Below are 144,179 nucleotides of genomic sequence, written 5' to 3'. Positions count from 1 at the left end.
GAAACAGGATTAGGTGTCCCCTCCTTCTCCAGCTAGGACATGCAAAGTCAGTTCATACCAAATTTCCTTATAGGGCACCTAAAGGTGACTGGAGAGTGGGCATCTGTAATCAGCTTTCCATGCTCTGGACAATCACAGGGAAACTGGGCAGCGAGTGCCACTCCAGAGGCTAGCATGAGCAACCCCAGGGAGGGCCCCTTGGGCCTGCCCTCCCTCTCTGAGTACTTCTCCCCCAATCCCTGCCACCACTTTAAAATTGGTTTGTGACGTATATTCTGCCCTATCACACACCCTTCACACTAATTTAAGGGCAATCTTCTCTGCATTTCCTCCTGTCTGATAGTAGTTATGACAAGGACTTGCTCCTTGACCAAACTTTAGACAGGCTCCTCTGACCCTCTATTCAACTAGGCCTTGTCCTTGAGCCCTGTCCTGGGCCTGCCTAAGCCAATCTGAGCAAAGAAACCGTTATCCCTCCCTCACCTTGGGCCTGCCTTCAGCAAGAATCCTATTATATTGATTTATCAAGATACCCTCTGCCTTTCTCTATCTCCTCTACTTATTCTCCATCCACCAACACCCCCCAACCCCACTCCATGCCCACCCTGCTCCTTACCTATAAATCCCCATTTGTCCTTGCATTCGGAATCGAGCTCAGCTCTTTCCTCCATGGCAATGGTCCTTAATAAAATCTTTATTGTCTTTACTGTCCTTGACTAGTGTCCAGCTCTATTTCTCTTCTACAGTCATCACAGGTTATGCTACCTTGGCTGGCATCTAGCCATGGCGTAGACTGAAAGGTAGAATGTTTCCAGAGTTAAGGCTGGTTGGCTGGGAAGACAGGCTTCAAAAACTCCTCAGGGAGAAATGCTGTGACCATTTGATCAGGGCTCTGCCTCTCTCTACTCAGCATGCAAGCTCCTCAACTTCTGAATGGGGGCGTTTTTCATGAGAGAAGGTCACCTGAGCGTGGGAATTTGAGGAGTTTGTGAGCCAGTTGCCCCGTTTTCAGTCCTGCTCTTTTCTAACACACATTGAATTGCTTGTCTACAGCAAAAGAGGAGTTTGTGAAGAAAATATTAGCCTTGGCTACTTGACATGAAATTGACTTTTTCTTTTCACTACCAACATGTACCTATGATGATTATGATGATTCATTTATTTCTAGCACCACTTATGAATATACACATATAATTATGAATTTTTTTTTGCTCTGATCAGCATAGCAAAAAAATTAGACATCCCAGTGTGCAAATATAACATTCTGAATGTCCTGGGTTTAAATATTCATGCTTGAGCTATTTATTTTACTGTATTTATGTATTTGCTCCTAGAGATTGGTATCATGAGGTCTTCATGACTTATTTTCGGAATAGTGGTTGGTCCATTGCAGGGAAAGGATGCTAAAGTGAGAATCAGAAGCCAGGGTTTGGCAGTCACCAATGGTGGGACCTTGGGCAAGTCGCCCTGATCAGTCTCTTCCCAGTGATGCCTTATGATGATTCTAGAAGCAGTTGGATTGCTTCTACCGGATGGATTGAAACAGAAAGTGCATGCATGGATAGGAGCTGACTGCATGTATTGGCTCAGGCTGCTATAACAAAATACCATAGATTGGTGGTTTAAACAACATATTTATTTCTTACCATTCCGGAGGCTGAAAGTCCAAGATCAGGGTGTCAACATGGTCAGGTTCTGGCAAGGGCTCTCTTCCTGGCTTGCAGACAGCTGCCTTCTCACTGTGTCCTTACTTGGCAGAGAGAAAGAGAGAGAGGGCTCTGGTGTTGTCTTTTATTAGGACACCAGTTCTGTAAGATCAGGGCTGTACTCTTATGACCTCATTTAACTTTAATTACTTCCTCAGAGGCCCTATCTCCAGATAGTCACACTGGGGGTCAAGGCTCAACATATGAACTGGGGGAGGGGACACAATTCAGCCCACAACACGGTGCTTCAGTAGAAGTCTAAGTTACAGACACAGCAGCATGCCTCCCTGGCTCCCAAATACATAGAAGCCCAGTGTGAGCGAAATCCTGTGCTTCAGTGACTTCAGGATAAGGAGAAGTAAGGTACCAGAGGGAAAAAGAGAGAGCCCTAGGGGAAGCCAGGGGTGCAACAATGTGAACACAGATGGGACAGTTGTAGTGGAGAGGGAAAGAAAAGGAGCGGGTATCGAAATGTATTCAATGACGTCTATGTGCCAGGAATTAAAGAAAACTGTCATGTGTTTGTGAGACAAAAGCTCCATGCTATACTCAACACTGTTCTATTTTCTTCTTCAGTCTCACCACCATTTCCTACCAACCTATTTGCAGAAACATGCCTGGAGAGCCAGGAGCAGGCACTGGGCCAGAGGTAGGGTTGCTGCAGGTCTGAGAAGTTCAAGGGCAGCTCGCAGGCTTCCACCCTGGCAGGAGCAGCCTGGCCACCAGCTGCACCTGGGATGGGAAGTCCGGTGGCCAGAGCGCCTCTCCCCAGCAGGAGTGGAACCATGGTGGCTAGCCAGGGCCCCCACCTGCTGACATGGTCCCAGATACCTCATTTCTTCATTGGGCTGCTAGCCCAGGTTCTGATCCACCAGGAGTGGATCTCATATTGTAGCTGGTGCATCCAGGGCATTGTTTATAAGTCGGAGTATCTCTCCATAGCTCCCCACCACGGCAGCCACATGATTTGACAGGCCCAGTGCAGAATGAGAATACAGGGCCCTTCCTTGCTCAACAAGCAGAAAAAAAAGGGCCGGCAAATGTACTGAAATATGAGTTTTTCCCTTTCTTCTGTGGTCTCACTCTTGGCCCTTCATGGTGTTTTTCATTTGCTATTGAATGTCACACTTTCTTGGGCACAGGATGAGTGTCAACCTTCACACTTGCCCATGGGCCTGCCCAGTGATTTGGCAGTGCACAGTCCTCCAGCCACTCCCATGGCCATGCGCACCCTGAGACGCATGGGGCACACGTCTGACACAGACCCTCTCTACACCCAAACCCAGGCCCCCACCATGAGGTGCAACACGTGAGGAGGGAGAGCTCAGGTGGGGCCTGGGACACCAAGGTAAACGGAATGGAGGTTTCAAAACGCCCCCAGGGAGGTGGCGAGGCAGGGGTGGTGGGAGCACACATGAGCTGGGGTCTGAGCCCTCCAACGTGTGCATTGTTCCACCAGACCTCACTCACAAAATACAAACTCAGAGATAAAGTAGGAATTTCAGGACAGCAACCACAGAGCTCTGAGTCCGAAGTGCAGGCCCCTGAGCATCTGTACTGGTTGCACGCCCGCGAAGCCGCCCGCCCCAGTGCTGGCAGTAGGGGGTACAAGCCATGCCTGGGTGGAGGGTGGGTTCCTTTCCCAGGGCTGCTGTAATAAAGACAACCTGGGCAGCGTAAAATAGCAGCGTGCATTCTCTCATACCACTGGAGGCCAGAAGTCTGAGATCAGGGTGTCAGTAGGACTGTGCTCCGTCAGAAAAGGGTCGGGGAGTGTTTGCTTGCCTCTCCCTGGTGACTGCCAAGTGTTCCTTGGCTTGCAGCTGCTTTGCTCTGATCCTGTCTTCACGTGGCGTTCTCCCTGTGTCTTTGTCTTCACATGGCGTTCTTTTTACAAGGACATCAGTCACATTGGATCCAGCATGGCCTCATCTTAACTAGTTACATCTGCCTCAACCCTATTCCAAATAAAGGTCACATTCTGAGGTTCTGGGAGTTAAGACTCCAACGTGTCTTTTTGGGGGGAGTTACATCAAGGGACAGGATTGGGAAAGGCCTCGTAAGAGGGCTGGACTTTGAAAGCAGTGGTGGGAAGTGGCCCAGAGTGGGCTCGGGAGAGGCAAGACTGAGCTGCTCAGTTTGGCTGTGGTGGACCTTGTGTTGGGGGGAAGCTAGAGAGGACAACGGGAAGGTGGACTGTGGCCAGCTCATGGACAGGCCTGGATGGCGGGTACATAAGGGTAATGGTGTTTATTCAGTGCTATATGCCAGGGGCTGTCTTAAGTGCTTTCCCTATTCTATGCTGATTTATTCAATACTCAAAAAAGTTCTGGGCCGGCCCGTGGCTCACTCGGGAGAGTGCAGCGCTGGTAGCGCCGAGGCCGTGGGTTTGGATCCCATATAGGGATGGCGGTTAGCTCACTGGCTGAGCGTGGCGCCGACAACAACAAGTCAAGGGTTAAAAATCCCCTTACCAGTCATCTTAAAAAAAAAAAAATTCTATGAGGTGTTGCAGAAACAAAATAATATATGAGACTCCTCTCTTTGAATAAGGAAACTATAAAATCAGAAATGTGGACTTCGGTTTTATTAAAAATAAGAAACAGTAAACCTCCAGAGGACTTTGCTTGCTCAGGTACTGAAGCTTCCCATCACCCACCCTGTTCTCCTGCCTGCCACCCTCCAAAAGGGGGGGTAACACAAACGCTCCCCTTCCTAGCCTGCCCCAGACCTGGCCAGAGGGATGTAAGTCTCTTTCTGAGTGATATTCCTGTCCCTGATTGTAGTGGGTTGAATTATGTCCCCCCAAACCTGCCTGAAGCCTGAATTATGTCCTCAAGTTTTATATATTAGAAACTTAGAGGGCGGGCCGTGGCTCACTTGGGAGAGCGTGGTGCTGACAACACCAAGTCAAGGGTTAGGATCCCCTTACCGGTCATCTTAAAAAAAAAAAAGAAAGAAACTTAGCCCCCACTGTGACTGTTAAGAGGGTGGGAAATCCTATTATGGTCATTGAAAGGTGGAGCCTTGAAGAGGAGAGTCTGTCTTTCTGTCTCTGCTCTCTCTGCTTCCACCATCATCTTGCAGTGTGAGTCTCCTGGGTCACTGTAGCCACCACTAGATGGACTTTGGACTTCCCAGCCTCAGAAACTGTAAGCAATAAATTTCATTTTCTTTATAAATCACCCAGTTTCAAGTATTTTGTTATGAGCAACAGGAATGGACTAATACACCAATACGAAAGGAAGCTGTCTGGATCTCCCCCTCTTCCTGACTTGGAATGCAGAGTGACAACAAGATGCCTGGAGCTGCTGCAGCAGCTGAGGACTGTGAGGAGCTGTGAGGAATTGAGGACTGTGAGGAACAGGCCAAGAGAATTTCAGAGACATCTGCCTAAACTTCTGACATCACTGAGCATCCAAACCAAAACTAGTAATTCCATATTCCCAGATGGTTTACAAGAAAAATAAATCCCAGGGCTGGCCCGTGGCTCACTCGGGAGAGTGTGGTGCTGATAACACCAAGGCCACGGGTTCGGATTCTATACAGGGATGGCCGGTTAGCTCACTGGGTGAGCGTGGTGCTGACAACACCAAGTCAAGGGTTTAGATCCCCTTACTGGTCATCTTTTCAAAAATAAAAATAAAAATAAATCCCAATTTCAAACAATTCTCAACACGTATTCTGAAGAACATTGGGTGATGACCCAAGACCCTTAGAGGTGGTTTGCACAGTCAAAACTGTTTCCTCAGTAGCACTAAGATGATGTTTGCCTTCTTCATTGTGTGGACATTTGTCCTGAAATGCAAAAACAATGGTGAGTAAATTGCTGGCATGACCTGAATCAAGTCAGTGGCACCAAATTGTATTTAGTAGTTACCACATGATTCACTGCCACACATTGACTACAAAAATAAGCCAGTTTTACTTAAGAATATTTGTAACAATGCTGTAAGAGTTATTAATTTTATCAAATCTCAAGCCTCAAGTACCAGTCTTTTTAATGTTCTGTGGGACAAAATGGAAAGTTTGCATAAGTCACTCCTGCTCCATACTGAAGTATGAAGGTTTTCTTGAGGAAATGCACTTGTGCAGTGTTTGAATTGCCAGCTGAACTAGCCACTTTTTTCATGGAACATCATTTTTTCTTGAAAGAAGAATTGGTAGATGAACTACAAATATTTAGACTTGGGTGTTTGGTGGATATTTTCTTAGAAAATGTCAATTCAAGAAAAACAGCTAATATTATTTGTCGCCAGTGATACCATTTAATCTTTCAAGCAAAAATTAGAGTTTTGATTAGCTTATACCCAGCACCATGAACTTGACAGCTTCCAGATACTTCAAGACTTCTCGTGAGAGACTGGTGGTGGTATTAGCAAATGTGACTTGTTTCATGCTCCATGTTGTATAATGAACTGGGTCAACATTGAGAAGTTCTGCTTAAGCCAGTGAAACAATATTCACAGTTTTCTTGAAAGAAAAAGACAAGAATAACTAGGACTGTTGGTGGACACTGAGCCATCAGTGGAGATGAGGAAAGAGCCCAGTCAAAGGGCAGTGCAGCACTGAGTGGCCGTGAAGTTTCTGTGGGAGAGGAGGCAGGAGGCCCTGGTGTTGCTGGCAGGTGGTGTTGAGTCAGGCAGTGTGGGTGGACCCAAGCTCAGGCTCTGTCTCCACAAGCTCAGGCTCTGTCTCCACAGGGTCCCACCTGAGACTCTGAGTGACTTACTTAACCTCCCTGGGTCTCAGTTTTCCATTCTGAGAAATGGAGACAACCACAGTCTCTCACAAAGGGCTGCTTTCCAGAGGAGGGATGTAACTTGGGTGGACAGCAAAGAGACTGAGCTTCAGGTGAGCCTGAGAAATGGTATGGACAGTGAGCCAGCCTCATTGTAACTATGCCTGAAGCGATGAAGTGGCCAGCATGGAATGGGAGAAGTCAGAGAGTACCTGCCCTCAGGCAGCTCCCACCTTGGGGTGACAGGTATAGAGACAATGTCAACATGCTGCGGGAGGGCGATGCAAGAGGGTGGTGGCACTGGCTGCAGGTGCCCAGCCCCACAGCTGTGTGCTGGAGGCACAGGCAGGGTGCTAGAGTGTGGCATGTGGTGAGCAGGAGGTGCCGCTGTGGGGACTCCTGACAGCACAGGAAGGTCAGGGAAGCTGAGCAGGAATGCAGACAGGCCATGACAGTGCACTCTGCAAACGAAACTTGTCACCTTAAAATAATCCACCGTCCTTTCAGTAAAATATAAGCTTCTCACTACAACAGAGAATGCAATTAAGTATGTGTATGTTTCCAAGCACTGTACCAGATGCCCAATGTTTTTGTCTGTGGTGTGGTTTTCTCCCCCTGCTTTATCCCGTAGCATCCAAAGACCTACAGTCACCAACACTTTATGACACTCCCCAAAAGTAACTCACCACGCCAACCACTCCAATGAAGACAGCAGCAAGCCGCCAAGCACGCAGGTTTCAGTTTCAGAACAAAACCCCTGACACAGGCACCATTAAATCACCTGTTGAGCCTTACCAGAAAACTACCATTACCCAGTCACAAAACCACAACCACCCTGTAGTCCTAAGTCAGGGCTTAAAATTCAGTGTTTGACTTAGCAGACATCTGTGTGTGTGTGCACGAGTGTGTGCGTGTGTGCACGTGTGTGTGTTGTACGACTGTATGTGTGTGTGCGTGTGTGTGCATGTGCCCACACACGTCCTGGTATCCAAACCCTGTGTGACCACTCTGGGGCTAAAGGCTGCTCCCCAACCCCACAGCTGGCACAGTCGTGAGCTCAGCCCAGAAGAGGCATTTCTCACCCTGTGACAAGGAAGAGGTCGCTCACGGTGGGAAGGCCAGGGTGGTGGCTTCTAAAGCTCAGGGCAGAGCCACCCCCTTGGGTCCTGCCTATTTCTGGAGCCAGCTCCCCAACTTTCTAAAACCTATGTTTCCCTCCCACCCCCACCCTGTTGCTCGCCTGGGAAGACACCCCCTCCTCTGCTCAACTTGGAGAAAGCCTTTCTGTTGCTTACAGCCAAGGCCCCTGTCTGCTGGCCCCAGGGGACGTTCATTCCCCATGTCCTAGCAACGAAATGTACTGTTGCTCCTGACTAAAGCCTTCTCCGAAGGCTTCATTTCAAACGAGCAGAAATTTGAAGACAGTAGGAACAGTATAAGAATTATCTCGACGTGAAGCAGCGGTGTTAGGGTGAGGCAGGGGGCTCCACCGACCTACGCAGCTGTCTTCTCTGAACCGCTGTTTCCTGTGAATTGGTCTTCCTTGAGTATAACCCAACAGCGTTCGGCTTTTGAGGATGGTCACTGTTTTATCATTTGTCAGAATGCTTCTCCGTGTCCCCTCCCTCCTCCACTCCCAGCCAGTTACCTGCTTTTAAGAGATTGGATGAATTATTAAATGCCAGCCCCTCAGGTGGAGGGTCCCCTGGCAAACACGTCCCCATGCCATGCTGAGGGTCATCAGGGAAGCAGGACATGCTCCTGGACCGTGTTTACCGGGTGCGAGCGCCCAGAGTTTTAGAGCCTCACGTGAAAACACGTGGCTTCACATTAGACCAAGCCTGGAGGCCTTGAGTAACACACACGTGGATAAAGAGAAAACGTGGAATGATCAGGCCTATCTCTGCCTATACACACGAGCACGAAGCAACTAGACCAGGAAGCCAGACGGCATCTGCCAATAGAGAAAATCATTTCAGCTCTTAATCTACGGGGCCGAAGACAAACGGCGAGTGCGTCCTGTGCAAAGTCTTCGCAGCCTGCGCTGCCTGCTAGACCTCCCGGGAAAAGACATGAGGAGTATTAACAGTCCAGCAGCCTACAGGTGGGTGTGTTGCTTCTGGTATTTTCTCTGGCCTCTCTGTGATTTTTTTCTTAATTCATCCATGTGTTTCTTTAAGTTTTCACGACAAAATAAAAATGAGATTCAGAAAACCCCACAAAACAAATACACAGCTTAATGAGTTGAAGAACACCCCTGTACCCCCTAGCCATGTCAAGAAACAGTTTGTCCCCACCTAGAGTCCCCCTAGGCTTCCCTCCCCCTCTCACAGCTCTTTCCAGCAGTGCGTTGACATCGTTTGTACATCTGTCACCCCCACGGTGGGAGCTGCCTGAGGCCAGGTACTCCATGCCAGTCACTTCTTCATGCTTCAGATGTGGGAAGGTGGCCACGACCTGACACTCCAATTTCTTCCTGCCATGTCACCCCAGCCCTACCCCTAGACACTGTTTTGATCTACAGTCCCTCCCTCTCTCTTTTTTTTTTTTTGGCTTACTATTTACCCGTTGAAGGATCCCCCTGGCTGGCCCTGCCGCCCACTCTCTGGTTGTTTCCTGACACTGCCCAAATAAATGGACTACACCCAAATGCTTGTCTTAGGGACTGCTTGTCGGGGCCGGGGTTGTTTCTCACCAGCCCGTCCAGGGAAGATCCTACTATCCCCGAGCCTCGTGCATCTGAGGCCCCTCGGTGTGGCGGCGTCCAGGGCTGTGCCTTCAAGGACTGGGACAATGTCCTTGCCGTCTTTCTCCCCCTGACCACACTGAGAGGGGAGGGTGCAGCCACCTGTCAGTGCAGACGTGACTGCAGGGCTCAGTTGGGTTACGCAGCCAGAGCCAATGTCAGGGGCTTGAACAGGGTGGGATGGCCTTAGACTCACCTCAGAAAAATGGATGTTTGTAAAGCAATGGCTGGAAAGTTAAGAAAAAAAAAAAAGATAGTTCCCATCTTGCTTTGCTTTTACTGCAGGAATGAGTCAAACCTGGGTCTGTGTTGACCAGTTGTCCGAGAAGGAAACACGAGCCCCTCAGGTCACCTGCAAGGTCCCTCCTGGTTCCAGGCTCCCGTGACTCTGCCTTTCTCCTTCATGGGTTAGGAGATGCCCCTGGGCAGGTTTTTCTGGAAGACACTCAACTCCACTGGCCGTTCTTAATTCATAAGGAGCTGCCTGTGTGTTGGGGATGTTGGGATACTATTCGATACTTCTTTGTCCTTCAATTATAGCTGTTGAAAAATATTCACACTTTTTCAAAAGAGAAATCCACATTCATCCGCCTTTCAGTTTTCAGGATGCTCTAAACACTGTGGTTGCTCCAAGTGCTGATCTTAAGAGAGACGCATCAAAAGCCACCGTGTCTTCGTGAGCTGCCCGAGCTCAGAGCCACAGCCTCTGTGGGGACATTTCTCCAGCTGAGCCGCACTTACAAACTTTCAGGTTTCAAAGCAGTCTCCAAGCACAGTCAACAGGGCCTCTTGAGAGCAGCTCGGAGATGAAGTCACCCCTAATTAGCAGCCTGGGAGAGGATTACAGGAAACACAGAGTAATGCGGTGATCCTTTTGAAGGGAAAAGGGAAAATCCTAAACCACATTATCTTCCCCCTTCTCTTCACATCAGAAACCATTGCAGGAAACTCATTCCTCTTTCCGCAGGCCCCGCTTCCCCACCACATGCACTCACAAAGACACCAAACGTCCCTACTTTGAGAAGACAAAGAGATTGTCACAGGAGTGTCACTATGGCAAGCGTGGTTCTCCCTGGCTGGATAAAAGCATTAAAACACAGACATTGCTGTCTACATGCCACCAACTAAAATGGAGAAGTTCTGTTCAGTCCTCTGACCGAGCAGCTGACTGTTTTTCAGTCCTGGCCCTGGGCACGGTGAGGACACAGGGTGTAAGAAGAATCCTCCTCAGCTCGGCCCCCCACTGGGGTGGGGATTGGAGCAAGGACCAGGCCCCCTTGAGCACGAGGGCCTGGGGTCTCCATGGCCAACAAGGCCCAGCAAGGGGCAGAAACCAGCCCCACACCCACCCAGAGGTCAGCCCCACACTCACCCACAGGTCAGCCCCACACCCACCCACAGGTCAGCCCCACACCCACCCACAGGTCAGCCCCACACCCACCCACAGGTCAGCCCCACACTCACCCACAGGTCAGCCCCACACCCACCCACAGGTCAGCCCCACACCCACCCACAGGTCAGCCCCACACCCACCCACAGGTCAGCCCCACACCCACCCACAGGTCAGCCCCAGCAGAGGTGGCGCACTGGAAAATCAAGGCTAACAGCCTTCATATCCTTTATTTCTTACAGAACCAAGACTTTTCTGAAGGGGAAAGAGGCTCCACAGTGGACATTCTGGGGTCACCAGCCCCTACCCTGCCCCATCTGCTGAGGCACCCCCTGAAGCCAGTAATCAGGCCAGAATTGGGAACCGCTGCAACATCTGTCACCAGAAAGCCAGTGGTCCCTTCCCCGATGCCTACTTCCAACCCACTCTTCTTAGTGCTCAGATCCAAGCAAGGAATCAGCGACTTGCTCCCACCAGGCATTCTATTCTCCTGCTGCTGCTTCTTAATTAAGATGAGCCCTTTTCTAACCATCCATAAATACTCCAGTATGTATCTCTAAATACATAAGGATCTTTTAAAAATTTTAACCACAGTGCCACTGTAACACCTACAAAAATTAAAATAATTATTTGATAACGTCTAATGGTAAGCTGTGTTCCAATTTCCCCAATGGAAATCCCCCATGTTCAGATTTTCCCAAATTTCAGTGGTTAAAAAGAAAGTCCTTTTTATACTTTCTTTGCTCAAATCAGGGTCCAAAGAAGAGCCGCTCATTAAATGCGGATGACCAGTCTCTCAAGTCTCTTTCCGTCTGTAAAAGCCCCTGCCCATACTTCTTCCCACACTATTTGCTTATTGAAGAAGTTGAGTCGTTTAGCATAGAGAATTATCCGCAGCCTGGATTTGCCAGACGGTTTTCTCGCAGTGTCGTTAATTTATTCCTCTCTCCCTGATTTCCTGCAGAATGCTGGTTTGAACCAGAAGGCCCACTTGTGTGTGTGTGAGGCTGTGTTCTCCCTACAGTCCACTGAGATTGATCCATGAATGGGTCAAGGTGCTGTCAGCCTGTTACGACCCTTATAAAGTTTCCCATCAAAAATTCCCCAATGGTTTTAGCATCCATTGGTTATTTTTGTCTCAGTCCATCACTTCATCCTGTTGGAACACAGTGACTTCCCGGTTCAATCCTCCTTTTAGCTTTATGCACTGGAATTTTTCCATAAAGAAGAAGTTTCCCTGCTCTGCCAGGCTTTACCGTAGGTGCAGTTCATGCAGAAAAAGCTGAATAAATGTTTCATTCTTTATTTATCAGTTTTTAAAGAAACCAGTGCATTTTTTCATCAAATATCTTAATTAATACATTTGAATTTTTATAAATTTGATGTGCTTTGATTGTAGCAGTTTTTCTTTGTAATTCTCAACTTGTCACTTCTTTTGCCAGTGAGACTTAAGTTAACTCCTGTGTCCTTTTAAAACGACCCCTGTAAAAAAACAAAAAAAAACAAAAAACAAACAAACAAAAAAAACGACCCCTGTAGCTTTCTTTTCTGGCACAAAAGGTGCCCCAAGTATGTCTTGTGCATTTTCTGCCCAGAGAGCAACTGCCATTTCTCCAGAGTCCTGGTTCTTCTTTAGAGGGAGATGGTATTTACCAACCAAATCATTAGCGAATCGGAATTGCTCATTGCTACTGGGTTACCATTTCTTCTAGGCGTTGTTATGGCCAGAACTGGGAAATTCTGATATTTCTAATTCAGATTGAAAATTACAGAGGTTTTACTAAACTTTACAGTTGTTTCTGTCTTCTTTTGCACTATGAAGTTTTACTCCAAATGACTAAAAATTACTTTACTTTATTCTACAGTATAACTATAACAGTTTCCAAATAACAATAACAATATTACTACTAAAAATAAGTCATCAGAATACAGCTTAAGATTTCTTTGGGGTTCTTTTGTCCTTAGTATCTATCCCACTGGGGACCAAAATGTTGTTTTCAACAGTAAGACTTTTAGAAACCTTTTACTAAGAAAAAAATAATTTCCAACTCCACTGAAATAAAAACTTTAAAATGCTTTTATTAATTTTTTCTGCTCCCCCTATACCTTCTCCTCAACTCTTACACTTCAACACTTCATTCTCTAGAAACAGCGATGTTAAAAGGCTGCTTACAGTATCAGCAACTCTATGCAAGTGACAGGAACATAAGAGGCTCCTCAGACTGTCACTGTTCATAGGCATCAGATGGAATGAACTGAGGGGCTTCTCTATTTTATTCTTTCAGGAATAAATGTATAAAATAGAGATGATCTGTCCCTTGAAAGTTTGGTAGTTCACATCTACAGAACCATCTTAGCTTGCCTTCTGTTTTGGTTTGTTTCTATGGATAGATATTTGGCTATTCAGTTTGTTTTATGGTTACAGGTCTATTTAGGTTTTCTATTCTATTCAATGAGTTTTGATTACTGATTTTTCTAAAAAGCTTTCCATTTTGTCCAAAGCTGTAGTTCGAAGGCACAAACTTGTTCATAGCACACTCACAGCTTTCAAAACATGTACTTTATCCACAACTGGATCCTCTTTCTTTAATTGTTTCCTTTTGTTTATCAGCCTCGCCCAACTCTGTCTTCTCATGTTGACCAGCGCTTGCCCCGTTTGTATGGTTTTATTTATTCATATCTGCCCATATCTCTCGTTTCCAGCTTTCTTCTGCCGTCGAGTTCAGTTTATTGGTTTTTATAATTAAGGTATCACTGCTGACTCTTCCCCATGGCAAATCACGTTGTAATGGATTGAATTATGTCCCCCAAAACTCGCTGAAGCTTGAATTGTGTCCCCCAAGTTTAATATATTAGAAGCTTAGCCCCCACTGTGACTGTTAAGAGGGTGGAAAATCCTATTATGGTCATTGAAAGGTGGAGCATTGAAGAGGTGATTGGATTGTAGGACCGTGCAGTAGTGAATGGATTAAAAATGGTGGTCAGGGCCGTGGTTCTGAGGGATTTTTTTTTTTTTTTTCTTTTCGTGACCGGCACTCAGCCAGTGAGTGCACCGGTCAATTCCTATATAGGATCCGAACCCGCGGCGGGAGCGTTGCTGCACTCCCAGCGCAGCACTCTACCGAGTGCGCCACGGGCTCGGCCCAGTTCTGAGGGATTTAAAAGCAGAAGAGTCTGTCTGCCCCTCTCTCTCTCTCTCTGCCTCTCTGCTTCCACCATCTTGCAATGTGAGACCACTGGGTCACTGTCGCCACCACCAGATGGACTTTGGACTTCCTAGCCTCAGAAACTGTAAGCAATAAATTTTGTTTTCTTATAAATCACCCAGTTTCAAGTATTTTGTTACAAGCAACAATGGACTAATACACACGTCTTGGTGGGTTTTTGAGCAGCAGCCCGTCTGTAGGTGATATCGTTGACTCTGGGGACTGCTGTGGCCTTGTGTCAAGGAGCAGGTGTGACAGCTGGCTTTCTTTTCTCTTTGGCCAGATACTCCAGACGTTTCCCATGCTCTGTGTCAGCTTTCAATTCATTCCTCACCCCCTTCTCTAGTGTAAATTCAAGTCCTAACTTTCACGTGGCACAGCCTGGGGGCAGTGACTTCCTATGGGAGGATTTTCTCCCCAAGACACATCTCACCCACCCAGGGGCCTGGCCAGAGACAAACTGCCTGGGCCAGTGGGTGGAATTATTTTACCTTTTGCTGTGAGGAAAACCAACCCAGTGTCCTGGCTTTGGAAAGGACACTTTCTTCTGGTTGTCTGTTTGCATGAGCCAAGGTTACAGCCTGTGACCTGTGGGTGCCAACCTCAGGCCACAGGACCTCCAGCCATCTCTCCACCAGGTCATTTCAGCCCGTTCATGAGCTCACTGCCAGACTTGGAGTTTTGTCTCTTGCCCTTAAAATTTCCCTTCCTTTCTACAGACTCAGCTATGTTTTTATTTTTTAATTTTTAGTAAATTTATTGAGTTGGTCCATCATCACCAAAACCTAGAACCTTTCTATCATGCTTTTTGTGGTAAAAGTATACATAACATAAAATTTACTATTTTAACCACTTAAAGTATACAGGTCAGTGGCATGAATTACATTCGCTATATTGTGCAGCCATCACCATATCTAGTTCCAGAACATTCCAACTCCCCACAAGAAAGCCTGATACACATCAAGCGATTGCTCCCTGCTCCGTCCTGTCCTCAGTCTCTGGCAGCCACTACCGCACTTTCTGTGTCTATGGATTTGCCTGTTCTGGACGGTTCATATAATGTGATCATACAGTGTGTGGCCTTTATGTCTGCCCTCTTTCACTCTACTCAAAGTTCATCCACATTGTAGCATGTATTAGTATTTCATTCCTTTTTCCAGCTGAATAGTATTCCATTGTATTATATACCACATGTTATTTATCCTGTTATCAGTTGAACAATTGGGTTGGCACTTTTGGCCATTGTGAATAGTGCTGCTATGAACATTTGTGTACAAGTTTTTGTCTGAACACCTGTATTTTTCATTGTTCTATTTTATTCAGTATCTTTGTATATTTTATCGTAGAAGAGGGCGATTCCTGTGTCATTGGTGCTGCCACGGTTTTGCCAACATGCCTTGTCAGGTTGTTTTCGGCAAGGTTAAACTCTTGAAAACACTGCGTTATAATAGCTGGATTTTGTGTTTTGACCCTTTCAGGGTAATGGAGCTCATTCAGATTGATTAGAAGAGATATACTTGGTTTTATTCTTCATATCTTAATACCGACCTGTCTGCTAATTTATTAGACTGTGTTGCTTCTCTTTTTTCCACTCGTCTACTTCTTTTTTTTTTTTAATGTTTTTATTTTTATTTTTATTTTATTTTATTTTTTTTAATTTTATTTTGTTGATATATATTGTGGCTGATTATTGCTCCCCATCACCAAAACCTCCCTCCCTTCTCCCTCTTCCCCTCCCCCCCAACAATGTCCTTTCTGTTTGCTTGTCGTATCAACTTCAAATAATTGTGGTTGTTATATCTTCTTCCCCCCCCCCCCCCCGGTTTGTGTGTGTGTGTGTGTGTGTGTGTGTGAATTTATATATTAATTTTTAGCTCCCACCAATAAGTGAGAACATGTGGTATTTCTCTTACTGTGCCTGACTTGTTTCACTTAATATAATTCTCTCAAGGTCCATCCATGTTGTTGCAAATGGCAGTATTTCATTCGTTTTTATAGCTGAGTAGTATTCCATTGTGTAGATGTACCACATTTTCCGTATCCACTCATCCGATGATGGGCATTTGGGCTGGTTCCAACTCTTGGCTATTGTAAAGAGTGCTGCGATAAACATTGGGAAACAGGTATACCTTCGACTTGATGATTTCCATTCCCCTGGGTATATTCCCAACAGTGGGATAGCTGGGTCGTATGGTAGATCTATCTGCAATTGTTTGAGGAACCTCCATACCATTTTCCATAGAGGCTGCACCGTTGTGCAGTCCCACCAACAATGTATGAGAGTTCCTTTTTCTCCGCAGCCTCGCCAGCATTTATCGTTCATAGTCTTTTGGATTTTAGCCATCCTAACTGGGGTTAGATGGTATCTCAATGTGGTTTTGATTTGCATTTCCCGGATGCTGAGTGATGTTGAGCATTTTTTCATATGTCTGTTGGCCATTTGGATATCTTCCTTAGAGAAATGCCTACTTAGCTCTTTTGCCCATTTTTTAATCGGGTTGCTTGTTTTCTTCTTGTACAGTTGTTTGAGTTCCTTATATATTCTGGATATTAATCCTTTGTCAGATATATATTTTGCAAATATTTTCTCCCACTCTGTTGGTTGTCTTTTAACTCTGTTAATTGTTTCTTTTGCTGTGCAGAAGCTTTTTAGTTTGATATAATCCCATTTGTTTATTTTTCCTTTGGTTGCCCGTGCTTTTGGGGTCGTATTCATGAAGTCCGTGCCCAGTCCTATTTCCTGAAGTGTTTCTCCTATGTTTTCTTTAAGAAGTTTTATTGTTTCAGGGTGTATATTTAAATCCTTAATCCATTTTGAGTTGATTTTAGTATACGGTGAGAGGTATGGATCTAGTTTCATTCTCCTGCATATGGATATCCAGTTATCCCAGCACCATTTGCTGAAGAGGCAGTCCCTTCGCCACTGAATAGGCTTGGTGCCTTTGTCAAAGATCAGCTGACAGTAAGTGTGTGGGTTGATTTCTGGATTCTCTATTCTATTCCATTGGTCAGTGTGTCTGTTTCTATGCCAGTACCATACTGTTTTGGTTATTATAGCTTTGTAGTGTAGCTTAAAGTCAGGTAGTGTTATGCCTCCAGCTTTATTTTTTTTGCTCAGCATTGCTTTGGCTATGCGTGGTCTTTTATTGTTCCATATAAATGTCTGGATAGTTTTTTCCATTTCTGAGAAAAATGTCTTTGGAATTTTGATGGGGATTGCATTGAATTTGTATATCACTTTGGGTAGTATGGACATTTTCACTATGTTGATTCTTCCAATCCAAGAGCATGGGACATCTTTCCATCTTCTTGTATCCTCTCTAATTTCTCTCAGCAGTGGTTTGTAGTTCTCATTATAGAGATTTTTCACCTCCTTGGTTAACTGAATTCCTAAGTATTTTATTTTTTTGGTGGCTATTGTAAATGGGCAGGCTTTCTTGATTTCTCGTTCTGCATGTTCACTATTGGAGAAAAGAAATGCTACTGATCTTTGTGTGTTGATTTTGTATCCTGCTACTGTGCTGAAATCATTTATCAATTCCAGCAGTTTTTTTGTAGAGGTTTTAGGCTGTTCGATATATAGGATCATGTCATCTGCAAACAGGGACAGTTTGACTTCATCTTTTCCAATCTGGATGCCCTTTATTTCCTTCTCTTCTCTGATTTCTCTGGCTAGTACTTCCAACACTATGTTGAATAGGAGTGGTGAGAGTGGGCATCCTTGTCTAGTTCCTGTTCTTAAAGGAAAAGCTTTCAGCTTTTCCCCATTCACGATGATATTGGCTGTGGGTTTGGCATATATGGCTTTAATTATGTTGAGATACTTTCCCTCTATACCTAACTTATAGAGGGTCTTTGTCATGAATGAGTGCTGAACTTTATCAAATGCTTTTTCAGCATCTATAGAGATGATCATAAGGTCCTTGTGTTTGACTTTATTAATATGGTGTATCACATTTATTGATTTGCGTATGTTGAACCAACCTTGCATCCCTGGGATGAATCCCACTTGATCGTGGTGATTAATTTTAGGTATGTGTTGCTGTATTCTGTTTGCTAGTAATTTAGTGAGGATTTTTGCATCTATATTCATCAAGGATATTGGCCTGTAGTTTTCTTTTTTGGTTATATCTTTACCTGGTTTTGGTATCAGGATGATGTTTGCTTCATAGAATGAATTTGGGAGATTTGCGTCCGTTTCAATCTTTTGGAATAGTTTGTAAAGAATCGGTGTCAATTCCTGTTTGAATGTTTGGTAAAATTCTGCTGTGAACCCATCTGGTCCTAGGCTTTTCTTTGTTGGGAGCCTACTGATAACAGCTTCAATCTCCTTTATTGTTATTGGTCTGTTCAAATTTTCTACGTCTTCACGGTTCAGTTTTGGGAGCTTGTGTGTGTCCAGAAATTTATCCATTTCCTCCAGATTTTCAAATTTGTTGGTGTATAGTTGTTTATAGTAGTCTCGAATGATTCCTTGTATTTCAGATGAATCAGTTGTAATATCGCCTTTTTCATTTCTAATTTTGGTTATTTGAGTCTTCTCTCTTCTTTTTTTTGTTAGCCATGCTAATGGTTTGTCAATTTTATTTATCTTTTCAAAAAACCAACTTTTTGATTCGTTGATCTTTTGAATTGTTTTTTGGTTTTCAATTTCATTCAGTTCTGCTCTGATCTTAATGATTTCTTTCCGTCTGCTAACTTTAGGTTTGGATTGTTCTTGTTTTTCTAGTTCTTTAAGGTGAAGTGTTAGGTTGTTCACTTGCCATCTTTCTATTCTTCTGAAGTGAGCGTTTAATGCAATAAATTTTCCCCTCAATACTGCTTTTGCAGTATCCCACAGGTTTTGGTATGATGTATCATTGTTTTCATTAGTTTCAATAAATTTTTTGATTTCCTGCTTGATTTCTTCTTGGACCCATATGTCATTAAGTAGAATGCTGTTTAATTTCCATGTGTTTGTATATTTTCCAGAGTTTCGTTTGTTATTAATTTCTAGTTTTAATCCATTGTGGTCTGAGAAGATACATGGGATAATTGCAATTTTTTTGAATTTATTGAGACTTGATTTGTGACCTAATATGTGATCTATCCTGGAGAATGATCCATGTGCTGCTGAGAAGAATGAATATTCTGAGGTTGTTGGGTGGAGCATTCTGTAGATATCTGCCAATTCCAATTGGTCTAGAGTCTTGTTTAGATCTTGTGTTTCTCTACTGATTCTTTGCCTAGATGATCTGTCTAATATTGACAGTGGGGTGTTCAGGTCCCCTGCTATTATGGTATTAGTGTCTATTTCCTTCTTTAGGTCTAATAGAGTTTGTTTTATAAATCTGGCTGCTCCAACATTGGGTGCGTACATATTTATGATTGTTATGTCTTCTTGCTGGATCAGTCCTTCTATCATTAAGTAGTGTCCCTCATTGTCTCTTTTTATGGTTTTTAGTTTAAAGTCTATTTTGTCAGATATAAGAATAGCTACTCCAGCTCGTTTTTCTTTTCTGTTTGCATGGTAAATCTTTTTCCATCCTTTCACTCTTAGTCTGTGTGAATCTTTATGGGTGAGGTGGGTCTCTTGTAGGCAGCATATAGTTGGGTCCTGCTTTTTGATCCAGTCAGCCAGTCTGTGTCTTTTAATTGGGGAATTTAAGCCTTTTACATTAAGAGTTGTTATTGAAAGGTGTTGATTTATTCCTAGCATTTTATTGGTTCTTTGGTTGTCTTAGGTGTCTTTTGTTCCTTGCTTTCTGATTTACTGTTTGTTTTCTGTGTTTCTTGGTTCCTTCGGTTGTAGATAGTGTTTTTCTTAGCTTGTTTTCTCTTCATGAATGCCATTTTTATTATACTAGTGGGTTTAGATTTTTCTTGGGTTTTTATGGGAGTGGTAGTTATTTTTCAGGAACCAAACCCAGTACTCCCTTGAGGATTTCTTGTAAGGGTGGTCTTGTGGTAGTGAACTCCCGCAGTTTTTGTTTGTCTGAGAAATATACTATTTGCCCCTCATTTCGGAAGGATAGCCTTGCAGGGTAGAGTATTCTTGGCTGGCAATCTTTGTCTTTTAGTATTTTGAAAATATCATCCCATTCCTTTCTAGCTTTTAGGGTTTGTGATGAAAAGTCTGATGTTAACCTGATTGGGGCTCCCTTATAGGTGATTTGACGCTTCTCTCTTGCAGCTTTTAAGATTCTCTCTTTATCTCTGAGTTTTGCCAATTTGATTATGACATGTCTTGGAGAAGGTCTTTTTGGGTTGAATACATTTGGAGATCGTTGAGCTTCCTGGATCTGAAGATCTGTGATTTTTCCTATACCTGGGAAGTTTTCTGCCACTATTTTGTTGAATATGTTTTCAATGGAATCTCCATTTTCCTCCCCTTCTGGAATACCCATGACTCGGATATTTGATCGCTTATGGTTGTCTGATATCTCTCTCAGATTTTCTTCCATGTCCTTGATTCTTTTTTCTTTCTTTTTGTCTGCTTGTGTTATTTCAAACAGCCCATCTTCAAGTTCAGAGGTTCTCTCTTCAACTTCGACAAGCCTGCTGGTTAAACTCTCCGTTGTGTTTTTTATTTCGTTGAATAACTTCTTCAGTTCAGCAAGTTCTGCTACATTTTTTTTCAGGACATTGATTTCCTTGTACATTTCCTCTTTCAGATCCTGTATACTTTTCCTCATTTCATCATGATGTCTAGCTGAGTTTTCTTGTATCTCATTCAGTTTCCTTAGAATTATCACTCGAAATTCCTTGTCAGTCATTTCAAGGGCTTCTTGTTCTATAGGATCTAGAGTTTGAGATTTATTAACTTTTGGTGGTGTACTTTCTTGATTTTTTGTATTTCTGGTATCTTTTTTTTGGTGTTTATTCATTGTGGCCGGGGGTTTCACAGTTCACCGGTTTAAGACTAATGACTAACTAGGATGTTGCTGTGGTTGCCAATTTGGTATGGTTCCCTCCGTGACTGCTCAGTTGGCCTCTAGTGCCTTGTGTGTGTGGTTGCCTCAGGTCTTGGGCTTCTCCGGGGAGCCACCTTTCTGGTCAGCTTGGACTCTGCTGGGCTGGTGGATCACGTACCACAGGGTGTGTGATCTCTGTTGAGCTTTCACTTTCTGTACAGGACTTCTCCCCGTTCCGTGTGCTCTGGCCCAGGCTGTTAGATTGTGCAGTGGCGACCCCACCGGGTGTGTGGTTTCTGTCTAGTCTCCGCCTCCCTGGCCACACGTCTCCCCACTCTGTGCTCACTGTGCTGGGCTGGGGCGTGTCTTCTGCACCCCTCGTCTATCATCTGGGCCTTCAAGACCCTGCTCGGCACCGCCTCGCCCAGGAAGTCTACCAGGTTTCTGCTGGGCACAGACGACCGGTCTCTCTGGGTGCCTTTGTAGCACTATGTAGATCTTTCTCGGGTCTTGTTTACCTTTGTATCCCCCCAGTATAAACCGAGTCTAGTGCCCACCTGCAGCCTGGTCTCCGGCTGGTTCAAGCGGACCTGGGAACTCTCCTACCACACTATTCCCAACCAGAAATTCGTTAGGCTTTTTTCCAAACTGGTGGCCGCAGAGATGGTATCTGCCTCCCAGTAACAGGAAGTTTACCTGGGGCCGGAGTCCAGGGTATGGTGGAGTGACGGGTACTTCCTTGCCCTCCCGACACTGGTCCAGGACGCCCCCCGCCACCAGCCCCGCCAGAGAACCGCGGAGGGAGTGGGAGAGGAGGCCGGCCCGCAGGCTCCGGAAAGCCCCGCGCCAGGCCAAGCAAATGGGCTCAGTGATGGCCGAGCAGGGCGGAGCTGCCCGCACCTGGGAAAATGGAGGCAGCACCGGGGCAGTGAGTGGGCTGGTGGTGCAGGCGAGGAGCCGCGTGGGCAACCACCCCCCGAACAGAGCTGTGCCAGGGATCACTCACAGTGCTGTGCCAGGTCGGGCGCTCGCTCTGTCTCTGGTTTGCCGCCTTTCCCAGTTCTCGGCCGCTGCCGCCTCGGGCTGTTCAGTCGCGGTGCGGCTCGGGCGCTCCCAGGAATCTTCTTTAATGCCGGCCTGAAACCTCGAATCCTGAATAGGGCAGCTGGCCGCCTTCAGCGCGGCCCCGGCCTCCGGGATCCTGGCTGCATCCACAGCAGCCCTGGCGCCGTGTTCCCTGTTTCAAGACTCGCTTTTGCAGCTAAGAATCAGTTCTTTTCCTGCTCCACACTTCAAAGCTGTTGCCTGTAAATGAGGCAGCCTCTCCTGCCGGGGGCAAAGTGGCGGTCACCCCCCACGACCGGTCAGCAGCAGCGGTCCTCCCTTAAGAGATGGCGAGAGGAAGGTCCACAAGTTTCCCGGCTGCCTGAGGCCCAGTGGCCGCCTTTTCCACCTCAGCTACTCCGCGCCAGCCGCCGCAGCCGCCGCCATCTTGAAAAGCCCACCACTCGTCTACTTCTGCTGGCCTGATCAAGTTTCTCTTCACTGACCCCCGCCCACCACAAGACACCACCTATAAGTGGGCAAGTGCCCGTGTGTAATAGGATCTGTGAAGTGGTTCTCCTTTTGCACTGAGATGTTCCTGTCAACACAGGATGTCAGCTGCCCCACATTCTGAAGGCAGCCCCTAAATACTGGAGGGGCCAGGAGCCCCTCTGGGGCCTGCTAATGTGCAGCTGGATAAACTGCCTCTCGCTACCTTCACTCCAGCCACCAGCCCACCCTGAGGAACCCTGAGCAGAAACACGATCGCGACAAGAGAGGCCTGGTTGCCTGTCTTGGGGCCGATGCTGCGGCGCTGCCTCTCCCCTCTGCCCGGCAGAGGACGGCCCAGTCAGTCACGACCCAAGGCCTGCCGGAGCATGATGTCACATTCCCCATTCATTTCAAGTGACTCTTTTGAAGTCTCCATTGTACGCTTGGGGTAGAGGGAATATGCTCCTTCTCAACCTGGTGGCAATGGCTTCTTACCGAGAGAGAGAGCAGCCCCCTCTCTGTCCCTGGTAGCCCCACGCAGAGAGGGGGGAGATGACCATGCTGCCTGCCACCCTCCTAGTCTAGGGGTGGGTGGGACGAGGTGAATGGTAAAATCAGTAGAGGATTGAAGTTTTTAAAAAACTGGACTAGAATACTTAATAGTTAAAGTTGTCCAACGTGGGCAACCAGCCCAGTGATGACCACTGAGCCGCCACAGGAAGCATCCTGGGCTCTACCACGCAGGGGTGTGTGGGGCCGAGGGCTTTGGCCATGCCCCCCACACCCACAGCCAGCCCCACGACGACCACCAAGCTGCAGCAAGAAGGGCCCCGGGTTCCAGAGCTGGGGAGGTGTGAAGTACGGGCTTTTGCTACACCCCCCTGACATCTGCACCCAGCCTGGCAATGACCAAGCCACTGCTGGAAGACCCCGGTCTCCCCTGTGGGAATGTGGGAGGTGCCACAGGCCTCAATCCCGCCCCTCCTCCTTCCTCTTTCTTCCATCCCATTTCCTTCCCCTTTCCCCTCTCTCCCTCCCTCCGGACTGCTCTGCAACATCATAGAATGTAAAAAAAAATTAATAAAATTAAAAAATAAATAAATAACTGAAATCGTCTGGAAGGACAACACTAAGGAATAGGAAAGGAAAATTCGGCAATGACCGAAAGCAGTGATTGAAGAAAAATAAAAATATTTCACATTCATTCTCCACTAAGCATATATTTTTCATCGTAACCGGCTGGATGTTGATGGATATGTTTTTGCATTCTGCTCATGACTGTCCTTTCCCTGAGGTCAGAGGTGCACTGACATTTCACTATAGCCTGGCTCAATAGTTAAGTAACTGTCCCCCTTAAGAAGGAACTCTGTGGACCGCCCTGCCCAACCCACCTAGAGAAGGCCTCTCATACTTTACCACGGCTTCCAAAGCACAAACAAAGCTATTGGATTTTATTGAAAGGATTTAGAATATCTATTTCCACATTATTATTTGGTTTTCTGTTAAAATACATCTCAGTTTTAAGTATCATTACTTAACACAATTATTAAAAATTCCTTGTCACATTATCATCATGCTTGTACATTTATGCATTTGTATAGACAGCTTATTTGCCCATTTTTCCCAGTCTTTTTACTGCTTGGAGATGTGTTTTCCAATTCTTTTCTCATCTGGGAGAGCACTTTGAGAATTTTCCTCAGTTGGGTGTACACTGAAGTCTTTGCATGTCTAAAAATACCTTTCTGTTCCCTGACATCTAAATGTGCACATCAGGGAGAGCAGTCTTGGGCTCATGGCCACAATGGAATCCAAGGAGAAATAGCTCTGGATTTATCCTCCAGTGGGGGAAACAGAGAAGAAAGAAAACCACTGAGGCAGACAAGATCTCTGCCAGGAGGCACCAGGGAACACAGGGCCAGGCTACCAGAGGAGGGAACGGGAGCTCCACTCCAGCCCGGCGGGGCCCTTCCTCCAGCAGGCCACCTCTGCACTTTGGGCCTGGCTGCCTCCATCCTCATGCTGCTGTCCCTCGATCCTCTTCATCCTGAGGCCCAGCCTGCAGAGCTCTCCAGGTGGATGTGGCCCAGGACAGGGCCAGGGACGAGGAACTGGGATGCCCACCTCCTCCTCTGGGTGGAAGGTGTCTCACTGCCTCTAGGGCCCTGTCCTAGGAGCTCGCAGAGTGCTCTGCATGCAGTGGGCATTCAATAAAATAGGGTTGTTATGGCTATTCCGAAAATTTCCAAACACGCACAAAGCAGAGAGCACAGGGATCCCACAGCTTCAGTCACTGTCACATCTCACCCTACGGCTTTGTATCCACTACCCCCACCACATTCTGGCCCCCTCTTGTGAACCTCTGTACTATTTAGTATCTGTTTACTGACATATTCTGCTGGAATATTCTAGAGTGAATCCCAGACATGGTGTCATTGCACCCATAGACACTTCTTATTTAACCATAACTTATCACACCTAATTAATGGATAACTCCTTATTATATTCAATGCCCAGTCCATATTCAACAATTGGCTTGTTCAAAGTAGGAATCAAACAAGGTCCACCCATTGTGTTTGGTTTCTATGCATCCAAAGTCTTTTTTTAAAGTCTCTCTTAATCCAGAACAGCCCCCCCACCCCCACTTATTTATGCCATAGACTTGTGGAAGTGTTCTTGCAGTGGGTATTCCTGCAGCCTTTCTCACACTCTGCATCTGGCTGATTACGTCTTCCAGATGTGCTATGGTTTGAATATTTGTCCCCTCCAAAGCTCATGTTGGAACCTAATCCCTAATATGGTATTTGAAAGGTAGGGCCTTTAAGAGGTGATTGGATCATGAGAACTATGCTCTCATGAATGCATTAATCCATTCATTCAGTAGTGAGTTGATGGTTTAATGGGTTTCCATAGGTATGGGCTGGGAGCTGTAGAAGGACAGCAAGTAAGCACATAAAAAGAGCTCTTCCCACTCTTAACCATGTGATATCCTGGTCACCATGGGACTCTGTAGAGACTCCCCTACAAGAAGAAGGCCTTCACCAGATACACCCCCTGGACCTTGGACTTCTCAGACTCCAAAACTGTAAGAAACAAACATCTTTTCTTTATATATTATCCAGTTTCAGTTATTCCATTATAAGCAACAGAAAAATGAATAATACAGAAAATTGGTACTGAGAAGTAGAAATGTTGCTGATAACTAATAGCTGAAAACTTGGAAGCAGCTTTTTTTTTTTTTTTTTTTTTTAAAGGTGACTGGTTAGGGCATCTTAACACTTGCCTTGGTGTTGTCAGCACCACGCTCTCCCAAGTGAGCCACAGGCCAGCTGTGGGAAAGAGCTTTGGAACTGGGTAATGGGCAGAGGCTGGAAGAACCTGGAGCAGCAGCATAGAAAAAGCCGGCTTAGAAGGCTTAGAACACAAGAAGACTAGAGGAAGTTTGGGACTTCTTAGAGACTGGTTAATTGGTGGTGACCAGAATCCTCATAGAAATATGGACATTAAAGGCCATTCTGAGGAGGTCCCAGATGGAAATGAAGAGAAGCTTATTGGAAATTTGAGCAAAGCACCCTGGGACCTCCCAAGCCTGGGTGGTGGGGGGCCAAGGGCCTTGGCCATGCACCCCCAACACCTGCAACCAGCCCAGTGATGACTGAGCCACAGCAGGAAGCGCTCCGGGATCCCGAGCTGAGGCAGTTGGGTGGGGGCGAGGGCTTCGGCCACACCCCTCTGACATCTGCACCCAGCCCAGCAATGACCAAGCCACTGCTGGGAGCCCACTGGTTTCCCATGCAGGAATGAGGGGGGTGCCACAGGCCTCAACCCCACCCCTCCTCCTTCCTCCTTTTCCCACCCTATTTTCTTCCCCTCTCCCCCTCCCTGCCAACTGCTCCACAACATCATAAAATGTAAAAAATAATAATAATAATAATGTTAACAAATAAACTTAAAAAAATAAATCTGAGCAAAATTCACCCTTGCTATAAAATAGCAAAGAACTTAGCTGTATTGTGTCTAGGCCTGAAGGCATTATGGAATGCCAAACTTAAGAGTAATAAAGTGGGGTCTTTGGTGGTGGAAATTTCTAAGCAACAAAGCATTCAGGCTGTTGCATGGCTGCTTTTAACTGCATACAGTGAAATGAGAGAACAAAGGGATGACTTAAAGATAGAATCTATAATTTAAAAGGAAGCAGAGTATAAAATTTTAGAAAATTCACATCCTGCCCTCTGAGGAGCAAAAAGGCATGTTTGGGAGAGAATGCCAAGGTTGTTATGGAGCAGCAACCACCAGTTGCTAAGGAGATTAGTATGAAGAGAAGTGATCATCAAGGGAATGGGAGAAACCCCAAAGCATTTCAGTAGACCTTTGAGGCTGCTGTCACAGGTCCAGAGGCCTAGGAAGATAGAATAGTTTCATGAAACCAGCCCAGGGCACCTTCCACAGACACACTGCCCAGGGTCACCTTGTGGTGCTACTCACCAAATTTCAATACAGTGCTCCTTGGTTGCCCAAGCTGTGGCCAAAATGGCCCCAGGTGGTGTTGGACCCACCTCTTCAGAAGATCCAAGCCAGAATCCTTGGCAGCATCCGTGTGGTGTTAAGTCTGTAGGCTTACAGAATGCAAGAGCTGTAGAGGCATGGCAGTCTCCACCCAGACTTCAAAGAATGTATGGCAAAACCTGGGGGCCCAGGCAGAGATTTGTCACAGGGGCAGAGTCACAGCAGTGAGCATCTACTAGAACAACACAGGGTATAAATATGGGGTTGAAGCTGTCACAGAGAGCATCCACCAGGGCCATGCCTAGTGGAGCCATGGGAGTAGGACTGCCACCAAGACCCCAGAACTGTAGAGCTACCAGCGTGCAACACCAGTCTGGGAGAGCTAAAGTCTGGGCCAAGTCCAGAAAAGCTGTAGGGGTGGGGCTGCCCAAGGACCTGGTGCCAACCCTCCACACCAGTATGCAGAAGATGACAGACATAGAGTCAAGGGAGATTACTTTCCAGCTCTAAGATTTAATGCCTGCCCTGCTGGGTTTTGAACTTGCTTGGGACCTGTTACCTCTTCCTTCTGGCTCATTTTTCCCTTTTGGAATGGGAATGTCTATTTTATGCCTGTCTCACCACTGCGTCTTGGAAGTAGATAACTTTTGATTTCACAGATGGGACTTTGAGTTGGTGCTGGAACAAAGTTAAGGCTTTGGGGCTATGGAGATGGAATAAATGTATGTGAGAAGGGCATACATTTTGGGGGGGTCAGGGGTGTAATGCTATGGGTTGAATGTTTGTCCCCACCAAAGTTCATGTTGGAGTTTAATCCCCAAAATGATACTTGAAAGGTGGGTCCTTTAAGAGGTGACTGGATCATGAGGGATGTGCCCTCCTGAATGGATTAATAGAATAATGGGTTATCATGGGTGTGGACTGCTGGCTTTATAACGACAGCATACAAACACTCCCTAGATGTGTGCTTTTGCCATGTCCCTGAGCCACCTCAGGACTCTGCAGAGACCTCCCACTGGAAGAAGATCCTCACCACAAGTGCTCCCTGGACCCTTGACTTTCCAGCCTCTACAACCGTAAGAAATGAATTCTGTGTCTTTATAAATTGCTCAGTTTCATGTATTCTGTTATAAGTGATAGAAAACCGATTCATACAAAATGTTCTTTAACCTGTCCCCATCCTTGGCTTTTTAGTGAACCACCTGGGCCCAGGAAGCCACACCTGCTAAGGCTTTGATAACCAGGGCACAGGCCAGACATCTGGCAACCTGGTGAGAGAAGCCAACAGTGTTTTCAAGCTTGAGGTTAAACAGAATTTCTTAAATTGTTTGCCTACAAAATGGGACCTTTAAAAAGACCCAAGATACCCATTTTGGCTATCAACTTAATTTCTGTTGACTTTATTTCATTTTAATTCCTGTTGAAAATACCATATATTTTGGACTTTAAAATGGTGGTTTCTTTTTAAACATTAGGTTACTCCACATGTGCATTAGGGCAATTTCACATATATATATTCTTCTATGTTTGTAAAATGGCTCAGTGACAGTTGCTGTGAAGAATTTCCTGACTTCTGTACATTTAAATCATTGCCTTTATGTGGCATTGACATACTTTGGAGATTTCAATTTTCTTTTCCACCCCCCTCCCAGCTCCTTATTTTATAAGACCATGATTAACAGCACATTGAGATTAAAGCACAGATACATTTCTCTGGATGCTAGATACACAGTTGACAAAAATGCCCTGAGCATGTTTATTCTTAAGTATGTCATGAAAATAAACACAATTGTAGGTTTTCTTTCAATTTGCAAGGCTCCAAAAATAGAACCCAAGGCTGACCAGCTCCCTGAACACAGTCCAACCTGGCAATCCCAGTGCCTCAGGGTGCAGCCCGGGGCTTCCAGCCATTTAAAGGGGCTTCCAAATGGAAAAGAGGCACATTGAACCATGTAGGTTGTCAGCATAGAGATAATTCCCCTCTGGCATCCTTCTTAAGTACAAAGAAAAATCTAAACTGAAATAACAGGAGCTATAACCAGTTTGTGACTACATAGGATGCTATAACCTTTAACTAAGTGAAGTGACGAATAGGGCATTTTATCAAATCAAAATACACTCAAAAATTCAGAGGAGGAAAAGTGTTTCAGAGTCAGACAAGTGTTCTTGTTTGCTTGGTTGTTTAGTATTTCCTTGTGAAATCAACATTTTTGTCCATGTGTGATATAATTTACCATGGCAACAGACTTAACAATTTCGGCTGGTCAAGATGGTGGAATAGACAGTTGGCAGCGTCACTCTCTCCCACAGATCAACCAAATTTACAACTATAAAAATGTAACATCAGCCAAGCTGGGGCCGCTGGAGCTCAGGGGAAGAGGAGGAGAGACCTACGGACTTCATGAAGGTGGGAGAAACCATGATGAGAGAAAGAAAAAGCTGCTCTGAGCATTTCAGGCCATGGCTACTTTAAGGCTGGAGCTGCTGAGCACATGGAGCAGGAGCCAGCAGAAGCTGCAGCTGTGCCCTTCAGATGGAGTTACTTGGAGGCGGCAGGGGAGAAGAGGGCCTTGGTGGCCCCCAGGACAGCGAGACCACTAATAGGTTTCCATGGACCCACGCAGGAGCAAGGAGCCAGAACAACTAAAGAAAGGGAGCCATTCAGAAGCTGGTGAGTCATCACAAGGGACCGGCATAGGGCTCGTGGAAAGTGTTTGTAGCATGGGCAGTGGGGGAGACAGGCCCACCAGGGGATCATTGGGGCACAGAAAGGACAGATGACCTGCCCCCCAATCAGCACAGGACCACTCAGTGGAGAGTGGTCAGGAATGCAGAATAGCACGGGGTGCAGTTTGATGAAGAAACTCAGGCCCAGATCAGAGATTCTACAGAACACAGATCCACCAGGTCTCTGGAGAGCCGGAAGTACCTATAAGATCAGCCATTAAACCCTGAGCTGCACAAAAGGCATTCCCTAGGGAAACAGCAGCAAAGTAGCAATTTAAACAATCACACAGCTCAAGTGCTGGTTCCCACAGGAAGTTCCCTCGTGTTAGAAGCAAAGGACTAAAAATTAGTTCTGGCCCAGGAACACCACCAGCACCTTGGGGCCTGCCTGGGAACCAGAGGCTTGGATCTGGGGACCAGACCCCACTCCACTTCCAGGCAAACTGTGCCAGTGCCTTGGGGCTAGCCTGGGAACCCGAGGCATGGAGAAGGGCACTGGATCCTCCTCCCACAACCAGACATATCATGCCAGCACCTTGGGGCCTGCCCAGTGACCCGAGGCAAGGAGAAGGGGACTGGACCTCTCTCCCACAACCAGGCATACCATGCTAGCACCTTGGAGCCTGCCTGGGGACCCAAGGTATGGAGAAGGGGACCACACCTCTCTCCCACAACCAGGCACACCTAGCCAGCACCTTGGGTCCTGCCAATGACCAAGGTATAGCGCCAGGGACCGACTCTCCTCCCACAACCAGGCACACCACGCCAGCACCTCGGGGCCCACCCAGGGTCCCAAAGCATGGAGAAGGGGACTGGACCTCTCTCCCACAACCAGGCACACTGTGCCAGTGCCTTGGGGCCCACCCAGGGACCCAGGGCATGGATAAGGGGACTGGACCACCCTCCCACAACCAGGCACACTGTGCCAGTGCCTCAGGGCCCACCCAGGGCATGGAGACAAGGACTAGACCCTTCTCCCACAACCAGGCATGCCACACCAGTGCCTCAGGGCCCACCCAGAGACCTGGGGCATGGAGAAGGGGACCAGACTGCCCTCCCTCAACCAGGCACACCGTGCCAGCACCTTGGGGCCTGCCCAGGGACCTGGGGCATGGAGAAAGGGACTGGATCCCCCTCCCCCAACCAGGCACACCAAGATAGCTCCTTGGGTCTCACCTGGTGACCCAAGGCATGGAGAAGGGGACTGGACACACCTCCCCCAACCTGGCACATGGCACCAGCGACTTGGGGCCTGCCCAGGGACCAGAGACACACTAGAACCAGGCATACTGCCAGTGCCAAGGAGCATGCCAGAAACAGCACCTCCACGTAGGTGGCCCACTGCAGCCTCCACAACAACTACAGCTGCCGTGAAAGTGACTAGACACCACAAGCACCACGCAAGTAGTCCACCCACTACTGAAGTGCATTCACATAAGGAGAGTCACCAGCAGAGACAAAGAAAAGAAGAGGATGTCTCTTTCCACAAAACCCATTTCAGAGTGACAGAAGAAGCATCTGCTCTATAATAATATTGGGGGACCTGATCACATTTCTCAGCATTGGACAGATTATCTAGGTAACAAATTAACAGAGTAACCATGATTCTTTCAGAAGGAGAAAAGAAATCTAGGGCAATTAGAGGGGGGAAGGGGAGAGGTTGGACAAGGGGCTTAAAGAATAATGACGATTTGTAACAATACATATGCTAGTAATATTGATTTGATCAACACATCTCAATGTTCAACCCCCAAAATATGTATAATCGATTTTGATTCAATAAATAAAATTAATTTTAAAAAAAGAGTTAACAATTTTGTCTTTACAATAAAAATATGAAATTGGATTTTTTCAAAGAAAGTATTCTTTCTTCTGACAAATGTACTATACCTGAGATTTGTTGTTGTTGTTGTTGCAGTTGGAGCTGCTTTGGCAAATGATTTTTTATTAAGTCAGATGGAATTGCATTTATGTTCAGAGGTGCAGTGTTTGAATATATACATGTAAAAATTCACAACTGATAAGGCATTACACAGGAGGTCTGGCAGCTAAGGGAAGATGTACAACCATGTTTCTCAATCTTTTAAAGCCCATACCGCTTTCCTTTTTCTTTTGGCGGCTGGCCAGAACAGGGATGTGAACCTGTGACCTTGGCATTATAAGGCTAAGCCCTAACCAACTAAGCTGACTGGCCAGCCCCCCTACCTTTCCTATAACATAAACTGCCCCCCCCAAAGTTTTAAAAATTTATTTTCTAAATGAATTATTATGACAAATATAAATCAAACGGTGATGATTAGGACGTATTTTTAAAGATAGTCTCCCCTGAATATTCTGAGATAGCTCTACTGGGAAGGGAGAGGGTGCCTAACCAGTTATTCAGCTGGGAAGGGTGCTCTACAATCTGCACCCTAAAAGATTGGAAAAAAAATAGAGTTCATACTGTCCTGAAAATAGTGTGGGGCCGGCCCATGCCTCACTCGGGAGAGTGCGGTGCTGATAACACCAAGGCCACAGGTTCGGATCCCTATATAGGGATGGCCGGTTTGCTCACTTGGGAGAGCATGGTGCTGACAACACCAAGTCAAAGGTTAAGATCCCCTTACTGGTCATCTTTAAAAAAAAAAAGAAAGAAAGAAAGAAAAAGAAAATAGTGTGAACATTCACCTTTTGAGCTCAGGTTGGGAGGAGGTTACTTCTATGTGCTGTTCCAGAAACCACGTGTTGAATTTTTAAAAAAACAACCCTCATTCCGACAGAAAATGAATTCGAGGTTATGAAATCAAGCAGGTACTCCTCCTTGATAAAGCCCCTGAGACTTCAGATAAAAGTGAACCGTGGAACTTGGTCTCTCAAATGTGAAGTGATTTAAAATCTGGGAACTGAGCTCAGCAACTAGCGATTAAGGCACCAAGCTAAGGACTAGCAATTAAGGAGGTGAGTGCAGAGCAGCAGCTGAGCAAACAGGGACGAGACTGAAGCAATCAGAAGGGACATAAATCAGAGTCATCATGCTTCAAGGATCAAAGAAAACATCTTGGCATATATCCTTGAGTTGTTTTACAGGAACTGAGACTTCACCAGATGATCAGTGGTTGACCAAATGCTGACTGCTAGGACCTCACACTGATTGGAACCAGAAGACTGATGACCAGAGACCCCCAGCTGTCCCTTTGTCTCCTTAGATTGAACCAGTCAGAAACATCCACAGGCTACTCAGACAGCCAACCCCCCAATCCACGAATTTTTTCTTTAAAAATCCTTCCTTTTAAGCTGTTGGGGAGTTTAGGCTTTTTCGGCAGTAGCTGCCCACCCTCCACTGCTGGGACCAGCAACAGATGCCTGACTCCTCTCACTGCAACCCGGCGTCAGTGCTTGGGCTTAGCTGTGCGTCAGCCGAGCAGACCCAGGTTCAGTTCTTAGTAATAGTTACTGAGAAAATAACTAGATTTTTAAAAATATGAATATTTTATGAAAATTCTTTGGAAGTCTTATTTTCTAACAAATTTTAAAATATACATACATACTGACCTAGCAATCCTTCATCTCTATTTTTATTCTGTATACCATGAATGCCCCAAAATGTGCTTAAGGACATTCACTGAAGCAGTTTTACAAAAAAACAAACAAAATGAAATGTCAATTAGTAGGGAAACTAGTTAAAAATTTGGGGAGGAGGGTCCATCCATATTATTATTATAAAGTTTTAATCAGAAGAGAAATGTATTGTATTTGAGCAGAAAAATGCCAGGGTGAGTTGGTAAAAACAGAAGTACACAGTCAGAATTCAAGAGGCTTTGCCCAGGTCACCCAGACACCGTAGAGGTCAACAGCAGGCAGGGGAGGGACTGCACAGTATTTACAGTCCTGCAACAGCAAGGCACAGGTAAGGCGAGCTCACAGCTGGAGTGTGGACAGATGGAACAGAAGATACAGCTGCACTGTCACCGCGCGGGCCCCTCTCTCTAGGATGATTATAAATGGTATGGGGCATGGACAAGGGCTTGAGTGAGCTCCTCCCTGAGTTTGGGTGGGTTTGTGTACCAGACAGATGAGAAAGCTGCACGGAGGCTAGTGCTGGGCTGTGAAGGAGGGCATTCCTTTTTAGGATCAGCTTGATTCCTGCAAAAAAGCCTGCTGGGATTTTGATAGGAATTGCCATCTTAATAATGAGTCCTTCGACCTATGAACATGGAATTTCTCTCCATTTATTTAGATCTTCTTACATTTCTTAGTAGAGTATTTTGTAGTTTTCAGTGTACAAATCTCACACTTTTTTTTAAAAAAATTTTATTTTGTAAATATACAATGTGGTTGACTATTGTGGCCCATCACCAAAACCTCCCTCCCTCCTCCCTCTTTCCCCTCCCACCCAACAATGTCCTTTCTGTTTGCTTGTTATGTCAGCTTCAAGGAATTGTAATTGTTATGTCTTCTTCCCCCACCCCCGTTTTTTTTTTTTTTTGCGTGTGTGTGTGTGAATTTATTTATTTACTTTTAGCTCCCACCAATAAGTGAGAACATGTAGTATTAATCTTTCTGTGCCTGACTTGTTTCACTTAATATAATTCTCTCTAGGTCCATCCATGTTGTTGCAAATGGCAGTATTTCATTCCTTTTTATAGCTGAGTAGTATTCCATTGTGTAGATATACCACATTTTCCATATCCACTCATCCGATGATGGACATTTGGGCTGGTTCCAACTCTCGGCTACTGTAAAGAGTGCTGCAATGAACATTGGGGAACAGGTATACCTTCGACTTGATGATTTCCATTCCTCTGGGTATATGCCCAGCAGTGGAATAGCTGGGTCATATGGCAGATCTATCTGCAGTTGTTTGAGGAACCTCCATACCATTTTCCAGAGGCTGCACCATTTTGCAGTCCCACCAACAATGTATGAGAGTTCCTTTTTCTCCGCAACCTCGCCAGCATTTATCGTTCAGAGTCTTTTGGATTTTAGCCATCCTAACTGGGGTGAGATGGTATCTCAGTGTAGTTTTGATTTGCATTTCCTGGATGCTGAGTGATGTTGAGCATTTTTTCATATATCCGTTGGACATTTGTATATCTTCCTTAGAGAAATGGCTACTTAGCTCTTTTGCCCATTTTTTAATTAGGTTGCTTGGTTTTTTCTTGTAAAGTTGTTTGTGTTCCTTGTATATTCTGCATATTAACCCTTTGTCAGATGTATATTTTGCAAATATCTTCTCCCACTCTGTTGGTTGTCTTTTAATTCTGTTAATTGTTTCTTTTGCTGTGCAGAAGCTGTTTAGTCTGATATAATCCCATTTGTTTATTTTTCCTTTGGTTGCCTGTGCTTTTGGGGTTGTATTCATGAAGTCTGTGTCCAGTCCTATTTCCTGAAGTGTTTCTCCTATGTTTTCTTTAAGAAGCTTTATTGTTTCAGGGTGTATATGTAATTCTTTAATCCATTTTGAGTTGACTTTAGTGTATGGTGAAAGGTATGGGTCTAGTTTCATTCTCCTGCATATTGATATCCAGTTCTCCCAGCACCATTTGCTACAGAGGCAGTCTCTTCCCCAGGGTATAGGCTTGGTGCCTTTGTCAAAGATCAGATGGCTGTAGGTGTGTGGGTTGATTTCTGGATTCTCTATTCTATTCCATTGATCAGTGTGTCTGTTTTTATGCCAGTACCATACTGTTTCGGTTATTATAACTTTGTAGTATAGTTCAAAGTCAGGTAGTATTATGCCTCCAGCTTTATTTTTTTTTGCTCAGCGTTGCTTTAGCTATGTGTGGTCTTTTGTTATTCCATATAAATGTCTGGATAGTTTTTTCCATTTCTGAGAAAAATGTCATTGGAATTTCGATGGGGATTGCCTTCAATTTGTATATCACTTTGGGTACTATGGACATTTTCACTATGTTGATTCTTCCAATGCAAGACCATGGGATAGCTTTCCATCTTCTTGTATCCTCTCTAATTTCTCTCAGCAGTGGTTTGTACTTCTCATTATAGAGACTTTTCCATATCCTTGGTTAACTCAATTCCTAAGTATTTTATTTTTTGGTGGCTATTGTAAATGGGCAGGCTTTCTTGATTTCTCTTTCTGCATGTTCACTATTGCAGAATAGAAATGCTACTGATTTTTGTATGTTGATTTTGTATCCTGCTACTGTGCTGAAATCATTTATCAACTCCAAGAGTTTTTTTGTAGAGGCTTTAGGCTGTTCGATATATAGGATCATGTCATCTGCAAACAGGGACAGTTTGACTTCATCTTTTTCTATCTGGATGCCCTTTATTTCCTTCTCTTCTCTGATTGCTCTGGCTACTACTTCCAACACAATGTTGAATAGGAGTGGTGAGAGTGGGCATCCTTGTCTAGTTCCTGTTCTTAAAGGAAAAGCTTTCAGCTTTTCCCCATTCAGGAAGATATTGGCTGTGGGTTTATCATATATGGCTTTAATTATGTTGAGATACATTCCATCTATACCTAACTTATAGAGGGTCTTTGTCATGAATGAGTGCTGAATTTTATCAAATGCTTTTTCGGCATCTATATATGGCCCTTGTATTTGATTTTATTAATATGGTATATCACATTTATTGGTTTGCGTATGTTGAACCAACCTTGCATCCCTCGGATGAATCCCACTTGATCGTGGTGATTAATTTTACGTATGTGTTGCTGTATTGTTTGCTAGTATTTTAGTGAGGATTTTTGCATCTATATTCATCAAGGATATCGGTCTGTAGTTTTCTTTTTTGGTTATATCTTTACCTGGTTTTGGTATCAGCATGATGTTTGCTTCATAGAATGAGTTTGGGAGATTTGCATCTGTTTCAATCTTTTGGAATAGTTTGTAGAGAATCGGTGTCAATTCCTCTTTGAATGTTTGGTAGAATTCTGCTGTGAATCCATCTGGTCCTGGGCCTTTCTTTATTGGGAGCCTTCTGATAACAGCTTCAATCTCCTTTATTGTTATTGGTGTGCTCAGATTTTCTATGTCCTCACGGCTCAGTTTTGGGAGCTTGTGTTTGTAAAGAAGTTTATCCATTTCCTCCCAATTTTCAAATTTGTTGGCGTATAGTTGTTTATAGTAGTCTAGAATGATTCCTTGTATTTCAGATGAATCAGTTGTAATATCACCTTTTTCATTTCTAATTTTTGTTATTTGAATCTTCTCTCTCTTTTTTTTGTTAGCCATGCTAATGGTTTGTCAATTTTATTTATCTTTTCAAAAAACCAACTTTTTGATTCATTGATCTTTTGTATTTTTGGGGGGGTTTCAATTTCATTAAGTTCTGCTCTGATCTTAATGATTTCTTTCCCTCTGCTAACTTTAGGTTTGGATCGTTCTTTTTTTTCTAGTTCTTTAAGGTGAAGTGTTAGGTTGTTCACTTGCCATCTTTCCATTCTTCTGAGGTGAGCATTTAATGCAATAAATTTCCCCCTCAATACTGCTTTTGCAGTATCCCACAGCTTTTGATATGATGTATCATTATTTTCATTAGTTTCAATAAACTTTCTGATTTCCTGCTTGATTTCTTCTTTGACCCATATGTCATTAAGTAGAATGCTGTTTAATTTCCATGTATTTGTATAGTTTCCAGAATTTTTTTTGTGATTGATTTCTAATTTTAATCCGTGGTGGTCTGAGAAAATACATGGGATAATTCCAATTTTTTTTGAATGTGTTGAGACTTTATTTGTGACCTAATATGTGATCTATCCTGGAGAATGATCCATGTGCTGATGAGAAGAATGAATATTCTGAGGTTGTTGGATGGAATGTTCTGTAGATATCTGCCGAGTCTGATTGGTCTAGAGTATTGTTTAGATCTTGTGTTTCTCTGCTGATTCTTTGTCTAGATGATCTGTCCAATATTGACAGTGGAGTGTTCAGGTCCCCTGCTATTATGGTATTAGTGTCTATTTCCTTCTTTAGGTCTAATAGAGTTTGTTTTATAAATCTGGCTGCTCCAACATTGGGTGCATACATATTTATGATTGTTATGTCTTCTTGATGGATCAGTCCTTTTATCAGTACGTAGTGTCCCTCATTGTCTCTTTTTATGGTTTTTAGTTTAAAGTCTATTTTGTCAGATATAAGAATAGCTACTCCAGCTCGTTTTTCTTTTCTGTTTCCATGGTAAATCATCTTTTTCCATCCTTTCACTCTTAATCTATGTGAGTCTTTATGGGTGAGGTGCGTCTCTTGAAGGCAGCATATAGTTGGGTCCTCCTTTTTAATTCAGTCAGCCAGTCTGTGTCTTTTGATTGGGGAATTTAAGCCTTTTACGTTAAGAGTTGTTATTGAAAAGTGTTGATTTATTTCTAGCACTTTATTGATTATTGTTTGGTTGTCTTAGGTGTCTTTTTTTCCTTGCTTTCTGATTTACTGTTTGTTTTCTGTGTTTGTTGGTTCCTAAGGTTGTAGATAGCCTTTTTGTTTGTTTGTTTTCTCTTCATGAATGCCATTTTTATTATACTAGTGGGTTTAGATTTTTCTTGGGTTTTTATGGGAGTGGTAGTTATTTTTCAGGAACCAAAACCAGTACTCCCTTGAGAATTTCTTGTAAGGGTGGTCGTGTGGTGGTGAACTCCCGCAGTTTTTGTTTGTCTGAGAAATATACTATTTGCCCTTCATTTTGGAAGGATAGCCTTGCAGGGTAGAGTATTCTTGGCTGACAATCTCTATCTTTTAGTATTTTGAATATATCATCCCATTCCTTTCTGGCTTTTAGGGTTTGTGATGAAAAGTCTGATGTTAGTCTGATTGGGGCTCCTTTATAGGTGATTTGACGTTTCTCTCTTGCAGCTTTTAATATTCTCTCTTTGTCTTTGAGTTTTGCCAATTTGACTATAACATGTCTTGGAGAAGACCTTTTTGTGTTGTATATGTTTGGAGATCTTTGAGCTTCCTGGATCTGAAGACCTGTGATTTTTCTATACCTGGGAATTTTTCTGCCACTATTTTGTTGAATGTGTTTTCAATGCAATCTCCTTTTTCCTCCGCTTCTGGAATACCCATGACTCAGATAGTTGAGTGGTTAACGTTGTCTGATATCTCTCTCAGATTTTCTTCAATGCCTTTGATTCTTTTTTTCTTTCTTTCTTTTTTTTTTTTTTTGTCTGCTTGTGTTATTTCAAACAGCCCATCTTCAAGTTCAGACGTTCTCTTCAACTTCCTCAAGCCTCCTGGTTTAACTCTCTGTTGTGTTTTTTATTTCGCTTAATAACTTCTTCAGTTCTGCAAGTTCTGCTACATATTTTTTCAGGGCATTGATTTCCTTGTCTATTTCCTCTTTCAGGTCCTGTATACTTTTCCTCGTTTCATCATGATGTCTAGCTGAGTTTTCTTGTATCTCATTCAGTTTCCTTAGAATTATCACTTGAAATTCCTTGTCAGTCATTTCAAGGGCTTCTTGTTCTATAGGATCTAGAGCTTGAGATTTATTACCTTTTGGTGGTATACTTTTTTGATTTTTCCTATATCTGGTATCTTTCCTTTGATGTTTATTCATTGTGGCAGGGGGCTTCACAGTCTACAGGTTTGACACTATTGACTGACTAAGATGTTGCTGTGGTTGCCAATTTAGTATGGCTACCTCAGTGACTGCTCAGTTGGCCACTAGTGCCTTCCGTGTGTGGTTGCCTCGTGTCTTCGGCTTCTCCAGGGAGCCACCTCTCTGTTCAGCTTGGACTCTGCCAGGCTGCTGGATCTCAGGGCGGTACCGCAGGGTGTGTGGTTTCTGTGGAGCCTCCGCTTCCCCTGCCGGACGTCTCCCCACTCTGTGCGCACTGGGCTGGGCTGGGAATGGAGCCGGGTGGCGGTGGTGAAGCCTATCTGCTGGGTCGTGCGACAGCGGCCCCGCAGGGCATGTGGTCTCCGCGGAGCTTCTGCCTCCCCTGCTGAATGTCTCCTTGTTCCATATGCACTTGATGTTATGTTTTTATAGATTAAATCGGTTAATTTGTGGGAGAGAGTGACGCTAGGGACCGTCTATTCCACTGTCTTGACCAGAAGTCTCCCAAATCTCACACTTTCATTAAGTTTATTCCTAAGTATTTTTGTCTTTTTGATGCTACTCACATTCTGTATTGTATTGTTTACTTAGTTTTATTTTGTTTGCAATATTGTATACAGAGATAAGCACTTGAATTTTGTATATAGTTTTGTATCTTGCAACCTGCTGAACTCATTAGGTTTATTATGTGTGTGTGTACCCCTTAAGATTTTCTACATGTAGAATCTTGTCATCTGCAAATAAAGACAATTCTATTTTTTCCTTTCCAATCTGGGTGCTTTTTTCTTGCTTGACTGCACTGGTTAGAACCTTCAGTACAATGTTGAATAGAAGTGGTATGGGTGGCCCCCCTGACTCACTTAGGAGTAAAATTTATTCTTTCCCCATTGACTAAGTTAGCTGTAGATATCTGATGAATGTCTTTTAATAGATCAAGAAAAATTCCTTCTCATACAGGTTTTGTTTTCAGAGTTTTTATCATGAGTGGGTGTTGGATTTTGTCAAATGTTCTTTCACCATCTTTTGAGATGACTCATGCTTTCTGTCCTCTCGTCTATTAATATGGTAAAACACATTAATTGCTTTTCTGATATTAAACAAATCTTACTTGGTCATGTACCTAAACCTTTCTATATGTTATTTAATTTATTCATGGTTTTTGTGTCTATATTCACGAGGGATAGTGGTCTGCAGTTTTACTGTGATGTTTTTGCCTGGTTTTGATATCAGGGTAATACTGGCTTCATAGAATAACTTAGAAAAGAGAGGAGGGAATATTTACTAAGTCTGTGAAAGTCTGGTTGTATTAGTCCATGTTTGTTGCTAATAACAAAATACCTGCAACTCAGTTGCAAGAAAATGAAATTCATTGTTTACAGTTTCTGAGGCTGGGAAGTCCAAAGTCCAGAGAACACATCTGGTGAGGGTCTTCTTGGTGACGGCTTTACAGCATTGCAGAGGTCTCACATGGCAGAAAATGGCAGAGGAGAGAAAGAGACTCCCATATGCTCTCCTTTTAAAGCCCTCAGAACCACACCCCTGACCACCATTATTAATCTACTCATTACAGCATAGTCCTACAATCTCATCACCTCTTCAAGGCCCCACCTTTCAATCTCACCGTAAGATTTCCCACTTTCTCAACACTGTCACAGTGGGGGCCAAGTTTCCAATACCTAGAACTTTGGGGGACACAACTTAAGGCTTTAATGAGTTTGGGAGGACATCCAACCCACAGCACTGGATTATTTCTTCTTTAAATATTTGGCAGCAATCACCTATGAAGCTGCCTGGGCTTTACCCTGTGGTTAGTGTCTGGTCACTAGTTTAATTTCTTTACTTGTTATAGGTCTCCTTAATGATCACTTATTCCAGTATTTGCAAAAGTCAAGTTCCCTTCCAGGAAGTTAACAGCAATATTAAAAATAAATTAAGTAAATCAAACTCTGTATCTCAGTCTGAAAAGTAACACTGAGCATATTAAGCTCTCTGTTATAATTCAGAAATACAGCCCAGTAATCAGGCTTACGTGAGCAGTTTGGAAAGTAAACCTGGACGTGCTCAGTGTTAAGCCATTGCACATGCGTGCCCATGTCATGATTCAGATGGTGTGTAGGCTGAATTTCCACCTATTAATGACAAACAGGAACTCTGTGAAACACAGAGAAGTGTCAAGTGCACATGACAAATGAACTGTGGTAAAATAACTTTTGTTCCTATAATGGAGTGACTGTTTTTTGTAATTAATAGGTATCTTCCAAAGGTATAAAATATCAATCCTGTTTCAAAAATTAAGTTAATGCATGAGAGGATGTCAGGGCATCCTGCAGATAAAACTCACTTTGGTACAAAGCATTTTCCTGTCCTGCAAGTTTTTTTTGTTTTGTTTTATATCCATTTAGGAATAGAATGGAGGTATCTAAAGTGGCAGAACTTCCTTTCTGATGAAGCTACCAACATCTTTTGGATACTGAAGCCTGAAGTTTTTACCCCCCATTAGGAACAGTCCTTCCTAATGGCCAAAAGCAAACAAAGGTAGAACTAACTTAGCCTGGTTCACAAAATGCAGGAATACCACAAGCTGATAACCTGAGCCACCTGGAAGACACATTCACAGAACTTCAAACCCAACAACTTTAATCATTTCTATAATCATTCCAAAGTCTTTTAAGAATAAGATTCCATATTGATATAAAACAATCTAGAGGTTTAAAACAGGAAGATTCAGGTCAAGCTTATTAGAAACATAAAAGCATTTTCTCTTCATCTCTGAGATACAGCCTTGCAAATATTTAAAAGTAAAAAACTCTGTGACTTTTAACTACTCCTAAGATCCAGGAAGGCAGGTCTCAAACTTGAGTGATGGTAGGTCTCCACCCCTAAAATTCCTGGGGAGGAAAGAGTAGTTCTTATATTGCAGTTCCCTGGGCCCCAGTTTCAGTCTGCACGAAGCCCAGGAGTACGTACTTTCAATAACCCTCACCCAGGTGACATAGCTGGTTCTCATGCTGCACTCAGAAGCACTGGCCTGAGGGGTTGGCAGTGACAATTTCATACTCTTACTGATCATTCTTAAAGACCACCCATTCTTGATGAATAACAAAATTAATGTGCAATGAATTCCTATCTTGGATCTTTAACCTACCTTTCTGCCCCAGGAGTAAACAACTTTATGGTGAGTTAGAAGCACAATGTCAGACACTGATGAAAAAGCATACAAAACACTTCTAAGGATCAAAGCTAGGAACTGAGTTTTCTGGAAGGGTTTAAGTTCATGACCCTTTAAAAAAGTGTTAACTGTTCACAGGGAAAGGGAAATAAAGTTATGAAAAGACTGGGGAATAACCCGTGTAAGAGAAAACAGTCACGCCAGCCAGCACTTCCTTAAGTTACATGGTGCCAACTAGTCACGGACTCCAACACGCCACTTGGAGTGGCTGGCAGGCTTCTGCCCCTCAATCACTGGTCTCCAAGGGCTGAGGATAGAAAGAAGGGGGCACTAGACCCTGACTGGCCTCCCCTGCCACCACTCATTCTGTGAACAATTCCCATGCTAAACAATAAAAGTATTCCAACTGTCTGGGCGAACCTGCAATCAAAGAGGCAGGCTCTTCATTTGCCAGTCACACTGGGCCGACTCCCAAGCTATAAATCCATTACGGTCGCTTAAGATTCGGATTTGACTCTTTTGTCTGTGAACTGGTGAAGCCCCTTTCTTCCTGGTCCTCCTGACCCTCCACAACAGGAGTGCAACTGTAGATGGGAGTTCAGGTCTTCCCGTTTCCTCACTGAGCACTGTTCCTCCTCTTCTGAGGGGTGGCTGGGCAGCAAGGGACTCCAGGAGAGGCAGATACCTGACTTTCTGAAGTTTGAATGTCATCTTAGGGTCCATTTGTCAGTACACAGTGGTCAAGAGAGGCATTTCTTTACCATGGAGTACAGTCAACATTGGCCATCAGGCCTGGACTGCTCCTTGGACTTTAGAGGCCTCTATGGGTGACAACACTAACATTCCAGTGGCCTTATGATGTTATGGGAAACGCTGTGCTTACCAAATAACTCTGCAGTAAGCAGAGAACCCCAGAAAACTGGGGTGGGGGGCTTCTATTCCAACATGGGTCTCAGCCCCAAAAACCTGACATGCAGACCTATTTAAAGACTGACTCTGCTGAACTTGAGGTGAATTTGCTCAGTGTGTTGCTTCTAATGAAAAAGTGCCTTGGGCACTATATGAATTAACTTGCTCAGTTTTTCAATAATGTACTGTCATACACTTTCCTTTTGGGGGATTTTCTTCTCAAATTTACTCAAACCCAGAACGCTTTCAAAACGATACCACTCTAGATTGTACTTCTCAAGCAATGAACTAGGACTTAGTCTGAAAAAATTCTTCTTCATACACAGGATTCTTAAAATCTTGCCTTTAAAGATCATTAAAAAAAAAAAAAAAGGACAAAATTATATTAACATGACCCTTAATAAGGATCTTTAATAAAGGTAAAATAGTTTTACTTTAATTGATAGACATTATGGTTTTCACAAAGTGCAAAGGCATTTGATATTATGTTTAGTTATAAAAGAACTTCTTTTTCATGGAAAAATTAATAATTAGCCTCAGAATAAAACAGTTGATTATTTAAGGCCTTCGTAATAACTTTGAAAAAATCTGATTCATTCTCAGTTCAGTGCTGAATCTGCATATAAATGTTCACAGAAGTCCCATTTTAACAGTTTCTTTCATCAAACTACATGAACTTCTTCGAAATCTGTTACATCCCACGATAGCCCCATGAGAAAGGTAAAAGAGGTAAGAATACAGGGCTTTGTCTCAGTGGGTGACTCATCCATTACATTTAAGACGAGTTCAGCCAGAGCCACACTGCAGCACCTCACTTCTCTGCGCTAGCTCGACATTCTAACTAGGGCTATTTTTAAGACAGGAAAACACATGAATAACAATTTTAGGAAATTTTAATTTGTAAAGACATAGAAACTAGGAAAGTTTTTGGATTTTTCTGACAGTAATAGGAAGTAATCTGAAACTTCACCTTTCAATTCATGACAAAACTATAGGATAGTGTGCACATAAAACCCAAGTAGTTGCAGATACAATTACTAACCAGCTGTGGTCCTAACCACAGTCAACAGGATCTTGCTCAAATACCGAAAGCACATTTTTGTTGTTCCTGGGCAGAAAGTCCCCTCACTGTCAAAGACTGTGCAGAAACAGCCTTGGTGGATTCCAAAGTATTAACATTGTGTCTGCTAATGGTCAGCTGGGAGAATTAGGACGGTAAACTGAGACTATGCCACAATTTGTATTTTACTTTCTATTTTCTCTTTCTAAAAGCTAACCATACTACTTTAGTTTCCCAAAGAATTAAAATAACCTAAATAGCGATCTTTAGACCTGAGCTTCTCAATGGAGCATTAGAGAACACTGGTAAGTAATAAAAGCCTTCGTCAGCTTGATGTTTCTAGACCAAAGCGCAGAAGTCACTGCTGGTTTTAACACAATGCAAGTACCCAGCAGAACTGAGTGAGCAGTGGAAAGCTTGTGATGCAGTAATACTTGAAATAGACACTAATGATGTACACACTAGCTTGTTAGTGGTCCAAATTATCTTGTTAGTTTTATAGGCAATATGGACTTGTTACTGATTCTGACAAATTTTGCAAAAACAAGTTAATCTTTCTAGAAAGTTTTTTTAAATTGGAAATCATATTATTATTCTGTATAAAGAATTAGAAGTTCAAAAATGTTAAAAAGAAAATCATGCAAGAAAAGAAACTGAGGCACAGAGACGTTTTAATATAGAGAATAGTGCCCAGACTCCATAATTCCTGCCCGAGGCTAATTCTTATCTGCGAAGTCCAACTGCTGACCCAGCACAGCACCTCCAAATTCCCCAAGCCATAACCCACATATAACTCCATTTACTGGCAAATATTAATAATGTAACAGTAGAAGCCATTTCTGTTACCTGCCTCTCTGAGATACAGGGAGCAGAACACTCTATAAATTTACATCTAACTGGGAAGAAAAAGCAATCTTCAACACGACAGTTTAAAAATTCACAGTGAAATATCCACTTTGCTCCATAAAAGATTTTAGATGGATTATGAAATTATTTGCATATACCCACATTTAGAAAGTATACACTAGAGGAAAACATACATTTTTTACTACTCTCTGAATAGCATTAAGGTTGAATTACATTATCAGTGACTTGTTTATAAGTTACAATAAATACTTGGAAGATAATCAGCATTTGAAATTCCACTCTAAAGAACTTTAATTAAACCTTCATGTCCATTTACATTTTCTAGACTAGAGGTCTATAATGGCCCCTAAATTGTTTACCTTTTAGGAAGATAACCTACTATCTCCACTTTCTTGCAAGCACCAAAATCTGCAAGTTTTGTTCCTGCCACGCTATGACAGCCCCCACCCTCAACCACTTTACAAAGCTGCACGAGAGGGGCTTGGGGCAGCATTACAATCATGCCCCAGCCTTCAGAAATCACGCTCTCAAATCTTGATAGTTATTTCTTTTGAGCACACATTAAAATAGAATGAGTTCTGCTGCAATTTAAATAAGACAGCTAGCTTTACTCAGAACGTGGGGATCAATGTAACAAATACATACTAGAAATTTAATTTATAAATTAAATTAAGGTGAATTTTAACACCTGCAAATTTTTTCCCTTAGAAACTTTGAAACTTCTCCAAAGACCAACCATTTCATATTACACTAGAGAGGAAAAGAAAAGTCTGTAATTAGATACAAAGTTTATCTAATTCCTAAAGGACAATGGTGGTGCCTTTCCTGTTATATACAACAGATACACTTCATGGGGCACAACTGTCCGCTTTTAAAGATGCTGCTTCCCTCTCTGCAGGAATAAGTACTGAAAGTGCACCTGTTATTTAAATCACTACTCATCTGGCCTGAGCTTAGACTGCAAACTCCAGCACCACGTTTTACAAAAGCATTAATTAGGCAATTTAGTGTTTGTGAATGCTATTACAACGTGAAAACAAACATAAAACACAGATGTGCACCTTTATTCATCAAAGTAAAATTTACAGTCTATTTCTCAGTCACTGGAAAAACTGAAACATCTTACTAACCTTTTGACATTGCTTATTTCAATTTTTGGAAGATGCTAGTGTTCCAAAAATATGTAAAAACTGAAATCTTCCTGAAGACTGACATTACATGAGAAGTGAAATAGACTGTGGAACTAAAGGTGTGATCGCAAATATCAAAAAAATCAAAGCAAAACATAGTAAGGCCTTAAATGACAAAGCCACTATCTTTATAAGGACATACAGCTGCTGGCGTCACGTCCTCTGCATCAGGCTGTGCATTAGCTCACGTGCTGCGTCTCACTGCACACTCATGGGAAGGGCAGGATGCTCCCCATTTTGCAGAGGAGGAAAACACATCAGAGAAGCTAAACAACTGGCTGAGATCGTATCCACGGGAAGGGAGTGAGCTACATCTAGAACTCAGCTTTGTCTCGTTTCAAAGCTCTTTGTACCTAGTACATGAAATTTATCATCCCCATTGCATCAAAATGAGGGTTTAGTCTTATTAAAATTAGTCTCTGCCAAAAATGCCCTGACAATAAGATTTCCTTTGTAAGGATGACAGTAAGAAAAATCCAACCAAATTTTCATATGGTATAATGGGCTGAATTGTGTTGCCCCAAAACTCATGTGTTGAAGTCCTAACCCCCAGGACCTCAGAATGTGACTGTATTTGGAGATATGGCCTTTAAAGAGGTGATTAAGTTGAAATGAGGCCATTAGGGTAGGCCCTAACCCAATATGACTAGTGTCCTTATACGAAGAGGAGATGAAGACACAAACATACGAGGACTTCCCTCTATAGAGGGAAGACTGTGAGGACACAGGGAGAAGACAGCTGTCTACAAGCCAAAGAAAGACCTCAGAAGGGGTCAACCCTGATGACACCTCGGTCTTGGACTCCTAGCCTCCAGAACCGTGAGAAAATAAATTCCTGTTGTTTAAGCAGCTCAGTCTGTGTTATTCTGTTATGGCAGCCCAAACTAACACACATGGCATACAAAGTATTTTCACAGCAACACTTCTTTAGTCATGTATTTAAACATGTATTTGTTTAATCAGAGCATGACCCTTTTTAAAAATACAATTACCAATCAAAAAAAGACCAGTGATGGTGGCTAAGACATTTCTGTATTTTTTACAAATGTGTTCTAATAATCTAATGGCCATCTGGGTAACAGGATGTGATTTTCACCCACAGACGGCTATTAACTTCAAGTACATTGACATGATCTCTCCCTGCTGCAGACCGCTCAGAGGCAACCATTCCAGTCATGGTTCCATGCAGACTGTGGACTCTATCGCCTCAGAGAGGTTTTCTGAGTCTTTAATATACTGCTTGCTCTCTCCTGTGGGACTATTCTGAAAATGATCACAGTTTTGTCCTTTGTACTGTGACAAATCAGGTTTAGATTAAATTGAGGTTAAACCCAGTGGTTACAACTACTTTACCACAGCATTACAGGAAAACTCAAAGCAACATTTTGTTAAAATCAGGACACGCACAAGCACACACAGAATAAAGACAGTGCATGATAAAGAACAACTTTAGGGAAAAGAGCTACTGTTGCTGTCATTTCTCTGACCAGTTTCCTCATTCTTCTAGTGAGAAGGCCAGAGACTTTCACAGCTTTGCAGGCACAAGAGCCTGGCTACCAGGAAAGACAGCGGGAAGCAGCTAAAAATTTCTTATGAGGCAAAAAAAGCTTTAAAGCTATTTTCCACAATCTGTATTTGAAGACAATTCAGAATGCTGCAATTCAGTCTTGAGTTGATAACTGTTATTTATGTTAATATCAAGGTTTTTAAAAGGCCTCCTGTCCTTTCACAATATCATAATCTCCTTCAACAGTTCCAACATAAAATTTTAAAGTTACTTACCATCTGCCTATCCTATAAAGGATCTTAGGTAGTACACATGGTACATTAAGCTCTAATTTTTCCCCAGAAAGCACAAATTGAAAGTAATGAAAAAGAAGAATGATAAAAGTAAAGCCAGGAGTAAACCTACTCACCTACTGTAACAGCCAATGTAAATAAAGAAATGCAAAGGAAGATCCCACACTTCAGTGTCACCAACATCAGAGCTGGCAGGGACCAACACACGACCTGGTCCCAGTACCCTCACTTAAAAATTAAGCAGAAAGAATGCCAGTGTCATTTTTAGGCAAACTCATGTGCCAAGGCAATGTCTCAAAACTGCTTGCTAGGGCCGAGCCCGTGGCGCACTCGGTAGAGTGCTGCGCTGGCAGCGCGGCGACGCTCCCGCCGTGGGTTCGGATCCTATATAGGACTGACCGGTGCACTCACTGGCTGAGTGCCCGTCACGAAAAAACGACAAAAAAAAAAAAAAAAAAAAAAAAAAAAAAACTGCTTGCTACTTGGTTTATGAGTAGAAAAACAAAACACAAACTGTTTTTCCTCTACTCTTACTCAGTAACAATTATCAACAGGGAACACAGACTGCGGTATCCCAGTACGTGGGGATTTCTCCCCACAGCCAAGCAAGCCAGCAATTCTCCAGCAGACACCAGCTGGTTCCTGCCAATTCAATTCTGACACTATCTTCCTGGACATAGATAGCATCAGATCCCACTGGTTGAGGGCTCAGTTTCCAAAACTGTCTCCCGCCCCCCACTTCTGATGCCAGTTGCAAACTACAGGTTGTTTTACTTGTGTTTCTGACCGACTGGCTATAAATTGGGGTTCCCACAACCACCTCATTGGGTTTGATGAATCTGCTGAGCAGCTCATAGAACTCAGGGAAACATACTTAGGTTTACAGGTTTATTATAAAGGATATTACAAAGGATACAGTTGAAGAGATGCACAGGGTGAAAAGTGTCAGGGCAAGGGGAGCAGAGTTTCCATGTACTCCCCAGGCATGCCACCCTCCAGGAACCTCCACGTGCTGAGCTACCAGAAGTTCCCCAAACCCTGTGCTGTTGCGTTTTTACAGAAGCTTCATCATGGAGGAATGACTGAAGCACGGAGAACCGTGCAGAAATGAGATCGGACAAAAAGTATGACCTAACACTAACAGCCAGGGCAGGGCACAGGGTAGGACCCAGCAAGGCCTGTTTGTTGATTCTTCCTGACCTTTCTGTGCAGCATTCCTTCCTCCTGGGCATGGGGCAGGGCCCTGCTGATATGAGGGTCTTATGACCTACAGTCAGCTAAGGTAGGTCAGAGAATTTCCTGCCTCAGGGAGAGAAAGGAGCAGGTGAAAGCAGGGCAAGAGAAGATCAGAGGAGTATGAGCCAGGAGCTGTGGACGAAAGCCAATATATAAATATCATATCATCATAGTTTACCAAAACCAATTATAGCCCATATAAGGGCAGACAGAGTTAATCTAGAAATGGCTGGAGAAATAATTTAAAGACACCTAATTCCCTGAAACTGTGCAGTCTAAAAACTTACAATTAATTATATGACATAGGACAAGCCAACTTCTGTAAAAACTAGGTATGAGATGATATACTATACGCAAAAGAAATTCAGGTTTTATAAAGATATCAATTTCATGACATTTAAAGTATCTGTAAAATATAAAGTATCTACATACTTGTGATGAAAAACTAATTTCTTCAGCATACTTTCCAAAATACAAGGTATTTATTTTTCCAGGGGGAAAAAAAAAATTTCGGGTTCTAATTATTAGTATGCAGAGACACAAATGCCTACACTTCAGTGACTAATGAAAAAGCTTTTATTAGGGAATTTGGAAATAAGAAAACACTTTTTTGCTATCAACTTATAAAATAAGGTTAAAAAAATTATTCACAGAAAATATTATACTATAGATTACTTAAATCATTCCACTGAAGTGACGTAAGTCTGAGGCATTATCAGAGCAGCTGGGAGCCTGGGCACAGATCAACCAAGGGTCTCGGTCCTCACTGCCACTCAACCCGTGCCACTTCCTCATCAATGAAACAGGGACAGAAGTGGTGCCTTCCTCACAGAATCGTTAAAAACTAAATGAAATAATTCATGCAAAGTGCTTGGCAAGGTACTTATTAAGCACTTATGAATGCTTTATTAATATCAAATGTTTTTATCATCACAGAGCTTAATTATACCAAGAAAAGAACAATGAAAACAGGAGGGCCAATCCCTCCAGTTCTCCAACAGAGTGATGACGCTTTACACATGGACCCACTTCATTAGTTCTCACAAATACCTGTCATCAACTCGCTACCTTCAGACTGAACTTCGTTATTTTGGGGGGAAAATATTTACTGAGCTGTACCTTCACCAGGTATCACAGCAGACAATGACTAATCTACCTTCAGCAAGGAAGCTTTCCAAATCTAGACTAAGGTGAGCACCTTGGCTTCCCAATGGCTTGTTTCCTCCCCAAACTGCAGCCTTCTTCCACCAGAGTGAGCGGACCCTGCCCTCAGTCCAACTCAGTAAACAATGTGGTCTCAGGCCATGGCCGCTGCACTAACACAAGCCCAGAAGCCAGGTATCCTGAAGCCCAAGTTTGTGTTTATCCCTCACCAAGTATCAACCGTTGTTGAAAAAGCAGGGAAAAGGCGACCTTTCTTATCCTGGCCTTAAGCATGAGGTCCTTTGGCCAAATTAAACAAAGAAACATTAAAAAAAAAAATCTAATTAAAGCCTATTATAAACTTTTCACACCTCATTGATTAAAATTACCAAGGAAGATAAAACATAGAACACACATAAATAGGTGTTAATATTATTACCTTCATTTCTTTATCCTTAGCATTTGAGAAAGTGATTTTTCACTATAGAATCTCACTGACTGGTATTTAAATTTGAATAAAAGCATTAAAGCAGTATTTAAAGCAACAATAGATGTGAAAGTATAAAATACACAATTCTATTTAAAACAATTCTTTTAAGTTAAATACTATGATAAATGAAAAGTTCTCATTAATGTGAAATCACAAACTTTAATATTTAATATATTTAGGATACTGATTATTGGTCCCTCTCCTTTCAGATATTAAATGTTACCACTCAAATAAAAACGCTATTTCTTTCTGTTTCTATGCATATCTTACACTTACACGTGGTGAAAAAGGTTAACTTGGCTTAAAAACTTTTCACACATAACATTTTGCTCATGAGCACAAGATTTAGTCAGAATTTACAGTCAGAAGTTGCACATAAAGGGTTTATTTTAAATGTTTTAAGGATAGGATAGAGTTACATCATAATTATAAAAATTACTTACAGAATTAACAGATTTATATTGTATATACTTCTAAATGCAGAGAACAGGGAACTGTCTACACATTGTATAAAATAAAATTAAAAATGAGTTCAAGCTTGAAAGATGAGGTCATTTACTAATTTTAAAATGTGAACACGAAGACCTCTGAACTTATACACATTCATTCGAACTGCACTAATGATGGAAAATACAAAGAGCGCAGCATTTCCAAGGAACCACAGACAGTTCGACTGTAATTATTTTTTTATAATATTTGTTCCTCTTTTGTCTTTGGAGAACTTTCATTTTTCTAAGACAATCAGCTTAAGAGTGTTTTCAGGCACTACAATTTGTGACAATCAGAACAGTCTTCTTCTAACGGGTCTACAGTGTTCAGAGATTCAAGCCCAATGCACTTCAGGGTTTGGCACATAAAACGATAATAAAAATGAAATCTGGTTTAGAAGTAACTGTGACTTTTTAAAGAATGCACAGTCCCTTCAAATGCTGCATGACATATACAATTGGAAAATCACCTTCTGTTGGCACTGCATTTGCTTCACCAGTGCATTTTATCCTACAACCACTAAAACAGCACAGTAAGCAAATATACAGGAAACTGAAAGCAAATAAAAATAAAGAAAACAAAAAACCTAAGTATCTTTAACATGCAATTTTAGTTAGTTACATTGAACATTCTACTTAGAATAGAGCATGCAAAAAAGGATGGTCTGCTTTTAAGATTTTTCTCTGAAGTTTTACGTGGCAGCCTGACATCACACGCACACACGCACACACGATACAATAATACTAGAGCAGGTAAATGAGAAAGGCCAATAAATTTTATACATAGATTCATGTCTTGTGTTGTCACAAGTCCCATGTTATTTTGGAAATTAATGCTGAATTCCTAGAACAAGGAACCAACATCCAGATACCAGAAAAATGCAAGCAATGCATGCAGATCTGAAACATGAGCCTAAAATGAAGCCCAAGATACATGGGCTCGGGGGCAGAATTAGTCACAGCGTCATTAGGTGTGGTGTAAGCCACCAAAAGAAAGAAAGAGTGGGGGAAAAATAGAAAAACAACAACAAAAAAAACCCTTCCCTTTCCCTCAGCCCTAAAAACAATAAATGGAATGATGATTAAAACCATCATCGTCGTCGACACGTTGCATTCATTTAGAGCTGGGAGATCATGTGGTATATTAAAGTTGCTTGTGGAAAAACCACAATGCAAGTCATTAGGTAATGCTACAAATGTTTCAATCAACCCAACCCTCAGTATATCTCAAAATGAACTTTATTTTTCATCCCAAAGTCACTGCGCCATGTTCTGCACACAGTCTATGCATGTTGGAAACACTCACTAGCTTGTGCCATAAACGTCAATCTGGGCTCCAGGAGCCAGGCTCAGCTTTGAAATTTACATGCAGGGACTCATAAGAGTCACCAGGAAGACACAGCAGATCTGCAGCACATCACCTGTTCACACACAAGAAAAGCATCTATAACTTAGGTCTCACACTGCTTTGAGAAGCTCGCCCCTGGCTGCCTGCGGTGAAGCACTGCACACAGGGCAAGTACGGCCTTGGACAGAGAACTGAGGTAAGTGTTTCCATGGTGAGTGGTCATTACCATCCACAGCACAAGGCACAAGCCTTCGTGAAGGCTTAAATGGGCATCGAGCAAACCAGCATAGAGACCTTGAAACTATGGAATCTCTAACATCAAGAACAGCCACAAAAGGTCACAAAAGGACCTCTGATCCAAACCTCTGGTGTCTGACTGACAGCATGCACATTTAGGCTGCAGTCAAATTGCAGATAAGATTTCTAATCTCCACAAGAGGCTGGTTCCACATCCAGCCTTTCTCTTGGCTGTCAAACCACCAGGGTTCCTCCAAAACAAAGTGAGCCATTTTGCAATCAACCAACAACATATCTGCAGTTCTATTTCAGTTTAAAACAACACTGCGGGAATAAACCACAAAAAGACTCTGTGGCTAAGGGCTGCTATTACTTACACCCACAAGCGAGCACAAATGACTGGACTTTCTATGGGAACATATATCACTGACATGCAACCCCAAGGGGCCACCAAATGGAATGAATCCGCAGTAACAGCACACCTGGAGTAAGAACATACACCACCACAAAGGGTGTCAAGAGAGTAAGCTATTATTGTCTAGACATTCTTTGTGGGGAAAAGCTCCCAGGTTGGGGAGGCGGGGGCGGGGGGGCGGGGGGAGGGGGAAGAGGCCTTCTTACCATAATCATAATCAATAATAACAACACTAATAAAAATTTAAAAGTCCCAGAGAACTTGTTAGAAGGCAACAAGGCCATTCTTAAAAGTTACATTTCTAATATAAAAGCACTGTTTTCTTCCAAGAACTTACCACATACACACAAACCACTGATGTACTGTTGCCTTTTAGATCCATGTACTAATATCCAGATTATTGATTTATACAAATAATGGACCAAATGTGCCATCCAAAACACACCTACGTTACACTGTGTGGACCAAGAACCTGGGCTTTGCTAAAAAGTATTTATGATTAAAATGTAAACAAAAAACTTACAAAGCTAAGAATTAAAGGCAGCCTTTTACCCAGATTTCTCGCCAGTTTGTAAAATTCTAATGTGGGTCGTTAACCAGTAATTCATATTTGGACTTATGGTTTAAAGCCTCCAGATTGAAAAGGTACTCTGAACTTCTTATTTCTAAACAAGCTGAACTTCCATATGTGCTTCCTGTGCCCAAATTTAATTTTAAATAAAGAGCAGTAATATCATAAATATGATTGACTTGGGTCAAGCACTCCTATTAAACTGGAGAAAATTATATCACCCCCATCCCAATCCACAAAGAAAGGACTGCCAATGGTGTGTGTGTGTACACATGTATCTGTGTGTGTATATATATTATATACGTATGCACACAGATATAGATATAGATAGGTAGGTAGATATAGATACATATATCTCAAAAAAGGCAATAACAAAAATACCAAACTATGCTTGCATTGTGGCAGCAGAATGAGAGTGTTAGAGTGAAGTGGAAATGGTTAGGATCTATTACAGTTTTAAATGACTATGACACTAGCTTTACTTTTACCAAACTTGCCTGTAACTCCCCTCCAAACAGACAGGCTTCTTAAGAAGCAGTCCTCCTCACACAAAATGCTTTGTGTTCACATCAATCTGTACTATTCAAAACAAAACCAGTTCTGCTGGCAGAGATTGTGGGTTCGCAGGGACATTTAAGCTTTCATTAAACTGGAAAGCATTCAAGTCTTTATGTCTACAAATTATACATTTAATAGTTCCACAAATCTGGCAAAGTTCATGATGACATCTAGGATGTTTTCACCAAATCGTAGACATAAATATGGAAATCATCATCAAACTTGATGAAATACACAGATGGTTTGGCTTCTACTTGATGAATGACCATGCCAGTCCTTTTTGAGCCATCTTCTTTGGCATATTCCACTTGTTTGCCTACCAGGCTGTCCACAACTTCTCCTGGTTCCCTTTCTGCTGGAGGTGAATCATCTGTATTTAAAGGAAGAAAAAAAAAATTAAAACTAATTTTTAGAAACACAGACACACACATTTATATTAATAATAATTAAAAAAATTTTAAATATCCTGAATTCATCATAATTACCTAGACTAGGGGTCAGCCAACTTTTTCTTAAATGGCCAGATGAGTGGCCATTTTAGGCTTGAGGGCCATATGGTCTCTGTCTCAACTTCTCAACCCTGCTGCTATAGCCTTAAAGCAGCCATAGGTGAGAGACATAAATGAATGGGTGTGGCTGTGTCCCAATAAAACTTTATTTACAGAAATAGTCTGCCAATCCCTGATCTAGATATATGAAAACCATATCTAGATATAGACATTGAAAACCATAATCAAAAATTCCTTTTGGGTCATATTTAATTGTAGTTGTAAGTACCTAAAAATAAGCTTGAGTAATCTTGAAGTAGAATTTCAAAGCAGACGACTCCTACAGGGATTACTGAGAATATGCTACATACTTAAAAATGCCTATTGGTTTTACTTTACGAATCCTTAAAGCTTCTTTCCCCTCGCCTTGACTGTATTCCACATCATCTTCCTAACCTAGTTTCCAAATAAATTCCCCATGCTCTAAAAACAGATGTTAACTGAACTCCAGCTCCAGACCAAGTCCAATGGAATCTCTGAGGATAGCCCAGATACCTGTACTGTCTAAAAGGTCCCCAGGAAACGCACTGCCTTCTGACCTCTGGGAAAACATATAAAATGACAGCAAACCATCATCACCACCAACAAAAAAACAAAGTGAAAAAGGGGGGGGGGGGCTAAGCCACTACAATTCTATTTTAAGAAACTTCTTACAGGTTCTGAAAAGCTCTTTTCCTTATAGTAACAGATGGCCTTCAGGTAGAGAGTCCCAGTCGCACAGGACAGTCCAACGTCATCCTGGCACAATTAGCAGTAGTGCTCCATTTTACTCTCACAAGTATCTTGGTTTGAGCCACATAATGTATTTATATTAACAGTAGCTCACCTCTTTGATTACAGTAAATTCTCTCACTGAATGACAATCCCCAAACTGCTATTCTGATCTCCGGTACTAACAGTCACACAAAATACAAATAATATGCCTAAACATAACCAATTCTTTTAAACAGGAAAGTAAAGAAGAAATCTAAACTGGACTCTTTTCTTCAAAAATTGTCTTACCTCAAGCAACAACATCATACTTTCATGGCACTTTAGTGTTTACCAGGAATTCCAAATACAAGATCACATAAATTTTACAGTAACTCTGAGCCAATCAAGGGACTCAGATAGAGGCCACTTTAGTAACAGAGCTAGGTAGGCCTTAAATCAAGGTTATAGGACTATTTCAGAACTGTTATATCTGAGCTTCACCACTGTTTCTAATGGTAAATAAACTACCACATCACTCGCCAAAAAATTTAGAAGGTTGGAGAAAGAAAGAAGTGAGAAGATCAAAAAGTGGTTAGGAAAGGCGATGGTATACAGCCATGTGCAGCTTAATTATGGGGATATGTTCTTAGAAATGCACCATTAGGCAATATTGTCATTGTGCAAACATCCTAGAGCATACTTACAGAAACCTAGATGGTATAGCCTACTACACACCTACACTATATGGTATAGCCTATGGCTCCTAGGCTACAAACCTGTATAGCATGTTATTGTACTGAATATTATAGGCAACTGTAACAAAATGGTAAGTATTTGTGTATCTAAACATACCTAAACACAGAAAAGGTACATTAAAAATCCGATATTATAACCTTATGGGACCACTGTCATATATGTATATGGTCCTTTATTGACTGAAACATCATTATGCAGCAAGCACATGACTGTATGTGCAAATGACCTCACGCTTTCTATTATCAGGTTAACAATACTTACTTTGACTGGATATTTCTCCACAAAAATGCTAAAAAATAAATTTCATAAAGGTTGGAAAAATGCTTTTAAAGAATGGTCTCATAACCAAATTCCTGAGTATATAAATAACTTCTACTACCCCCTCCATAACAAATATTAAAAAAAAAAAAATTAAGAAACAAACTCAAAGCTAGATGAGCACATCGGTAAGTTCACTCATTAGCTTCTTCACAGGAAGAAAGAAAGAATCAAGATGACTGTCACACTGCTAAAGTATGGAGTGTCTGCCAGCCATATGTTTGAGGAAAGGCTATGTAGTAGCTTTAGAAAGAACAGAGTTATCAAAAAAATAAAATTGAGAAAACAATTCCATTCACAATATCATCAAAAAGAATAAAGTACTTGGGATTAAGTTTAACAAAATAAATGCAATGCTTATACTCTGAAAACTACAAAACATTGCTGAAAGAAATCAAAGCAGCCCTCACTCAAATAAATGGAAAACCCCCCATGCTCATGGATCTGAAGACTTGTTAAATCTTGTTAACACACTGTTAAGATGGCTATATTTTCCAAACTGACCTACGGATTCAACATAATCCCTATAAGAATCCCAGTTGACTTCTTGCAGAAATTGACAAGTTGACTCTAAAATTCATATAGAATTTCAAGGGACCCAGAATAGCCAAAACAATACTGAAAAAGAACAAAGTAGAAGGACTAACACTCCCTGATTTCAAAACTTACTACAAAGCAATGTAATCAAGACTGTGTGGCACTGGCCTAACAACAGACATAAATATGACTGAGAGTCCAGAAATACATTCAAACATCCACGATCAAATGATTTTCAACAAGGGTGTCAAAACCACTCGATGGGGAAAGAATAGTCTTTTCATAAAATGGTGCTCAGACAAATGGACAGCCACATGAGAAAGAATAGTCTTTTCATAAAATGGTGCTCAGACAAATGGACAGCCACATGAGAAAGAATGAAGTTGGACCCTCACCTCACACCAAAATCAAAAATTATCTCAAAATGTACAAAGACCTATGTTGCAAGACTAAAACTATAACTCTTAGAAGAAAACATGGGGGTAAATCTTCATGACCTTAGATTTGGCAAGAGATTCTTAGACATGACACCAAAAGCAAAAGCAACAAAAGAAAAAAAAAGATAAACTGGACTTCAGTTAAAAACTTTTGAGCCTCAGAGAACACAATCAAGAAAGTGAAAAGACAACTAACAGAATGAGAAAATATATGCAAATCATGCATCTAGTAAGAGACTCATATCTAGAATATTGACGTTCACAAACCAATAATTAAAAAGTGGGCAGGAGATCTAAATAGATATTTCACCAAAGAAGATATACAATGGCCAATGAAAAGATACGTGACATCATTAGTCATCAGGGTCATACAAATCAAAACCACAATGAGATACCACGTCACACCCACTAGGATGGCTGGAATCAAGTGCTGGTGAGGACATGGAGAAATCAGAACCCTCATGCACTGCTGGTGGAGTATAAAATGACGCTACCATTTTGAAAATTGGTCTGGCAATTCCCCCAAATGCTTAAGCAGGGTTACCATTATGACCCAGCAATTCCACTCTTGGGTATGTATTTAAGAGAAATGGCAACATACATCCATATGGAAACTTGTACATGAATGTTTTTAGCAGAATTATTCATAATAACGAAAAGGTAGAAATTACCCAAATGTCCATCAATGAATAAACAAAATGTGGTATATCTGTACAATGGAATCTTATTTGGCAATCAAGAGGAATGAAGTACTGATACATGCTACAATATGAATGAAACTTGAAAACATGCTAAGTGAAAAGAAACTATTCACAAAGAACCTACTCTATACAATATAATCCATTCCTATGAAAGTTTACAAGTAAATCTATGTAGAAAGTTAAGTTATTGGTAGTTTAGAGCTGGGATGAAGAGGGGATAGAGAATAAATAAGGGAACAATTGCTAAAAGATGTGAGGTTTCCTCTTGAGCTAATGAAAATGTTCTGAGGTTGACTATGGTGAGGACTACATATCTATGACTATGCCAAAAACCACTGAATTTAAGTGGGCTAACTATATGCTAAAGGAATTATGTCACAATAAATCTGTTCTTTTAAAAAAAAAGCCTGATGGAATTAGCCAGGGTCATACCCTTTTCTACCTTTCTCATATGAATTTAAATTACCTGAGACCACTTGTGGAAATTGCTAAATGGTCTGTCTCAATACTGACCCTGTAATCTAGTTGCTACTGAAAGGCTCCCCAATTAACAGTTTCCTGAAATCAGTATTCTCTAAACTTAAGTTCAAATATTTACAGATAAAATAATCAATGTCTACGATTAACTTCAAAATAATTCAGTTGGAGGAAGAGTATATACAACAAGACTGGCAATGAACTAATAATTGTTGAAGCCGGGTGAAAGGTACAAGGGGATTTATTTCATTGGTCCCCCCATACCTTTATATGTATTTTTAAATAACAAAAAGTAACAAATAATACATAGTAGTATTAAGAAAATAATTTTAAGGGCTGGCCCATGGCTTACTCGGGAGAGTGCGGTGCTGATAACACCAAGGCCACGGGTTCGGATCCTATATAAGAATGGCCAGTTGGCTCATTGGCTGAGTGTGGTGCTGACAACACCAAGCCAAGGGTTGAGATCCCCTTACCGGTCATCTTTAAAAAAAATAATAATAATAATAAATAAATAAATAAATAATTTAAAAATAAGCTTTACTTTTTATAGAAGCCAAGTAGAACTGATTATCACTATTTTCTTATCTAAGTTTCATGACAAGGGGGTGAAAAATTTCACAGCCTATATTTATCAGTGACTAAAAGAAACATACGAGTATCTGTGAAACAGTTAATCAAATATCTTGTCCTAAAATCCAAATGCCTTTTGAATTATCACAAGTACCAGTTGCCAATTTATACTCACTGGAATCAGGCATAATGCGAAGATCGCCTTCTTTGTAATCATCTAAGAGCTGGTACATGTACAAGACAGGGTCTTTCTCATAGGTAATGTAAAACCACGTGTTCATGACAGGTGCGCGTGCTAAGACCATTCCCCTCCACTCATCTTTAGAACCATCCTCTGTCTCAAACATATGCTCCACCGCTTTGCCAATCATTGTGTCTGCTAAGTGTGCATCACTGATTCGAGATGTTGCTGGAGATTTAAAAAAGAAAAAAAAAAGGTTGACAAAGCATTTCAGAACATTTATTATGAAGACTGAACATATTAAAGGAAGCTACCCGAAATTTTGTCCGTGCAATGTTAGTTAGCATTGGAATCACCAGGAGGGCTTTAAGAAGTACAATAACCAAACAAACTGCCGGGCCCCAGCCCAGAGCTGGATTCAACAGGAAAGTATTTCGTCCCAAGTCAGTTAACCAAGAGAATCTGGTTTTTTTCTTTTTCTTTTTCTGAACTCATCTGTTCTTGTTACTGTGCCTAAATCAGAACTTTTAATTGCTCATTCAAGGTATAAAGTGCTTTTTGTTATTGTTTACATAAGTTATTTCAAATTTTGAGAGAATTTCAGACTTATAAAAGTTGTAAAAACAGCAGAGCTCCTGTATACAGTTCACCTTGCTTCCCTTTATTTTAATATCTTACATAACCACAGAGCATTTATTAAAACCAAGAAATTAACCCATTCAAGGCATAGGGGTTTTTTTGTTTCTTTAAAGAAACTGATGTTTAATTTTCTATCAACCATATTTCCATTTTCTATTAAGGTACAGGTATTCAGTCTTGCCCGTACAATCTATTCTCCATAGCAACTAGAGTGACTATTGTGACATTATATCAGATTGTGTTATTTAAAATGTTCTGGTGCCTTCTCTTCCTAATTTGAAAAGCAACTAAACTGCCCTTTTGGCCCACAGGCCCTACGCCCTTATGCCTCTGCCCTCGGATTTTTACCATCTTCCTCCTCACTGCTTACAACACAGCCACTCTGCTCTTCCTCCTCTCCTGCACTACCCTCTGCTGATTCTACCATTCAGATGTGCTGTCCTTTACCTGGAATGCTCTTCCCCACAAGTTCCTCTGGGAAGCCTTCCATGACTGCCCAGGCAAAAGCAGCCCCACCCATCCCAGTCTTGTTACCAGGTTTTATTTCTTGGTAACATTCACCATTATGTAAAGTTATCTTGTTTCATGTATTTGTTTACTTGTTTATTGCCTGTACACCCCCATGAAAGTACAGGCCTTCCTTCCCTCTCTTGTTTCTAATTCCTACATCATAGTTCAACGTCTGTTGCATGATTCAATCAGATGGCCCACATGGCTGAGAGCTTGGGCCTTCCTAATGGTGCATCAATAGCCCTAGCCCTACTCTATAATTCTTTTAAAAAGTAGATGAAAAATTACCAGCTTTGTTTTTTTTTAAATTGGGGAAATTATGGAGAATCCTACTAATTTAAAGATTTCTCCAGACTTCACTCAATTTTTAGATAACCATCTTTAAAAAACAATTAGCATGCCTATTTTACTCATTCATCGGGCTTCTATATCTGTCAAATAAAATCAAAAGCAAAAAACACTAGACTTTCTTGAAAAATGTACTGCTATTCAATTGTATCAGAAGACTATCCGAAACATATATGACGGTTTTCTTTGCTTAAGCAATCAGTAATAATAAAAATTTACATAGAATTTCCCTCTTTGCATGACACTAAGAAAAACCCACTAGTTTCTCCAGGCGTGCAGATCTCGTATGACTGGATCTCAGGACTCCTATACATTCTTAAAAATTACTGAAGACCTAAAAGAGCATTTGTTTATATGAATTATACCTATCAATATTTACTACTTTAGAAAATAAAAATGACAAACCTAAAAATATTTAAGAACACCTATATATAACAATGTACTTTAAATAAAAACTGTATTTTCTAACAAAATATAGTTTCTTGTTTAAGAAGAGTGGCATAATTTAAATTTTTCACAAATCTCTTAATGTCTAGTTTTTTTTTTTTAAAAAAACACCTAGATTCTCATATCTGCTTCAGCATTCAATCTGTAACGATCTGTTATTTTGGTTGATGTATGTATGAAATCCAATGTCACAAAGATATGCTGTTAAAAAAAGAAAAATATTCTAATTGTCTTTCAGATAATTCCAGATAGTAAAGGTTAGTACACAGAATCTAAAACCATTATCAATAAACTTGTCAAACTGTTACATTAAAACCCATCTGTCTTCTGAGCTGGCCAGTTAGCTCAGGTGTTTACAGCATGGTGCAGATGTCAAGGTCTAGGGTTCAATCCCTATACCAGCCAGCTACCAAACAAAAAAAATTAAAAGAAAAAAAGTTTGTCTTCAGAATATACATAGAATTCCTAAAACTAACAACAAAGAAATTAAATAACCCAGTGAAAAAACAGTCAAAGGATGTGAAGAGACATTTCTTTAAAGATATTACATAAGCAGCCAACAAGCACAAGAAAAGACCCTCAACATCACAAATCATCAGGGAAATGCAAGTCAAAACCACAATCAGGTATCACCTCACAACCATTAGGATGGCTACTATCAAACAAACAAAAAATAAATAACAAGTGCTGGCAAAGAAAAGGGGAAGTGGGATCTGCTGTGGATTGAATTGTGTCCTCCAAAAGTCCATGTATTAGAAACTTAACCTCCACTGTGACAGTCTTAAGACGGTGGGAAATCCTATTATGGTAACTGAAAGGTGAGGCCTTGAAAAAGTGATTAAATTGGGACCATGCCCAAGTAAATGGATTCCACTGATGATTTAACGGTGGTCACACGTGTGGTTCTGAGAACTTTAAGAGGAGGAGCCAGGAGTTAGCTCTCTCACTGCTTCCGCCATCTGCCATGTGACATCCTGCTCTGCTGTGAAGAGACACTATCCAACAAGGCTCTCACCAGGTGTGTACCCTGGACTTTGGACTTCCTGGCCTCCAAAACTGTAAGCAATAAATATTGCTTCTTTATAAATTATTCTGTTTCAGGTATTTTGCTATAAGCAACAGAAACAGACTAATACAGAAAATTGATACCAGAGAAGTGGGGCGCTGCTTACAACAAATACTTGAAAGTGTGGAAGCAGCTTTGGAACCGCGTTTTGGGCAGAGGCTAGAAGAATTTGGAGAAAAAGCAAGGAAAAGCCTAGATGCTGGTGAGAAGAGTTTAAAATGACTTAGAGACTGGTAAAACGGTGGTGACCAGAATGCTGATAGAAATATGGACTATAAAGACCATTCTAAGGAGGTCTTAGATATAAATGAAAAAGAGTTTATTAGAAATTGGAGCAAAGATCACCCTTGCTATAAACTTGCAAGGAACTTAGCTGCATTCTGTTCATGCCTTAAAACTTTATGGAATGTGGAACACCAAGATGCTAACCCAGGGTAACTGGTGGAAGAAATTTCTAAGCAGCAAAGCATTCAGGAAGCTGCATAGCTACTTGTAACAGCCTATGATGAGTTATGGCGGCCAAGGCATGAGGTAATGTCAAAATTTATAACTAACAAGGAAGTGAAGAGACTGAAAAATTCTCAGACTAGCAACGTGAAGAATGAAAAGGTATCTTCAAGAGAAGAAACCAATGATGAATCCTTGTTCACTGTTGGTAGAATTGTAAAACGGTGAAACCACTGTGGAAAACGCTATGGAAGTTCTGTTTAAAAAATTTGAATTAGAATTACGATATGATCTGGCAATCCCAATTCTGGGTATATGCTCCAATAGAATTAAAAGCAGAAACTCAAAGAGATATCAGTACCACCCACATCCACAGTAGTGCTAGTCACAATTTTATGTTTTTCAATTTCACATGCACAATTTTACATTCTACCAAGAGGTAAAAGCAACCCAAATGTCCATCAGCAGGTGAACAGATAAACAAAATATGGTCTATACATACAATGGAATATTACTCAGGCTTAAGAAGAAAATTTTGAAGTATGCCATGTTATGCTTACTGAAATAAGCCACTCACAAAAGGACAAATACTGTATGACTCCACTTATATGAGGTATCTAGAGTACTCAAATTCATAGACAGAAAGTAGAATAGTGGTTGCCAGGGGCTGGGAGAAGGGAGAAAAGTTGTTTAATGGGTACAGAGTTTCAGATTTGCAAGATGAAAAAGTTCTGGAGATCTGTTTCACAACAATGTGAATATACTTCACATTACTGAACTGTACATTTAAAAATGGTTAAGACAGTAAATTTTATTTTATCTCTTTTTTACAACTTAAAAAATAATTTTTGTGAGTCTTGCACTTTGAATGGATCTTTCACCAATGCATGACTTGATAACATCATGTATTGCTCATATAGAAAATATATGTGTTCACTGAGTTATGCAGATTTTCCAAATAGTGGGAAACTCCACTGTGCAACTGTGAAAGATTGAGAGTTAAGAGAACAAATTATATCTTTACATCTTAATACTATGAAAATAATTTTGACCTTGCAAACCTGCTGAATAGGCTTCAATGAATCCCAAGGGTCCCCAGACCTTGCTTTGGGAACCACTGCTCTGTGCCATCACATGCTTTTCAGGTGACTGACCTACTTTTTCCTCCATCTTTAGCTTAAGGAAAACATAAATTATAACCATAGTCTAATGTACTGCCTGAAGCAAATTAGAGAAGACTGCTTTCTTCCTATATAGAACATATACGGAAGGCAAATTATTTTTTAGACTAAAGTATCATAATGAATACTAAAATTAAGCAACTAGCTATTAACTGAATTAGGTACATGATATGTTGCTGATTTGCATAGAAGCTTTCAGATTTTTTTAAAAAATTGTTTTACTGTTTACAAAAGCAATCCATCTAGAGTTGGAAACTGGGATAACCCAAAACTACAAAGAGCATTTTGTAACCCTTAATCCTGTCACCAGAGAGAGACTTGTATATATTTCTTCTGTCCTATGATGACAAAAGAACTGCTGAACACAGAGCACTCAGCAATATGCAGAAATTTTCAAGTGACCTAAGAGTCTTGCCCTAGAAGGGGTGGAGACTAAAGTTCTGAGTCAGAAAAAGAATATACAACAATAATTTAGCATAAATAAATGACATGAGTGTTTGGATAATATTTTTTAAGCCCTGCAGGTAAAATTCTTAATATGTTAATAATTGTTATGTGGGAAATGGATTGATGGATCGAAAAGAAACACAAGATGTGCATAAAGAGGAAGAATAGGTGTTCAGTCACATTTAATAGATGAAAATGTTGCAAATGTCAAAAGTATAAGATGGAAAGAAATTCCATGTTCATGGATTAGAACAATTAACATAAAAATGTCCATACTACCCAAAGTGATCTTCAGATTCAATGCAATCCCCATCAAAATACTAATGGCACTCTTCACAGAAATAGAAAAAACAATCTTAAAATTCATATGTAACAACAAAAGACCCCAAATAGCCAAAGCAATCCTGAGCAAAAAAAATTAAAAATAAAACCAGAGGCATAACACTACCTGACTTCAAATTATACTACAAAGCTATAGCAACCAAAACAGCACATTACTGGCATAAAAACAGACACTGGGACCAACAGAACAAAATAGAGAACTCAGAAACCAACCCACATACTTATGGCCAAGTGATCTTCAACAAAGGCTCAATGAACAAACACTGGGGAAAGGCCAACCTCTTCAATAAATGGTGCTGTGAAAACTGGACATACATGTGTAGAAGAATGAAACTAGACCTGCACCTCTCGCCATATACAAAAATCAACTCAAAATAGATTAAAGACCTAAAAAAGGACCCGAAACTATAAAACTCCTAGAACAAAACACAGGGGAAACACTTCAGGATGTAGGACTGGGCAAAGACTTTTCAACACAGTAAAAAGACAACCTACAGAATGGGAGAAAATATTTGCAAACTATACATCTGACAAGGGATTAATATCCAGAATATACAAGGAACTCAAACAGCCTAACAGTAAAAAAAAAAATAAAAGTCCAATTAAAAGATGAGCAAAGATGCTGAAAGACTTTTCTCAAAAGAAAACATACATATGGGCAACAGGTACATGAAAAATGCTCAACACTGCTAATCATCAGGGAAATGCAAACCAAAACCACACTGAGATATCATCTCACTCCAGTAAGACTGGCTTTTATCAAAAAAGCAGAATAACAAATGCTGGCAAGGATATGGAGAAAGGGGGACGCCTTCTGCACTGCTGGTAGGACTGTAAATTAGTATGGCCATTACGGAAAGCAGTATGGAGGTTTCTCAAACAACTACGGATAGAACTACCATATGATCCAGCAATCCCACTACTGGGTATATGCCCAAAGGAATGGAAATCATCATGTCAAAAGGATACCTGCACTCCCATGTTTATCACAGCTCTGTTTACAATAGCCAAGATATAAAACCAACCTAAACGTCCATCAACAGACAACTAGGTAAGGAAAATGTGGTATATATACGTAATGGAATATACTACTCAGCCATAAAAAAGAATGAAATTCTGCCATTTGCAGCAACACGGATGAGCTTGGAGAAAATTATGTTAAGTGAAATAAGCCCAGTACAGAAAAAGAAATACTGTGTGTCCTCACTCAAAAGTGGGAGCTAAAAAAAAAAAAAAAGGAAGGAAGGAAGGAAAGAACAATCACAATAATATGCTGAACTTTCAGAAGGAGAGAACAAAACTGTGGTTACTAGCAGTGGGAAAGGGGGAGGAAGGTAGGGATTAGCAAGAAATTGGTTAATGAACACAAAGAATGATTACATTTTATAATGATGAATATGCTAATCATCCTGATGTGATCATCACATATTGTACGTATGTACTGAGAGTCAACTCTGTACCCCACAAATACGTATAATTGTTTCAATAAAAAATAATAAAATGAAAAAAAAATCTTTTAAAAGAAAACTGTCATAATAAAAATCTTAGATTATATTTTTAAAAGTTTAATAATACCTTTAGGAATAATAAAAAAGATTTAAATTTAAATGTTAAGTGAAATAAGCCAGGCACAGAAAAAGAAATACCTCATGTTCTCACTCATTAGGGAGGAGTATGTGGAGGGGGAAGGGGAGACAGAGAGAGAAACAATAATAATAATAATAAATTAAACTTCCAGAAGGAGGGAGCAGAACTGTGGTTACTAGAGGCAGGAAGGGGGGGAGGACAGTGGATACAAACTGCTAGATGGTAAAAAGAAGTTCTACTGGCATACATCAGAGTTACGCATCTGTAATTCACCATAATTTACTGCACGTTATCAAATGTCTAGAAGAGAGGAGACTGAATGTCCTCATCACAAAGAAACGATTAAGCTTATAATGATTAATATGCTAAGTACTCTGATTTGATCACCACATATTATATACATGTATTGATATCCAACTATGTATTCCAACGAATATGCATAATCAATATTTCACAAAAAAAAAGATTAAAGAAAAATTTCTTTGAAAACTGAACAATGTTTCTACAGGATGAGCAGAGATGTATTAGCATTTGATAACTAAAGGGAAGATTAACAAGGTAACTTGCTGTTATGGCAAGCAGTTAACTTGGTGGGGAAACTCTTTTGTCCCAACGATACAACAGCACAGTCTGAAGAAAAATAAAGGCAGGGGATTAGTTTCTTCCCTTCACAATTAGATCCCAAAATTTCTACCCTCAAAGTCTAGATCTACTGAAGCTTTATTTTTTAATGACATAGACTTTTAAAGATAATTTTAAAAGCATAAACCAGTATTTTAAGCAATATAACAGCATCACTGTAACAATAAGAACACATTTCAAAATAAATACTCTGAGAAAAGTAATATTAATTTGGGTGTATCCCACGCTTCTTAATAATAAAATATGCATTATTTCACTTAGACTTTATGCCTTAAGGAATATTTTTTCAAGGCAAAACTGACACTGTACAACATAAAAAGAGAGCCATTCATTTCCACAAATGTTGTTCAAACAAATCGGAAGGAATATATAATAAAGCTCACATGTATTGGTTGCTTAAATTTTGGCTGAAAATACAATTATCATTTAAGTAACATACAATAAAAGAAACACTTCACAAAAAGATTCTAAAATAAACGCATTAAGATTTCTCTTAGCTACTGTATCTGATGAAATCAACACAGAATATTCAAGCTAATCCTCAGTAATCTCACCCATCAGAATCCAGATAATAGTGAGTAAAAATGTAAGAAATAACCATATTAGAAATTATTAGATTGTAAACTTCTTGAGGAAAAATTTTATAAATCTTCATGTCTCTCACAGTTCCTTCAACCGTGGTTTTAGAACATTTGCTTTGGATCAATTTTTGTGGTTTTTAGGCGACTGATTTAAATGTTTATCAGAAGTGCTTGCATTCCAGTAAAAGTAAAAATACCAACAATGTAAAAGAACAATCGAAAAGCATCCATGTCAATATGATTTTTAAAAAATATAATGCACAAATAGTAAAAAGAACTTACCAACTCTATCAGGGAGGACTTCGAGTGCAGAAACTCTTTCATCTTTGTTAAGTTCTAGTCCATAAACACAGTCAAATCCGTCGTATTTTATAAGATACAAAGAAGGATTTACAGGCACCTGGTCCAGAACGGTTCCTTTCCACTGGGTAACAGGGCCATTCCCCTCTTTCCACCCATGCTGAATCCTGCAGCCTACGATGTTCCGCCGGGGCTGGGAAACAGGTTTGTTGGGCCCCACACTGCTTCGATGTTTTCTGTATTCACACATATACACACATAAGGTATTATCTCAAAAGTATGCACGCCTAGATCCAACAAAACTACTGGCTAGCATGCTCTCATTACAGATGATCCCAAGGTATGTGCAAACTCAAGTTTGCCGCATTCTTGCTTCAGGTGACTCAAGGTGCCTATCTCTTACCCCTGTGGCAGTGGTGGCTCAAAGGTGAGGTCCTTCTCCATCACCAAGTGTGTAACGTGGCATGTTAGCAATAGGAGCTTGCGAGGTTGTGCACCTGAACTATGTACAGGCAGAAAAAAACTACTAATCAGTAGCAACTCAACCCTATTAAGTATCACGTTTTCAGTTTCCTTTAATTCAATCAACTCACAATTATCCATGAAATAGACTGAACCAATAATTACACATGCATATAGCTTTACATAATGTGAGTCAATTTCAAGTCAAAAAGAAATGTGTAACCAATCAACTTCACTCATTCTAATGCCCAAATAATTCTGCCCCTACTGGCTTAAACAGTAAGAATAAACTACACATGTAGTTTTTTTCTTAAACTGGAGTCCAGGATGGCTTATACAAATGCATTATACCACCATTACTTCTCTAGGAAACATATTATCTTAGCTAAACCCTTAAGTTTATGACAAATACTTAATGTAATATTAAAACTTATTAGAAAGACATCAAACTATATTGATTCTGGATTATTAGCAACTGACTTACATATGTTTACAAATAATACACCTGGCTCTTGATATCAAGAGTTTCCTCAAACAATTATAGATAGATCTGCCATATGACCCAGTTATCCCACTGCTGGGTATATACCCAAAGGAAAGGAAATCATCATGTCAAAGGGATACCATGTTTACTGCAGCACTATTTACAATGGCCAAGAGTTGGAACCAGCCTAAAAGACAATCCTTGGAAGAGTGGATAGGGAAAACGTGGTATATCTGTATGATGGACTATTACTCTGCTGTAAAAAAGAATGAAATACTACCATTTGCCGCAAAATGGATGGACTTAGAGAAAATTATATTAAGTGAAATAAGCCAGGCACAGAAAGAGAAATACTGCATGTTCTCACTTACATGTGAGAGCTAATAAAAATAAATAAATATACAAACAGGGAAAAACAAAAAAAAGGAGACACAACAATCACAATAATTCCTTGAACTTGTTAAGTGAACAGATATGATGTTGATGGGGGGAGAGGGAGGGAGGAAAAGGAGGAATCGGTAAAGGGACATGAAAATCAACTACATTGTCTATTGATAAATTAATATGAAAAAATAAAATTAAATAAATAAAAATCTGACCCAGCAATCTACTGGGTATATACCCAAAGAAAATGAAGACAGTATGTTGAAGAGATATCTGCAACTCCTATGTTTATTACAGTATAATTTACAATAGCCAAGATATGGAATCTGTCCAACAACAGATGAATTAAAAAAAAAAAAAAGTGGTATATATACATGATGGAATACTATTCAGCCATAAAAAAAAAATGAATACTGTCTTTTGTGGCAACATGGATGGAATTGGAGGACATTATGTTAAATGAAGCCAGGCACGAAAAGATCTTTCCAGTGTTTCTCCTCTGTCAGAACTATAGAGAAATCAGATAAATCTCCATTTTCATTATTTTATTAAAATTAACATTAAAAAAACAATCTTATAAAGTGTGATTTATAACATGCTACCATGCCCTGTCCATAAAAGAACTTAAAGTAGTTTAATTCTTCACCAGCTAACATGAAAAATGTGATCTACATCCTGAGGTAACCAAAAGAGACTAGCCTGAAATTAAAATTTTCCAAATGTTTATTTTATTGATCTTTCAAAGATCAGATTATCAGATTTATTTATCAGTTCTACTGCTTTTTATTTTTCTATTTTCTAGTTCCTTAATTTTTATTTTTCTTGGAATAATTGTTTTTAAAAAGTTTATTACTTCTTGTCATAATAAATTACTTAACACTATAAATTTTCCGTTTAACTACAACTCTGGCTATATTTCTTAGGTTTTCATATGTAATGTTCTAATTTTAGAAAAACTCTAAATGATCTATGAGTTTTAGTTTGTGTCTATCATCCAAAAATTGCTTGAGAGCTTTTAAATTTTTCTTATAATTCTCTTTCAAAAAATACTTCACCATTAATTTTTAGTCCCATTGCATTTTTATAACAGCTTTACTGCTATAATTCATATATCATAAATTTCATCCTTTTAAAGTTTGTAAGTTTTAGCATATTTAGAGTTGTGAAATAATCACCACTAATTTTAGAAGATTTTCATCATCCCCAAAAGCCCTGTATCCATTAGCCATTACTCCCTAATAGTTCCATACCCCTCAACCCTAGAAACTTCTAATCGACTTCCTATTTCTATAGATTCTCCTGTTAGTGACATTTCATGTAAGTGGAGTCATACAATATGTGGTCTTTACTCTTCTTTCACTTAGCAAAATGTGTTCAACGTTTATTCATGGTGTAACATATATCAAAACTCCATTCCTTTTTACGGCTGGAATAGTGTTTCATTGTACATAATTACCACATTTATCTGTCCATTAGCTGATGGACATTTGGGTTGTTTCCACTTTTTGGTTATTGTGAATAATGCTGCTATGAACTTTGCATACAAGTTTTTGGGTGGATATAAATTTTTTATTCTTCTTTGGTATATACCTATACCAGTGGCATTGCTGTGTTATACTGTAATTCTATATTTAACATTGAGATACTGTTAAACTGTGCTGCATCATTTTACTGTCCAACCAATGATATCTTCACATTCCGGCCAACCTTATTATTATCTTTTTTGTATCTGTTTTTGGTTTTAGTCATCCTAGTGGGTGTAAAGGGGTAGCTCATTGTTGTTATGATCAGCTTTTTTCTAATGACAAATGATGCTAAGGCCTGTCAGGCAGGAATCTCAGATTCTTCTGCCTCTTCCTGTGCAGGTCGTGAATCAGGTAATTGCAAGAAGATTCTGGCAGCTTTATGCAAGGTAGACATATTTTATTCTTCAGGTATGAGCTTCACAGACATGCTTTATTCTCAGACATGTGCTCTGCTGTTCTCCCACCATGCTCTGCCGACTAGCAGTTCAGAGCAGTTACCTTTTACTCTTAGTACACAACAGCGGCCACAAGCCAAGCATTACATAATTACAACAATCATGCTGAGTCAGTAAATGGGCACACATGCACAGTTACACTACTTTTATAACTTGTTTCTAGTGAATGTGCTGAATCTTGCCCATTTGTAACAGATGTAAGGCGAGAGATCCTGACTAAACTTTTCTACTTTCCTTACAATCCACCCCTTCAGAGTCACTCCCCATACAATCTACACATTTGATCTTCCGCATGTTCCCTTAGCGAGAATAACTGACCCTTGTATCAATAGGTCACAGCAGCAATACAGGCTGCAACAACATGCTACTAAAACACAAGCGCTCCCTCCTGAAACAGTTAATTTACCATCTTGAGAAAGAATAGATGAAGGAACAGGTGTCTTACCTGTTCTACGATACCACACATTATCAGCTAACACTGTTGGATCTGTAGGTTCTACATGTAACAGTATAGGGGAACTCATAATTGGCCACATAATAATACAAATGTACCTTTTAAAATTGAGCATTTATCTGTTCCAGGCCACGTTACCTTTACTTGGGGAGGCCAAGTACTCGTTACCCAAGGTGAGACTTGCAAGTTGTCTTCTAATCCTCTCCCCCAAGGTCCAACTAGGCCTACCCAGCATACATGGTGGGGGCTTCCATGTTCCAAGGCCATTCCCATTGTACTGTCTGCCCCTGCTGTAAACAGGTTGGGGCTGGTAAGAGAATATTTCCATTCTTACCATGTCCAGGTTTCAGGAGATCACCTTTAACAGTGATGTGCAATTGAATAGGTGCTGCAGCTATGTGCAACAGGGCTCCACCGGAGAGGGCCCTCCCTTGCAGGGTCTCTTCTTTTGGGTCCTGTCAGCTACAACCAATGTGTCTATCCCTTCAACAACGGGGGGCTGGCAGACAGCCTTAATCCCCTTTTCAAAAGACCATACATAGCAATAAGTCTACTCAATGCCTTCATCACAGTGCTTACCTGGTCTGGGACCCTACAAGGCCATATAAACAAAAGACCAGTAATTCTCTGACTTTGGCAGTAGTCCCAAAGATCCGCCTGCCACTGTGTCAGAGGCACTCTCACATGGGTTATCTGCCCATCAGAGGCACTCATTTGCTCATCAGGAGTACATCTGCCCATCAGGAGCATTCTTTCTTGGATTTATTTGGCACCCCACAGGCCATCAACCACACGGTCATGCAGCCAGCATGCTGCATTCTTTGATGTAGCCGCCCAGCTACACCAGCTGCTGGAGTTCTCTCCAGCCACCTTACTTTAGCCAGCGTGTCAGCTTCATCACTGCCTGGACTTGCTAAGGGGGAATGTCCTGTGACATGGAAAAGAGTTACTTTCTTTTCCTGTCCTAATTCCCATAACTCTTGCCACATGGCTTGCCCCCACGAGGGCTGGTGACCTACCAGCCACCACTGATACTTCCAAGTAGAGATCCAAAGGATCAAACCCTTGAATACAGTCCAGCTGTCAGTACAGATGGTTAATAGTCCTGGCTCATTTTTTATCACCATCCATACTACTCTTAGTTAGCCCACTGGCTGCTTTGCCCTATACCATTCTCATACCACAAGGTATGTTAAGGGCTGGACAGCAACAGCTGTCCGTGATGCTGAGGGTCCCAGGCTGGAGCCATCTGTATACCAAGCCTGCTCCACAATAGGTCCCTTTCCCTCATGGAAAGGTGTGGTCTTCATCTCCATGGGTATAGCTGTGTCAAAGTTTCTTCCTCAATCCCTACTGGTCCTAACACAGTTTGTAATTCATTAGACAAAGGACTTGTAGACACAGTACTTCTCTGTTCTTTATATGCTCCCCATTTAGACAGACCAGGAGTCTGAGCTACACCAGTTTTAGGGGTGGATATCTACATGCATAGCCAACCTAAAATGGGGTATGTTGTCCTTACTAGGACCTTGCCATCAGGGCAGAATACACAGCTGCTTACTGTTTCTCTACCAGAGAGTAACACACTTCAGCGCCCTTCCAGAACTGAGACCACAATCCTATAGGCGTTCGGAATTGGTCTTGTGTCTGCCACAAACCCCATCCTGAACCTTCTTGGATTACATGCACATCTAATTCAAAAGGCTTAGTGGGGTCAGCCACTTGCAAAGCCTGCATTTGCTGTATTGCCCTCTTAGTAGCATGGTAAGCTTGTTCTACCTCTTCAGTCCAAAACCAAGGAGCTCCTTTATTAATGCATATAGTGGGCATGCCACTTGGGCCATATGGGGTACAAAAGTTCTCCAATACCTCAAAAGTCCCAAATAAGCTTGTAGTTGAGCTACTGCTGTGGGCTGAGGTTACGCCTTTATCTTATGCATAAATGGCTTCTGGAATGACTTATGTCTTACCCAACCAAACAATTCCCAAGAATTTAACAGACAGCCCAGGTCCTTGCACTTTTGGTTGTGTTCATGGCCCACCCACATTTTTCCAAACGGCCCAGCAGTGCCAGAACTGCTTAGGTTAAATCTGCAAAAGAATCAAAAGTTAGTAACATCATCAATGTAATGAAACATTGTAACCATGCTGGGCCTAGTCCACTTGGCTAGGTCCCCAGCCACCAAACCATGACAGATAGTTGGGCTATGCAGATAACCTTGGAGCAACACTTGAAACGTTCATTGTCTTCCTTCCCAGGCAAAGGCAAACTGTTCTTGGCTATCAGCTGAGACTGAGATAGAGAGGAAAAAAAGCACTTGCAAGGTCCAGTACACAACCACGAGTTCCCAGCCAGGTCGTTAGCTGATGCATCAGGTCATGAACTGAAGGCATAGCCATGCAAAGGAGGCACTACTTTGCTCAGTTCTCAATAGTCCACATTCATCTTTCAGGTACCATCAGGTTTTTTCACTGGCTACACCAAGGCATAAATGAGCTATGTGCAGGACGAATGATGCCAACCTTTTCTAACTCCAAGATAGTGGCACTTATCTCCACATGTCCTCCTAGCAAGCGATACTGTTTCATATGTCCCCTCAACACAGGCTATGTTGTCCAGATCCACAGCCAGAATTCTCCAACTGCCGTTTGCAGGTGGCAAGCCATAAAGCACATCTATACCCAAGATGCACTCAGCTACTGGGGACACAAACAGAGCACATACACGAGGGGGCGATTGTCCAATGCCCGCAGCAAAGACACAGCTTTGACTTTAATAGTCTATCCTCCATAGCCATCAACATTCACTGTGGCCCCTGGAAACTTGCCAGGGTTGCTGTGTATCAGGCTACATTCTGGGCTGGCATCCACCAATGCTATCACACACTGCACATTTGCCATCTCCCCCTAGGTCTCACAACTGTAGGAGCCAAACAACTGGGGGTTCATTTTCTGATGCACAACAGGCTGTGCAAGGAGAAACACAGGTTCTCCTAACTCACCCTCATTGTCCTCAGCTTCAGGAACAGGGATGACCCGTTACTGTACTTCAGTCTCCAACAGGTCTGCCTTTTGCACTGGCTCTTGAAGCCATGCTACATCGTGGAGTGCCTGGTCTATGTTGGCTCACTGTGCAGTGAGCAATAGCGAGTCCATCTGGCCAGCTGCACACCAAGACTCCTCATCTTTCACCATGGAGTTCAATACCCCGAGAGCTTTATGCTCTTGGGGACTCATCCACCTGGTCCCATGTTTCCAGTGGAGCCCAAGTCCACAGGAACACTGCCACCAGGTATCACATGCTCGAGGGCAACCACATTTCCTCCCCCTCCTGAGAGGCTCGTGGCTCCCTTATCTGCTCATCCTGCCAGACTACACCAAGTGTGGCACTGAGATCTCTGATCCTTCTGTCCCTTCCTGTGCAAGTCATGAGTCAGGTAATTGAAAGAAGATATCAGGCAGTTTTATGCAAGGCAGACATATTTTATTCTTCAGATATGAGCTTCACAGGTATGCTTTATTCTCAGACATGAGCTCTGCCGTTCTCCACTGACCCTCCATGCTCTGCCCATCTTCCATGCTCTGCTGATTCTCCGTGCTCTGCCAACCAATTCAGAGCAGTTACCTTTACTCTTAGTACACAATAGCGGCCACAAGCCAAGCATTACATAATTACAAGAATCATGCGGAATCAGTAAATGGGCATACAGGCGCAGTTATAACTCTATAACTTGTTTCTAGTGAATGTGCTGAATCTTGCCCATTTGTAACAGATGTAAAGAGAGAGATCTTGACTAAACTCTTCTACTTTCCTTACAAGCCCACTGCATTTTGGCCAAATTTTAGAATTTGTGATTTTTCTTTGTAGCTTAATATGTAAACAATTAATTATTCTCTTAATCACAAAAAAGAAAATTAACTTCACCTTGAAATCCAAAGATGAGGGATGCAAGCTGAAGGCCAAAACCAATGTGACAGACGCTAATATATGACAAGAATGAAAAGGTTAAGAGGGCTGAAAAGAATTCCCTTCCTGTAGTTTGATGAGTATAAAGCTCTCAATTGGTAGACCATGAATAAAAGTAAGTAGCACCTGGATATATCAAATAACTTTCTTTTTAAAACAATTTATTGTAGGTTGTAATATTTAAAACTACAATTATACATATAGTAAATTGGAATTACTTGTTCTAGACTGGTTATATATATTTAGCCAAGTCAGAAGTCCTGGAAGGACAGCAAAGGGGGGTTTTTACAAACATACTGGTGGGTGGGGTGGACCAGCGCCAACAACAAGTACTCACCCCAGAAGGAAACTCCAAAGAGTGGGAAAAAATTCAGCAGGAGGATCACCTAATTAGGGAGACTGGGAAAGGGATTTACAAGGTTAAATGCAAGATGGTGAGACCAGATAATCCCTGGGTCTGCCTAAGCCTTGGGGCTCTGCAAACACCCAGTAAACCTGCCTTCCAGGAAGGCAGAGCCCTGGGCTGAGTACACCCGGCTGAGAATAAAATCCTAACTGAGCAGGGCATGTCCACAGGGCAGAGGAAAGGTAAGGTGCAGACACAAACGACAGAAGGCCCAAAGGAGGCAGACCTTAAAAGTATAATAGAGGGGCCTACACAGAGAGGACTTATTTTTAAATATGTCACAGGAAAATAGAAGCAGCAGCCTTAGAGCTCTGGATCTGTGAAAGCCATCCTGGAATCATCTTGTTCCTTCTCATTTACATGAACCTCAGGAAAGGATCACATTTGGATAATATAAGGAGGAAAGAGACTAACAATCTGAATGATGCTTTCACGGGCAGTGGGGGCAGGCCAGAAAAAAATGCCCATGAAGTAGGTGGAAACTATTATCTAACATTAAGTGAACAACAGAAGCCATAAAAGAGGAACTGTGAAGGTTAATTTTATGTCAACTTGACTGTGCCATGGGGTGCCCAGATTAAACACTGTTTCTGGGTGTGTCTATGAGTGTGTTTCTGAAAAAGATTAGGATCTGAACCAGTGGACTCAGGAAAGAAGATCTGCCGTCACCAGTGTGGGGTGAAGAGCATCCAATCTGTGCCCGAACAGAAAAGGCAGGGGAAGGAGGAATTCACTTCTTTATCTTTCTGCCTGCCCGCTTCAACTGGGACATTGGTCTTCTGCCACCTGACTGGGACTTATACCACCAGCTCCCTGGTTCTCAAGCCTTCGGCAAGACTTGGATTGAATTACACTGCTGGTTTTCCTGGGTCTCCAATTTACAGACAGCAGTCTGTGGTACTTCTTGGACTCCATAGTCGCATGAGACAATTCCCGTAATAAATCTCCTTTGTATTTATCTTTCTCCCATTGGTTCTGTTTCTCTGCACAACCCTAATATTAGAACACATCCAAAATAGAAAAGCTCAAAAATAAAATAGCTAGACAAGAAGACAAGAGTAAAACCAGACAAGATTAGAAAACAACTGACAATTTTAAAAAGTTTTCAGAAATGAAGACTAGACTAAAGGAACATGAGAGGAAAAAGATGCCATGGGAGTCCATGAGAGAAATAAATGACAAAAGGGGGCAAAAAAAATAAAACATTAAGGGATGGTGACAGGAAATTCTAACTTCTGTATCACAGAAGTGCCAAAAACTAAAATCAAAGAAACAAAAAGGAGTACTAAAAGCCTTAATTCAAAACTTTCTTGAAGTAAACATGTGAACACACAAATGCACCTCCTGTGAAAGACAAACCCAGAAACTGACCAAAGTAAATTTGTTTTACTATACCCCAGTAAAACAAATGAACTTAAAAGAAAATAACATCCTTTGGGTACCCAAGCAAAAGAACAAACCAAATAATGTATAGGAGAAAGAACATCAGAATTTGGTAACACTTTATGCCAGAAGATAGCAGAGAAACAAACTTAAGGTTCTCAGGGAAAAGAAAATGTGAGTTAAAGGTTTTATAATCAGCCGAAAATTTACACTGACCTTCAAGAATAAAGGCCACAGATAAAACTGTTATGAACATGAAGAACACAGGAAATACTATTCTCATAAATGTTTCCTGATGAAGCTTCAGCAAAAGACTGATCAGTAAGCAATGAATACATTTAATTGTAGAACAAATGGTGGAAACTGAGAGAGAATAGCGTATGATCCTTACCTGTTCGTATATTATAGATTTAACACTACATATTCTTTCCTCCTTTTTTTGAGAGTAAAGTAGAATAAGCATGCTGACTCCCTTTTAAACTTGGAACAAAAGGATATAACCTCCCATTAGATGGAAAGAAAAGGGAGAGGGCAAAGAGCTAAATTCAACACGAGTATTGTTCACAGTAAGGAACCAATATACGTCACCTAAAAAAAAAAAGTAAATAAAGGAATGCAATGTGAAACCTGATGGGGAGAAAAAAGCTTAAATAAAGCACTATCAAGTCTGTAACCTGTAACTACTAATAATACTCAGATCCAAAAGAAAGTGAATTTCTAGACATTTTCATAATCTGTGGTAATATGCAATGGCATCCAACTGGCCTTTCTGGGAAATCAGCTAGTGAAGGGGATTACATTTCTCCTCTAGAATACAGGAATCCTTTTCAGCAAAACTTTTTTCTTTAAACAGGCAACCAATTATATATCTTCTTTTGATCTTTAGGCCAAAGTCCCAGTGATTCACCCCTCTGTAAAGGATCAGACTTTCTTCACACTTAGAACAAAGGTTGGTTCCCAAACCTCCCTGATGAAAGAATTCAATCATATGTACCATTTTATAATTTACACAGACACTCCATTATGACTACCAAAATTATAAGCAAATACAGCATCCTCACCAGTATGATGAGTAATTTTATGTCAACTTGGCTATGCCACAGTACTCACGTTTGGTTAAACACCAATCTAGATGTCATTGTGAAGGTAATTTTTAGATGGGATTTATTCAACTGCCCTCTCACACTTTTCATCTTAAAGAAATTCTCAGCTCAATTATTCTTGAATTAGGTAAAACTCCACTTTTAGCCTATCTACTGAATACCTCACATAATATGTTTAATTTCTAAGAACTGGTTTTTTTCTTTATCATCTTATCTTGAATGGTTTTCCTTTTTAATGAACATGCTTTCTGCTACCTGAGGATACTTTTCATTTTTTTCCTGATTCCTCTATGAACTCTTCAGGGTCAGGTCTCCTCTCTGCCGGTTTTCTTCACACAGGTGGTACTTCCTGGTTTGCTCTGTTATGATCAGTGACCATCTCGCATGCTCGCAGTGTTTCCTGAGTGCCTGATGACTCGTAGCATTTACATTTGTAAATGCAAAGTCAAGATTAAGTGGCATCTGCAGGTGTGGTGTCTGTCTTCAACCCAAGTCAGAGTCCCTGGCCTCTGAGCAATAAGTGCACGTTGTGACAACAGAAGCCAGGATCCAGGTAGCTCTACACAGCAGCCAGCAAGTGAGAGGTGACTTGAAGTCAAGAGGAGGTAAGCTGAGCATCTTCTGTTTCAGTGCCAACTCTGTACTACTAATTTTCTCACCTTTTATTAACTTTGGGGATTATGCCAACCTATCCAGCCCTTACTATCTCTGATCCTGACAATATTCTATGATCTATTTTGACTATGCACTTTTTGGAGGTCTTTTTCAACATTAGAGTTTCTCAGCTTAGTTTTGATATAAATGTTATCATCTGTTTGAGATCTTCCAGAAATTTCCCAAGTGTTCTGGTCTGCTGATAGAATGACCTTTCAATATTAACAGTAACAAAAACTTCAAATTTTGATGATTTATTTTAATGCAAATTATGGTAAGGTACTATTTTCTACCTGCTTATAGAATAGACACAGCCTTTCTAGTTAACAACTTGCCAATATACACCCAGAGCCTTACCATTTGGAGTAACCATTATCCCAATGAATCCACATCTAGAAATTTAAATTTATCAAAAGAAAATAATGGAGGTGCACAAAGTTATAGCTAATAGGGGAAATTGAAAATTTAAAAAAGTTCAATAATAGGTCACATTGATTAAATAACAATGTATCTTTATGATTAAATAACTACATAGCTGGCATTCATCTAATGAGATTCCAAAAGGGGATAGAGGAGAAAAATAATCAAGAATAAATATGGCAAACATTCAAACACTTGAGAGACCTCAAAAGTGCTATTCACTTTTTGGGCATGAATGACAGAGTTACTGCAAGGTAATGAAATAAGTATTGAATGTTCTGACCAACTTAAGACTGTCAACACCATGGTGCCTTTAGATGCCTGCACCAGTTAGCCAGTCTGCATGTTTATGACTGAAATAACTCATTTTTTAGATGAGACAACAAAACATACAGTTCAGTTAATGTGCTGGTTGTTAATAACATGGGCTCTAGCCCAGACTGTCCTGTTTCTGAATCCTAGGCTCAATCACCTGTTATTTGCTGACCTTGGACAAGTTTCTTAACCTCTCTATGCATCAGTTTCCTCATCTGGGATAAGGGCTTATAGTTCCGACTTGACAGGGTTACCATGAAAACTACATGAGACCACACCAGGGATGAGGAGGAAGAGCACAATGACATTCCTTGTCAGTGATTAGTATCTGTGTCTTGTAAAAAAGGAAGGAAAAAATCCCTGGAAATACACCTATTTAGTGTTTAGTAGACCTAGTCTACCTTCTAAATGTTAAGTTAGTAAAAAATATAATACCAAAGCCCAGTCACCCCTTTTAACAGTACCTTGAAATGGAAATCTATCCCCTGTTCAAATTCAGGGGAGGAAGGGACTTGCATCTTAAAACTAAAACAAAGAACCACTATAACTAAATTTCTCTTAGACACTCACCACCCAACTATATGTTTCCTTCAAGATGTACTTTTAATGCAAAAGCATTTCCCAAACAACTTCACAGAAAGCCCCAGGCTTGTCCACCAGCTTGCCTACAAACTACAGCAAGGTACCCAGCCCACAGGAAGCACACACTTTTATTTCTACTTACTTAAAACACAAAACCAAAAATCTGGCTACATAATGTTTTCCGTGCTGTTTCATTACTTCAGACATGACTCCCTGAACTTCCTAACACCTTATAGGGACAGGTGCTGCTGCTCTCTGAGTGCAATTCTGTGAATTTTCCCTCAAGCAGCTAGGGCACCTGCACATGAGGTTCTTTATCAGTGTTTCTGCACTAACACAGGACGCAGCAGGAGACTGCCCACCCTCATGGGAGCCCCAATGTCAAGTCTGCTGGCTACACATGATGAGTGCTGACAGGGACCTTACTCTTTGTAACTCCATCAAGTCACAACTAGAGGCAGCAAAGGAAAAAGAGGCACTATAGTTTTGTTCTTTTAATATTTGGTTTCCATAAAAATCTTGTTTATAGAAAGGAGTCTATGTTGAAAAGCTGAAAACCTCAGCATTCTAGCCCAATACCTTGATTTCAGACATGAGTAAGCCAGTCCCCAGACACATTAAGGAACCTGCAAAGACCCCACAGCTGAATTCCAGCAGGCTTCCAAACTCCCAGAGCAGCCCCTGGGAGGGCCACCTCTCTAACCAGGCAGCCTCTGCAAAGCTCATTCATCCACCTTACTCACTCCATTTGAAAGACAATAATATCATCATTTGTGAATTTGGAAACTCCTGTTTTCAATCTTTTGTTTTTCTCTCTACTGTCTTCATATTTACATTGAGAATAGGGAAAATAAGATTGGTAAGTTTTCCTTTCATATCAACTTCTCCCTTTTGCTACATAGTAAAGTGTTCATGGCTTCTAGTCTTCCAGACAAGTATACCTGTTAAAGCACTAAATCAAGTTCCCTGAAATGTGGAACATACAGGACAAGAGATTCTTTCAGTTGGCATGCATATGAACTTTCTCCCCCTCCCTCCCCCCGTGACCGGTAAGGGGATCGCAACCCTTGGCTAGGGGTGTTGTTTGCACCATGCTCAGCCAGTGAGCGCACCAGCCATCCCTATATAGGATCCGAACCCTAGGCATCAGCGCTATCAGCACTGCACTCTCATGAGTGAGCCATGGGGCCACACGGGGCCGGCCCAACGCATATGAACTTTTAAAAATTTTTAATAGGTAGGTACTTATTTCTTATGCTTTAGGAAATCAAATCCATGAGTTAATAAATAGCATTGTTTAGGATGAGAAACATAAAATTTCCCTGAACAAAATACATTAATAACATGCCCAAGGGTTCAAACCTACAGATGTCTGAAATCCTAAGTGAGTGAACTTTTTAATGATAGATGATTATTTAACAGTATGTAAAAATGGCTAAAATAGAATGCACATTCACTCTCTCAAAGCCTTTTATTTTAACTCAATTGGCAAAAATCTATTTTGAATGAACTGTTTCTGTCTTGCAAATTTTATATTTAATTTGCTGTTTCTTTCCACTGAAGTAAAGTTATTATCATTATCTAATATTTATGACTTATATTTCTTTTTTTATAGTTATCTACTTGCAGCAGAGATGGTTTACCATTTATGGTAATAATATGATAATAAGTACAGACAGATCACATAAATTATCAGATCATGGGATATGGCAAAACCACGTAGGCAATTAGCAAATAAATAAATATGAGAAACCTTACTAAACCTCAGGGAAACAAGAGCATACTTACCAAACCTTTGCATTTTTACTTTCCAGGTCATTTCCTAAGCTGATTATTACAAATAGTTGCATTATATATCGTGTATTATTTGAAAGGGAGATATGTTTGGTTCAATCACTAACAATTACTGAAGGGCACTCCTATTCATCTAGGCCTTCCTCCATGGCCATGAGGCTTCTCACTCTCTTCAGCCACTACAGTGTGGTGACCTAGGGGCACAAGTTTTCATTATGAATAGTTTGGAATTAACTGCTAGAACAAGTGCCTCATACAGTGCTAGGGTCAAAGAGGGTCTTCTCTGTGTTGAGTAATCTACGACTAAGACGACTTGCAATTGAAATGGTGTGTAGCCATGTTCCCTGTCCATTCCCTTCTCCTTGGCCTGGGTGAGGCCAACAAAATGGATTGTTACAGCAACAGTTTCAGGATGTAGTAGCAGTCAGCAGTACATGGTGAATACTTGTGAAATTTTTTATATGTAACAAAGTAAAAGTGGATATTATAATTTAAGATAGTGTCTTGATTTTCTTTTTTGGATTTAATTATGTCACACACAAAAGCTTTCAGGGAAAAAAGTGGCTTCTGTACTTTGATACTTACAGAATTTAGGATTGAGAATATAGTTGTCACTTGAAATACATGGCTGTATTTATCTTTTAACATGGATGTGCTTTCTCTAAATTACAAGCTTTTCACTCATTTAAAAATGTTACAAAGCAGTAAGAGACATGACAGCATGCTAGGCAGGCCCTCCCAGCATATGACATGGTTTCTGCCCAAAAGGAGTCCCTCATCTAATAGCGCATCAAGACCAGGAGAGGAACCCTGCACATCAGGACCATGCAGAGAAGTGGGAGAGGTTTCCTAAGCTCCTGTTACTCTTACCACAACTGATATTTTCTTTCATCAGGCAAGGTCTCGATAAGCTAAAGGGGAAATATCAGGACCCAAAGGTTTTTAAAGGCTGAAGGATAGACCTGGCACACTTTAGCCAGGCCAAGAAGAAGGAATGGACAGAAAATAGGACTACTCACCATTACTCACCATGCATCGAGGCTAGGTAAACTAAGAACCCCCTCATTCACAGAGAAGAGGGCCTCACCTAGGTGATCTCTGTACGCTAGGTAGCAGAAGGTCACAATATGCCATCTGAAAACAAGTTTCAGAATTGCTTACTTGTGAGATGTCCTCTTCTTCATCATGTTTGCAGATACTCCAGCATGGCCTACGAGGGAGATAAGGACACAGTCAATGGAAACTATTTAAAAACTCAGGAAAAACTTAACTTCTGAAAAACTTCTATATAAAATACAAGCAAAAAATAATTCACATTTACATTTACAGACAACATGTAAGAAAGTAATTTATTAACTTTGAAAAAGGAGACATACAAACGGGATTCTGGGAAGACTAAATGACAGAGGTGACACTTTACTTTGGGAGAAAAAAAAACCAGACAAGGGGCCCTGCGTGGACCCTGCCCTCATTCCTGAAAGCAATGTGTGGATAAGGGTGTACGAAGAAGAACCAAGGAGAGTGCTACAGGTTTGCAAAGTTGAGAGTCAGAGTGGAGTTGGGGAGGGTGGAGTAGCTGGACTCTGTGGAACAGAGTGCAGGCAAGGAGGGAGCTACTCAGAAGTGGGTGGGGGTCCTTAAGTCATTGGCTAAACACAAATCCACATGTAAACAATTCTGAGAAATCACAAAGGGATAAAGTTGTTAAAATCCATCCAGCCATCTCTCAAACACTGGGGCAATCAATAAAACTTGCAAAAAAGGTGACCCTTACTGGAAAGTCTGAGATAGTCCTACAATAAAGGCTATTATAGACCAATCCTCAACATCTGCTTACCAAAACAAACTTTAGCACTCTTTAAAGGACATCAACAAAATCCCAATGCTCAACAACACATTTCAATTGTCCAACACCCCTAAAGAAATTATTAGACATGAAGAAAAGTAGCAGATTGTAACCCTATAACCAAGTGGGTTATAATCAAATGAAAGTATTTAGCAGGCAAGGAGATTAAAAGTACTTTGATAAATATGTTCAAATATTTAAAAGAAATACAATACACTTAAATAGAAAAATGGAAAATATAAAGAGAACAAATAGAACTAGTAAAAACTACATGATCTGAAATGAAAAAAAATCATTGGATGTGATTAGTAAAAGAATAAACCCTACAGATAAAAAAAAAGGTGAAAACAAAAAATTTTAATATAAAATCAGTGAACTTGACACACAGCAATACAAACTATCCAAAATGGCACAGAAAGAAAAAACTGGAGGGAAAAAATGAACACAGCCTCAGTGACCTGTGGGACAATATCAATTGGCCCAACATACAGGAAACTGGATTCCAAGAGAGTCCAAGAGAAGAGTTGGGGGAAAAATTAATGGCTGAAAGTTTTCCGTAAGTGATAAAAAGTACACAACCACAGAGCCAGCAAGCTCAACAAAGTCAAAGTAAGATCAAAATCAAAAGAAACCACATCAAAACATTTCCTAAGTCAAATTTCTGAAAACCATTCATAAGGAAAATATTTTAAAAACAACCAAAGAACAAGAGACACATTAATTATAGGGCAACAAAAATAACACTGGATCCGGATTTGTTGTCAGAAACAATGTAAGCCAGAAGACACTGCAAAATAAGCAAATCAACCTACTTACGGACTTAGAATACTATACCCAGCAAAAATATCTTCCAGCCCTGACACACTGATAATTACATTTAATGGAAATAGTCTAACTGTACCAATTAAGAAAGTATAAATAAAGGGAACAGCCAATTATTATCAGACTAATTAACTTTAGAACCAGCAATATTACTACAGATCAAAAAGGACATTTCAAAATGTTTATAAAAGGGTCAATTAATCAAGAAGCCATACTAATCTTAGATACATATGAACCTAATTACAGAATACATGAAGCAAAACCAGACAAAACTGAAGACCAAAGACATTTCCACAATTATGCTTATACGACTTTCCTCTCTCAGCAATTGAGATAATGAGTGGGTTGGAAGTAAAAAAGGGTATAGAAGACCGGAACATCATGAACAGCCACCTGATTTAGTTGACGTTTATAGTACACTAAGTTCACATGAAAACTTTTACCCAGATACACCATATGATGAGTCATAATACAAGTATCAACACACTTAAAACAATCTGAAGTTGTATGAAGTATATTCTCTTACCATGTCAGAATTAAACTAGAAACAAATAACAAAAAGCTTTCTGAAAAATTCCCAAGCTTTTGAAAATTAAACAACACTCTTCTAAAAACCCATGGTTCAAAGAAAAAATCACAATGAAAATTTCAAATATTTTGAACAGAATAAAAATAAAAAAACAATGCATCAAAACCTGTGGGATGCAGCAAAAGCAGTATTTACTACTTTCATCAGGAATGCACACATAAATGATAAAAGCATGAAGGAAAATAGGGCCTTCTTACCATAAAGTCAGAATAGCAGGATCTGGGTGGAGGAGGGAGGTGACAATGGGAAGGCAGCACAGGGAGGCTACTGGGTTATTGCCAAGTTCTCTTTCCTTGACCTTTTATTAAATTGTGTATTTTTTTTAAATACAAATTTCTGTATTAATATTACAAATGCAGTTTTTAAAAGCTAACTAAATAAAGGCAATATATGGCCAACTGACCTAGTGAAAGACTGTCAGTTCTAGTTCAGAGACAAAGATAGTGACGCAGGAATCTGATTGCCAAGAGAGCAGTCTTCTACCCACTTCACCTAGCATGTTCATTCACATGCACCAAGAGGTGGACAGAGGAAGCAGGACTGCTATCAGGTGAAGAATTAAGTATGTGACAGCTCCAAATAGTGAAGACAAGACTTAGACTGGAAGCAAGAACAAATCTACCAGAAGCATCCCTGGAATACCTCTTCGTTTAGATACAAAGGATGTAAGAAATGGGGGGATGATGGAGACAAAAATAAAGGATTCATTCAAGGTCTACTGGAACTGCACCAGGTGTCAACATCCCTTTCTCTCTTCCCATGGCAGCCCACTCCCCAATGCAAACATGCCCCATGCCAGATACACTGAGTGCTGGCTTCTAGGAAAGGGCATCTCAAATGCTAAACAGCGCACCTCAAATTCTAAACAACCAAGCCCCTGACCCTGGAGCAAAACCCTAAAGCAAAACTTCCCAAGCTTCTATATACTATCACCACATGATCCCACAGAGTTGACTTTTCCATTTAGAAGAAACAGAATCTTTTATTTATCAGTCAAGAAAAGGTAAGCCACTCATAATCAAGTAATCTTTTCATCTTTAACATGAATAGATAAACAACAATCAACAGCCGCATGGCATGACTGAGAAAGACCAAAACAAGCACCAATGTCCCTGAAATGATCTGAGAACTAAAATGATTAAAAGAATTGGTATTTCAGTAAGAAAAAAGAAACAACAGAAAAAAAGAATTGGTATCCACAAGGAAACTAAATTGAAGGTATAGTAGTCACAAAATACAAACAAGAGGCTATGAAAAAGGGGGGGGGAACAGATCAACTACAAAAGTCTCTTGAAAATTAAAAAATGAATAGAAAGAACTTGTGGTTTCTGGTCTTGGCATGTAAGGAGCTTAGAAGTTACCGATCCAACCTAACAACAAGTAAAAAGTTGAACAAACTAAAAAATCAACAACTCTTTCTCAGACTGGTCAGAGAATTGAGGTCACAGGTCAAACAAGTGCCCCCAAATTGGAGAGACAGGTGAACACAGAGAATCATAACATGGGATCAGAAACCTCCATGGGAGTTTCATTGCTGGGGTAGAAAACCTAAACTGTAAGTGACATTGTTGGCAGGTTAGTGTGGATAAGTCTGACAGTTAAAAATTTTAATGGGGGCCAGCCCTGTGGCTCACTCGGGAAAGTGCGGCACTGGTAGCACCAAGGTCATGGGTTTGGATCCTATGTAGTGATGGCCGGTGCGCTCACTGGCTGAGCATGGTGCAGACAACACCGTGCAGAGGGTTGCGATCCCCTTACTGTTCAGAAAAAAATTTTTTTAATGGGGTGGGGTGGGGGGATGCACTCAGGAGGTCTCCCCATTTTCATGAGTTTATCCCAGGAGCTTGAGAAATGGTCAAGCCATCCCATCCCACCTAAAGGGAGGAAGAGGGAACCACTACACTAAGAAGCACCTGTGAAGGTCATAGCCCAGGGGCACAGGCTCACCAAAAGATGGACACCTAATTAAAGGACTATAAAATGCTTCCCCTCCCCCACACCTTACCACCACCACACTACTAAATAGTTATAGCAGTTCCTTTTATCCAGACATCATGCCAGCCTTTTAACAAAAAAATTACAAGGCATATTAAAATGCAAAAAGCACAGGTTTAAGAGTCAGAGCAAGCATTAGAACCAGATTCAGATATGGCAGGGATACTGGAATTATCAGACCAGGAATTTAAAATAACTATGATTAATATGTTACAGGCTCTAATGGAAAAAGTAGACAGTAAGCAACAACATATGTGTAGTATAAATAAAAAAATGGAAATTCTAACAAAAATCAAAAAGAAGTGCTGCAGATAAAAAACAGCATAACAGAAATGGAGAATGCCTTTCATAGGCTCATAAGTAGACTAGACAAGGGTAAGGAAAAAAACCTCTCACCTTGAGGATGTGTCAGTAGAAACATCCAAAACTGAAAAGCAAAGATAAAAAAGACAGGGGAGGAAAAAATACAGACGTACAAGAATTGTGGGACACAGTTCAATTACAAAAGGCATATATACACATTATGGCAATGCAAGATGGAGAAGAAAGAAATAGAAGCAATACTGGAAGCAATGACTGAGAATTTCTTCATATTGATATCAGACACCAAACCACAGATCCAGGAAGCTCAAAGAACACCAAGCAGGATAAATGCCCAAAAGAAATTACCCATAGGCATATCATATTCAAACTACAAAAAATCAAAGGTAAAGACAAAAAAATCTTCAAAGAGCCAGAGGAAAAAAACCACCTTACCCACACAGGAGCAAAGAAATACACCAGACATCCCAGAAACCAGGCAAGCAAGAAAAGAGTGGAGTGGAATATTTCAAGTGTTGAGAGGAAAAAACCTCCAACCTTGCAATTTTATATCCTATGAAATTATCCTTCAAAGGGAAGGAAACAAAGACATTCTCAGGCAAACAAAAATTAACAGAATTTGTCACCAGCAGACTTGCCTTGCAAGAAATGTTAAAAGAGGATCTTCAGAAAGAAAGAAAATATAAGTCAGAAGCTCTACATAAAGAAAGGAAGAACATTAGAGAAGAAATAAATGAAGGTAATGTAAAAAAAACTTTTATTATTCTTAACTAACTTGACAACAGCTTATTCAAAATATTAGCAACAATGTATTCAATTATATATACTAGTGTGTGTGACTTATACATAAGTGTATGTATATACACACACATGCACACACATAGTTGAAGTGAATGACAGCAATGATAGAACTGGACCTGAGAGAGAAACTAGGAACACTTTGTTATTATAAGGTATTGGCACCACCCCGATGCAACACAGTGCTATTTGAAAGTACACTCAAACTCCAGGGCAATCACTAAAAAAGAAGTATAATTTTAATATCTTAAGAAAACAAAGTGGATAAAATGCTCAATTATAAACCACAAAAGGCAGAAAAGGGTGGAAGGCAAAAACAGGAACAAAGAAAAGGGCAATAAATAGAAAATAGTAACAAATATGATGGCTATTAACCCACCTATTTCAATAATCATTTTAAAGGTCAATGATCTAAATACATCAATTAAAAGACAGAGACTTTCCGAGTGGATCAAAAACCAAGATGCAACTTTATGTTGTCTACAAAAATCCATTTTAAATATAAAGACATATGCAGATTAAAAGTAAATGAATAGAGGAAAGATATATCATGCAGCCAATAATCAAAAGCGGGAACGTATATTAATTTTAGACAAAGCAGACTTCAGAGCAAGAAAAATTATCAGGGATAAAGAGAGGTATTACATAATGATACAGATGTCAACATTCCAATAAGACATAACAACCCTTAATGCAGATGTGCTTAACAACAGAGCATCAAAATATGTGAGGAAAAAACTGATGGAACTGTGCATAGAAATAGATAAATCCACTATTACAGTTATAGATTTCAATGTCCTTCTATCAGTAATGGACAGATCCAGAAGGCAGAAAATCAGTAAGGACACAGTTGAACTCAACAGCACCATCAGTCAAATGGATAAAATTGGCATCTATAGACTACTTCACCCAACAATAGAATACACCTCCTTCTCAAGTTCACATGAAAAATTCACCAAGATAAACCATATTATGTACCATAAAACACTCTCTAACAAACTTAAAAGAATGGAAATCATACAACATATGCTCTTATACCACAATGGAATTAAACTAGAAATCAGTAACAGAAAAACAGCAAGAAAATCTCAAAATACTTGGAGATTAAATAACACACTTTTAAACATATGGACCAAAGAATAAATCTTAAGACAAATTTTAAAAACACTTCAAAATAAAGGAAAATGAAAACATAAACTTACCGAAATTTGTGGAATGCAGCAAAAGCATTGCTTAGAAGTAAATTTATAGCAATGAAGGTATACATTAGAAAAAAAGAGCTAAAATTAATAATCTAAGCTTCCATCTTGGGAAACTAGAAAAAGAAGAGCAAATTAAAGCCAAAGCAAGGAGAAGAAAAGAAAATTATAAAAATTAGAGCAGAAATCAATAAAAATAAAAATAAAATATCAATAGAGGAAAAAAAAAAATCAATAAAACCAAAAGCTAGTTCTTTGAGATCAAAAAACTGATAGATCTCTAGCCAGGCTGAGAACAAAGAGAGAAGCCAAAAATTACAAATATGAGAAATTAAAGAGGGGACATCACTACAGATCCCATGCACAAGATCTACACAAGGAAAACTATAAGACTCAGATGAAAGAAATCAAAGAACTATACTAGTCTAAGTGGACATTCTATAGAAAGATTCAATATTGTCAAGATGTCAGTTCTTCCCAACTTGTTCTATAGATTCAATACAATACCAATCAAAATTCCATCAAGTTATTTTGTGAATATCAACAAGCTGATTCTAAAACTTCTATGGGGGAGCAAAAGACCCAGAATAGCCAACACAATATTGAAGGAGAAGAACAAAGTCAGAGAGCTGACACCAGCCAACTTCGAGAGTTACTATAAAGGCTACAGTGTGGCACTGGTGGAAGAATAGACAAATAGAGCAATGGAATAGAACAGAACACCCAGAAATAGACCCACATAAATATATTCAACTCATTTTTGACAAAAGAGCAAAGGCAATACAATGAAGAAAAGATAGTCTTTTCAACTAATGGTGCTGGAACGACTAAACATCCACGTGCAAAAGAAAAACAAGAAAAAGAAAAAACATGAATCTAAACATAGATCTTACACCCTTCACAAAAACAGATCACAGACCAAGCATAAAATGCAAAACTATAAAAAAACACCTAGAGGATAATACAGGAGAAAATCTAGATGACCTAGGGTATGGCAATAACTTTTTAGATACAACACCAAAGGTACAATCCATGAAAGAAATAACTAATAAGCTGAATTTCATTAAAACTGAAAACTCACACTGTGCAAAAGACACCATCAAGAGTATGAGAAGACAAGCCACAGAATGAGAGAAAATATTTGTAAATGATATATCTGATAAAGGGCTGTTATCCAAAATATATAGAAAAACTCTTAAAACTCAACAATAAGAAATCTAACAACATAATTAAAAAATGAGCAAAAGACCTTGCCAAAGAAGATATTTACATATGGCAAATAAGCTTATGAAAAGATGCTCAACATCATAAGTCAGTAGGAAATTGCAAATTGAAACAATGAGATACCACTACACACTTCTAAGAACGGCCAAAATCCAAAACACTGACAGGAATGTGGAACAAGAGGAACTCTCATTCACTGCTTGTGGGAATGCAAAATGGTACAGCCATTCTGGAAAATAATTTGGCAATTTCTTTCCAAGTAAACATACTCATACTAAACAATCTAGCAATTATGCTCCCTGATATTTGCCCAAAATGAGCTGAACACTTACATCCACACAAAAACCTGCACACAGATGTTTATAATAGCTTTATTTATAATCGCCAAAACTTGGAAGCAACCAAAATGTCTCTTCAGTAGGTGTAGAATAAATAAGCCAGGACATCCAGACAACTGAATATTACTCAGCACTAAAAAGAAATGAGCTATCAGGGTCTGGCCAGTGAGCTCAGTTGGTTAGAGTGCAGTGTTGTAACACCAAGGTCAAAGGTTCAGATCCCCTTACTGGCCAGCCACCCCTCCTCCCCGGCCCCCCAAAAAGAAAGAAATGAGCTATCAAGCCACAAAGAGACATGGAGGAAACTGAAGTGCATATTACTAACTGAAAAAAGCCAATCTGAAAAGGCTACTATACTGTATGATTCCAATTATATGACATTCTGGAAAAGGCAAAACTCGAGAGGACAATAAAAGATTCCTGTTTGCCAGAAGTTAAGGGGAACAGAGGGATAAATAATGGGGGCACAGGATTTTTAGGGTAGTGAAACTATTCTGTATGATACTATTATGTAGGATACATTTCACTACACATTTGGCAAAACTCATAGAAGGTAGAACACCCAAGAGTGGACTCTAATGTGAACTACAGACTTTGGGTGATAATGATGTATCAATGTAGATTCATCAATTGTAACAACTGAATACCGCTCCGTGGAACATGCTGAGGTTGTAAATGTGTGAGAGGAAAGAGTATATGGGAATCTAAAAGTGCTCTTAAAAACAGCCTATTTTAAAAATCCTTTTTGAAAAAACGAATGAGGTACTACTATCTTCGCAACTCCTCTATATATGTAAAACTACTTCAAAATAAAAATTTTTTTTAAGTTAGTCTAGATTTATTCTTCTGTCATCAAAACTGGGCTAGAAGACAACAGAGTAAGTGATACCTTCAAGGTTGAGGCAAAATTATTTTGAACCTGAATTTCATACCTATCTAAATTACCAACTGAAGGTATAGACATTTCCATACATATATGTGCTAAAATTTACATCTCATATACATCTTTTAAAAAAGTTATTGGAGGATACCCTTCAGGAAATAAGAGAAAAGCAACACACGGGATCCGAGAAACCATGGCTGTAGGAGTGCAGACATTGCAGCATGAGCCCTGCGATGTAGGCTGAGACCCATACAGATGGAAACAAGAGACCAGGGACTCAAGAAAGGCTGTCTTCAAGAAACTGACTCCACATGACACAAAATATAAGATCACAGAAAAAAGGTTATTAACTCTGACATAAAAAGAGCATGTAAAAAAGGAAAAATAGATGCAATAACAACAGAAATAGGCAGGCCAAATAGGCCCTTACAAAATATTCAGCCTCACACATAAAACTACACTGAGACACCATTTCTCACTCATAAGATGGACATACGTCTACATATCTGACAACATACACCACTGGCAAAACTGTGGGGAGAAACTCTTACATACTGCTGGTAGGAATGCAAAATGGTACAGAGTACATGCATCTGGCAATATCTCACCAAATTATATATGCATTTAAAAGTTGACTCAATTCTACTTTCAAAGTTTATCCAGTGACTCACTGGGAAGACATATGAACAAAGTTATTCATTACAACTATTATTCGTAATTGCAGAAGAGTAAAAACAACCCAAATAATAATAATGGATTACTAAATAAACTAATATGGTACATCCACACAATGGAGTATTACTCAGTGGTAAAAAACAACAAGGAAGATTTCTATATACTGCTAAGGCATACTCACCAATACACAGTTAAGTGGAAAATCCAATAAACAGTAGAGTAGCTAAGTATATACATATTAACTAGGCACTGATACGAGTTTCACCAAAAGTGGGGTTATATCACCCATCTGAGGATCACTGACTTTCCAGTGGAAAATAGAACAAGATCCTTTTACTAGGTAGCTTCATAACATCTATGTGTTAAAGTGAGAAAAGAAATGGAACCATAATTTACAAAATATTCTATGACTCAAAAACAGTTAAACTGTACTAAATCATAACATGCAAGAGAAATAAAATACACCAAAAACTGTTTTAACAGAGGCTTACTCAGACACAGGTTCCAAAATAAGACAGACTGCTTTAACTGAACTTCATGTAGACTCAGATGCTCCAAAGATAAAGACCAACAACCAGTCCAGCCACTCATTTGGACTATAAAGTCTAACCAGTCCCCATCCACGCCACACTTACTATGTACAACCCTATGCTTCACTGCGAGTCCGTCAAGGTGATACTCTCTCTGTTGCTGAGCACGTTTAGTAAGCCCAGCTTTGTATGACAGGCAGTGGTCTCTGGGGGATGCAGCTTCAGCAGAAGGTAAAGGAGTATGACAATATAACTTTAACGGAGAAATAAAAAAAATATGAGATATAAGCCCATACCTGTGATATAAATGCTATCATCACCCAAGCAGGAAATCTGAAAATCTACCACTAGAGGACACACCCAGAAAAATGGACCTTTAGAGTCCCCAGTAATTAAGTGAAGTCTACCAGGCAACAAGGGCCACTTTCTCACACACAGCTTCCCATCAACTTCTTAGTGCCTTGCTAGAAGATCAGCCCAGGATCACGAGAGTCAAGAAAAGCCTTCAAATGACACACAGAGACTAACAGCGAAGAGACACAAACAAACTCATAAGCAGCAGAGCTAATTCCAGAAGGGCTTTTTAAAAATGTAATTTATATCCTCAGAAATGTAAGTTATATTACACACATCTATGAAATAAACAAATATGAGAATTTTAAAAGGTTCCTAGAAATTTACAATACTGATTCAAATGAACGAAAACAGAAAATGTTAGAAAATAAACTCAGTAAACTCCTCCAGAAAGAATGAAAAGATGAAATGAATAATTGGGAAAAAAAGATCAACCTAAGAGGCCTAACATCCAAGTAGCTTGTATTCCAGAGAGAAGAGAGAAAACAGAAGATGACCAAAGAAGTAACACAAAAATCCACACCATTAAAGAATGAATCTAAAGATTGAAAGCTGGTTTGTTGTTCAGTCAAGATGGCGGAATAGACGGTTCCCAGCGTCACTCTCTCCCACAAATCAACCAATTTACAACTATAAAAATGTAAGATCAGCCAAGCTGGGGCCACTGGAGCTCAGGGGAAGAGGAGGAGAGACCTACGGAGTTCATAAAGGCGGGAGAAATCACGATGAGAGAAATAAAAAACTGCTCTGAGCATTTCTGGCCGCGGCTGCTTTAAGGCTGGAGCTGATGAGCGCATGGAGCAGGAGCCGGCGGAAGCCACAGCTGTGCCCTTCAGATGGCGTTACTTGGAGGCAGCAGGGGAGAAGAGGGACTTGGCAGCCCCCAGGACAGCAAGACCGCTAATAGGGTTCCCATGGACCCACGCAGAAGCAAGGAGCCACAACAACTGAAAAAAAGGAGCCATTCACAGGCTGGTGAGTCATCACAAGGGACTAGCACAGGGCCCGTCCCATGGAAAGTGTTTGGAGCATGGGCAGTGGGGGAGACAGGCCCACCTGGAGAACACTGGGGCACAGCAAGGACAGCTGATCCACCCCCCAATCAGTGCAGGACCACTCAGAGGAGACTGGTTGGGAATGCAAAAATTGCATGGGGTGCAGTTTGATGAAAAAACTCAGGCCCAGATCAGAGATTCTGCACAACACAGATCCACCAGGTCTCTGGAGAGCCGGAAGTACCTATAAGGTCAACCATTAAACCCTGAGCTGCACAAAAAGCCTTCCCTATGGAAACAGCAGCAAAGCAGCAATGTAGCTCAACCACACAGCTCAAGGGCTGGTTCCCAAAGGAAGTTCCCCCGTTTTAGAAATAAGCAAAGGATAAAAAATTAGTTCTGGCCCAGGCACACAACCAGCACCTTGGGGCCTGCCTGGGAACAAGAGGCTTGGAGCTGGGAACTGGATCCCACTTCCACATGCAGGCACACCACTTCAGTGCCTTGGGGCTGGCCCAAAAACCCGAGGCATGGAGAAGGGGACCGGACCCCCTTCCCACATCCAGACACACTACCAGTGCCTTGGGGCCCCACCCAGGGGCCCAGGCCATGGAGTCAGGGACCAGACACCCCTCCCACAATCAGGCACACCATGCCAGTGCCTCGGGGCCCACCCCGGGACCCAAGGCATGGAGAAAGGGACTGGACCTCCCTCCCACAACCAGGCATACCACACCAGCACCTTGGGGCCATCCTGGGGATCTGAGGCAGGAAGGGGACCAGACCCCCCTCCCACAACTAGACACACCAAGCCAGTGCCTCAGAACCTGCCCAGGGACCCAAGGCATGGAGAAAGGGACCAGACTCCCCTCCCACCACCAGGCACACTACGCCAGCACCTTGGGGCCTGCCCGGGGACCCAAGGCATGAAGAAGGGGACCAGACCCCTCTCCCACAACCAAGCACACAGCCAGTGCCAAGGAGCATGCCAAAAACATCACCTCCATGTGGGCGGCCCACCACAGCCACCACAATAACCATGGCTGCTGCCAAAGCAGCTAGACACCACAACTACCACGCAGATGGTCTGCCAACCACTGGAGTTCACTGACACAAGAAAAGTCACCAGCAGAGATAAAGAAAAGAAGAGGATGGGCTCTCTCCACAAAGCCCGTTCCAGAGTGACAGAAGAAGCATCTGCTCTGTGATAATATTGGGCGACCTGATCACACCTCTCAGCATTGGACAGATCATCTAGGCAACAAATTAATAGAGTAACCATTACTGTCAGAAGGAGAGAAGAAATCTAGGGTAATTAGACGGGAGTGGGGGATGGGGAGAGATTGGACAAGGGGCATAAAGAATTACTATGATTTGTAACAATATATATGCTAGTGCTAGTAATACTGATTTGATCAACATATCTCAATGCTGAACCCAAAAAATATGTACAATCAATTTTGATTCAATAAATATATTAAAAATAAATAAATAAAGATTGAAAGCTTGGAATATTCAACAAGAAAAGACCCACACTAACATACATTATCATAAAATTACAGAACACATAAAAAGACAACTCCAGGGCTGGCCAGGTAGCTCTGTTAGTTAGAGCTGGTGTTGTTAACACTGAGCCTCCAGGGTTCTATCCCTTTACTTAGCCAGCTGCCAAAAAAAAAAAAAAAAAAAAAGACAATTCCAAAAGCTTCTGGAAGAGGAATAAAACCACTGGACATACATGAAGGATGAGAAATGAAAACAGCACATAACTTCCCTTGATAGCAACAATGGAAGGAATAGGGCAAAGCCCTGAAAATTCTGACAGAAAAGAATTTCTAACAGAATCTTATTCAACTAAAGGACTGAGCATGAGAATAGAATAAAAATGTCAACAGAAGATCTCAAAAGCTATCTTCTATATGCATTTTTGAAAAGTTATTACAAACAATTTCAAACATACACAATAGTAGAAAATATAAATGAATCAACATACACCCCACTTGTGGCTTTAACAATCAACTCATTCACTCTCTACTCTTGAAACATCTTAAATATGCATATGCTTCACCTAGGCAAAAGCACACACTGAAAAAAAAAAGGCATGGCATCCAGGAAACAAGGAGAAACCAACATAAAAGATGAGAAAAAGGAACTGCTAACATGGCAGTGTTGCATAAGGTCTAGAGAGCAATCAACACAAATTAGAAAAGAATAAAAGGTGCTAGAAAAACATGAAACAGATGAGTTATCTAGTACATTTGACTGTGAAGGAAATTATACGGAGAGAAGTTTTACAAAGCTGTTGGAGAGCTCAAAAGACTTCAAGTTTCTAAGAAACTTAAGCAAATAGAAAACAAACAATCATTAATCTTCAGGAAAAATAAAATGTTGTACCCCAGAAAAGTAATTATACTATGTGGCTCAACAGTATTCAATATTTATATATTAATTGTAATAGAAACAATACATAAATTTCAGCCAAAAACATTCTCAGGAGGCCAGTGGGAGAGGAAAATGTTGTGTCAAAGAGCCAAATCCTCAACAGAAGCCAATACATCAAATCTAATACGGGTAGATCAAGAGAAACTCATATACTCTTATTATTTTCAAATTTTGAAGGTAAAAATCAGAATGAGTTAAGTGTTACCTCTGGAGTACCTACTATTTTTTGTTATAAGCCTCTCAGCACTACTTGACATGTTCAAGTACATTTTTTATTAAAGTTATAAAATCTAGCTTTTTAAAAGAAAAAAGATTTGAAATAAATAATAGAAAAAATATTTGTGTTAAACAAATATTTAATAAGGTGCATGGATGAGGGTAGTTCAGAAAGTTCACAAACAGCATGGTATTAACAACACCAAAGTAAAGGGTTTGGATCCCCACACAGGCCAGCCACCAAAAAAAAAAAAAAAAAAAAATCACATTGTACACCTCGAATATATACAATTCTTGCTAGTCAATTATACCTCAGTAAAGCTCAAAAAAATTTTTTTAAGTGTATGGAAAGATCCATATTATCTTTTAATTCTATTTTTCCACAAACTTTCTGAAGTACCCTTGTATCAGTACCATCATTCTCTATACGTATCAGTATGATTAAAGTATGTCATGAGAGTGGAAATATTGCAACCTTTGGTAAACTAGTAAAGATGGAGAATAACACTAAGGAAAAATACATGAAAAAATTTTACCACATAACAATACTTTCTATCCAACGTCCTTAGGCATATACAAATTATTACTTTGGTAACCAATTAAATCACAACATAATTATACAGTTAAAGCTAAGTTATTTTCAGAATAGAAACCCCTAACATGTTGAAGAAAATAATGAGAATATAAAAATTTAACTTTTAAATTCTTATTGATCACTCACCCTCTATGTCAAAGATGTCATCAGGTATTGGGGGTGTGGTAGACACTGGAAGTTGCCTACCCAATCTATTCATCACTGTGGCAGTTTTTAAAACATGGCCACAAATTCCTCAAAACTCCTCCCGTCAAGCACAGGGCTCCCTCCCCTGAACCTTGGTAGGCCTTTGTGACTGCCTCAGGGTATTCCAAGGCTAGGACAGTATAAGCCACACAGCTGCTCCCCTTTCCTTGGGACACTCTGGAAGCTCCCAAGTAAGAAGTCCAGCTACCCAAAGGCCCCCATAAGAAGAGATACAACCTAGGAGGCCCAGCTTTTAAAGTCCCCAGCTATTTAAGTCCTACCAGCCCAGGAGATGGCCCCTGCCTAAGGGCATAGCTGAGCCACAATAACAACTCTGGAATGCCTACCTGGGCTTTTTGTTGCAGAGAGACAAATAAGCTCCTTTTGGGGTACGTTTTCTTTTATTTGCAAATAAGCACATTTGTAACTCATACAGGATTTAACAGCAACACAGCATTTGTCTATGTTACCAGGAAGAATGATTAAGACGATTTTATAAATAATACTGATCAAGGTGTCAGCAAAATAGAGTATATACTGTGATATTGTGAAATACATGTAGTTAGTTGATCTTCTTCTCCATTTCCTCCTGACTTACAGCTCCTAAAACCCTTGGAATCATAAGAGTGCATTTTGTATGCTAATGAGAAAACTGGTGGCCGGGGTGCCCTAGGTAGCTTCAGGATAAGGGTTGGTCACAAGAAAAAGCAAGGCAGAACTAAAGAATTGGGACTTTGAGCCCCATCCCCTGGCCTCCAGGGAGGGGAGAGTGGCTGAAGGTTGAATTGATCGCCAGTGGCCAATGATTTAATCAATTATGCCTATATAATGAAGCCTCCACGAAAACCTACAAGGACAAGGTTCAGAAGAGCTTCCAAATAGCTAAACACTACCTGGAGGTTCGTAGAGGGCGGCACACCTAGAGAGGGCATGGAAACTCTATACCCCTTCTTCCATACCCCGCCCTATGCATATCTTCCATTTGTCTATTCATTTCTATCCTTTGTAATGTTTATAATAAACCAGTAAACCTAAGTGAAGTGTTTCCCTGAGTTCTAAGAGCCACTCTAACAAGTTAATCAAACCCAGGGATTCATGGGCACCCCAATTCATAGTTGGTGAGTCAGCAGTTCCAGAGGCCCAGACTTCCAACTGGCATCTGAAGGGGGAGGAAAGGTCATCTTCAGGAATGAACCCTCAACCTGTAGGATCTGAGGCTACCACCAGGTAAACAGTATCAGAATTGAATTGAATTGGAGGACACCAAAGTTGGCGTTCATTGCAGAGCTGCTTGGTTGCTGGTGGGGAAAAACCCCACCCACCTATATCTGGGTGACCACAGGTGCTATGCTGCATTGCCTATCTAAAAGAATGGGGGGGGGGGGGCACTTTAGTTTTGTTTTTCCCTATCTCATTAACTGCACAACAGTGAAAAAGAAGAAACAACCCCACAGTCTCTTATGCTAAAAAATCTAACAAGTAGCCAATTAGAATTTATAGAGTACCTACTATGTTTTAGCCCTATGCCATATGCTACAAGAAATATCAAGGAATAAGAAAATACAAGATCAAAGAACCTGTCAGGATTAATAATCTCCCTCTTAAAAAAAAAAACTCTTGATTTATTTAGCTCATCCAGTTACTTATACCATACTACACAACACTTTGATCAGCCAGCTTTCCTAATAAGAGGATAACTTCCAATTCAATAAGGAAAACAGGAGTGCTGAATTTGAATAGCACACATTAAAAACTTTGAAAAATGAATTACTATTTCAAATGACAGCCACCTGAGAGGTTTCACTAGTCAGTAAAAACATGAAAACAATTTATTCAATTGATGAAATGAATAAAAATATTTTATTATAAACAGTATGATCATGACGCATAGTGCTATTAAATGTGTCAGGCACCTAGGTAAACAGGTGTTTACCTGACAGATTATCTATTATCTCATTTAGTCCTTAACTCCAATAGTTACATTAATAGTCCCATTTTTTAAATGATAAAAATTAAGGCTCAAGGCTAAGAAATACACCAATGTTTATACAGCTATTAAAAGAGCTGGGATTCTGAATAATAATAGGCTCTCAGATGACATCACTATCCCAAATTAATTTTATTGACAAATATTAAACATTTAATCTTTATAAAAGAGAACCTAATATAAATAAGATAAACAGTACTCAGAAATCTTAATCCTTGTGGCTATTTCTACAAAGGATCTACAAATAACAGTAGTAAATAAATTTAAGAAATAGTTCTAAAACACACAGCAATCATCTTGTAATATTAATAATAACTTGGCTAGCATAATTCTCAGATTCATTATCAAAGAACCTTAAAATGTTATGACACTATTTTCAACATTCAAATGTATATCTAAATGTTAAGTCCTAAAGAAAATATCATTTACCTATCTTATAGTGCACCTATAAAATTTTATTTGTCTTTGCTTTTGGGGGTTAAAAATCAGCAAAAGTCTAAATTTCTAGTTGTTAGCTGTGTGCCACAAAAATAAGAATTAATGTAATTTCTGTTAGATATTCATTTCTTTCCATACTAGTAAAGTTCCTTTGCAGAAACATACGAAAAACTCAAAGTTTATCTTTCTTCCTTAAAGCTGCTCTCAATATCCTTATTCTCACTAAATCCAATACTTGTCTAACACCTCACTTTCATTTCTTCTTTCAGAAAGAAATAACTCCTTTATTTTACTATAATCCTATTAAACAGGTACTTACAATTCACTTGCTAAATTTACTGGGTATCTATAACTCACTAGGTTATACAGAAGAAAATTTAGTGTGATCCCTACCTTTGAAGAAACTAACTCTGTTTTTTCACATATGTATATGTATTAAAAAAAAAAATACTGGAAATCACAAAGTTTCAAGAATAGCAATCTACTAGGTACTGTTTGAAATGCTCTTCAATTTCACACTTTTAAATGCACTATACTAAAACATGCGCAGAACCTCATTGCCTACCTGCATCAGCTCTGGACCGCTGGCCAGGTGTCTTCCCGAATGGGGTCTTCATTCATCTGTATTTAAGTGAGCAGCAGAGCTGCTGGACTAGGGTGAAAATTCAATATTCTCCAATTTGAAACTTTTCACAGAATGTCAGTGTTCTTGTTAATCCACCATCCAAGTGTCTCTTCTACAAGTTCAGCAAAAATACGTGAAATCACAAGCACTCTGTAAAATAGTGAAATAGTTCATTACTAGGGCAACAAGAGACCAAAATTATGCCTAGTGAGCCATTAAACGACAAAATTATAGACATATGTATTAGCTAAAATGCACTTTGCCCCAAAGCAATTAACTTCATTTCCGAGACCTGGGTTCCTAGGACAGGAAAAAGTAGAAGGAAGAAAAGGAGGTGATAGACAACCCTTCAAAAGAGGAAGCCTGGGACATTTGCAAGACCCAAAAGTTCCTCAGAGATCAGCTGGCTTCCCCACTACATGCTAACAAATACATTCTGCTGCTAGAACTCATAAAAGTGTGGATGCGGGGATTTCAGAAAATATTTAGACTGGCGTGGCACATCTCCCTTATAGAACACAAAGAACAAGAGTGTGGTTGCGGGTGCAGGGTTATTGGGGGGGGGGTGTGGCAGAGTGGAAGGACAGTGTGGGGCAGCTTGGGAAGTTATGTTTAAGACAGTGACAGCTAGGTGAAAGATCAGTGGGCCAAGGGTCTTGGGCAAGAGAAAGGATCATAGCCAACAAGACTTTGCTTTTCCCTTTCTGCTCCAAAACTTCCAGAAGCTAGAGGAAAGGTCCAGTAATTTCAGAGGAGCCTCAAAGAAACTTCCTAATCTATGCAAATGTTTTTTTTTTTTTTTTTTTTTTAATGGAAGCAGTTTTATCATTAAACCAAATTTGGTTCTGGGAATTTACAATCCACATAATGAAACATATTTTCATACATGTTCTCACAAAACACAAACCACATGACTACATTCAGTTCTCGTGCATTCCTCTTTATGTCTACAACTTATGGCCATGTGTTCACGAGGTTAAGAATTGAAGAGGATGATTAATTACCTAGAGACTAAAATATAACAAAATAGTTAAAATATTAAAAAGTCTAATGTGGCAGGAAGAAACCAGTTTGGCTAAAATTCTAAACTATATAAACTTTTTTTATTATTCAAGGAAGACAGATTAAAAACCAATGACTTTATAATTAATTCACTCAAAAAATATTCAGAATGCACACTGTCTGAAGCTTAGGTAGGAAGGGGAAACAGTAAACAAATCAGTAAAGAAAATATATAATATGTCAAATGGCAATAAATACACTGAGAAAAAAACAGGAGTAGCACCTTTTCTGGGGGTAACTCTTCCCAGCGCAAGGTTTAAGTGAGGTCTCCAATGTTTCACATGGTCTTACTAAAAGCTACACCCAGCCCGTCTCACCACCTCCATGACCTGCAGAGACTAGACCTAAGATGAAGGCCATCAGGACAACTGGTTGCTTACCTATTTTTCCCTAAGAGCCTATCCAAAAAGCCACACCAAGCTTTACATCCCTCTTTTACCTCTTTCAGCACCAGAAATCTAAGTTTCCCTCATTCAACTCTCTTTTCACACCAATCTATCTTAAGGGAACTTATCACCCTTTTCTCCCTGCCTGCACAAATCTCTCCAGAAGGCAAAGTCTGTTTTCAGTAAAATGCTGTCTACTGTCACCATATGACCCTACCCACCAATATCTTCCTCAAATCATCATTGTTTATATATTCCTCACTGCATATCCTCACACAATTTCTTCTACCCCTAAACCTCAATTTGGTAGCACATGCCATAATACAAGTAATAACAGCAATCCCTTTTTGTTACATCTCCTACCTATTAATCTTCTAGTCATCTGCACACACTTATTGAAGTATCTGGTTTACTTCCTTTACACCATGACTCCCATCAACATTTTTGGCAACCCCAACATCCACACATATGATCCTTTCAACACCTGCTCCCTTAGTTCTTAGACATCCTCACTTCAAACTACCTACCCCACACTTCAGCCACTTACTTCCATAAGTCACAACCAAGACCTTTTCAATCACCAATAATTGTAATACCTCTGAAATCTTTATTTCAAGCATCCCACACTCAAAATCACCACTGCTTATTCCAGTTTTCTTATAGTAACACTCTCAGCCCAACAATTCTGTGATGCAACCAGTACCTCCAATCGATAGCATTACCATTTTTTTTATTGTCCTGTTATTTCCCTCAGGGCCTAATTACCTCATCACTCAGATTCCACGGATGGTCGATCACAATCACGATAGTTACTCCCTTGCTTTTCTCAATTTTCTTACCCTCTCTTCCTGTCACTGCTATGTGGCAAAACCCTAACCCAAATCCCTTCCTACACTGTGCTTACAACTTAAAACAATTAAACATGGATAAGAAAAACATACAAAATTTCACTTCAAATTTATAATTTCATTCTCTCAACTGAGCATTCAACAATACTACCCACACTCTCAGCAGATAAGCTTGATATCTGCTAAAAAAACAGAAGCAAACGAAAGAGAACTACTCATCATTGCACTACCAAATTGACCAACTGATCTGTACCCTTTGCTCCTGGATATACAGATGAACTATCCCTGAGCCATGTTAAGTTCAACTCTGTTACTTGTTAATCAATCCCTTCCTTGTCCTCTGCATACATCTTTCTCTTACCACTAGAATATTTCCATCAGCTCACAATAATTACCACAGTATTTGCCAACTTTTAAAAAAATCCCATGATTTCAACTCCCTCTCTCTGCCCCTCTTTATAAAACTACTCCAGAGATTAAGGAAACTTTTAACCTTCACAAATATCAATTTATCCTAGCTTAATAAATTAATTCATTCTATGACATGAAAATTTTACTTACTAATGTTCTAAAGCATGCAGTCTTCTCACTTGCAGATTTAAGCTTATCGGAGCAATATTTTCTGTTACTTTCCACTTCATTAAAATTTTCAAGTTCGACTTGTTAACAAACTTTTAAAACTTTTAAGAAAGATGAAGAGTTGCAGTGAACACAAGGGGCTGTGTGAACAAGGTAAGAATGCAAAATTTCAGATGAAAGTCCTTCCCCATTTTTGAGCTGCAAGTAATAAATACTTAAACCGCCTAATTTTATCCCAATTCCTCTTAAGACCAGAAAGGAATACAGAGACAAATCAAAAAGAAAACACTAAAGAGTAATAACTAACCAAATCCTGGTTTTGTTTCAATAGTTGCCATATAATGCTTTGAAAATTCAGGTGAATTAGATAGAGCTTTTCCTAAAACAAATCCCACTCTTTTGGCTGGAAAAGGCTGAACTTAATTTGTTTGAGTTTTTGAAAAACACACCATCTTTACCTTAAGTTAATAAATAAGGAAGCAAAATCTCATTTCTAGGATAGCAGAGTTATAAAAGTTCTTTTCAAGTGTTATGGAAAATGTCAAAGGACCTTAACTACAAGGCCAAAAAAAAAGTTCTGTATTTAGAGACCCATCAACAGATGCTAAAACCATCAGGTAAAAGGTTGCTGGAGAACAAAATGTGTATGGTACCACAGACACCTGCTAACTGCAAAAGGAGAAGTGATGCTTTACAAACGGCAAGATCTGGTCCTTTGTTACACCACCTCAGAGATCAAACCCCACTAAGTGAGTCACCCTCACTTTATCCACTTCTAGATGTGATATGATACAAATTACACCACATCACTTATAAACTGTTCTTGTCAAAAAATGTTCTACCTGCATCCAGTCAAGGCTTTACACCTAATTCCCAGTTTATAGGAAATACAGGTGATGCAGGAGCAAATCAGACGACACCATGAGGAGACAAATTCAGAAAGGCAGAGCTTATAACATGATAATTGTGCCACACCCTTCAAAAAGTCAATGTCATAAAAAAGAAAAAAGGTAGACATCCTGCTCTAGATGAAAAGAAACTAACGGGACCCAACAATTAACCACAATGAGTAAACCCTGAACAGATGGTTTTGGGGGTAACAAAGCTACAGAAGACATTTAAGACAATTGGGAAACTTAAATAGAGACCAAACATTAGATATTATGGAATTCTCATTAAACTTTAAAAGCACAACAAGCACCTGTGGTTATGCATGAGAAATACTCATTCTTAGGAAACACGTATATGTCTACAGAGGTAAACTCATGTCTGCAAGTTAATTTCAAATGATTCAGGAAAAGAAAGTGATACATGTACAAGGGATAAAGTGAACATGGCAACTTTTTTTTTAAACCTAGGTGAAGGGCATATTAATGTTCACTAATGTTATTCTTTGAACTTTTCAGTTAGAGGCTTTTCATAATAAAAAGCTGGGGGAAAAAGATCCTGAACTTTCCTTTGCTAAGTTCATCATAATTAAATGTAGCTATGTATCCAGACTTGCAATTTAAGTAAATAACTTTTAAAAATGTGTTATGAACGTAAGTTTTTAAACTCAAAACTCCTATAATGATCTCAAAGGGGATCACAGGGCTGCAAGTTAGCTCAGTTGGTTAGAGCGTGGTGCTGACAACACCAAGTGTCAAGGGTTCAGATTCCCATGAAGGTCAGCTGCCCCCACAACCCTCACCCCATCCCCCCAAAATCAAAGGGGATCACAAGATTCTTAAACTACATACTAGAAAAATGAATGTTCACTGATCATTCACAATGTGTCAAACACTGTCTTAAATGCTTTATGTGTATTAACTCATATACTAGTCACAACCACCATATGAGATATGGACTATTACTATTGAAAAACTTTGGAAATTAAAATCTTGTTAAATAAAATTTATAGGAGGCCATAGGTTTGGACTGAGCTCCTGCACTAGGTCCAATAGACCAAGCTAAAATGGAGTTACTCACGCTGAAGTTCTATGCCAGTAAGCCAAAACTAAGCTACCTATCTGACCTACCAAGAAATCAGGAGAGAGAGAGACATAATACTAAATCCCCAAACAGGACAGTTTTAAACAGCATGATAAGAGAGTTAGTTCCCTCTGCTTTAACCTTTACAAGGAAAATTACTTTGAAACAACCAATCTGTGTTTTGTTCTGTTTCTGCTTTCCATAGACCTTTTCTGTCTAGAAAGCCAACCTCCTCTGCTCAGCTCACTGGAACACTCAATCTGTTGGATGGAATAAGGTGTTGCCCAATTCTAGAGTCACAAATAAAAGCCAATTAAGATCTTTAAACTAAATTTGTTGTAATTTTGTCTTTTGACAAACTGCAGCACAGAAGCTAAAATAATTTGTCAAAGTCATAGAGACCCCAAGTAGCACTGCTGAGATAAATCTCCTATTTTAAAAATAAACACATAAGATTGCTTCCATAAGGGAATAAGATTCCACAAAAATCAATGACAACGTATTCTGTCTCCAAAAAGTTAAGAAATGAATATTTCAACACTTCAAATATGAAAGCAGTAATAACCACAAAGTAGAAGCTACATAACAAATATTGGTTGCCAGCTGCTATCATCAAACAGTGCTACTTATAAAAAGAAAACAGATTTAGAAACTGTTCAAGCAAAAATACTGGATCACTAATGGAAAAGTACACAAAAACACTAGTAGCCAAGCATGTCGAGAGTATACTGAAGTTTGGGCTGTCGACAAGTTGTCTTAAAACTGTTGTCAAAGACAGTTACATGTGTATGTAATCAGAAATATTTAGTTTGGATCCAGCAATTGCACCACTGGGTATACAACAGTCTCCCCTTATCCATGGTTTCAATTTCCATGGTTTCATTAACTTGCGGTCAAGCAAGTTCTGAAAATAGATGAGTACAGTACAATAAAATAGTTTGAAAAAGAGAGAGACCACACTGACAATTTTACAGTACATTGTTATTATTGTGCTACTTTATTACTATTGTTAATCTCTTACTGTGCCTAATTTATAAATTACACTTTAGCATAGGTACATACGTACAGGAAAAAAGATAGTATATATAGTGTTCACTACTATCTGCAGTTTCAGGCATCCACTGGGGGTCTTGGAACATATCCCCCAAAAGTAAGGGAGAACTACTGTATCCTCAAAGGAAATGAAATCAGTACGTAGAAGAGCGTTCTCCCATGTTTACTGCAGCACTATTCACTCTAGCCAACATAAGGAATTGACTTAAGTGTCCATCAATGGATGACTGGATAAAGAAAATGTAGTATACACAATGGAATACTATTAAGCCACAAAAAATAATGAAATCCTGTCATTTGCAACAACAAGGATGAACCTGGAGAAAAATATGTTAAGTGAAGTAAGACAGAAACAGAGGGATAAACACTTCATGATCTCACCCTATACGGAAATCTAAAAAGGTGATCTCATAGAAGTAGAGAGTAGAAAAGTGGTTACCAGAGGCTGGGAAGACTAAGGGGGAAAAGGTATCCATACAGATTGGCCAAAGGTCCACAGCACAACCATCTCTGCCTAAAACCATGGATAATACAATCCCTCAGGGTCCTTGACGGATTTGTGAAGACCACCTGCAAGTATCATGTAAAGAATAGCCAACTCCTGGTAACAATGAACTAGTAATTTAGACAGTCCTGACAGCTACAAAATCAAAATGAAATTTAAAAGAACACCCCTAGCAAAAACTATCAGGAACCAGAGCTTCTTACAGAAATGTCTAATACCAGGTCAGGGGTAGGAAATAAATGAGGCACTTGGAACATCTCGTCATAGCATAAGCAAGGAAGCCATCAAAAACTACCGTAGAGACAAAGGGGATTCTTTTGTACTGTTTTTTTTTGATTTCTGCATATGACAAACTTCCATGATAAAGACTTGAACACAGGCACTAAACGTATGCTTGAAGGCATCAAAGAATGTAAAAGATCCTCAAGCATCACTGAGGCACGATCTAGGGAGGGTAACCCTGCATTTGGATATACTTTTATCCCTGTGAGGTCTAGGATGATATTCCGAGAGAGTGTTTGTGCTTGCTTTGGCCAGGCATCTGATGGAGTGGACGGTCTGGGATCAACTTGGTTCACTTTTAGGGATAAACATGTTAACGGCAGACTTTAACAACAAGTGTTAAGGGAAGCTGAGAGGCTGACAGCTTGACAAGAAAAGGAGACAAAGATTGTAATCCAGGAACTACCAAAGGTGGGGAGGAGGGGGGACTGGTAAACCCACCTCACTTTCTGTTGAATCCTGAATTGCTGAACTTAGAAGCTGGGGAAAAAGGGAAACAACAGCCAGTCTCTAAGAAGTGTACGGTAGCTAAACTTCAAATCATCTTTATCCATAAAACTGAATCAAGTTGAACCCAGACTGCACACTCCCTCACATGCCTGGCAGAAGCAAGCACAAGTCCTTTCTGGGAATATCTCCCTAGATCCCAAATTATTCAACCAATACTTAAAATATAATCTACTAGATGTGCGTGCGTGCATGCACACACACAAACAGAATGAATAAAAACCAACAGAAATAACAAATAAGAAAAGAGAAAAACCGACTCATAGGGCTGCCAGGTACCGCAGTTGCAAAACCATAACTTTAAAGTAAGCTGGGAGAAGAATGGTACATGAATAAAATGAAAAATAAAACACCAAGGTCAAGTATTTTTGGATCCCCATACTGGCCAGCTGCCAAAAAAGGAAAATGAAAAATAAAATAGGTATAATCACTATGTTCAAGAAGTTAAAACATAATACTGAAAACGTTGGTAGAAAACTCTCTAAGATCCAGACACTCCAGAAGTGAAAAAATACAACAAACATAATAAATGGGAGTCAGATTTATCTTGCTAAAAATTTAGAGAACAAAGAAAGATCAGATGAAAACATCCAGAATGAAGCATGAGGGTAAGGGACTGAAAAGAGCTAATATGTATTTAAATGGACACTCAAAAGGAGAAGGGGGAATTGGGGAAGATGGTAGCAGAAAGACTTGAAAAGATAATGCCTGCAAACTTTTTACAACTAATGAAAAATATTCCTCTACAAATTCAATGAGACCTAAGAATTTCAAGCAGGATAAATAAAACGAAACATATACCTAGACACATCATAATAAAACTGCTCAAAACCGAAGACAGAAAGAAAACAAAAAATCTATAGTAAAAAAGAGATTCCATTGATAGGAACAAATATTAAACTGACAGGCGACTTCTTACAGAAGGAATGGAAGTTGAAGACACAATTTAATAACTTCGTTTAACACCTTAGGAGAAAACTGACAACTTCGAATTCTATACACATCAGAAATAACCTTCAGAAAGGAAGATCAACTTGAGACATTTTAGACTAACAAATACTCAAAGAATTCACTATTAGATGTCACACAAAAGGCAGGAAACGGTGTTTTTCAGGCAGAAACAAATGTTTCAGGGTAGAGGATCAAGTTATAAGAAGTAACGGAGATCAATCGAGACAGTAAATTTAAATGGTTACTGACTTTTCAAACTAATAACTGCCTTAAGATAAAATACATACGGAATGAAAACAGCACAATAATGGCATTTAAGTAAAAATGAGGTAAATGGACTTTAAGTATCCAGGAAAAGGGGAAAGCATCAAAATAATATTAGATTTTGACAAGTCCAAGATGCAAGTTCTATGTAACTTCCAAGTTAAAAGAGAAAAATAATAAGTAAATAAACATCCAAAAGAAGGCTTAAAGAAAGGACAGGAAAAGGCACATAAAACAGGTACAATACGTGGAAAGCACTTAGTAACAGATTTAAAGCCAACTACTGTATGTCAGTTATTTTTGTTAAATGCCAATAGGTCAAATGCTCCAGTCATAAGAAATACTGTCAGACAAGATTTTATAAATTCTACTATGTATTGTTGACAAGAGAATCATCCAAAACATAAATATATGGAAAGACTGAAAATAAAGAGTCAGGCTGGCCAGTTAGCTCAGTTGGTTGGAGTGCAGCCTTACAAAACCATAGTCAAAAGGTTTGGTTCCCCATACTAGCCAGCCACCAAAAAAAAAGGGGGGGGGGGGAAGAAAGGGTAAAAAAAAGTACACCCTGCACATACTAACCAAAAGAAAGATACTACAACATTAATATCAAGCTAACTATACTTTACCCTTAATAATACTTTTGCCTGAAAGGACACTTAATAGTGATTTTAAGACTCAAATTGACAATGAAAATATAAAATTCTAAATACATCTGTACCTAATAACATGCCCTCAAAATATCTGAAGCAAAAGGTATCAGAACTAGAAAAAAATCAGACAAATGCAAAATCAAAGTATCAACACATCTCTCTCAGTAGTCAACAGAACCAAGAGACCAAAAGAGAAAAGATACAGAAGAATTCACCATGATGAACCAACTTGAACTGGCAAACACATAACATTGCATCCAACAAATGCAGAAATGCATTCTTTCTAAGCACACACAGAACCTTTATAAAAAGTTCCCATATGTTGGGTCATAAAGCACAGTTCAAAAAATTTCATAAGCTTTTAAATAGTGTTATGTTTTCCGACCACAATGGAATAGAAAGAAAGAAAAAGGGAGGGAAAGGAAAGGAAGAAAGGAAGATAGACAGGGAGAGAGAGAAAAGCAATCAAGTGAGCGTGGATACTTTATGTGGAAAAATAGAATTAAAAGATAATACGAATGTTTCCATAAATTTTTTGAAGTACCTCATAGGCAGAGTACAGAGGATTCTTGGGGCAGTGAAACTATTCTGTATAAACCCATAAAGAACAAGAGGAAACTGTAGTGTAAACTATGGACTTGGGTAATAATGAATTGTCAATGTAGGATCATCAATTGTAACAAATGTACCACTCTGGTGCTGGATGTGGATAGTGAGCGAGGCTGTGCATATGTGGGGGCAAGGCAAATATGGGAAATGTGTCCTTTCCACTTAATTTTGCTGTGAACCTGAAGCTGTTCTTAAAAACTGAAGTCTACTTTTTAAAAAAAGTTTGTCAGGATAGGTTAATAAATACGCTACGGCTACAAACAACGCCAGAAATCTCCACTGCTTAAAACAAAAGAAAATTCTCTCCCCCCACCTCCCTGCCCTTGCCCTCCCCTTCCCCTGGCCAAGGCAAATCATATGTCCACACTTAACTTAAAAGATAGCAGGAACCATAAGATATTAACACACACTCTCTGGAATGACTAAAATTAGAAAAACTAACAATATCAAATATTGGTGACATGTGGAGCCAAAGGATGCATTCACTGCAGTATGAATAAAATTTGTATGTCCATTTTAGAAAAAAGTTTGCATTACCTACTAATATTGGTCACAGGCAAAATACATGACCCAGCAATTCCACTCCTAAGTCTACCCAACAGAAAATCATGCAAAAAATATGCACATGAATGTTTACAGCAATGCCACTCACATTAGCCCTGTGAAGGTCATGAAAATGAGTCTCCAGACCATCTACCATGGGGAGCAAGACTGAGTGGTGACTTGGGCTCTGCTGAATCCACTGCTGCTGTCCCTCTGGCCCCACACTTCCCACAGGCTGTTTCTAGCCAGTGACTGACCACAGGTGGGGTATTAAAGTAGGCCCATTCACACAGGACAAGGAACTCTTCTAAAGCGCAACTAGCTGAGGGACTCCTTATCAGCCTTGCCTAAACTTTCACACAACTTCACTGTAGTTCTAAGACTTTTCCTACCTGTTTTCCCTCCTCCCCATCCTCCTCCACAAGCATCATACTTACATGGGTCTGATGGTCTCCTCACAAGTACTTCCCCCAATAAATCTAAATCTAATCTCAACTTGCAGTCTTCTTGTTCTTGGGGGACTTGAACTAACACAGTCTCATACTGGGAACAACTCAATTACTCACCAACAGGAGACTGAACAGCATGTCATAATAAATGAATAACTACAACTATATATAACCCCATTGATAAAATTCATGATGAAATGAATGGCAGTCCCAGTTAGGGTTTGTCAAAAACCATGAATCTGTAACTACTCTGTACTTACACTAAATTTCATAATAGGAAAATATTTTTAAAGGAAAGGCAAAACTGAAAAGTCAGCAGAGCTCAAACCAAAGGGGAATTTGCTACTATTCAAAGTTTAAGAAGTTATTTAGAGCAAAGCAAACAATGCACTGTTACCATTTTCCACAATGCCCTCCTCCCCACGAGCTCCATCAGTCCCACCTCCAAGAGGTCATCAAAGTCAAAAGATTGCTATGAATCTAGTAACACATTTCTATGCAAACCCTTAGAGCATAATAAATACAGATATACAAACACCTTAACACACACTAAGAACATACAGTTCTACATCTTGTTTCTCTTATTAAATGTTACACTCTACATGCAGTATAGTAAAATTTCCCCTATCAACCTCTTATTTTTAATACTGGCAGAATATTCCAGTGCATAGCTATGACAATCATTTACTTTACCTTCACTCTGTTATTGGCAATTGTTTCTTCCTTTTCACTACCGCAAACATTGCCATAATAGGAAACCTTACACACACATATTTGTACACCTGTGCAATTCACTCGTACAATAAATTATACAGCAGAACTACTAGGTGAGCAAAGTATATGTGTTTAAATTCTGTTTAAATATAGTGAAGCCACCCTCCAAAAGGTTCTATCAAATTATCACCCTACCAAAAATATGTTATTTTAAAAACTATTCATTTTAAGTGAACTTTTCCATACTGTTATCTTAAAGATCATGAAGAGTAATTATGAATAAGAAGTACATAGAATTACTTTTATCTTTTGATAAATTTATCTTTTGAATCAAGTTAAAGCAAAATTTTCACAGGGTTAAACAGTACCAGAGCAAACCAGAAAATTATCAATAGTTTTAATCCACAGATTAATTCTAAATAAAAAAGATCAACAGATTTTTATACTCATAACAAAGATAGTCTTTTAATAGTACACTTAAGAGTTTAAACAATGTTTAATTTTCTTTATAAAATTCAGAATATTCAAGAAAGGAAGACACGCTGCAAACACTGAATTAGACCACTGCACAGAATGCTTTCAATTAAACATTAGCTTCACTGATGTGTGGATCAGTTACAACCAAAACTCTCCCAAAAATTAACCTTCAAAAATTTTAATTTACCAAAATGGAACAAAATTTAAAAACTCAACCGAAGAATAAGAAATTGATGAATGCATTCAAGCTCACTGTATGAGTCCATTTTCTATCACTTATAACAGAATACTCAAAACTGCGTAATTTATGAAGACAAAAAATTCATTTCTTACAGTTCTGCAGTCTGGGAACTCCAAGGTCCAGGGGAAGCATCTGGTGAGGTCTTTCTGGGTGGGAACTCTCTACAGGGTCCCATGACAAAGCAGGCAATCAAACGGCAAGGATGGTCTGAGCTCTTTCGTGAGCTCTCCTTATAAAACTACCAGTCCATGCCCATGACAGCTCATTAAACCATCAACCCACTAATTACTCCATTACTCCACGAATGGATTAATCCATTCATGAGGGCACAGTCCTCACAATCCAATCACTTCTCAAAGGCCCCATCTTTCAAATATTATAATTGGATTTTCCACCTTCTTAATACTGTTACAGTAGGGATCAAGTCTGCAACACATGAAGTTTTAGGGAACACATTTGGCCCATAGCACTCACCAATAAAGAAATGATGCCACTAGCTTCAGTACACAACTATCCAAACTGGGAGGGGGAAGGGATCCGGAAATGTGCTCCAAAGCCATCAGAGTCTGATGATCTTGGTTAATCTGGGGTTTGTATTTTACATGATTTTTGCAAACAGTTGATCAAAATATCTTAAAAACTAATTAACTTCACCCACAGCTATACTTCAAAAAAATGTATTTTTAGAAACAGTTTTCAATGAAAAACACAGTCAGGTCCAAAACGCAATAATATTTTGGTCAACAAATATTTACTGAGAATGAGAAGATGAGGAGGGCAGAACACTCCAGCACAAGGAGACAAGGAACCTTCCAAGGAAGAGCCAGCATTGGCACAGGGTCTGAATGGTACTCCCAGCTTCCTGCTTACTTTCTCAGCCTGTCCAGATCACCTACATTACTTTCTTGCCACCCACAAAGAATATCCATCTTGCTCAGTTAAGCTTCTCAATCAGCCTTTTGCAGAGCAAAATTTCTCCCCTAAATAATAACATGGAGAGTTGAGAAACAGCTACTAAGTCATTTGTTTAAGTATCAGAGAATGTTTTATTTGGTTCTTTTACACTTTCTCTTGACCTAAAACCGTGGTCAAATTTCCATTACTCTTAAACAAACACAATCCATCCTTCACTTGTGCTATCCCACTGAAATCTGACCTACGATGTCATTAAACAATGGCTTTTATGTTACCAAATCAACTGACCTCATCCAGCATCAATGGATTTTAGTTTTGCACCATCTGTTGTACTTTGTGCTTGTGACCACATTTCTCAGCTTTCCTAGCCTTTCCTCCCCTTGCCCTAACTCTTAAAGTCCAATCTCAAAGCTTTTCTGATTTGGCCTTAGCATTACTTGAAGCCACAGATTACTGAGGCGCCAGAATGTAGAACTGACAATGCTAAATCTAAAAACCATCGTCAACATACAGTAGTCCCCCTTTATCTGCAGTTTCGCCTTCCCCACTTTCAATTACTCAAGGTCTACCACAGTCCAAAAATAGGTGAGTACAGCACAAGACATTCTGAGAGAAGGGGAAAGGGGAAAGGGAGAGAGAGAGAGACCATATTCTCATAATTTTTATTAGAGTATATTATAATTGTTCTATTTTGTTACTAGTTATTGTTGTTAATCTCTTACTGTGCCAAATTTATAAACTAAACTTTATCATAGTTATTTTACGTACAGACAAAAAACACAGCATATACAGGATAGGGTTCAGTACTAACCATGGTTTCAGGCTTCTGCTGGGGGTCTTGGAATGTATCCCCCACAGGTAAGGGGGGACTACTGTATCATCACTGCCATCTGAGAGATGCAAAAACTAGGCTAAGGCAGAGTGTTCCTAAAGATGGCCTGGAGGAGCTCTACCAATCAGTTGATACCGTATGTAAAACCCTATGCATCTTTCTTTGGTTTCCTTAAAGAAATATGATCAAAAAGATGTTAGGAACTATTGTAAGGAGCAATATAATAAAATCAATTAGTGATGTTACCTTGAACCATCTGATGCAATTCTGATACATTTATACCATATTGTTATCAACAGCAGTATTATTGAAAAAAATTTGACACCCAAAGATAAATGGACAAAGATGGGAGTATACAGTACCAATGATGAAATAACGTTAGTAAACAATAGGTTGTTATCTCCCCCACGCCACCTCCAAATACACTCCATAACAGAAAAAATGGTCCTCCTTTGAGGTGATCTGGCTTCCCCCTTCATTCAAAGGACTCTAGGTCTGTGAACTGACACGTCTGTGAAGTGAGGGGCCAGGAATTCTCTGTTGTGACAATTCAAGTCAGACTTCCGTTCACTAGATCTAGAGCTTTTCCTGCTTATAGAGACCAACCAAGACGAGTACACTGCCCCTCCATTTCAGTTCTAGGGACACCATAGTCAACTTGTCAGCGACACAGGTTACTCATATTCTGATTACTGCTTTTGCTCCGCTGTCCATTACAGCAACCACACCTACCTTGTCTTTGGAGACTGACAACAAGCAGACACTTGGCCACTGCCACCTTAGGATCCAATTATCCTCACTGCATTTAAGGATTCCAGTTCAGGGGCAGGCAGTAGTTCCTACTCCAATTTCTGACCTTCAGAGAAGAGTGACCACACAAGCTCTGAGGATACGAGGGCTCACCTTAGAAATTTATTTTTATGGCTACGATATAAAAAGCACGATCTCTGAATCCTCCCAGGGTGGATGAGCAGGTGTTAACGTCATAAACCCACTTTAACATTCCAATCTCTCTAAGCTTTGGACCCCTTCCTTTATGGTATAACAAGGCAGTTCTGGCAACTCAACTTCACTTACTGTAGGCCACTTTTAGGTTTATGTTTCAGCAAATCAATCAGACTATTAAAGCTCTTTCTAGCCCTCTGAACTACAACACTGAATCCAGAATCTCTACTTAGTGGGCCCACATCAAAACATTCTGCCTGATCCAACCTTATGTTCCTTCCAATATTATCCCACACCCTTGAGATCCATGCCCACAAATATTCCTCCAGGTTTCTGTCTATATACAGTTGTTCCTAGGTATCCATGTGGAGTTGGTTCCAGGACCCCCATGGATACCAAAACCCAGGGATGCTCAAGTCCCTTATATAAAGTGGCATATCTGCATATAATCTATGCACCTCTGTAAACTTTAAATCATCTCTAGATAACTTATAATACCTAATACAATGTAAATTATATGTAAATAATTGTTATAATAGTTTTATTTGTATTATTTTTTATTGTATTGTTAACTTCATTGGGTTCCCCTCCCCCAAATATCTTCAATTTGAAGTTGGTTGATTCCACAAATGCAGAACCCACAGGTACAGAAGGCAACTGTAGTGACAAAACTGCACAATCTTTTAGAGTGCAGCGTACCTCCTCATGGGTTACCTCTCCCTCTGGGGCCTGCTGCAACTTGAGTCCACTCGCCAGTCTAGGAGAAAGAGCAATGGTGGGGCAGGTTCTGAGGAAGAGCAGTACCTTCCTTGCAAGGCAGGAGGCCAATTTCAGATTTTTAGAGCAAAGGCAGATTAATTTCCTTATGGCAGGGGTTGGAAAGGATGCATCGACTGGCAAAGGCGGCTCAGCAGCATTTATGGGTTCGAGGTCTCCCGCTTAATCGGAATCTGACCATATGTCCCAATCCAATTTTCAGGATTCCATTCCTTACCCATTAATGCCCTCACCAACAAATTTGGAATCCATTTGCACCGTCTTTAAGGACACTCACAGAAATTTTCAAGTCCTTTATATACAACCTGGGCTGGGAATTTAAAACCCTGAGTTCACCTCACGCTTTGTAATGTTTTAACTTGGCTGAGCTGGACTACATTCCCCCCAGTTTCCTTCCCCGGATGTTTCTGGCTTCGGTGGGCCTCAAGAGAATTGTGTGCAGCAGCTGGAGGGTACAGGATAAGGAGCAACCGTCCTGTAGTCCACACACTGTTGTTCCGCTCTTCTTCTGGCTCATCTAGCTCATGTGAGGCAGTGACTGGCCTGCAACTGCTGCTCCACCTTCCTCAGAATGCCCCCTGAACTCCTCTGCGTCCCGGACTAAATGCGTGTGTTTATCCTCATGCCAAGGACCCAGCTCTTACAGGCCATATACACAACCAGGGTCAGAGGCAACAGGATCTGGCACAGCTTCCAGCTTGTTCTTGTTCTTCCCCACTTTACATCTGTCTTTCTTTTCCAAATGTCTGTCCTCTGGACTTCAAACTGCAGCACCAGGCACGAAGACACAGCACTATAGAGACTGCTGAGCCAGCTCCAACGCTGCGTGAATTCAAATGCCTGTAACAAATCCCTTCAGTAAGTAATACACACATTCATAAAATTTTTTCTTCACCCACCCTAGTGGTTCTGTTTCTCTGACTGCACCCTAACTATGTGATCCTGAAAAAATATTGCAATTAAAACTCAACAAATGTTTACTTAATAACCATTATATAATAAACATCTATGCAGCAAACCAGACATTTAACTGCACAGCCTCTATTTCCTCATGATTTAATTCTAGCTACTGTACAGGGGAGTTGGAGCACTCACAATACAGACAATGAGCTAAACACTAGAAAAGTAATTATGAACAAAAACAGGAACAGTCTCTACTTTCATAAGCTCAGCCTTTTGGGGAAAATTAAAATTAATTCAAATACATAAACTAATGTAACACTGTAATTTTGATAAGCACCAGGAAGACCTGACTTCAGGGAGGTCAAGAAAAAAATTCAAGGACGTTCAGAAAACTGACGGTGGTTATAGTGGCTGATAGATACCAGTGCAGACTGATCTCTCCATTTGTTATGAAAACTCACAAACTCACACAAAAAGAAATGTTGTGAAAAAGTGATGCTTGAGCCAAACTCTAAAGGAAGACAAGGAACAACCGAAACAACCAAAGAAAAGTATTCCAGGTGGAGGAAAAGAACAAGTGCCAAGATCCCTGGTGGAGGAGAAGACGGTGAACACAGCAGACAGAGGAAGGAAGGCCCAGTACAGCTAAAGCAAAGAAAGCAAGGGGAATGCACTGCATATGAGGCCGAGGCCCAAAGCAATTACGCATACCCTTGAGGCCACATTCTGAAGTTTTCTCCTTAAAGCAATGGGAAGCCACTGACAGTTTCAAGTAAAAGGGTGACAGGAACAGACCTGTCTTTCTTAAATGTAATGTTGTGACACTAAATTATAAATGTGTTTACCTTTACCCAACAACCTCACTATCTTAATGCTTTACCTCCACAAATACAAAACAACATATGCACAAGACTATTTATTGCAGCAATTCATAACAGCAACAGAACATCAACAACCCACATGTTCATCTTTAGGAGTTCGTGGCAAGCACAAAAGAAGAATATAGAGTTTCTATGAATTGATCTCCAGAGTATACGAAGAACAAGCAGAACAGCGTGCATAGAATACTATCTTTGTGTAAGAAAGGGAAAAAAAAGTATACATTCTTGTTTTTGAAAAAATGAAACACCAAAAGAATAAAGCAGAAACTAATATAGCTGGGGCAGGAAAGGAACTAGTGGAGGCACTGAATGAAGTGAGATTGTGTACACAAATTTTTAATACAGTTCTGATTTGTAAACTGCATAAACGTTCACATAAATATTTTATGTGTTGAAAAAATATATCAAATATCCTTCTTAGTATAATGGTGAGAAAAAAGATGTATTAACTTTAAAAATACCACCTTTAAAAGTTAAGGATTTCATGCAAATAAACCAATTATCAAACTGGTAACATAATCAGAGAAAATATTTTTGTATATAATTCAGAATGTCAACTGTACATCCTTATTGGACATTTTAAGTATAAAAAGAACTATAACCAAATATAAGCCTACAGTGGCTTTATAAGTAATGTCATTTTCAAACTACTACCTTTATACTGTATGTTAAAGAAATTATATTAATGTTGCTAAAAATGCATATTTTCAATGTTAGAGAAAAAAAGGATAAACTCAAAGTAAAAACCCTATGATGTGAAATTTGAGCTGGAAATACCAATACAAAATCAAAATTTATATACTTCCCAAGTCTGTCCAATGAAAGCCAGGGGCACCCTAGTAGCAAAAAGGACATATAGCACCCAGATCGTGGTATCTGAATTCCACTCCCCAATAAAAGGATCTGAAAGAAATGGACCATAGGTTATTTGGCAAGAAAAACACAAAGTGAAACTCAGACATCTTGTGTCAAAGAAAGGAGAAATACTTCAAAGATTAATGTGTCATGTCCAAGAAAAGAGAACTGGCTTGAAAGGACCTTGACATACCCAGGTTGTGACAAGCTGAGGAATCAGAATGGCTATTTGATTAAAACACACTGGATACATAAAAATCCATGAGTCTACAATGATCCTCAAAAGAAAGCACAGAATTCCCTCATTATACACGTTTATCTTCCTTATCAGACTGTAAGGTGTTAAGGATACATCTTCATGTTTTATTTAAGCCTTATGTAACTTATTCTAGAAATGACTTACGGCAATATTAAGGACATAAAATAGATAACCAGTTGAGATTTAATTTAAAATTAAATTGGATTGAATACTGAGTCACAACTAAGCAAATTGTTTACTTCAACACACACACACACACACACACACACACACACACACACACACACACACACACACACACACACACACACACCACATCTCATGCTAATAACCACAGCAAAGTTCTAAAATGGAAAGGGGAAGGAAATCAACGTTTACTGGCACCAGCTGCTGTATTTCAGGAACTGTACTGGGAACTCTACAGATTACAATTTCATCTAATTCTCAAAATAGTCTTATATGATAGGTCTAACCCCAGTTTATAACTGAGGAACTTAAAGTTTAAAAAGTCCATGTGGCTATAATTTAGCCATGGGGCTTTGGACCAGGAAGGAGTGGAGCTCCATTTCCACCCAGATTGTCCCGACCTGAAAGACTGGACTGACTCCACGTCTAACTCTACAGTCCCCATTCTTTTCACAGTAACATCTCTTCCAAATCCAACAAAATGCTTGGGCAAAATAGCTGATTCTCTTCTTCTAATTTCCTTTCATCCAAGGAAAAGAAAACACATTTAATTAAGCAGATAATAAATATAAAGAAGTATTTACATTTAAATGCTCTCTCTCAGCAAATTAAGATTCTACTAACAGCTAATCCAAAAGAAGTGGCCAAAGGCATTTTCAACTTCTAAATAACCCACATGATTAGCCCTTTGAAACAATAGTAACCTTTTTATCCCACATATTTCTAACATACTAGGGGAAAAAATGCTAACAATTAAGGAGTGCAGCCAGTAGTTGTGTGTGCAATCAGGTAAGTCACTGGGAAGTGAAAACACTAAATTTCTTCTATAAGACTTCAACTTAATGTTTCATATCTTATCAATACTATAAGAGCCAAATTTGAGTACCACCCATAAAATGCACAGGCACAAACAAACCACATCAACGTTCTGACCTCTCAATCCACAAAGGAGAGTCACCATTACCTAAGATAAGACACCCGATAAGGACACCAAGGACTAGCAGTTCACAACGGCTATTCCAGGGAGCATCCAGTTCCCTGGATTTGATGGGTATTCAGAGATCAGATACACAAAAAAAACAAAATAGAAAGCATTCTGTGACTAAATCCTCCAACATGGTAATGTGAGTTGTGACCCTAAGAGGAGAAGGAAAGGACATAGCATTGTTCCTCAAACTTATTTGACCAAGGAACCCTTTTTTTCCCTTGTAGCATCTCAGAGAACTAGTATCACAAAGAACGCCACCTTAAGCAACACTGCTCAGACATTCCAAAATTAAGTTACTGACATCCTATACTGTTATTTTGTTCTGAACTGGTCATTACAAGCACTATGAGAAACAACACCAGTGAAATTCTGGAAGTCAACAAAAATCTTTTAAAAAAATTTTTTAACTAACCATAAAGAGATGACTGAGGCATATTCTTCCTCGGTATCCATAGGGGATTTGTTCCAGATCCCCCCAAATCCGCGGATGTTCAAGTCCCTCACATCAAATGGCATTTATGTATAACATACGTTAAATTATTTCTACATAAATCATTTCTAGATTACTTACAATACCTGATAAAATGTAAATGTAAATAGTTGTTATACTATCTGTCCTGGCTTTTTTATTTGTATTACTTTTTATTTGCTTATTAATATTTTCGGTCTGTGGTTGGTTGAATCCGAAGATACAGGACCCGCAGGTATGGAGGGCAAACGTACTAGCCCTTTTGGTGTCACAAGGCCTGGCTCTAAACAACCGCTCTAACCAGCCAGCCCCTGTACTGGCTCTTCCGCCTGACCCATTTCATAACCATTTTACAGTTACCATTTCGCTACTCAAAAAGATTAGAAACCAAAAGAACTCTATTTTATTTCTCTTAAGAAACTTATTACCCATAAGTGACATAAACATATTGCACAATCTTAACATATAATTATCAAACTTGATAATGTTCTGTAAATTACCAGCTAGTACAATTTTTTGGTGTCTGCCCCTTAACTAAAGCTGAGGGGAGAGGGAGGAGGATGTTGGAAGACTCTATTTCACTTCACCTTTGCAAAATTTCACCACCTCTCAAAGAGTGTTCACAAAGTCAGTAGGTCCAGGTATAAACTCCCACGTTTAGGTTTAATTTTCACTGCCTAACAAAATCTATGCAGGAAGTAATTACTGTCCTCGCCATCAATCCTTTCAGACTGCCTAGAGTTCCTTCCAGAAAATTCGAACATTATAAAGCTATACGGGTATTTGCAGTTGGGTATTTATGTCGTCTTTGACACAAGTCACATGATAGTGAAATCCTTTAAAACAGAGATGTACCTCGTATTGCTTTCTGACGTACAGGCTGAAATACCCAAACAATCCGCATTCACAAAGCGTAAAAACACTTCAACATGGACGGAAAATCCTCTCCAAAACCCAGAATCCAGTGCACAAATTATAAAAAGCAAACAGATATAAAAACAATTACGTAAATAAACTTTGGGATGCGTATGGAATGACAGGTACCACTGCAGCCATTACTCAAAAAGAGCCTCTATAAAATCTCCAACGCACCATCCATGCAACAAGCCGCCGGTGACAGTCAAGCCCGGGGCGCTGCGCAGTCCCGCACCTCACAACCCCTCTCCACGCGTTCCTCGCCAAGCACGTCCAAGGTCACTAGTGATGGGTGACGAAAAGTATGAGGCTCCCGCGAGCGCCGCGCACGTCCACTGCGAACCCCCGGACGGGCGCCCGCGGCGCGAGGACCAGCAGCGGGTGTCCCAGAGCGGTGGACACCACCCCGCTGCTAAACCCGCAACAGCACGGGCCTTAGCCCCGAAGGGCAGACCTGCGTCCCCGGGGTGACCTGGTCCGCGGGGTCCCGCCCCTCCCCTCCCCGCCCCGCCCCCGGCCAGGGATTACGCAACCTCCCCCCGCCCCCCTCTGGCGCAGCGCCCCCTCCCCGAGCCCTGCTGCGCCGTCCCCCTCCCCCTCCCGGCTCGGAACAAAGCACACGCGGAGAGCCGGGGCTACCAAGATAGGGGCGCGGGGGGCGGAGGGTGGCGGCCATGTTGGCGGGGGGCGGCAGCGCAAGCACGGGGTGGGGGCAGGCGAACAAAGGAGCGCGTGCCCGCCCCAGGCCCGGGCCCGCCCCGCCCCGGACCCGCCGGGCCCGGCCGGCAGGGGGCGCCAAGTAGGAGCCGCCCGCCGGACAATGCGCCGCCGGGCCCGCGCGGCCGCGCTCACCTGAGCCCCCAAGCCGCCCGTGGCGAAACCGGCCTGCCCGCGCCCCTCCCAGCCCGTGCCCACTCGGCATGGGCCTCACCTGCAGGACTCTGAGGCCGCCGTCCGCAGGCCCCGAAGGGCTTCGCCGTCGCTCCCTCGCGCTCCCGCCAGCACCGGCCCCAGCCAGACGGCGCCTCCCCGCCCCCGCTCCCTCACCGAGGCCGCCGCCCGCCCCCTGGCCACCAAGACGCATGCGCATTGCGCTCTCGAAACTGCAACGGCCGCGCCGCCTGGGCGCCTGGCGCCGACGGCCGCACTGCGCAGGCGCGATAAGGAGAGGCGAGGCGGGCCGGCGCGGCGCGGGGCGGGGCCGGGCGCTGCTCACCTGCCCGGCGGAAGGCGGTTCCTGGGCTCGGGGACCAGGTGCTCGAGGGGAAGCGGCGGAGTCCGTGCGCGGAGCCCAGGAGCCTGTGGAAGCGCAGCTTGTCCCGGAAGGCAGGCGGTCTGGGAAGGGATTCGTTTCCGCGCAATAGGAGGACTTTCTAGAGAAGACCGGTCCCTTTTGTCCTGGGACGTAAGCAGCGAGGCGACCTGACTCGTGCACGCAGCGAGGATTGATGCAGCTGCATCACCTGTCTCCGCCGTGCGCAGGACAGGTGAGTTCTGAGCCACCCAGAACACCGCGGCTCGGCTCAGCCCCAGTGCTCCGGTTCAGGGCTACAGGATGCGAGTCCTTTAACGAAACGGATTTGCTTCTCGTGACGCCCTTGAAGAGACGCCTTCCTCCACCGCTGCACTGCAGAGAGGTGGGCGCCGCCACCCCCACCCCACCTGCGCCTCCTCCAGGAAGCCTTGCTCAGGTTAGCCGAAACCGCAGAGCCTCAGCTACAAACATCTGCCATTACACAGGTTGTGTGGGGACGCGATGTGGCTTCTGCAAGGCCAGAAACCTCCTTTTCCAGCCCCCACTGCAAATAGAAAAACTCACTGAGTTCTCCTCCAGGGTTAGGAGCTAGAAATTACCGCAGTCGCACGAGATTTGATTTGATTTTAGCTTCAGTTAAGATGCCTTTTGAGTTTTTATTGGTTGTTTGCAAGATGAGAGGGAAAGGGAGCGTCAACTACAGTTTTTACTCTCCTGGAGTCCAGTGCAAAACTTGGAGACTGAATCCCGCTCTGAATCCAGCTTGTTTCCCCCTTCCTCCCTTCCTTCCCCACTTCCTTCCCCACTTCCTTTCCCCACCACCCGGCCACGTGATGTACTGGGCGAGTCACTCACCTGGTTCCTCGAGTGCCACAGCCAGGCTATATCATAGTAAACCACCTCCCAAAGTGTTGTCAGGTGGAATTACAGAACATGTTATTGGAAAGTACTTTGTACACTCTAAACTGCAGCAATTGTTAGTTACCAATGCCCTTTGGGATTTTACTGGCACCTTTAGTTCCAAATAAGATTGATATGTGTCAGCTCAAACACATTGAAGTGCTTGTCTCAGATGACACACTTGGCAGACACAGGACGTTCACAGGCCAAGTAGAGGGCTAATTTCGATAGTGAGATATAAAAGTGTACCATTGTACTTACCAGTTCCTAGGTATTGAGAGGTTATTAGCTTTCTTTTGTGTATTTAATGTTTTATAGCAGAGTGTGAACAAGGAGGGATGGGAAGGCAGGTGCCAAGGAGTCAGCTGGTTGGAAACCTTCAGTGTGATTGGTGACACCCTTGAGTTTCTCCACCTCAGCACTATTGACATTTGGGGCCACATAATTCTTTTGGGGGAGGAATTGTCCTGTGCATTTTAGGATGTTTGGCAGCATCCCTGGCCTCCATCCACTAGGTAGCAGTAGCACACCCCCTCCCCAACATTATGATAATCAAAAATGTCTCAAAGGTAAATGTGTTGCCCAACCTCCCTCAACCCCTGGTTTAAATTTTGCCTTTAGTGGTGGTCACATTGGGAACTATCAACAAATCACTGGCCTTGGGCTGGCCAGTTAACTCAATTTGTGGTGCTGATAACACCAAGGTCAAGGGTTCGTTAATCCATTCACAAGGATAGAACCCTCTCAACCCAATCACCTCCCAAAGGCCTTATCTCTCCACACTGCCACATTGTGGAACAAGCTTCAGGTATGAACTTTGAAGGGGACAGACATTTAGACCATAACACCCTATATCAGAAATGGCCACACTTCAGAGATATAAATATCTCAACCACCATCTAAGACCTTGTTCATTAGCATACTGAATATCAAAAATGGGTTTTACATCACACATGCATATATGCCAAAAATGTTTAAAATGAATCTACTAGTCAAAGTGGGAAAAAAAAAAATCAGACAAATCCAGATTGGGAGACATTCTGCAAACAAACTCCACTGTACTCTTCAAAAAGTCGGTATCAGTCCAGAGAAGGGAGACTACAGCCAAGCCCATCAAGTGACACTTGATCTGACAATGGCTTGAAAGGAAAAGCTGTGAAAGAGATTTGAGGGACGATTGGGGAACTTTGGAATGTTGACTATATATTAGAGTATCATTGAATCATCAAGTTTTTTTGGTATGACAGTGGCTAGTTTTGAGACTACCCTAATTCTTAGGAGATACGTGCTGAATCATTTAAAGCCAAGAGTCCCTGTTGGCTGTTTAGCTCAGTTGGGTAGAGCGTGGTGATGGTAACACCAAGGTCCAAAATTCAATCCCTGCACTGGCCAAAAAAAAAAAAGTCCTGGAGGCTACAGCTTACTTTCAAATGGCTCAGAGACAGATATATGTTACATGGAGATAAAGCAAATGTAGCAAAATGTTAACCATTGCTGGATCCAGGTGATAGGTGTGATCACTGTGTAATTTTTCAGCTTTTCTGGAGAACTGAAATTTTTCAAAATAAAAAGTTGGAAGAATGAAATGTACATTATTTTGTGAGTTCCTAGGATACTGAGCCACCTTGAATGAAATTCCCAGGCAGCCCCTGCTCTCCTGCAACTTGATTACCAAATATTTCCAGAAATTCAAAATCATAGTTAACTTTTTAATGTTTTTCTCAACCACACTCTACTTCTGGAGACTGAGTCAAAGAGCCTACATATATTTTACTTCCCACAGCAAGCGTAAATACAAATTGATGTGTTAAAAGTCTGGGCTTGTATCTCTTTTAACTCGGGGTTCCTGGACTCATACTTGGGGAGAAGGCTTTCTGCCCCAGGGATGAACACATTTATGATGTGGGAGTGGGAGATGGAAGAGATATCAAAGGTGTGTATGGGGAGGGCAGGTCGATTAGACCTACGGTGAACCTTGGTATATTCACCCACTGGTAATGATATAGTAATTGGAAACCGACCTTCAGAACCTTCTTAGATTAGTTATATTAATTATAGAATTACTCAAAACAGCAAAAAATATTCAGTATCCAGTGTATACCCCAAGCACATGAGTAATTCTTTGAACTGGCTTAACCTGTAGGTGGGTGAGCTTGATGGTCCACCAGTCACCTTGCAGGTAAGATGCTCTCTCCCCAGTGGCCACCTGGGCCATCCCCAGATTGGTCAGGTATCCTACCCTAGTGCAGTAGAGCAAGGATCATACAGCTAGGACTGCTCAGGGTTCTCAAGCTTGGTGAATAGGAATCAGTGGCCCTCAATGTGATTGGGGGTCCTGCAGGGTCTCCCACTCCCACCCATGACTATAGGTGTATGGATATGCTGATTAGGCAGCCCTAACCTATGAATTCTGATAGAATTGTGGCCTCACTGGGACTGAGACAGCTCTCCTCTTTTGGTCTCGATAAAGATCTGGGGCCAGATCTCTGACCACAATGGATATACTCCCTACAGGAGGAAGCATGGGGTCTAGGGCTGTCATTCAAAGTGGAGGTGACCAGAGCCTACCTGTATGGTCAGCATTGGGACCAGAAAGAGGGGAAGGGGTAAGGAGAGCACAAGAAGAAGCAGGGTCAGAAACAAACAGCACACCCAGCCCTTCCTGGAGCCTCTCCAGTTGTCTGCCCCACTCACTGGGCTACAGGAGCTGGAATGGGTGAGAATGCCTGCACCATGCTTCTTGTCACCCTCTGTCACATTACCAGTTCTTGTAAGCTCCCAGAGGGCGGACTCTGCTTCTGTTCTCTGCTTTATCTCCACTCCCTACACACACAAAAAAAAAGCCTGCTGAGAGAATGGGTTCATTAAAGATTCTACAGAAGACCATGGAGCACCTATAGATGGCTTCCCAGGTTCCCTCCACAATTTCAATGCAGAAGTTATTCTCTCAAGGGGAGTAATTGGTTAAAAAATACCCAGCTACACTCTGGAGGAGCCAGCCCATCTTGCTTCCTAGGACCACTGGACCCCACACTAAAGCTTCTTCCTGATAAAAGAAAAACTTTAGACAGAATAAGTTTATCAGAGATTATTCAAGCAAAGAACAATTTACCAAGCAGGCAACCCTCAGAACCAGAAGAGGTTCAGAGAGGTCCACTCTGCAACGTGGGCAATGAGTATTTATCAATGGGGAAAGACTAAAGAAAGCAGAAACAAGGAACAAAAAGGTGACCGAGCATTTCAAAGTTATTTTCCTTGTAACGGTTTAAAGCAGAGGGGACTTCCTTATCATGCCAGCTAAAACTGGCCTGTTTGTAGGTTTGGCTATTATCTCTCCCTCTCCTGATTTCTCCAAGGTCAGATAAACAACTTAGTTTGGGTTTGGTGACATGGAACTTTAGCATGAGTAACTCCATTTTGGTTTGGAATGTTGGAGCCCACTTACAGGAGCTCAGTCCAAACCAATGGCCTCCAATAAGTTGTATTTAACATTCCTTTTAATGGGGGAGGGAGCCAGTGATGGGGTTCAGAACACACCACCCCAAAATATGACTGTAGGAGACCAGAATATACCACCCCAAATATGCCTCTTTGGCATAGGATTATTTTAAGCTAATTATTTTGGGAAACAGTAGTGTATTAGTCCATTTTTGTGTTGCTATCACAGAATACCTGAGACTGGATAATTTATAAAGAACAGAGGTTTATTTGGTTACAATTCTGGGACAGCTGCATCTGGCACGGGCCTCAGGCTGCTTCTGCTCATGGTAGAAAGTGGCAGGCAGCCTGTGGGTATAAGCAGATCACATGGGGAGAGGAAGCAAGAGAGAGGGGAGGTGCCAGGGTCTTTTAAACAACCAGTTCTCATGGGAACTAATAGAGCAATAACTCACTCACTATCCCCACCCCCCAGGAAGAGCATTAATGCATTCATGACAGACCTGCCCCCATGACTCAAACAACTCCAGTGCTGCCACATTGGAGATCAGATTTCCACATGAGTTTTGGGGGGACAACACATCCAACTCTATCAAGTAGACACAGGAGAAGCCCTGAGAACAGAAGTTACCCTTTTGTAAGAGATATTTACATCTGTAAAGAAAATCTTCGTTTGTAAGGTTTTCTCCCTCTCTGTTCTAGGAAGGAGACTCTTAATCAATGGAGAAAGCACCCACTTAAATCTGCATAACAAATCGTGCTTTTGTTTACTGTATTAGTCCATTTCTGTTGCTTGTAACTGAATACCTCAAACTAGGTAACTTATAAAGAAATAAAATTTATTTGTTACAGTTTTGGAGGTTGGGAAGTCCAAAGTCCAAGGAACACACCTGCTGAGGACCTTGTTCTGGGTGGTGACTCTCCACAGTGATGCAGGGTATCACATGTGAGAATGGGCTGAGCAAGAAAGAGTTAAACTTCTCACTCACTCTTCTTATAATGCCATCAGAACCACACCCATTATTCCATGAATGGATCAATCCATTCACAAGGGCAGTCCTCACAATCCAAGAGGTGTCTTGAAGGCCTCACCAGTCAAATACCATAATTGGATTTACCAGCCTCTTAACACTGTTACAATGGGGGGGTCAAGTTTCCAATACATGAACTTTTGGGGGACATATTTAACTATTACACTTCTCACTGCATAATGGAGACGAAAAAAGGATTACTCAAAGCACCATGAATGCGTTGAGAAGTCCAAAGGGTCTGCACCCCAGCAACTCCTTTGTTAGAAGGAGAAAACTGGGTGCAGCAGCCTCTATTCAAAGTTAGCTTCTGTTTCTTATTGTAAAGACAAGGAAGTTTCATAAGAAAATTCAGTTGATTCAATCATTACAAAGGGACACAAGGACATGGGCAGAGTTACAGAAGTTATCTATGGCTAAGTATACTTAAACAATGGAAACTAGTAACATCAGTAAAATTAACAATGTGACATTATAAAGTACAATTATTGAAAAAGCTAAGTTGGTCAAAATAGCTCATTATCTAAAGTACAACCTCTCCTTAAGCAAAAGTTACATTCTTATGATAAAATCTAAGTATAATTATTTCTAAAGTTTCCCCCAACAGACATTTTTTCATATCTTTCCCTTCAGCAATTCTTAAAATCTAAGATCTGTATGATAACCACCTGTTAGCTCTAAAATCATTAAAGTGTGGAATCCCACACCTGAACAGTGATTAGAGTTGACTAGATGGGCTTTTGCCCTCTGGCTATAGGCTGTTGCTTCCTACCGGCAGGCTTTTGCCCTATACATGCATTTACCTAAAAACCCTATTCTAAAATCCAATGAGAATCAAGATTTCTAACCCTCCACATTTAACCCAGAGCATTTGCCATACTTTTCTTGGTCATCTAGTCTTAACACAGGGTAGGGGTGGTCTCCCCTACACCCTCCATTCTTTGTTTCAGGGAATAATAGTACTTCAGTCTGAACTCAAAGCCACCTCTTTGAGATCTGCTCTTGAGATTTACTTACTTGTCTGGGTTATCTCCCATGTATGCATGTTAATAAATTTGTGTTTGTTTTTCTCTTGTAATCTGTCTTTTATTACAGGGATCCATCCCAACTAAGAACTTGGAAAGGGTAGAGGAAAAATTACTTTTTTCCTTCCCAACACCAGCCTGTCACTGTTCTCTGTCTGTGGAAGTCAGGAAGCAGTGAGATAATAAGGGACAAATAGGACCCCCTTCCCTCCCAGGAACTTTGTCTGTCAAAAGGCACCCTCTCTCCACACTCATTTTTCACTATAGCTTAATGCCTTGTTCCTGGAGCCTCGGCAGAATCACAAATTACAGTGCCATGCCCCTCCAGGCTTCTCGCAAGTAGTCAAAACTGTACCTGTCGTGCACTGCTGAATGAAGACAACCAGAATAACCCTTCCACTCCTTGGGTCAGCAAATATCAAATGGACCCCTGGCAAGCACAAGGTACTGCATTAGCCTCTGAAAGGGACACAGAGCCTACAAACACAAGAATGTTTACAGTTCATGGAGGGAACATCACGTTGTGCTCACGAAGTGTTTACTGAATAAAGGACTCCAAGAGAAACCACAGGAACAGAGTCAGCCATCTGGTCAATCACTTCACTTCTTTCCATCTCCCTCGACTCAGTCTGCCTCCCTCCAGATCATTTTCAGCACAGTAGTGAAATAAATGCTTTCACATGTCACCTCCTCAGAGAAGCCTCCCCTGACCACTTGCACAAGTAGATTGTCCCCTCTTATTTTCTTACATGCTTGCTTGTTTTTCTTTGTAGCACTGATCCCCGTTTGTAATGACATCAGTATTGATTTGTCTACTTGTGTCCTCTGTTTCCTCTACCCCATTATAAGATCAAGAGGGCAGAGACAAAATCTATTTTCATTATCAGTATACCCTCTAGAGCATAGTAAGAGTTCAAAAACTATCATAAATAAATGCATGACTTATTCTGAGAATGGGTTATGGGTATTTGTTAGGACATAGGGCTCGTAAAGGGCCTCAAATACTAGGATGTTGAGGGAATTTAAACTCTCCTTGCCCACTGTTACATAGTTATGTCAAGGGTCAAAATAGGTTTTATACATAACTACAGTATGTAAAAGAATTTCATCACACAGTAGCAAACAAATATGTTTGGTCAGCTTGGTGCGGTAAACATTTTTAAACCCAATCAGGTGTTATGTAGAGGAGAATTTAGAACGGTAACTTTGAAATATAGAAGACCATGTAGGAGGTTGTAATGAACTTTTGGAGACAGAATTTGAAGTGATGGAGTGCTTATGAAAAGGATAATATAATGTATTTGTTTTCTGTTGCTTATTATAAAATACCTAAAACTGGGTATTGTATAAAGAAAAGAGGTTTATTTCCTACAGTTTTGGAGGCTAAGAGTCCAAGTACTGAGGTGCACATCTGGTGAGGGCCTTCTAGGTGGTAACTCTGTACAGTCCTGTGGTACACAGGAACTTGCATGGCCAAGGCTGAGCTAGAGCCCATTAATGCGTTCACTTTCTCTCCTTATAAAGCCACTAATCCACATCCACAACAACACATTAATCCATTAACCCATTAGTGTATTAAATCACTCATGAGGGTAGGACCTTCATGATCCAATCACCTCCTAAAGGCCCCACCTTTCAACACTTACATGGGGATCAAGCTTCCAACATGAGCTTTGGAGGGGAGAAACATTCAAACCAGAGCATAAAATAATAATTTTCAAATAGTAAGCAAACTGGATACTTGGTCATGGAGAGTTATTTTGTTGGGGAGGGGGATGATTGTGGCGTTATGGCTAGATTGAGGAGGAGGAAGTCCTCATCATTTAGAGAAACAGCCTGAAAATTTTTAAGTGATATGATGATGATGCAATTATGCTGATTTATGTCAACACATTAGCCTTGCCTATCCTTGAACTTCATGTAAATGGAATCAAACAGTGGCCTGCCTGCATATCACATGTTCGTTCAATATTGTTTGTGTATGCCTAGGGATACTTCACCTAAGCTGGAAGACAGCTACTGAAGTGGAATTGCTGAATAAAGAGAATGAGTATTTGTTTTAATAAATACCACACCCATACAACAATATTAAAATTTTAAGTCTTTGACAATTTAATAGGTGAATTTATCATATCCTATGATAGTTTGGATTTGCACTTTTCTCATTATTAAGAGAAGTTGATCTCTTTTCACTTATTTAAAAGTCTCTGGATCCTAAGGAATCCACTAAAAAACTATTAATAAGACCAATATACAAAAATCAATAGTATTTCTACACAGTAGCATTAAGCAAACTGATAATGAAATTAAGAAAACAATTCTACTTACAATAGATTCCAAAAGAATAAAATACTTAGGAATAAATCTAAAAAAAAGTGCAAAACTTATATTCTGAAAACTACAAAACATTGTTGAAACATCTTGAAGACATAAATAAGTTAAAAGGTATCCCACATTCATGGATTGAAAAAAAATCTATAGAGAAAGCAGATTAGTTGTTGCCTAGGACTGGGAGACAGAGGAATTGAAGAGTCACCGGTGGCTAAAGGGTGCAAGGTTTCTTTTTGAGGTAATTAAAATGTTATAAAATTGGTTGTGATAATAGATGCATAACTGTGAATATACTAAAAGCCATTGAATTGTATACTTTGAATAGGTGAATTGTATAGTACACGAATTGTATCTTAAAGAAGCTGTTAAAAAAGTGACAAAAAACTCATTTGAAATTTATTTCTTGTGAATTATTTATGTTGTAGTCTATTTTTCTATTTGGATTTTTGTGTTATTTTTCTCCTTTATTTGCAAGAACTCCTTACATATTGAAGAATTTTAGTCCATTGTCAAATGTGTAGCAGAATTTTAAAACCTTATTTTATTTGGGTTTTTATTCTGTTTATTGTATTTTTTCCTGCAAATGTTTTAAAATTTCTACATAATGTGTTAATGTTTTTAAATTTTACATAAAATAAATAAAATAAAATAAAAGCTGTGGGTTTTCGTCAAATATGGAAACATTCTGCCCATTATTTCTTCAAATATTTTGTCTCCCTTCTCACCTACTCTCCCCTCCCCCCCATATATCTGGGACACAAATTACAAAAATATGAGGCCACTTTATGTTATCTCACAATTCACTGGTTCATTTTTCTGTTCATTTTTCTCTTTAATCTTTGTCTCTGTGATTCATTTTGGATGGTTTCAATTGCTAGATCTTCATGTTCACTAATATTTTTGTTCTGTTAATCCTATCTAGTATATTCTTTATCTCAGACATTGTATTGTTCATTTCTTGAAGTTCTTTTTGGGTCTTTTTGTATGTTCCACATCTCTTTCTATATATATGCTTTCCTCTGCCCTCCTGAACATTGGGAGGATGTTCCTAACATCCTTGTCTGCTAATTATGTCATCTGTGTCATTTCTGAATCATGTCTCACTGGATCACTTTTTGTACTAATTATGAGAGGTTTTTTTCCCTGACTCTTTGCACATTTGGTAATCTTTAGATTTTATTTTTATTTTTTAAAGGCAGATTTCCACATGCAGAACCTCATTTGGATGTGCCCCGAGTCTTGAAGACTTGACTTCCCCATGTTCTTCTACAAATGAGCCTTAAGCACTTGTTTGGAGGTTTTAGCAGGGAGCGCAGCTATTCATATTCCCCTGACCGAACAACAGTCCTCCTCTCTTGGGGAAGGTCTTCTCTTCCACTGAGCACACAGCTTTGGGAGGGACCCACAGGAAGCATCAGGCAGAGAGGAAGGGGACACCCACTTAGGTGGCTGGATCAGCCAAATCCACCCTGGCCATCAACGGGGTGTCAGGTGTCACAGCCAGATTGCCTTCACAGCCTGCATATTTGCTAATATCTGGGCATGATGGTGTATTAGTCAGCTTGGGCTACCATTAAAAAATACCACAAACTGGGTGTCTTAAACAACAGAAATTTATTTTCTTACACTTCCAGAGGCTGGAAGTCCAAGATCAACGTGTTGACAGGGTTCTTCTCCTGAGGCCTCTCTCCTTGGCTTGCAGATGGCATCTTTTCCTTGTGTCTTCCCATGGTCTTTCTTCTGTGCACATGCACCCCTGGTGTCTCTATGTATGTCCAAATTTTCTCTCTTATAAGAATGCCAGTCATATTGGATTAGGGCCCACCCTAAAGTCCTCATTTTAATTTAATCATCTATTCACAGGGTCTGTCTTAAATACAGCCACATTCTGAGATACTGGGGGGTAGGATTTCAATGTATGAATTTAGTTGGAGGGGAGGCAGGTTTCAGCAGATATGGCCTAGCTGAGTTGGCACATAAAATTAATCATCATAACATCTTTTTGTGTACTTGGTTGCCATCCATATATCCTTTTTTTAAAAAATATTTCTTAATGACTTTTACTCATTTTCTAACTGGATTTTTTTAATTCAGTTTTGAAAGTTCTTTGTATATTTTGGTTATGAGTCTTTTGTTGGATATGTGGCTTGCAAATATTTTCTCCTACTCAATAACTCGTCTTTTCATCCTTTTATTTTATTTTATTTTATTTTTAATTTTATTTTGTCAATATACATTGTGGCTGATTATTGCTCCCCATCACCAAAACCTCCCTCCCTTCTCCCTCCCCCCCTCCCCCCCAACAATGTCCTTTCTGTTTGCTTGTCGTATCAACTTCAAGTAATTCTGGTTGTTATATCTTCTTCCCCCCCCCCCCAGTTTTGTGTGTGTGTGTGTGTGTGTGTGTGAATTTATATATTAATTTTTAGCTCCCACCGATAAGTGAGAACATGTGGTATTTCTCTTTCTGTGCCTGACTTGTTTCACTTAATATAATTCTCTCAAGATCCATCCATGTTGTTGCAAATGGCAGTATTTCATTCGTTTTTATAGCTGAGTAGTATTCCATTGTGTAGATGTACCACATTTTCCGTATCCACTCATCTGATGGTGTACATTTGGGCTGGATCCAACTCTTGGCTATTGTAAAGAATGCTGCGATGAACATTGGGGAACAGGTATACCTTTGACATGATGATTTCCATTCCTCTGGGTATATTCCCAACAGTGGGATAGCTGGGGCATATGGTAGATCTCTCTGCAATTGTTTGAGGAACCTCCATACCATTTTCCATAGAGGCTGCACCATTTTGCAGTCCCACCAACAATGTACGAGAGTTCCTTTTTCTCCGCAACCTCGCCAGCATTTATCGTTCAGGGTCTTTTGGATTTTAGCCATCCTAACTGGGGTTAGATGGTATCTCAATGTGGTTTTGATTTGCATTTCCTGGATGCTGAGTGATGTTGAACATTTTTTCATATGTCTGTTGGCCATTTGTATATCTTCCTTAGAGAAATGCCTACTTAGCTCTTTTGCCCATTTTTTAATTGGGTTGCTTGTTTTCTTCTTGTAAAGTTGTTTGAGTTCCTTATATATTCTGGATATTAATCCTTTGTCAGATGTATATTTTGCAAATATTTTCTCCCACTCTGTTGGTTGTCTTTTAACTCTGTTAACGGTTTCTTTTGCAGTGCAGAAGCTTTTTAGTTTGATATAATCCCATTTGTTTATTTTTCCTTTGGTTGCCCGTGCTTTGGGGATCGTATTCATGAAGTCTGTGTCCAGTCCTATTTCCTGAAGTGTTTCTCCTATGTTTTCTTTTAAAAGTTTTATTGTTTCAGGGTGTATATTTAAATCCTTAATCCATTTTGAGTTGATTTTAGTATATGGTGAGAGGTATGGATCTAGTTTCATTCTCCTGCATATGGATATCCAGTTATCCCAGCACCATTTGCTGAAGAGGCAGTCCCTTCCCCAGTGAATAGGCTTGGTGCTTTTGTCAAAGATCAGATGGCAGTAAGTGTGTGGGTTGATTTCTGGATTCTCTATTCTATTCCATTGGTCAGTGTGTCTGTTTTTATGCCAGTACCATACTGTTTTGGTTATTATAGCTTTGTAGTATAGCTTAAAGTCAGGTAGTGTTATGCCTCCAGCTTTATTTTTTTTGCTCAGCATTTTTTTGGCTATGCGTGGTCTTTTATTGTTCCATATAAATGTCTGGCTAGTTTTTTCCATTTCAGAGAAAAATGTCTTTGGAATTTTGATGGGGATTGCATTGAATTTGTATATCACTTTGGGTAGTATGGACATTTTCACTATGTTGATTCTTCCAATCCAAGAGCATGGGACATCTTTCCATCTTCTTGTATCCTCTCTAATTTCTCTCAGCAGTGGTTTGTAGTTCTCATTATAGAGATTTTTTACCTCCTTGGTTAACGCAATTCCTAAGTATTTTATTTTTTTGGTGGCTATTGTAAATGGGCAGGCTTTCTTGATTTCTCGTTCTGCATGTTCACTATTGGAGAAAAGAAATGCTACTGATTTTTGTGTGTTGATTTTGTATCCTGCTACTGTGCTGAAATCATTTATCAATTCCAACAGTTTTTTTGTAGAGGTTTTAGGCTGTTTGATATATAGGATCATACAGGGACAGTTTGACTTCATCTTTTCCAATCTGGATGACCTTTATTTCCTTCTCTTCTCTGATTGCTCTGGCTAGTACTTCCAACACTATGTTGAATAGGAGTGGTGAGAGTGGGCATCCTTGTCTAGTTCCTGTTCTTAAAGGAAAAGCTTTCTGCTTTTCCCCATTCAGGATGATATTGGCAGTGGGTTTGGCATATATGGCTTTAATTATGTTGAGATACTTTCCCTCTATACGTAACTTATAGAGGGTCTTTGTCATGAACGAGTCATGAACTTTATCAAATGCTTTTTCAGCATCTATAGAGATGATCATATGGTCCTTGTGTTTGACTTTATTAATATGGTGTATCACATTTATTGATTTGCGTATGTTGGACCAACCTTGCATCCCTAGGATGAATCCCACTTGATCGTGATGAATAATTTTTCGTATGTGTTGCTGTATTCTGTTTGCTAGTATTTTAGTGAGGATTTTTGCATCTATATTCATCAAGGATATCGGCCTGTAGTTTTCTTTTTGGTTATATCTTTACCTGGTTTTGGTATCAGGATGATGTTTGCTTCATAGAATGAGTTTGGGAGATTTGCGTCCGTTTCAGTCTTTTGGAATAGTTTGTAGAGAATTGGTGTCAATTCCTCTTTGAATGTTTGGTAAAATTCTGCTGTGAATCCATCTGGTCCTGGGCTTTTCTTTGTTGGGAGCCTTCTGATAACAGCTTCAATCTCCTTTATTGTTATTGGTCTGTTCAAATTTTCTACGTCTTCATGGTTCAGTTTTGGGAGCTTGTGTGTGTCCAGAAATTTATCCATTTCCTCCAGATTTTCAAATTTGTTGGCGTATAGTTGTTTATAGTAGTCTCGAATGATTCCTTGTATTTCAGATGAATCAGTTGTAATATTGCCTTTTTCATTTCTAATTTTTGTTATTTGAGTCTTCTCTCTTCTTTTTTTTGTTAGCCATGCTAATGGTTTCTCAATTTTATTTATCTTTTCAAAAAACCAACTTTTTGATTAATTGATCTTATGAATTGTTTTTTGATTTTCAATTTCATTCAGTTCTGCTCTGATCTTAATGATTTCTTTCCATCTGCTAACTTTAGGTTTGGATTGTTCTTGTTTTTCTAGTTCTTTAAGGTGAAGTATTAGGTTGTTCACTGCCATCTTTCCATTCTTCTGAAGTGAGCGTTTAATGCAATAAATTTCCCCCTTAATACTGCTTTTGCAGTATCCCACAGGTTTTGGTATGATGTATCATTGTTTTCATTAGTTTCAATAAATTTTTTGATTTCCTGCTTGATTTCTTCTTGGACCCATATGTCATTAAGTAGAATGCTGTTTAATTTCCATGTGTTTGTATAGTTTCCAGAGTTTCGTTTGTTATTAATTTCTAGTTTTAATCCATTGTGGTCTGAGAAGATACATGGGATAATTCCAATTTTTTTGAATTTATTGAGACTTGATTTGTGACCTAATATGTGATCTATCCTGGAGAATGATCCATGTGCTGATGAGAAGAATGAATATTCTGAGGTTGTTGGATGGAATGTTCTGTAGATATCTGCCAATTCCAATTGGTCTAGACTCTAGATATTGTGTTTCTCTGCTGATTCTTTGCCTAGATGATCTGTCTAATATTGAGAGTGGGGTGTTCAGGTCCCCTGTTATTATGGTATTAGTGTCTATTTCCTTCTTTAGGTCTAATAGAGTTTGTTTTATAAATCCGGCTGCTCCAACATCGGGTGCATACATATTTATGATTGTTATGTCTTCTTGATGGATCAGTCCTTTTATCATTAAGTAGTGTCCCTCATTGTCTCTTTTTATGGTTTTTAGTTTAAAGTCTACTTTGTCAGATATAAGAATAGCTACTCCAGCTCGTTTTTCTTTTCTGTTTGCATGGTAAATCTTTTTCCATCCTTTCACTCTTAGTCTGTGTGAATCTTTATGGGTGAGGTGGGTCTCTTGTAGGCAGCATATCGTTGGGTCCTCCTTTTTAATCCAGCCAGCCAGTCTGTGTCTTTTGATTGGGGAATTTAAGCCTTTTACATTAAGAGTTGTTATTGAAAGGTGTTGATTTATTCCTAGCATTTTATTGGTTGTTTGGTTGTCTTAGGTGTCTTTTGTTCCTTGCTTTCTGATTTACTGTTTGGTTTCTGTGTTTGTTGGTTCCTTAGGTTGTAGATAGCGTTTTTGTTTGCTTGTTTTCTCTTCATGAATGCCATTTTTATTATACTAGTGGGTATTGATTTTTCTTGGGTTTTTATGGCAGTGGTAGTTATTTTTCAGGAACCAAACCCAGTACTCCCTTGAGGATTTCTTGTAAGGGTGGTTGTGTGGTGGTGAACTCACACAGTTTTTGTTTGTCTGAGAAATATACTATTTGCCCTTCATTTTGGAAGGATAGCCTTGCAGGGTAGAGTATTCTTGGCTGGTAATCTTTGTCTTTTAGTATTTTGAATATATCATCCCATTCCTTTCTAGCTTTTAGGGTTTGTGATGAAAAGTCTGATGTTAGCCTGATTGGGGCTCCCTTATAGGTGATTTGATGCTCCTCTCTTGCAGCTTTTAAGATTCTCTCTTTGTCTCTGAGTTTTGCCAATTTGACTATGACATGTCTTGGAGAAGGCCTTTTTGGGTTGAATATGTTTGGAGATCGTTGAGCTTCCTGGATCTGAAGATCTGTGATTTTTCCTGTACCTGGGAAGTTTTCTGCCACTATTTTGTTGAATATGTTTTCAATGGAATCTCCATTTTCCTCCCCTTCTGGAATACCCATGACTCGGATATTTGAGCGCTTAAGGTTGTCTGATATCTCTCTCAGATTTTCTTCAATGTCCTTGATTCTTTTTTCTTTCTTTTTGTCTGCTTGTGTTATTTCAAACAGCCCATCTTCAAGTTCAGAGGTTCTCTCTTCAACTTCCACAAGCCTGCTGGTTAAACTCTCCATTGTGTTTTTTATTTCGCTGAATAACTTCTTCAGTTCAGCAAGTTCTGCTACATTTTTTTTCAGGACATTGATTTCCTTGTACATTTCCTCTTTCAGATCCTGTATATTTTTCCTCATTTCATTATGATGTCCAGCTGAGTTTTCTTGTATCTCATTCAGTTTCCTTAGAATTATGACTCGAAATTCCTTGTCAGTCCTTTCAAGGGCTTCTTGTTCTATAGGATCTAGAGTTTGAGATTTATTGACTTTTGGTGGTGTACTTTCTTGATTTTTTGTATGTCTGGTATGGTTTTTTTTGATGTTTATTCATTGTGGCAGGGGGTTTCACAGTCCACCGGTTTGAGACTAATGACTAACTAGGATGTTGCTGTGGTTGCCAATTTCGTATGGTTCCCTTCGTGACTGCTCAGTTGGCCTCTAGTACCTTGTGTGTGTGGTTGCCTCGGGTCTTGGGACTCTCCGGGGAGCCACCTTTCTGGTCAGCTTGGACTCTGCTGGGCTGGTGGATCACGTACCACAGGGTGTGTGATCTCTGTTGAGCTTTCACTTCCTGTGCAGGACTTCTCCCTGTTCCCTGTGCTCTGGCCCAGGCTGTTGGATCGTGCAGTGGCGACCCCACAGGGTGTGTGGTTTCTGTCGAGTCTCCGCCTCCCTGGCCGCACGTCTCCCCGCTCTGTGCACACTGTGCTGGGCTGGGACGTGTCTTCTGCACCCCTCGTCTATCATCTGGGCCTTCAAGACCCTGCTCGGCACCGCCTCGCCCACGAAGTCTACTAGGTTTTTGGTAGGCACAGACTACCGGTTGCTCTGGGTGCCTTTGTAGCACTGTGTAGATCTTTCTCTGGACTTGTTCACCTTTGTATCCCCCCGGCATGGACTGAATCTAGCGCCCACCTGCAGCCAGCTCTCTGGCAGGTTCAAGCGGACCTGGGAACTCTCCTACCACACTATTCCCAACCAGAAATTGGTTAGGCTTTTTTCCGAACTGGTGGCCGCAGAGATGGTATCTGCCTCCCAGTAATAGGAAGTTTACCGGGGGCTGGAGTCCAGGGTGTGGTTGAGTGACAGTCGGCCCGCCCTACTTCCTTGTCCTCCCGACACTGGCTGGGGACGCCCCATGCCACCAGCCCCGCCAGAGAACTGTGGAGGGAGTGGGAGGGGAGGCCAGCCCGCAGGCTCCAGAAAGCCCCACGCCGGGGCAAGCAAGTGGGAAGGCTCAGTGAGGGGCCAAGCTGGGCAGAGCTGCCAGCACCTGGGAAAATGGAGGCAGCCCTGGGGCGGTGAGTGAACCGGGGATGCAGGCGGGAGCCGGGTGGGCATCAGCCCCCCGAACAGGGCTGGGCCAGGGGTCACTCACAGGGCTGTGCCAGGTCAGGCGCTCACTCTCTGCCTCTGGTTTGTCGCCTTCCCGGTCCTCGGCCGCTGCCACCTCGGGCTATTCAGTCAGTCCCGCGGCACGGCTCAGGCGCTCCCAGGAATCTTTTTTTATGCCGGCCTGAAACCTCGAATCCTGAATAGGGCCGCTGGCCACCTTCAGCGTGGCTCCGGCCTCCAGGATCCTGTCTGCATCCACAGCAGCCCTGGTGCCGTGTTCCCTGTTTAGAGACTCGCTTTTGCAGCTAAGAAACAGTTCTTTTCCTGCTCCACACTTCAAAGCTGTTGCCTGTAAATGTGGCAGCCTCTCCTGCCGGGGGCAAAGTGGCGGTCAGCCCCCATGACTGGCCAGCAGCAGCGGTCCTCCCTTAAGAGATAGCGAGAGGAAGGTCCACAAGTTTCCCGGCTGCCTGAGGCCCAGTGGCCGCCTTTTCCACCTCAGCTACTCCGCGCCAACCGCCGCAGCCACTGCCATCTTGAAACCTGCCTACCACGGAATGTCTCATCCTTTTAACAGAATCTTTCACCAATCAAAAGTTTTTTATTTTGATGAGGTCTAACGGTGTAGACTGAATTGTGTACCCCAAAAGATATGTTGAAGTCCTAACACCTCATACCTGTGAATATGACCTTATTTGGAAATAGAATTGTTGCAGATAATAGTCAAGGTAAGAATGGGCCCTAAATATGATAACTGGTATCCTTTTAAGAAGAGAGAGACACAGAGATACAGAGATACATACAGGGGAGGACACCAAGTGAAGACAAAGGTGGAGATGAGAGTGATATGTCTACACACCTAGGAATACCAAGGATTAATAGCAATCACCAAAAGCAAGGAAGCAGTCTTTCCTAGATCCTTCAGAGGAAGCATTGTCCTGCTGACACCTTGATTTCAGATGTGAAGTCTGCAGAACAGTGAAAGAATAAATTTCTGTTGTTTTAAGTCATGTAGATTATGGTAATTTGCAATGGCAGCCCCACGAAATCAACACACCAATTAATCAGTTTTTCCCTTACTGGATCATGCTTCTTGGAGAAAAGTCTAAGAACTCTTTGCCTTTCTCTAGATCCTGAAGATTTTCTCATAGGATCTTTTTCTAAAAGTTTTATAGTTTTAGGTTTTACATTTAAGTTCATGATCCATTTTGAATGGATTTTTCTATAATACGTGAAACTTGGGTTGAGATTTATTTTTGTGCTTCTGGATGTCCAGTTGCTCCAGCACCAACTGTTGAGGTTATCTTTCCTCTGCTGACTTGCTTTTTCCCAATGAATTGAGCACGTTTATGTGGGTCTATTTCCAGGTTCTCTATTGTGTTCTGTTGATCTATGTATCTATCCCTCTACCAACACCACACAGTCTTGATTACTGTCGCTGTGTTATAAGTCTTGAAATCAGGCGAACTGATTGCTCCTACTTTATTCCTTCTCAAAAGTGCTTCAATTATTCTAGTTCTTTTGTCTTTTCTTACAGCAGGGATCTTCAAAAAGCTCATGGGAAGATTCATATTATCTTCGATCCAATTTTTCTACAAACTTTTTGAAGCATTCATACAGTTTATAATAATCTTGTCTATATCTCCAAATAATCTTGCTGGAATTTTTCCTTTTCTTTTTTCATGTTTTAATTAATGCATTGTAATTTTAAATACTTATGGAATACAATCTGATGTTTTGATACATATATATAATAATCGGGTTAGGGTAGTTAATGTATCCATCACCTCATGCATTTATCATTTCTTTGTGGTGAAAACATTCAAGAGCCTCTCCTCTAGAGCCTCTCCTCTAGCTATTATGTAATATACAAAACTTAACTGTTAACCATAGTCACCCTACTGGGCAATAGAACATCAGAACTTATTTCTCCTATGTAATTAAGTTTTGTACCCATTGGCCAACCTCTCCTTGTTTTCCCTCCCCCTAACCTTCTCCTCAACTTGCTGGGCTTTTGATAGAAATTGCATTACACCTGTATATCAATTTGGGGAGAGTTGCCATTTTTACTATGTTGTCTTCCAATCCATCAACATGTTATGTATGTCTCTCCATTTATTTAAGTCTTTTTGTATTTCTTTTCTCAGCACTGTGCAGCTTTTAGCATACAAGGCCTTTTACGTGTTTTGTTAGATTTATACCTCAGTATTTTTTATCTTTTTTCTTTGATGGCTGGCTGGTAAGGGGATATGAACCAGTGACCTTGATGTTATTTTTTGAGTGATTTTAAATTTATTGTATCTTTAATTTTGATGTGTACAGGTTCATTGCTAGTACAGTAGTCCTCCCTTATTTGAGGTTTCATTTTCCACAATTTCAGTTACCTGGTCTACCATGGTCCAAAAATAGTAAATGGAAAATTTCAGAAAAAACAATTCATGGGGCCAGCCCGTGGCTCACTCAGAGAGTGGGGTGATGGTAACACCAAGGCCATGGGTTCGGATCCCATATAGGGATGGCTGGTTAGGTCGGTGGGTGAGCGTGGTGCTGACAACACCAAGTCAAGGGTTAAGATCCCCTTACCGGTCATCTTTTTTTTTTTTTTTTTTTTTTTTAAGAAAGAAACAATTCATAACTTTTAAACTGTATGCCATTCTGGGTAATGTGATGAAATCTCCAGCTATCTGCTTCATCCTGCCTGTGGCATGAATCATCCCTTTGTTCGGTGTTTCTGTACCATAATACAGTTTTCAGATTGACTGTCATGGTATCACAGTGCTTGTGTTCAAGGAACCCTTATTTTACTTCATAATGGCTCCAAAATGTAAGAGTAGTGATACTGCATATTATAATTGTTCTATTTTATCATTAGTTAATGTTACTCTCTTACTGTGCCTAATTTACAACTTCAGCTTTATCATAGGTATGTTTGTATAGGAAAAAACATTGTATATATAGGGTTGATACTATCAGTAGTTTCAAGCATCCACTGGGGGTCTTGAAACATATCCCCTTGTATTAGTCCATTTCTGTTGCTTATAACAGAATACCTACAACCTGGGTAATTTGTCAAGAAACAGTATTTATTGCTTACAGTTTCATAGGCTGGGAAGCCCAAAATTCCAGGAAGCCTGAAGTCT

At 40.6% G+C, this 144,179-nt stretch overlaps 1 protein-coding gene across 3 annotated transcripts; it reads right to left on the bottom strand.

Annotated features, from left to right (window-relative positions):
• Nucleotides 1-51,233: 51,233 nt before the first annotated feature.
• On the bottom strand, nucleotides 51,234-123,680 carry SPIN1 (spindlin 1). Of its 3 annotated transcripts, none has more exons than XM_063099946.1 (6): nucleotides 123,586-123,680; nucleotides 101,576-101,785; nucleotides 83,739-83,787; nucleotides 68,171-68,424; nucleotides 59,646-59,879; nucleotides 51,234-54,800 (listed from the first exon to the last, which is right to left on the bottom strand). In XM_063099946.1, the coding sequence occupies exons 2-6, from the start codon at nucleotides 101,625-101,627 to the stop codon at nucleotides 54,601-54,603; spliced, it is 789 nt and encodes a 262-aa protein (XP_062956016.1). In that variant the 5' UTR covers nucleotides 101,628-101,785; nucleotides 123,586-123,680; the 3' UTR covers nucleotides 51,234-54,600. The 3 variants fall into 3 exon arrangements, with proteins under 3 accessions (XP_062956016.1, XP_062956017.1, XP_062956018.1); XM_063099947.1 differs by lacking the exon at nucleotides 123,586-123,680 and adding an exon at nucleotides 104,493-104,558; XM_063099948.1 differs by lacking the exon at nucleotides 101,576-101,785.
• Nucleotides 123,681-144,179: the final 20,499 nt, after the last annotated feature.

This window comes from Cynocephalus volans, chromosome 6, assembly GCF_027409185.1.
Source record: "Cynocephalus volans isolate mCynVol1 chromosome 6, mCynVol1.pri, whole genome shotgun sequence".
NCBI classification, from domain to species: Eukaryota; Metazoa; Chordata; class Mammalia; order Dermoptera; family Cynocephalidae; genus Cynocephalus; species Cynocephalus volans.
This window is presented reverse-complemented; position numbering and strand designations above follow the sequence as displayed.

Coding starts and splice junctions, on each gene's coding strand:
- SPIN1 (XM_063099946.1), bottom strand. CDS start 101,627: ATGAAGACCCCATTCGGGAAGACACCTGGCCAGCGGTCCAGAGCTGAT. Junction 83,788..101,575: donor GCGGTCCAGAGCTGATGCAG/GTAGGCAATGAG, acceptor TCTCCCTCGTAG/GCCATGCTGGAGTATCTGCA. Junction 59,880..68,170: donor AGTCCTCCCTGATAGAGTTG/GTAAGTTCTTTT, acceptor TTAAATCTCCAG/CAACATCTCGAATCAGTGAT.